The sequence below is a fragment of the Carassius carassius genome, chromosome 46, assembly GCF_963082965.1.
Source record: "Carassius carassius chromosome 46, fCarCar2.1, whole genome shotgun sequence".
Taxonomy (NCBI): domain Eukaryota; kingdom Metazoa; phylum Chordata; class Actinopteri; order Cypriniformes; family Cyprinidae; genus Carassius; species Carassius carassius.
In genome coordinates this window covers 18,492,401-18,611,041 of record NC_081800.1, presented here as the reverse complement: position 1 = coordinate 18,611,041, position 118,641 = coordinate 18,492,401, and the positions used below count along the sequence as shown (strand labels likewise).

Here is a 118,641-nt window from a genome sequence, read left to right as displayed (position 1 = left end):
GGTCCTGGAAGCAGCCTTAATCAGTGCACATCACGAACGCCGCGGGTTTCGCCACCATTGCTGACATGGCGGACTGCTGTTATACAGCGATACCGCTGGTGAACTAACTCTCTAGCCGAACGAATCGTGCCGAACTAGGCCGCAGCCTAAGTCTCGTCGAAGGCGTGTCGAGTCGTGTCTAATCTTGCCAAATTTACTTTACTTTATGGCGGTTCTTAACGAGAAAGCCTCTCGTCCTCAATCCCCACGCTCTAACATTGACTGTCTCGCAGCAAAGGCACCTCGAGCGTCATTGAATTGAGCTATCATTTGAGCGCCCCCTCAGACACTCTGCACAATCCAGCCTTCAGAGTTTGAGGGACGGCACAAGAGGCTGACAAAGACGGCCAGTTTATAACGGCTTACACAGCTGCCGCGTTCTCGCTAGCGGCGTGGCCCGATGTTTATCTTGTTGGATTAAATCCTGCCGTGGATACGCTTCAGGATTATACACAACGAAACGCAGCGACTTTGACGCATGCGCTTCCCTTCCTGTTCGTCAGGGACTGTGCCCTCCACTAGAGAGTGCTGTTGGACTGCTAATGCACATCCAACCCTCTCACTGCAGTCTCCACGTTCTAACATTGACTTTCTCGAAGCAAAGGCACCTCGAGCGTCATTGGATTGAGCTATCATTTGAGAGCCTCCTCAGACACTGCACAATCCAGCCTTCAGAGTTTGAGGGACGGCACAAGAGTCTGACAAAGACGACCAGTTTATGAACGGCTCACACAGCTGCCGCGTTCCTCGCTAGCGGCATGCCCCGATGTTTATCTTGTTGGATTAAATCCTGCCGTGGATACGCTTCAGGATTATACACAACGAAACGCAGCGATTTTGACGCATGCGCTTCCCTTCCTGTTCGTCAGGGACTGTGCCCTCCACTAGAGAGTGCTGTTGGACTCCTAATGCACATCCAACCCTCTCACAGAGTCCCCATGCTCTAACATTGACTGTCTCGCAGCAAAGGCACCTCGAGCATCATTGGATTGAGCTATCACTTAAAAGCCCCCTCAGACACGCTGCACAATCCAGCCTTCAGAGTTTGAGGGACGGCACAAGAGTCTGACAAAGACGACCAGTTTATGAACGGCTCACAAGTGCCGCGTTCTCTCTAGCGGCGTGGCCCGATGTTTATCTTGTTGGATTAAATCCTGCCGTGTATACGCTTCAGGATTATACACAACGAAACGCAGCAACTTTGACGCATGCGCTTCCCTTCCTGTTCGCCAGGGACTGTGCCCTCCATTAGAGAGTGCTGTCGGACCGCTAATGCACATCCAGCCCTCTCACTGCAGTCCCCACGCTCTAACACTGACTGCCTCGCAGCATCAATGGATAGAGCTATTACTTGAGAGTCCCCTCAGACACTCTGCACAATCCAGCCTTCAGAGTTGAGGGATGGCACAGGAGGCTGACTAAGACAGCCTGTTTATGACGGCTCCCACAGCTGCTGTAATCATGCTAGGGGCGTGGCCCGATGTTCATTTTGTTGGATTTAATTCTTCCGCGGATACGCTTCAGGATTAGACACAAAGAAACGTAGCGACTTTTTACACATGCGATTTCCTTGCTTACGGACGCTGTGAGCTTTCCGTGCTCGAACGTTAATGCATGTGGGAACCCTGCAGGCGGAGGCTTGGAAACCACTACGTTTTATGGGCCGCAAGTTAGCGCTTGCCCGGCATTTTCACTATGGGTGTTATGCACAATTCGTCACAGATACACCATTCAGTTCAGAAAGGCCCGCCTTTTTGCCGTGAAAATATCCCATGGTTGTTAACCAATCGTGGTGCTGCGGCAGGAGTATCTCTGCGGGCTATAAAAGTAGACCCCTCTCAGGCTCTCCATAGAGATTCCCCTCAGACAGGACTTACTATCGCGAGCACCAAGGCCAGATCTATGGAAGCTGTGGGCGTGGCCTCTGAGCGGAGTGAGTTACTATGTCCCTGTCTTCTGTTGAAACCAATGAGACTATAATGAATTCTAGGGCAGCTTCTACGAGACGCTTATATGCTTTCAAATGGAAACTGTTTATGACCTGGTGTGGAATTCGTAATTGGATCCGGTTTACTGCCCAGTGGCTTCAGTACTGGAGTTCCTTCAAGACCGTTTCTCTGATGGAGTAACGCCAGCCACTCTGAAAGTTTACGTGGCAGCCATTTCAGCTAACCACGTGTATATATAGATGGTGCTTCAGTGGGCCGTCATCCGCTGGTCTCTCGTTTATACAAGGTGCACGACGGCTGAGGCCTTTCCGCCCTGTGCGAGTTCCTTCATGGGATTTATCCATTGTGTTGCAAGGTTTATCAGGGCATCCGTTTGAGCCCTTTGAAACTATACCGGATAAAATCCTGACTTAGACAGTTCTTCTTGTGGCTTTATCCTCCCTCAAGAGAGTTGGGGATTTACAGGCTTTTTCTGTTTCGCCCTCGTGCATGGATTTTGCACCAGGCTCTGTGAAACTATTGCTGCGACCGAGGCCTAATTATGTCCCTAGGTCGCTTCGAACCCTTTTCACTTTCAACAAGTGGTCTTGGAGGCTTTACCCCCTGCAGAGGCGGGGTCAGGAGATCTGAGTCTTTGCCCTGTCATAGAGCTGAAGACTTATGTTGATCGAACAGCTCCATGGCGTGAGTCCGACCAGCTTTGTCTGTTAGGACACAAAATAGAGGCCATGCTGTCACAAAGCAGCGCATGTCCCATTTGCTGGTGGAGACTATATCTTTAGCCTATGAGGCGCGCGGACTAGCTTCGCCTTTAGGAGTTAGAGCCTATTCCACGAGAGCAGTGGCTTCATCACAAGCTTTCTCAGTGATTCTTCTATATGATGTCTGTGCTGCGGCAGGATGTTCCTCACCGAGCACTTTTGTCAAGTTTTAGTGTCTGGATGTAAGGATGGCTCCTGGCTCCTGGGTTCTGTCCGCTTGAGCAGATGCTTTCCTTGGATTCCAACTATCAGGTTCGTCAGGCATTATGGTATAGCGTTCCCATACCGTGACGTCACCGCAGCATCGAAGTGACCTATGAAAGGGAACATCTCTTTTACGTATGTAACCACGGTTCCCTGAATAGGGAACGAGATGCTGCGGTCCCGACCGTTCCGTACCTTGATAGCATTTCTTCAATTCATGAAATCTGAGCGAACTAGCGCGCGGCACTCAGGTACACGATGCGTACGCATGCGTAGGGCGGTGCCAAGCGCTATTTGGCCAATAGGATGGTATAGGGTGCTTCAGACATTCGTCACACCGAGGGGTGTTCCCATACGGTGACGTCACCGCAGCATCTCGTTTCCTATTCAGGGAACCGTGGTTACATACATAACCGAGATGTTTTTTATCTTTTAGTATTAATAGGCCTATGTTAGCCTTAAGGTTAAGCTAGTGTGTTCCAAAACAATGGCAAAATTCGCATTTAGGACAAATAAGCATTCAAAACTTAAGTCTCTCACTTCCACTAAAATGGATCACGGATTTTCATGACATCACATAGCACTTCATCTTCTCATCAAATCTGCTGTCCAATCAAATGCTCTCTAGAATCCGAAGCGCCCACCCCCTACACTATAAATAGACGCTGAGGCCGCGGCTGTAATCGGTCACTTGTTTATAGAATTACTATTTTCTGTACGGTGAATGGCACATAATGACAAAGGGGACAGGTAACGATTCAGACAGTGTAAATATGATTTTCACTGAGTTAAATGAAGTCTGGTTTCGCACTGTGTCACGCTAACCTTACCCGCACACACTCTGCTCCGGTCCAGAGGCACGATAGCACGGAGCAGAACACATGCGCGCGTCGGCGGAGATCACAAAACGTATCAGACCTATTTGAATTCTACACAGAATGCTATATTTTATGGCAAAATATGGATGTGATTGTGGCTATCATACCCTTTCAAACGAGGCTTTATGGAGCTCAACAGCTCTAATGTCGGGCCAAGTTGTGGTATAAACGACCGCTATTGGCTATTTAAAAGGGGGCGTGGCTGGTCTCGCCCTGTATTCCTGTTTCAGTTAAAATTACGTCAACACGTAGAATAACGCTGCGTGTTTGAATCTATGGTTTGAATGCATTTCAGGGGACCTTTAAACATTTTGGATCATTACAGTATATATTTTCTAACAGCAGAAGGTAGCATTGTTCTTCTCTATACTTCCTGCATTCCCGAAGGTATTGGATGTTTGTTTAGAAAATCAAGTCATTTAGAATAAAAAATCCAGCTAAACTCAGTGCTCACAATCTACATTTAAATCTCTGCCTCACTGTAAACAACAATTAAAGTGAATTTACTGTATGTATTAACCGTATTCTGAAGGATACCACTGGCTCATGGATTTAGTCAATCAAAACAACTTTTTGTACTTAAACTGTATGGTAAATTGTTTTTGTGTTTAAAGTGCCATTCTTTTCTTCTTCTGAAATGCACTGATTGACATTTAAACAGTGAATAACTTGGAGGAGTTGGATACCCTTATGGGGGACATATGATATCAGTTAAGACACATAGTGGATCTAAACATTTGTTAAAGGGCACTTAGTCAAGTAGAGGGATATAATAGAGCTACAATGTCTTACATATGGAAAGAATGAATCTTAATTACACAAAATATTTCAGAATAAACTTTATTATATTTGTAAATTGGTCATCTATACTGATGTGATCATATATTGCCTCTCTAAAGATAGATGTACACTCCAGAGCAGATAAAAACTACTGGATGAATGCTTAACCTATGTAAATGAACATCACTGACCAAGGAAATGTCTGAAAAAATTATGATAATGCAAAAGAGATAAATGGGACTTGCTCATATTGCGAAAGCAAATAAACTGTAACTGTACAATCTACATAATGCTGTAAAACAAACCCCATAAAAAGACAATGGACCAAAGATGTCCTGGTCAATAGGACTCAAAATTCAAACAAAACGTAACGTATAGATACACACACATCAGAATAGCAGAAAAAGTACATTTAATTGCCTTTGAAGTTCACTTGTGTACCATCTTTGACTATTTAGACCTGAAGCCACAGCTATTTGTTTGCTTCCTGAGTTTTATAAGAAATTCCCATTCAGATCCAGACACTTACAGTGGGTTCTACCACACAGAACTTTAGCAATTCAACTTAGAAATTTAGAAATTTAACACAGAAGAGTGCCAAACTGAATTCAGCAATTTGATCTCCCACATTTTACATATGTGTAACTTAAAATTCAATAGATTACCATACGATAAACTGCTATTATGATAAAAGATTTCAATTAAATTGACCTACAGTATTGAATTTGAGTATTATAACATCATGTAAGCTGTAATTATGCTGTATAAAGTCAGTACTTCCATTCTTGTCCTCAATGTAAATGTAAAGTCCTTGAATCTCTTCTGATTCAGCACGCTCTGGACCGGCCAGCAGCTAACTATGAATCACTTCCATGACATTCTCTCCATTTCTTTAGATGAGAGAGAGGAAGACAGAGAAAGAGTGTGTAAACACATCACAATCGTTGTCCGGAACGGATTTCACTAATTGAGTCCACTTTACCTCTGTTTAGATCAATAACTTTTGGAGAGGGAAAGTTGTTTGCCGCTGCCCTTTCTTTAATTATGTTGTTCTTGTATTCTAAATAAAAATCACCATCTATTAATATATGTCAAATGTAACTGAGACACTCAGCTTTTGAAAAAAAAAAATATTTCAAGGGAAAATTCCTTGTTAAAAAACAATAACCAGTCAATTAAAAAAAAAATGTAATGTATTCTAGGAGTCACTGTACTTGAGAATATTTGAAGGAAAAAACATGATTCTTGCAAACCAAATCACACTTCTTTAGACTTTATGGCACAAGTTACAGTGACTGTCTTTTCTCTTTATTTTCATAAAGTCTTGATTGTTAAATGACTTATTTCAGCTTTAAAATAAATCATGGAAAAATGTGGTTGAGCTTACCCATTCGCAAGTCTTCCTGATTGTAGGATTGCAGTTCTGTGGCATCAAGTTCAATGGATGTCCTCCTCCCCCTGCCAAGTAAAGTTATGCCATTGCCTTTTATGTATTAGAGAGTGTAAAATTATTATTGTGGATCTTGCTTGACTCAAAAACACCGAATAAGATACAGTGAAGCAGAAATGACAAAACTGGAAAACATTAACAGTCCATTTTGAACCCCTACCGTTCAGACCTTCGAACCTCAAACTCAGGCCCTGAATCAGATATAATATGAAAAAGTAAAAGGAAAGGAAAGTTCAGTAAGATTCAAGGCAATAATCTCAAAGGTACTATTTTATATGTAAATGTTTCAGGTTACCAACATTCAGTTCGACTAAAAAGCCAAATGCATTTCTTTTAAAATCACTTTATCTAATCCATATGATCCTACCTTTTTTTCTGCAGTGTCTCGTGGTCATAATGATGCCAATGAGCATTAACAGAAGCAGCAGGAAGATTGCCAGGATGTAGCCTACTTGGTGCAAGAGGTGAGTTTGAATCTCAGGCAAAATGACATTGAGGATGCGAGGCGCTTCAACCATGTGTGTATCTGCTCACCAAGTAGAAAAAAGAACACCAGATGAATGAGAACTCTTAAATATCTGATTGAATAAAACATTTAATTACTTTATTACTTTATGAAAGGCAAGAAACAAAGCAGAAAAGCCCAAATTACTAGTTTGTTTTTCCCATTTCATCCAGGCCTGCCAGGCGAGAGGGGAGAGGGACAAGGTTTCATGTCAGAATGGCCAAAACAGGCCTAATGAGTTCCAGACCTGACATCATACCACAGCAACGGAGAAGAGAGAGAAAAAAACACAAACCACCAGAACTGGAAGCGATAGTGCAGGCAGAGAGAAATACCACCACTTCATGGTCAGTCTGTCTGGAGACATTTTCCACTTCTTTAGTGCCCCATAATAACAGGGAGAATTTCAGGGATTGCATTCAAGTAGCACTTATAAGACCAAATAAACCAAACAAACTCACTGAATACTGCTGTTTGTTTGTTTGTTTTCAATCAGTATTGTAAACTTTGTTCTTAGCATAACAACACAAAAATGACTTCTTCATCCTAAAACTAACATGTTGACTAACATTATGATTACTTCATGAGTCAGTGTGTCTCACTGCAATGAACAATGAAGAATCAAATGAGTCACACATGCTAAGACTGCTCATATTTGTGTAATACTGAGGTGTTTAACGTTTAACAGTGGAAAATATATTGGCATACAACACATACAGAAATGTTGGGTATTATTTCTAAGGCCATTTTTGTTCATTATTCATAGGACAGCTGGAGAGAACAAAAGTGGCAAGAAGTGGGATGGGGATACTTAATATTTAATAAAAAAAAATATTTGTAATATATCATTTACAATTCTGAAATAAATATTTACAGGTATATCACAAATAATAAGTGAAATAAAAAAAATATATAAATAAAAATAAATAATTAAAAATAAACATATTTTGAAATATTTTTTTAAATAAAAATTGCTAGTTTTTCCTCCCATTTAAAAATATATATTTTTTTTTAAAGAAGGTCACATTTAGACGATACATTAAATCTATAAGCTGACTGACACTGTAAGTTTTTCTACTTACAGTGGAGTGGGCCAAAATGTTTACAGACATGTGAAGATCTGAATCTAACACGGACCATTCCTGCTTTGCGCTTTCATGTTACAGTGGGCCAGATGTTGTAAAGATGTGGCTTTTCATGTCAAAAAAACAAATTGTCTGAGCAACGATGGTAAAATCTGCGAACCCCAGAAAAAAGCAAGACGTTGTTGTGACCTCATTGATTGCTAAGCAGAGGAAATATGAAGCACTCTTCCAATAAAACCTCCCCCACCTCCTTTATGACCTATTCACTACATTTCTGTTGAAAACATTCACTAGTACAAACTCATCTTTACAAGTGTTTTGAAACACAGAGACAGCAATGACAGAGCCAAAAAGACTGTAGCGAGTCAATCTGAACAAAGAGTAAAAGGCAAAGGCATTTTTGAGAGCTCAAAAATAAAAAATAAAATAAACAAAGAGAGAGATGGAAAGACTACAGTAAAATTCCCACTGGAGAAGATGGAGCAGAAAAGTAAACAGAGAGAAAAAGGCAGGAAGTAAAGATAGTTCTCAGGCAACATTCCTCCCTAAACCCAAATACTGTCTACATGTAAAAGGAGGAGCAAAGCAGCTGATTAGAAAAACACAGAGATACATGATTAAAACAGGCTAGGAAAAAGAAAAGTTTAAAGTCCATGTGGCATTGAAAAAAAAAAAAACACAAGAAAATAAAATCCACATTTTCTGAAGAATTGTTTGACAGATCTTGTCATACAACTTCCGGTCATAATGGCCAAAAAGAACAAAAAAAAAACATCATAAAAGTGATCTATACAACTTGTGCACTATATTCCAAGTCTTCCAAAGCCATATAACAGCTTTGTATTGGAAACAACCCAAAATTGAAATCTTTATTCACTGATAATCACCTCAAAATTCAAAAATTGCACAAACACCAAATGGCATTGGTTTAAAGCTTTTAAGAAAACTTGGAATATAATACATAAATTGTACAGACCATTTTTATGGTGATTTTATTGGATCTTGACATTCCTTTGTCACTTTAATAGCTGTTAATACAATTACAGTTATTCATAAACAAATAAATTCAAATAAATGACACAAAGTACTATAACAAAAAAATCAAAGGCGCAACAAATAAAAGGCTTAAATCAAATTTTAAAACAATTCTCTTACTTGGGTCATCAGCAGGTGGGACAGAATAAGAAGAAGGAGTTTTTGGTGCATCAGTAGAGGAGAGCGCTTGAGGTGAAGGCTGGACAGAAGGGCCGACGATCACCCTGAAGATTCGTCTTTCATGCAAGCCACAGTAGTGATGGTGAAGGTGGCAGGAATACAAGCCTTTATCAGAAGGTTGAATGTTGTAGACACTCAGGGAGAAATCTCCCATGTAGAAGGCATCAGTTGAGATGTTCATCTTATTCCGGAGGAAGAGCGGCCCATACTGCCGGTTCTCTCCAGAGGCATACATATCAATGAGGCGGTCTGCTCGGTCACGGGTGACCCCAGGTGCCTGCCAGTCCCAGTGGACCACTTGCTGTTGGCCCTCGTCCTTCTGACTGTCCGTCCACAATTGTCTGGGGTTCATACAGGGAAGCACCACACTCTTTCCCACCAGAACCACAAGCACGGATTTGTCACCAACCCAGACACGCTTTTCCTTTCGAGCTGCAGATATTAAAATTTTTAGAAAGAAGTTTAACTATATAAATAGTAATGTTTATATTTATATAGTGTTTTTTTCAAAGCGTAAGGTTGGATATCAATGATTAAAATCTATACTGTGTCATTTTTTCAATGTTGAAATATCTATTCCAGTTCATGCATGGACAGCTACAACAAAAACATTATTAGATTAACCTCCCCTGAAACCATAACCACTGTGGCTCCATTGTATTTATATACTCCACTCTGTGGGGCTAGTAGAGCAGTTTGACACACATTACACAGCTTTACATAAACATGCCTGAAACTATGGAGGCCTGGAAGTATGGGAAGCCCATTGTCACCTCAAAATAAAAAAATCTAAAAGGTCAAATAAAGCCAAATTGTGAGATTAAAAAAAAAAATTCACACCATGAAATACACAAAATGTAAAATTGCTCCATGAGATTAAAAGTAAAAATGATATATAATAGTCATAATTGTAAGTCCTTTTGTGAAATATAGACACATTTCAAGATTTAGTCACAGTTTTAAGATCTGTAAAAGTCGCAATCACTTTTTTATTTCTTAATTTTTTACTCTGAGGTGGAAAAAGGCTAGATAAACTATCGATGTCAAGCTTCTTCTCTTACGTGATTTAGTGACGTTGAGCTGGATTTGAATGGACTGGTGGACCTTGCAATAGTGGTGATGTAGGTTGCAGGTATAGATACCCTTATCATTCATGTCCACATCTGTGTAAACAAAACAGCAACACCAGCAGGTATTACATCACAAACGAAAGAATCAAGAGTGACATGGTCTAAAAGGATGAACTTACTATTAATAACTAGTGAGAAATTTCCATCGCTAAAGGCGTCTTTTGAAATAGTAATTCGACCCCTGTTGTAGTCGTTGTACAAGCGCTCTGTTCCCCCTGAGGACATATCTAAAATGCGTTCCACAGTGTAATCGGGTTGGTTCCGGATCAGGTCCCAGTGCACGACACGCTGACGGTCCCGCAGGCGATCTTGCCTCCAAACCATCCGCTGGTTATGAGTATGACATGGCAGAAGAACATCTGACCCGGCTAGAACAGTAATGTTCCTCGCCTCCACAACCACACTTGGCATGTTGTTTTGTGCCCAGGCTAAAAGACATATACATACATTACATTTTCATTTGGGTTCATACTGTGATAAATTGGGAAACGGCAAAAAAAAAAAAAGAATTTTGTTACTCACTCACCACATGGTAAGATTAAGGCAGACCAGACTGAAATGAGAACAAGAACACGAGCGTTAGAATTACTGAAAGTGTAAGTCATATTTAATCACATCATCCGAATATGTAAAACTGCATCTGTCCTGTAGATGTTTCAAACACAGAACTCTGCCCCAAATCACTGTTTGCATCAGTCAGTGTTCAAAATGTTAATGCAGACAAAATAAAACTTAGTTCAGATCTGCAGAAGACTTGTAATTGCTGCAATGCCAACACAAAAAAAAAAGTGCAGCACAGAGGATCCATTCATTCCCTCTCAGCAGTCAGACCTGTTATCCAGAAGATACTGACAGAAAGTCAGGCCTCTCCACAAACATCACTAAAATAAAAAATAAAATAAAAAAGTTATTTAAGAAGAAAAAACTAATTGATCTATCTATGGTCAAGAAATAGAAAAGGTCAAAAGCAGTCAGCTACCACAATCCAACACCAGATGTGTGATCATGTGAGGAATCCAAGGGGTGAATTTGTGAATTGCTAGTTTTTTTTTTTCTCGTCTAAACAAGATTCAAGTAGCATTAAAAAACTAACTTGATATGAATAAAAGAGAGATTGTGTTTAGTAAGGCAGTGTTGTATAAGAGCCTGACTGAGTTGGAGAGCAAAATATGGCCACAAAAAGTTTTTGTCTTTACACGCATGAGTGTCTAAACAAAAAGACTATAAAACACTGACGTGTCTCTCCACACAAAAGACTACAATTAACTCAGTAAAGAGTTCAGAAAAAAATAAAATAAGAATGCAGGGTGAGCAAAAATCCACCTCTGTAATTCAACTTGATATATATTCTCAGACCAAGTTTTACACTCAAAAATAAAAAGATAAATAAAAGCAATAAAAAGAGAATAGCAGAAATAAAAGATAATTCATGAAGAAAACTGCTTTCCCTGAGAAACTTGAGAAGTAGCACATGTTGAAAAAGCACAACATTAATGTTTACTATTGATGATGCTGCAGAATGACGCTGACGCACTGACTCTTTCACAACTGATGAACAGAACAGACTTTAGTTAGAGTTGAGCCCTAATTTAGAGCAGCAAAACAACACACTGTTTAAATCAAACCAAACTGTACAATTTAAAGAAATACGGAGGGGGAGAAGCCGGTTTACAGAAAGAGAAACACAAAGCAGCAGAAAAGTAGTTTAACCTAAATCCTTCTGCCAAATATACAGACATTTTATATAAACAGATTTAACCCAAAAATAAATAAATAATTAAAATAAACAAACAAAAGCTTTGAAAGAGCCAAGCACGAGACTTAGATAAAAGTTAGTGCACGATTCCTTATTCACTGTGAAGGATGCAACACAGAAGAATATTCCAAGTAGGTGAAAATGTCAAAACAGCAAAAATAAGTTAAAGATATATATGAAAATTCGTTAAAACACGATTTGGCTACTTACTGTATGACATAAGAAACATCTCCGGGAAGTGGTGAAGGTATTTGTTAATTCTGGTGATCGATTAAACTGTTTTTCAAAGGACTGCTCCCTCACCTCAAACGTTTCGTCGACCAGCGACAGAACACGAAATCTTTGCCGTCTGCTGGTCTGGACCAGTGACATGCCCCTCCTCCAGAATATCAAACATCATGAAATACTAAACTCTCTCACATTAACTGCAAATATAGCTTCAATTATACCGGGTTAATGTAAACGCAGCTTCTCTACATAATACAAATGTGTGTGTGTGTGTGTCATATATATGAACGGTGGCAGCGGACTAATATAAAACATTAGTAATAAATAGAATTAGCTAAAATAAACTATATCTGACATATAACAAAAGTAATTCAAAAGCATAATAGCCTTAAAATTATTAAAGACCTTTTTATTTCAATTGTTGGTTTGGACTGAGGCCTGTCATGAGCCCCAGGACTCAGTCAGTACTGCAAAAAAAGAAAAATAGAAAAGAAAAGGCCTTAACTACAGTACTCTATGCATTGTGATGATTTGCTTCGCCCTAGTGGTGACTAGAGAATATAGTGTCTTTAAAAAAATTAAGATGGGTTTTATTTGAGTCATTCACAAAGGTGATATGGGCTCTCAAAACAATGCACATCACAAAGAGGTGGGAGATGAGGTCTTTTTATTGCAGTAATAGGCACATATGCAGTAAATGTTATTATTTGATGTCACGGTTTTGCTCCAGAGAGAAAGGAATTATAAAAAAAACACATGAACACATTACATAACACACATTTTAAAGGATTCATTCAATTCCAGAATAAAAATTCTGTCATCATTTACTCACCCTCCACTAGTTCCAAACCTGTATGAGTTACTTTCTTCTGTTGCACACAAAAGATGATATTAAGAAAAATGTCGGTATCTGAACAGTTGGGTGAGTTAATGATGACAGAATTTTCATTCTGGAAGTGAACTATTCATTTAATTAATCTCTTTTATTCTGACTCGTTCTGACATAGACTTGGGGTGCTGTCCATCCATCTGGGGCTCTCTTCAGTCCAGCTCTCCTAACGATTCGGGAAAGATCTCTTTCAAACTTAGCCTGAAAATGTAAGAAATGAACTGAATGGAACACTATACATCAGTATTGTCTTTCTCAGTATTTCTGTCTTATTTTTCAGTGCAAATGTCTTAATCTTAAAATCAAGATACATTCACTTCTGAAGCAAAATGACAAAATAAGTCTTGAATTTTTGAGAAATAGAGTTTATTATTAAAAAGTGACAAAGTGAGGTAATGATTAAAACAAGAGCAAATATCTGCCAATGGGCTCAGAAAATCATATTTCAAAAGGAAAACAAGTTTTCAAACCCCAAACAGATATTTCTTCATGCTTTTAGCATAAGCTCCCTTAAGTTTGCTAGATTTCTCAAAAAAACACACCTCCTTATGTTAAATTTGCATATCAGATAAATGTTTCTCGATTAAACATTTAAGATATTTGTAATGGAAGGCAAAACAAAAATTCAGAGGAAGGCATTTATTTTTAGTAGTGTATGCAACATTTAATGCCATGACTTCTGCTCTGATTTATTGTATTTTAAATCACATAACAAAAAAAAATAAACACATTATTTGCTCTTGCTGTGTAGATGACTAACATAACAGACCTGCTTTTTCTTCCGCCTGACATCTTTCACTCTCCTCCTTAGGAACTTGGTCCGTTTTAGCAGCTTCTTGTATTTGTGCCTGTTCATCTTCCTTCGTCGGATCTGCAGCACATTCTTGCAGTTCAGTGGTGTTGTGCTTTCCCCATCCTCCAGTGATGGCACCGCAAACGGAGGCTGCACCATGAATTTTCCCACAATCTCACCTTCCTCCAGAGGCAGTGAAGCCTCCAGCAATGGGGGGAGAGAGTAGCGCAGAGAAAGCCAGCTTTCCAAGGGTGAAACTGAAAGCTTACGGGGCACAAGAACCTCCTCTAACTCTGGCTCAAGAGGTGTCCATAGTTTGGGTGGAACTTTATTGTCAGCAGCTGAAGTGAAGCATCGGTTTGAATACTGAAGAGCTCTGAAACGGGTAAAATGACAGTGTTGCACAGCACTGCATAACGCCTGACTCTGGTTCAGCGATGAACCTAGAAAAGAAAAGAAGTATGGGACATTGTGCAATGATTATTAAAAAAAATAAAAAAATAAAAAGTGTGTTACTAGCAGCAAATTGAATAAGCTTACCAGACACTTTTGAAAGCAGGTTCAGTCGTGAAACCACCCTTGGAAGAAACATGGTTTATAGTCCTATGGCCGCTGCACCCTCAAGAGCATCATGGACTAAAAAATATACAAAATACATGGGTTGTGTATGGGTGTTTCTTTAACCACATAAATTTTATGTCCCATGAGATGGTTTTTACAGATTTTCTTTATTATATGAAATTCACATTAAAGCTGTATTGGAAACTTTTTGCAAATACATAAATATATATTTACTTATTTATTTGTTGGTTGGTTGCTAGCATAAACCTATAAAATGCCTTTAAATTTATATATTCTACTGTTGTTTCACCCTTGTTCCAGACCCAAATACTCCAAAGGTTTTTCCAAATGCAATGTATATTTTACCAAGGAGAAATTAGACTTAGCAAATTTGTAATCAGGGTAAAACTAATAAAATCGCTAAACACTTTGTCACAGGATGTAATAACATGAATGTCTCGGTGAATGTCAAGGGTTATGCAGTTCACGCTTGAGGAGTCTTTCATTCAATTTTCATTCAAACCAGCAGCAAATTTTAGCAGGCTTCATAAAATGATAGTCGTTAGTATTACCTGATAAGTATTCAGACATGAATACACCTGTAAACAAGTAGACAACTCTTATACTCTTTTAAGAAATACCAATCAGATTACTTACCTTGCCAGTTCAGAAATGTTCAATGTGAATCTGTCTACTTCCGGTCCATTGAATATGGAGGTTCCCCTAACAACGAATTTAACCTTCGAAGGTTCCGAGCTACATATCTGTTCTTCTTCGTCTTCTTCTTCTTTCAATTTTTTTTGGCGGTTGGCAACTAACTTTAATAGTGCATTACCGCCACCTGCTGGACTGGGGTGTGGTATAGGATTCCAACCTTTTCAATAAAAAAAAAAAACTCACCTAAATTCTTTTAATCAGTCCTGTATTCCTTAGGAAACTAAATATATATTTAAAACATATTTCACCTGAGCTTCTTTGTAGGATTTCTTCTAAGTTTAATCTTAACTGTTTTCTTTGTAATTGTGAACTTATGCTGCGTTCCAGGCAGGTTTTTCAGCCCGTAAGTCACGATTTCAAACCACGACTCACGACTTTATAGCGTTCCAGGCAAGTCACGCCAAACTTCCTGAGCGCAAGCAATTGTAGCTAGATTATTAATGTTATTGCAATGTTATATTGTCCTAAAATCGTTTTTTTAACGTGCACCACTTGCGTAAAAACTGCATCCATAGGCAATATTATCCGTAGAGGCTGCCATTGTTGTTTCGCATGCTATGTGACGTCAGAGTTCGTAACTATCTAGTACGAGTTCACGGGTGGGAAGTCACGGGTTTGACTGCTGTTCCAGTGCAGTTTCACGGGTAGAAGGTTGGAAAAACACGGGTTACGGGTTGCCTGGAACGCGGCATCAATCTTTGTCTTTCTTCCTGATATTTAGGACATTGAAGTATTTCTTCTTCTTCTTTTGTTTTTTTATGGCGGTTGGCAAACCAATTTAACGGTGCATTATCGCCATACACTGGGCTGGAGTGTGAATCAGGAGATATTGGATCTTAAAAAAAAAAAATTAAATCCTACTGGCTAAATCTGTGTCTCTAAGAAACATAACTTTATTCTTATTAAAATTATTCTGATTGACACTTCTGAGAGACTGAAAAAGCTGGTTTCTTTCTTGGCTGTACTTTGTGCACTGAAATAAAATATGCTCTACAGTTTTGACTGCAATATTGGCAGTTCCCTGTTGGATGTTTCCCTATTATCTTCAATGAAGAATTGAGCCCAATGTGTCCTATTCTTAACCGTGTAATTATACTTTCTTCTCTTCTACTCCTACACTCTGTCCTTCCTATACCCTCTTTTGGTTGTATATTATATAAATGCCTCCCTTTATCTTGATCCACCCAATACTCCTGCCATTTTGATCTTGCATATGCATTAATGAATGTTTTAGCTTCAGATTTACTATATGGAACTTGTAATATTCTATTGTGTTTCAGTGTTTGTTTTGCAAGTTTATCAACCTCCTCATTCCCTTTCACTCCAACATGTGCAGGTACCCAGAGAAACCTGATTTTTAAATCCTTTGCATTTAACTTATGCAAAACCATACAAATTTTATGAATTATATCATTTCTTATAGATTTCCCAGTTTTTATGCTTTCTAAAGCTGAATAACTATCAGATATAATTACTGAGTTATTTAACTCATTTCCCTCTACCCATTCCATGGCCAACAAAATTGCAACCAGCTCTGTTGTGTATACTGATAAATTATCTGTTATTCTTTCCTGACATATTACCCAATTCTTTGGAATATATACTGCTGACCCAGCGTGTCCCGTCTTTGGATCCTTAGAACCATCTGTAAATATGAATGTATTGTCAGAGAAATGCATATCCAGATAATATTTAACAATATCCCTCACTGCTACTTCCTTTGACTTACTTTTTATTTCCTTATGAATGCCTAAATCTACATCTGGTATAGGGAAAACCATGGTGGAATAGGAGGGACTGAAACCGTTGAACAGTACTGTAATTTATGTAACCCAATATTCTCAGCTTTCGCATCGCCAATCCACCCAAAACTTTTGTAATTGGACTTTCCATGTTCCAAGCAATCTTTTAAGATAGCTTTAGCTGGGTGGCTATCAACTTGTCCCTTCACATTAATCCAGTATGCTAACATCAGTTGTACCCTTCTGATCCTCAAAGGCATCTCACCCATTTCCAATTGCATAGAAGATACCGGGGATGTTTTAAAAGATCCACTACATATCCTTAGAGCCTGAGCTTGCATGACATCCAATGTTTTGATATTAGACTCTGCTGATGACATATATGCTATACACCCATAATTAAAGACAGACCTCATTAGTGCCCAATATATATTTTTTAAAGATGCCCTGCTTGCTCCCCATGCTTGTCCTGATAAACAGCGTAGGATATTAACAATCTTTTTACATTTATTAACCATTTTTTCCAAATGAATCTTCCATGTCAGTTTTTCATCAAACCACATCCCAAGAAACCTAATAATCTTCATTTGCTCAAGAGGCTGACAGTACAATTTTAAGGATACAGGTGTGATCTTATGCTTTTTTGAAAAACATATGACTTGTGTTTTTGACACTGATAATCTAAATGCCCATTTATTTGTCCATTTTTCCACTTCCTTAATTGCCTCTTGCATTTTTGATTTAACATAAGATTCATTACGGCCTCTAAACCATAATGCTCCATCATCAGCATACAGGGATTTTCCAATTTTCTGGTCAATATTTGAGAATATATTGTTAATCATAATATTGAATAATAATGGGCTACATACACTACCTTGTGGAGTTCCGTTCTCTACTGTATATACCTCAGAAAATTCTGCACCTACTCTTACCTGAATATTCCTATTAAACAAAAAATCCAAAATCCAATTGTATACTCTACCACCAATTCCTAATCGTTGTAATTTAATTAATAACCCTTTCCTAAGCATATCAAAACTGATGACATATTTAGGACTAGGTTGCAATTCAGTTTAACACTTAGAAAATTGTGACATCTCATACCAAAATAAATATGAACAGGGGCATTCAAAAAATAAATGCACAACTCTCTCTTTCACAGTTATGAAAATAAAATGTGTAATCTGTTTTCAAATGAAAACACTCTAATGTGTTTTTCACAAGATATATTCTGTAAGCAATTCTAAATGATACTTCTTTGGTTTTATTTGTTACGCAATAATGACTAAGAACTTTACAAAAATGATTACAATTTACTGTGCAGGTTTTTTCTCCTTTCTTTGGTCCTTTTATTATTTTGATCTGTTATTATGTTGCGTATAGATAATTTAGAATATCAAGCCTTGTCTCATTCTAAATGGACAAATGGGAAGAAACATATTTATTTATACAATATTGCAATATATTTAAAATAACAATATTTATTAAAATATTTTCAAGAAAATATTAATCAACATTCAACTTACTTAATTAAATGTGTCTTGAATAAATATTGCCACTTGTGTCATGCAACCATGAAACTCACATCCAGTATTGGTTTAGCTGGCAGCACCATTGCACTTTCCCTGCTTATGCAATAAAAGTGGTCTGTTGCCTGTTGTGTACCTTTGGTTGATCCAGAAGCCAAAACTCTGACCATGAATGTCATGAAGTGTCTGAACTCACTACCAAATCTGCAGGAAACTGGAACAGAATCAAAGACCAGGACATCTCAGTCATTTACATGCTTCCTATATGACCTAATATCACCTGTCAAGTCATGTTATGTAAGTAAACTGTTTTACCAAGACTGTCTGTAATTAAGATGCATGTGACCAGAAACACCTACAGAACTGTCATCACTGTCACTATACTTAAGTCTTATAGTTTTTAGTCTTAGATTTAGGAGAATAAATGTAGGACAAAGAATTTATCAGAATTGAAAAAAGAGCAGTGGTAATAGTTTTGCTATCTGCAAACTGAATAAACATCTGGAATAACTAGTCTTACAGGATGTTTATATAAGTCAGCCATAAATATAGGCCTACTGTTCAGCCTTAAAATCTAATCAAAAGAGAACTTCATGTTTTCCTGTGTGTGTGTGTGGGGGGGGGGGTCGTCAACAAGATGATTATGTGATGATGTTTAGTTTTTTTTCTCTTTATCCAGCATAATAGCAAACAATGCAGTGTCAACAACTCTCAATGACCCACTTACCAGTTCATATTAATAAGTGTGCAGTTAGAATTTTGTACCTCCCTCCCCTCACACACCCCCTCTTCTCATAGGCTGTGTTGCACCTAGCAGCTTGTCTGTCCGATTACTTTTTTTTACATGCCTGAGTGCTGGATATGGTTTTATATTCACTCCTTAATTAACCACAGATACACTGCAGGAGTCTCCACCATTTTAGCTTGTTTATTTTTTCAAAGTTATGCATTAGGGTGCTCTCTCTCTATATATATATATAACCAGCACATGGCACTGTAATGATGGATGAAATAAATTATAAAATAAATGCATTTACTAAATAAAAAGTTCTTGACTGTTTATTTTCTATAGCTATTTAACCTTTTATATACTGTAAAATGTTACATAAGCTATTAAATAGCTAAAGATACTAAAGCTTAATGTACCTCCAAATATCCATTATAATTTCAAATTAAAACAGAAAATTTAAAACTTATAAGGTTAATTGACTCCCCAAGTTTGGTGAGTGTTCATTAATACTGGAAACATAGAATATAGGAAAAGATTAATACATTTGAATTTTAGAGTAATTTTGGATTAAAGAATGTATGAAATAAATCCATAAAATAGAAATAGATTTAATAAATAAAAATGATTTACTGCGAAATTATCCGCATGTAACCTTTCATGCACTGCAGAATGTTGCACATGATATTCTGCAGAGGTTTAATTTTAAAGTTTTGTTTGTGGATGAAGCGATGGCGTGACGTCATGGACAACACCCACGTCCAGCCCCAATGACTTGCGTCATGACGGTAATGTTAGTTCTCAGCCTCGGCGTTATCCGGGTTTAGAGCTAGAGGAGCCGCTTGTCGGGCATCATCAGGCCGCCGTCCTAGAGACTACGGTTTGGTTTTTATTTCAAGTTTAACGTTCTTGTGAGGAACGATGGCTATTTGAAATGGCACAGAAAGACACCCTGTTACATCTCTTCGCAGGGGGGTGAGTGGAAATTACTTCTATTTAACGTATCTTTTAAGAAACTGTGGTTGACGTTTCCTGGCTATAAGGTCGATAGCAGATTTAAACGCACTGCAGTGACTTTTACTGAATGTTACATTCATCTTAGACGAGAAAGCATTTTTAAGACCGATTTTCTGTTAGTAATATCCCATTTGTGATATTTCGACGAGGAGTTTAAATGAAGACAGCTCTTGATAGCATTTAGCTAACATTAGAGGGGTAACTAGCCGGCGCAGCATCAGTCACGCAACCGGAGCGTTTTACGTATCATTTAAATTCGCGAGCGGGTTTAGTGCTCAACACTAATAAAAAGAGGAATTAATAACACTTTTATTAACGGTTGTAAAATCGTGCCAGGACCGTATAAACTCTATTTCGGTCTAGCTAGTCAAAGACAGCAGTGTGTGAGCCACCACGAGACGAGGCTCATCTCTCGGGGGCTCTTCTGTGCTGATATGAAAATGTCAAATATGTGCATTTGCGTGTGATATGTGGATTTAAGATATAACTAAATAACCGTTTACGCAGAGATAGTTTGCTTTAATACCCTTTGAATATTTAAATAGAAGCTTCTTTGCCTTACATAAATACATCCAAGGACGTTCCGCAGTTATTTACGTCTTGCGACCCCTATTTTGATATCAGTGCTTATCTACTACTCCCTTAAGACTGATATTGATTTATTGTCATTTTGCGCTCGTGTATGTCACAATATAGTATGAGAACATTCATGTGTTTTGTGCGCATTTTAATGCGTTGCCTTTGCGCATGCTGTTCAATGCCACCTGCTCTTAATAAAATGTGGCTGGAGAAGTGCTTGCTTCTTTCAAGGACAGAGAGCTTCATACTCATGTCGAGCATGTGTGCTAGAGAGTAATGACTGGAGGTTAACGTGTGACTGCTATTTAAAAGAACAATTAAATACAGTTTGTGAAATGATATTCAAATTGTACGCTTTAAAAAAAAACTACCTTTCTAATCTTTTTGTATTTTATTTTCATTTATTATGCAATTGTGTGTGTGTGTATATATATATATATATATATATATATATATATATATATATATATATATATATATATATATATAAATAAAATAAAATATACACACACACACATACTCACCTAAAGGATTATTAGGAACACCATACTAATACTGTGTTTGACCCCCTTTCGCCTTCAGAACTGCCTTAATTCTACGTGGCATTGATTCAACAAGGTGCTGAAAGCATTCTTTAGAAATGTTGGCCCATATTGATAAGATAGCATCTTGCAGTTGATGGAGATTTGTGGGATGCACAAGATGCTCTATTGGGTTGAGATCTGGTGACTGTGGGGGCCATTTTAGTACAGTGAACTCATTGTCATGTTCAAGAAACCAATTTGAAATGATTCAAGCTTTGTGACATGGTGCATTATCCTGCTGGAAGTAGCCATCAGAGGATGGGTACATGGTGGTCATAAAGGGATGGACATGGTCAGAAACAATGCTCAGGTAGGCCGTGGCATTTAACCTGTTAACTGTACGGGACGCCTAAATTTACTTCAATATATTACAATTATATCCTAATCTAATCATGACAAACTATATATCGTTGGAAAGGTCTAAGACTCCTTAATAGATATTTGACCCCTTTTTGTTGTTAAAAATTATGAAGGAACAGTAAAAGATTAATTTATAAAGAGTGCACCTCAAAACATGTACATCATAACAGGAGTTATGACCTTTGTCACAAAAATCTACTCCGCTTCCTTTTTCCCTATCACATGTTTTAGTAATCATCATAAATTATATATCATTTGAAAGCTTAAATACTCCAAATTCATCCTATGAAAACCATTTTGAAATTGGACACTGTGTTACCATGGGAATCGTACTTTAAAATCTTTTAGCGTGCTCCTCCCCCTTAGTGGGGGGGTCATATTCCAAATATATTACGGTCTTTTAGAATCAAAATTTTTCATAATCTTGACAAAATACATATCGTTGGAAAGGTCTGAGTCTCAAGATTCCATATTTGGTGGTTATTTTTAATACATAATATTGAGAGAGAAATTGATACATTTGTGACAGAAAAATGCATCCAAAAAATTCAATGGAGTTTCAATGGCACCCGGTGGCTTTTTGTGGTATTACGCCTAAACAAAATTGCATATGAACCTACATTTTTTTTTTATATCAACTTCAAATTTGGTACACAACTTATTTAGACATATGGCTTTAATTTTATAGCAATTTTGGATTAAAAATATTTTATAAAATTTATTATATAAAATATAATAAAAATAAAATAATAAATTTATTTACAGTAAATTTAAACTTCTATAACTTGTTTATGCTTTCATTTTTTGAAATGATTTCACATCTGCAATAATCCGCAGATTGTCTTCTTTAAAAAGAGACCAGCCTTTGATCTGTATTCAAAAGTGTTTATGAATTATAACAATTTAAGTGTGAATAGTGTACTATGTTCAAAAATGGGGGTGACGGTTAAGAGGTTAAACAATGTCCAATTGGCACTAAGGGGCCTAAAGTGTGCCAAGAAAACATCCCCCCCACACCTTTTTCCTATTTGTAGTGGAGATGAGTGGTACACAGTGGGGTCTTCTGCTGTTGTAGCCCATCTGCCTCAAGGTTGTGCGTGTTGTGGCTTCACAAATGCTTTGCTGCATACCTCGGTTGTAACGAGTGGTTATTTCAGTCAAAGTTGCTCTTCTATCAGCTTGAATCAGTCGGCCCGTTCTCCTCTGACCTCTAGCATCAGCAAGGCATTTTTGCCCACAGCACTGCTGCATACTGGATGTTTTTCCCTTTTCACACCATTCTTTGTAAACCCTAGAAATGGTTGTGCGTGAAAATCCCAGTAATTGAGCAGATTGGGAAATACTCAGACCGGCCCGTCTGGCACCAACAACCATGCCACGCTCAAAATTGCTTAAATCACCTTTCTTTTCCATTCTGACATTCAGTTTGGAGTTCAGGAGATTGTCTTGACCAGGACCACACCCCTAAATGCATTGAAGCAACTGCCATGTGATTGGTTGATTAGATAATTGCATTAATGAGAAATTGAACAGGTGTTCCTAATAATCCTTTTGGTGAGTGTGTATATGTATGTATGTATGTATGTATGTATGTAAGTGTGTGTGTGTGTATAAGACCTCTAACACTAGCTTGCTATATTCTTTTTTTATTCTATCTGTTTTCTTTTTATTTATTCTATTATTTAAAAGCCCTTGCTACATGTACTGTGTTAAGCTAACTGAGACTTGTTATGGCACTTATATATCATTACTCTTTTTGTTGTTTTTGATTGCTTCCACTGTCCTCATTTGTAAGTCGTTTTGGATAAAAGCGTCTGCTAAATGAATAAATGTATATTATAAAGTCAAAATGTTGCACCAGAATTAAAAGACTGCCTTTTATTTATTGTACTGAAGGCAAAACATGAGTTTTTTTTATTCAAAGTATTTTAGTTTGTAAAACTTGGAGTGTAGTTTTTATTCTTAATATTAGGCTATAAGAAACTTTTTTCAATTAAAATGTATTTTGTATAGCTAATAATAAATATAACTTCTTATGAAAATAAATACAGCATATATATATATATATATATATATATATATATATATATATATATATATAATTAAAAAAATGTTAATTAGTGCTAAAATACAATTTCCTCACCTCTTTTCACATTTTCAATGGATACCCTGAAAATTGAGAAGGAAAAAAATGTTTACTGGGTTAAACTTGCTGAAGTCAGAAAAGAAAAAATCTATGATCATGGATCCTGTAAATGTCATCAGGGGAACGCTATAGGCACAGAAGGATGTTACCACATCAGTTTTTGCATGTTGCCGGTTATTTTTTTGGTTCTATAACTGAAGTTCTAAGTTAATAATTTCAATGCCAGATTGTTAATGTTCTAACAGAGTTTTGAGCTCAATTAAACATTAGTTAGATTTAGGTGAGTTGTTGTGAAGGCTACAGACATCTGCATGCGTTTCATTCAAATGTGGGCATTATATAATCATGCCCCAAGGATTGTTTGTCTGTTACAAACTAGTTTGTTATAAAAACATTACCCTTTGTGCTCTGTGAGCTGATGAGAAGGCAAGCTGTGTGAAGTAAGTCAAGAGGAGACTTGCATCAGTGTTGGGCTTAAGGCTTTTGTTGAGGTACATCTGCCCTCGTAACTGAATGTTTCTTAGACAGATTTGTGATTAATCTGTCCCTTATTTGCTGTCCTGATGTCAGAGACATTGTGCTCTACCCATGTCTTGTACTTCTCTAACACAACCCGTGACCTGTGTCAACATGTTTTGACTTCTGTAAAACATGATCTGTGATTGAGCTCTTGCAACTTATTTGCTTCAAGTCTCACTAGAAGATGGTACATAACAGGTGATTAAGTGTAATTAGTGGGTTATAAAAATAACTTACAGGTTGGGCTGGATTTTTCCAATTCGTTGGTTAACATGTGGTTTTCATTTTTCATTTGTTTACATGGTCAGGCTCTTCATCTCAGTTTGATTAGATTAAACCAGTGCATTTATTTTGTAATGTGAATCACGATCAATGTCTCCTGCGTCACATTGTGTCATTTTGATAAAGTTCAGTTTGTTTTCCTTGACCTCAATCTCATACTCTGGACTCATACAACAGCCACAAAGGTTGTCCACAAGCATTGCTGACGCGCACACTTATATTTGCATCTAAAGTTTAGTTTGAAGTAGATTTTAGTGTTACCTCCAACAGCAAGTGTAACGGCAGCCTTTATCAAATTTTGTAATCACAATTTGGTGTGTGTTTAGTTAATCTGGAGGTCCTCAACCTTTTTTGGTCACACTCCAATTTTAAAGGGTTCAACCAAAAATGAATATTATGTCATTAAAGACTCACCCTCATGTCGTTCCAAACCCGTAAGACCTCCGTTCATCTTCAGAACATAGTTTAAGATTTTTTGGATTTAGTCAGAGAGTTTTCTCTCCCTCAATTGAAAATTTATGTGCGTTATACTGTCCAGAAAGGTAATAAAAACATCATCAAAATAGTCCATGTGACATCAGAGTGTCCGTTAGAATTTCTTGAAGCATCGAATACATTTTGGTCCAAAAATAACAAAAACTACGACTTTATTCAGCATTGTCTTCTCTTCCGGATCTGTTGTGAGCACGTTCACTGCAGTGTAGTGATATCCGGTTTGCGAATGAATCATTGGATTTAACCGGTTCTTCTTAGTGAACCGGTTGACCAGTTCACCAAATCGAACTGAATCGTTTGAAACGGTTCGCGTCTCCAATAAGCATTAATCCAGAAATGACTTAAGCTGTTAACTTTTTTTTACGTGGCTGACACTCCCTCTGAGTTAAAACAAACCAATATCCTGGAGTAATTCATGTACTCAAACAGTACACTGACTGAACTGCTGTGAAGAGAGAACTGAAGATGAACGCCGAGCCAAGCCAGATAACGAACGAAAGATTGAATCGTTCTCAAGTCAAGAACCGGTTGCATCAGTTTTCGGATCACGGATCAGTGATGGGAAGTTTGGTTCTTTTCCACGAACCAAAAAAAATGGTTCACCGGTTCTTTTGCGCTCGACGTAATGACGTCATTGGCCATGATTGCCCTTGATTCAAGCCTTTGGTTTCGCTCATAACATTAGCTCAGAATCAATCACCAAAAGAATCAGGTCGGTTCAGACGCTCTGTGCGTCAGTCTGCTTCACACTGAATCACACATGCGCAGTATCATCAACTCCTCGGTTCTCGAATCAGACGCGTCTGACAGAAACGATTCTCAGTTCAGTGTACTGGTGATCCGAAAACCGATGCAACCGGTTCTTGACTCAAGAACGATTCAATCCTTCATTCGTTATCTTGCTCGGCTCGATGTTCATCTTCAGTTCTCTCTTCACAGCAGTTCAGTCAGTGTACTGTTTGAGTACATGAATTACTCCGGGATATTGTTTTATTTTAACTCCGAGGGAGTGCCACGTTAAAGTTAACAGCTTAAGTCATTTGTGGATTAATGCTTATTGGAGACGCGAATCTTTTCAAATGATTCAGTTGGATTTGGTGAACTGGTTCAACCGTTGTTTTTGGACCAAAGTGTATTTTCGATGCTTCAAGAACTAGTCTAACTGACTGACTCTCTGATGTCACATGGACTACTTTGATAATGTTTTTATTACCTTTCTGGACATGGACAGTGTAACGCACATAGATTTTCAATGGAGGGACAGAAAGCTCTTGGTCTAAATCTAAAATATCTTAAACTGTGTTCTGAAGATGAACGGAGGTCTTATGGGTTTGGAATGACGAGGGTGAGTCATTAATTACATAATATTCATTTTTGGCGGAACTAACCCTTTAAGGTTGCATTATTCTTGTGAATTCACTTTATTTCAACTTGTATCTATTCAGTAAAAAGAATACTATTGTGAATATGAGCTGAATTTTCAGCAGCCATTACTCCAGTCTTCAGTGATCCTTCAGAGATCATTCTAATATGCTGATTTGATGCTCTAAAAACATTTTATCAATGTCGAAAATAGTTGTGCTGCTTCACCTTTCTGGGGATTTTTTCATGATTCTTTGATGAAAAGAAAGTAATTTATTATTTGAAATGATCTCCTATAGCATTATAAATATTCATTGTTCCATATGATCCATTTTTAATTAATAGTTGCTGAATAAAAGTATTTATTCTCTCCACAGGTGTGGTGGAACTGTAGGTGCCATCATGACCTGCCCCCTGGAGGTATTAAAAACCAGACTACAGTCATCTGGCCTCACCCTCAGACCTGTTTTCCAGGTCCAGCTGGGTGCATTCAACGGTGCTGGCGTCATTAGACCAGGACCCGTCACCCCTGGCTTGCTACAAGTGTTACGGTAAGCAAGGAAGTACAAACTGTATTACGTAGTCATCCACCCTGAATGTTAATGTGCCTGAGCGTAGATCCGAAACCCCTGTGGGACGGCACCGTTTGATGTCTGAAGTCTTATGTGTGGATGCATTTAGCAACTGGATTGGATCTTCTAAATGAAGCAGATTAAAGCTGCTCTTATCCTGCAGTTAGCTGTTGCAGTTGATGATGATAAAGAGCAGGGTTTGCCTTATGTTAAGGCAAAAGAGTTTGTAAGTGTTCCTTGTGAATATCTATTTTGGATGATTGGGCACAGCATGGCATTGCTCTCAGGAACCGTCATGTCACATGATGCCTTCTTGTTGTGCTCTGATTACTAGCAGCAAATATAAGGTGTCCCTGACTAAGCATATCTTTGGGAGTGTACGGGTCTACGTGACTTCCAAACCCTTAAGAGAGACATTTCAGTTTAGTCTAATTGTTCAATATCTAACTTGGAAAAAGGGCACAATGTCTGACCTTTTATTCTTCTTGAGGAAGCATTTACCCTGTGACTCATTTTTTGTGTTGTAAAAAAAGTGTTGAAGTAGATGTTTGAATGGATTTTTCTTTCAGGAAGTGATATATTATCAATCTGTAATGACAAACAGAACTTCTGGAAAGTCACTTTATGAGAAGCATGATTCATTACTGTCGACATTCAGTATTTATCTGAAAAAGAGGCTTTTGTTTCATATGAGTGGATTATAAAGGAAATGGATGTGTGTAAAGATGTCACTAGTTTTGCAGCACAATGGCATTGTTCAAAATAAGCTGTGTAAGTGTATTGTTAACTGGTCTTGTGCAATCTGACTGAAATAAAAAGCCACACACAGTAATGTTACATCTGTTTAAATGTCATACCTCTTTCCTCATCAGGTCAATTCTAGAAAAAGAGGGACCAAAATCTCTATTCAGAGGATTGGGTCCAAATCTTGTTGGTGTTGCACCTTCAAGGTAATGGTAATTCAGTTTTGTGCAAGTCAAGGTTCAATTATACATGACCCACTCTACAGGTCATTTTCAACATACGGACATAATATATACATGCATACTTTTTTTATTTTTATCAACATCAGAGGTCTGTCATTTTAAATATTGAGTTCTTCTATTTCCTGTTACAAGAATATTTCCAGTAGTGAAATGGTCATGTAAAATTGTCAGTACTGTGTTTGCATCATTCCTTAGTGACATGAATATTGACAAGGTGTAAAACAGTAATTTATGACCAAGCGCTGATGTTTTGTTGGATACAGTCCAATAATAATTAATTAAAAATATAGACTTCTAACAGTAACAGTGCCTTTCCTTGTAACTTTAAACAAAGAAAAAGTAGCATATACATAATAATAATAATACTGTAATATAATATTATACTAAATTTCTCCCTAACATCGTACCTTTTATTGTAATGTTCATTTGTATTAGGAAAAGTAGTTGATGTTTAGATAAGTTAAAAAAAAAAGTGATAATTCTTAATAGTAGTGAGTATTATATATTTATAAATTACATTAAAATTAATTCTAAGCAGTCTAGAAATTTTTTTTCACTGTAGTTGTTCTCTGAAAATGTTGTCGTTTTTCCCCACAGTCATTATGGCATTAGATCTGGGTGTTTAGTCCACTCTTGTGCAGTCTGTTCCAGACATTAAAAAAAAAGAAAGGACAGCACTGTCAGGAACTCTCACTGCAAGCTGTATGGCTTGATAAAACATTGGCAGCCTTTCGTGCGAACAGCCCTTTTTCATGTTGAAATGAACTCTGCACTGTCATTCGTGGAGAGGAAGCAGGGGGTTTTGAGTTCAACAGAGTTAAGGCACTGATATTCTGTTCTCCTTCTGTTATTCTTCAGGGCGATCTACTTTGCAGCTTATTCAAAGTCAAAAGAGACTTTCAATGGCATCTTTGTCCCAAACAGTGGAATTGTCCACATGTCCTCAGCTGGCTTTGCAGGTGATGCCTTATGGTTGTTAGAAAAAAACACTTAAGCAACATTGCTGATAACATTTCCCAGGACTTGAGGGAAATTTATTTATAAACTGTTTATTAATTTATTAACTGTATTTATTTATTTACTGTTTATGATGCTTTCAAAGAAAAAAGTGGTTGTTTGATTCCCTAATTGCATTGTTTTTCTTACAGCATTTGTCACAAACTCCCTGATGAATCCTGTCTGGATGGTCAAAACAAGAATGCAGCTTGAGAGAAAGTATGTTAATGCTGTAGACTTTCACCCTGCTTTACTCACAACAGGGAACTTGCATGAGGGCATGACACGCATCTGTATCAGACACATCCCCGATAACGTGAGGATAATGAGTTTTTTAGGATGGGAGACATACAGAGCACTGTCTTTCTGTTACGCAAATGTCCTGATGATTAGCATGTGATCCAGTCTGCTACTGTGCAAATAACCACCTTGACACAGCCATCTGGGCTTAGCAGGCATGTTCTATATTTGCTCTACAAAGAGAGCCGACGGTTAACTGTTTGTCAGATGAGAAAAGTATGTCAACTGGTACAGTCTGAAAATAGTCTGGCATTTAATTCTCCCTCCCACTCTGCACGCAAACTAGGTTTGTGCATTGCAAATTAAAGTTGAAAATGTACCTTTCAAAGTCTTTGGCCTTGATTTTAGTATTCAGTGCCTAAACTAGGTTTTGAAACCATAACTGTTACCTCAACGTTAATCGTGCTAAATTCTTGACCTTTGTAATCCATTTGTTCATGATCACCTGACAGACTGTCTCGATGTCCTCCAGGGCACGTGGGGAGAAGAAAATGAACGCGTTACAATGTGCGCGGTACGTGTACAAGACTGAAGGCATGCGAGGTTTTTACCGGGGCCTGACAGCATCGTATGCCGGCATCTCAGAGACCATGATCTGCTTCCTTATTTACGAGACGCTGAAGAAGTACCTAGCACAGAGTCGGTTCACCACACCTGACACGGACACAGAAAAAGGGGCTTCAGATTTCTTGGGCCTCATGGCTGCTGCTGCATTTGCCAAGGGTTGTGCCTCCTGCATAGCCTATCCACATGGTAGGTTGTTATTACCTGTCAGCCAGTGTAAACCAGCATCAGCCAGTCTGTCTAAAAATAAACATAGATTGCTTCCTCTTTAGAAGAAAGACTTGCACTTTTACAACAGGACTTGGAGTGCATGAAAAATACAGTGAAATAACATTTTGATGGTTTAAAAAAAACTAATATGAATTTAGGCAAGTTTTAGTTGCATGTTGCATGTCATTACAACAACATGCAGTTATTCCTATTGGGATGAATTGCTAAAAAAAAAAACATGTGAAGAACACGCCCGGGTTATAATCAGTGTTGGGGGTAATGCATTACAAGTAACGCGAGTTACGTAATCAGATTACTTTTTTCAAGTAACTAGTAAAGTAACGCATTACTTTTTAATTTACAAAAAAATATCTGAGTTACTTTTTCAAAAAAGTAACGCCAGTTACTTTGTATTCCCATTTTTTGACTGACAAGCCTCCTGTTCCCATATTGGGAGAAATCGGAAGTATGGAGGCGTTGTGTGCGCTGTGTGAACATGATGTTACTGTAGTTCTAGACTAAATGTGAATGTGCATTAATTCATCCCACTCACAAAAAAAACAAAAAACAAAACAGATTTAGTATTCATCAAAATTAATCAAAACAGTGAAATGCAAACTCAGAATATGACGCAAACCTGCAATAACTAAATATATTAAATAACACAAATGTATCTATTCCCATTTTATTAACAGTGTCTTTGCTGCTGGCCTTTAATGATCCAGTTCAACCATACTAATAATTAAAAAATGACTTTAGATAAACTAACAATTGTGCTTCATTGTTTTTTTTTTATTGCTGAAGAGTGTTGAACCTTCTTCTCCTGTGTTCTACTGTACAGACGTGAATTTACTTTTCCTTCAGCCTGAGGTTTATTTATTACACTTTTTGGTGTGAAAGGGCTTTTACATTTGCTATAAATAGAACTTCTTATATTAAAAACAATCAAGCCCTGCTCATATTTAAAAAGTAACGTGAAAGTAACGCAAAAGTAATGTAACACATTACTTTCCATAAAAAGTAACTAAGTAACGTATTTAGTTACTTTTTTAGGGAGTAATGCAATATTGTAAGGCATTACTTTTAAAAGTAACTTTCCCCAACACTGGTTATAATTGACCCTAAAATTAAAAGAAAAAGAAAAAAAGTAATTGATTTTAATTAAACATGACAGTAAAGACTTTTTACTTTATTTTTTACTTTATTTTTTCTCAGGGATAATGTGATATGAAGACTGGAGTAATGGCAAATTCAGCTTTGTCATCACAGGAACAAATTGCATTTTAAAATATATTAAAATAGAAAACCGTTATTTCAAATTGTAGTAATATTTCACAATATTAATAATGTTGATGTATAATTTTTTATTAAATAAATGCAGCTTTGGTGAGCATGAGAGGCTTCTTTCAAAAAAATTTACAAAATCTTTACCATCTCCAAACTTTTGAATGGTAGTGTATACATGTAATGAAAAAAAAGTTATTTTATTTATTTTTAAATCTTATTTCTATACTACCAATGGAAAGTTGGGATTCCGTAAGATTAAAAAAAATACCGTAATAATGTTTCATTAAGCAAGGATGCATGAAATTGATCAATAGTGATTGAATTTTTTTTTTTAATTTTTTTTTTTTACAAAAGCTTTTTATTTAAAATACTAATCAAAATTCCTTAATTTTCTTTATAAGAATTTAAGAGTAAGGACTTACAGAAACATCTACGTCTCCTCATTTTTAATAACCAACATTTCTTGGTGTGTTTTGCAGAGGTAATTCGGACAAGACTAAGAGAAGAAGGAAGCAAATACAAGTACTTCTTTCAGACGGCGCGCCTAGTGGCGGTGGAAGAGGGATATGCAGCTTTTTACAGAGGACTCATTCCACAGCTCATCAGACAGATCCCCAACACCGCCATAGTGCTGTCCACCTATGAGCTCATTGTCCATCTGCTGGGTGAACCCTCCAAATGAAGCTGCACACAACATACATTTGACCTGCAGCTAAAGTGGACAGGAAAGAATCCATTGTAGAAAGGGATGTTTATTTGGATTACCCAAAGACTTTAAATAGCTTTTTTTATTTTAAGTTGACTGCATATGTTATAAGAACTGTTTTGCTTGTTTGTGTGTTATGTAAGTGGCGCATATTGCATAGCTACTCCATGATGTTTGTGTATACTGTATCAGTGTACAGCAAAAGTTCAACTGAATATAAAAATAGGGCTTTTAAGTTAACTAAATTATTCTTATTATAAGTAGCGTTTTGTTGCAGGCCATTGAAGTCTTTGGATCTATGATATGGTACATGTCCAAGAGTTTTGTAGAGTTTAAGAGGAGTTAATCATTGGTGGATCCGGGTTTTATTATGTTCTTGGAAGGAATGCTGATGATACTGTAATGGGGCGTAGAAATGCTTGTTAGCAGCCAACAAGTTCACGTTGCAATATTACTTCACGACAACTAGTAGCACTGGAATCTGACCAATCAATTCCATTCACCTCTTTACTAGAAACCTTTAATCTGTTTACTATATGTTATAGTTGTTAATCTTTTACAGAAAAGGAGGGCCTTGATGCATATGCAGCTGTGGGTTTGATAAATTAAATAAGGACAATTATTTTTGTTGTTGTTGTTGGGAATGCACAGATAAAATGAACCACATAAATAAATATACCTTTTTAAGACTATGAATTTTATGTCTGTTAGCAAGGCTTTGTAAAAAAGGTTAGTGTCCGTGATCTCAACTGTTTATATTGTAGGTTCCAAAACATGAACACGATCTTTGAGCCTTCTAGTAGTAAATGTCATATCTCTTGTGCCACATTGCTGTACAAAGTGAGAGGCATGTATGAATCATTTGTTGAAGATAATGATCAAGTAATGTCAACATATGTGCTTTTAAGCATGTTATGTTTATTACGATTCAACTTGATTACTGAAACAATACTCCTTTTATTCACATCATTTTAAGGTGAAAGGTGAGAATTTATCGTTCAGAAAAACAAATGTTTTAAGGCCTCTATAAAACTTGTGAATGGCTGTTACATCTGTTGCCTCAAGAGGGCAAGTTTATACCATATAAACCTGCTTCAGTTCACTTTCTCGAAAAAGCAAAGTGGTCCGTTTTATTTATTGAATGGACGGCGTATAACAGTAATTATAGGCAATGTAATGTAATTTCTGCACAGATAAAGCAAATGGTTTAATGTTAAAAAGGGATTTAAAATGTCAAAACGTATAATTAATGAAACTGTGCAAAACGTAACTTTGCAACATAGGTATGGAGTGTAACAAAAACAATATTGTACAAAATTTATTTTATTTTTTATTTAAGAACTGATCATTTATGTCTGATTAATTGTATATTTTATTATTTTGATATTTATATAAATATCATAATATTTTAAAATTATTATTACTTAATCCCGTTTAGAATTCCAACTTTTATTTTGACATGTCTTGATAGCGCGCTCATGACCTGGATATGACCATGCTGTAGCTTGATGCGCGCTACTGTTGCCGCATGCACTACTCCAGCCTGTGGCTTCTTGTGAATAACACTAAAGTAAATATCCCGTTTTGCAATGGAGTCCTTTAACCAAATATTACTACAGTACCCGCCATTTGTAGTTGGAGGTGTCGGAGCAACGGCGATTGCTGCAGGAGGAGCGCTAATCTATAGAATTGCAACCAGGTATTGTGTCCCTGCCATTAAGATGTCGCTGGGCTTTGTATAACAGACATCTATATTTAGCAAGGGTTACGAACTACACTGCACTTTTCACGGTTTCCTATATAATTAATAGGCACTGGCAGTAGTATTTTCTACACCTCGGCCATGAAAAATACGTGTGCACGCGCGGAGATATTCAATGGCACGCGCTACACAAACAAGCGCGAGAGATTTCGTAAAATGGCAAGTCTGTGGTACTTAAACAGACCAGAATTGCCCGTTATATTAATATTTTCTACCACAAATATTACAGTTATCGTTAATTTGAAAATCAATTATTAATTAAGGCACTGGTTCCTTTTTAAAGGCAATGGTGCTTAAGTTGAAACCAATAAACAAAGTAACTGTTAACTATGCTATTTTGACGGAAAACTGATTACCGTGGTAAGAGCAACTTATTTGTAAAAGACTTATATATATCAAACAGTCAAAAATGATGCGTATAGTGCTAGACTGAAAGCAATAATGTAAGATCCCATCATTAATCCTTCTTTTATTGGACAAATGCTCTGCTGTGACGTTAAATGAATCAGTCATATTAGTATTGATTAAATATTTGTATTGAGTAATAAATCGTAAGTACTATTTATTTTTCTAGTCCACAGTAATTATTAATAAGATGTGATTTATTTCCTGGATTTTAATTCCTTCACATTTCTGCCTAATGGTTTATATGCTATCACTTGTCTCAATGTGGGCGACGTTATCATCTTTTATAATGTCACAGGCTGAATTTGTTAGTGTAATCAAGCCCCTATCAGCCTGTAAATAGAAACTTAATTCATGCTACTGTTAGGTTATCATTCTCAGGTTTGGAGATACTGATTGTGCTGTCTAGAAAAACAAAATCCCAGTTTTACTTTAGATTCAAGACTCAGGCTTTGCATTAGTTTCCACGGAATGTCTTGCATGTCCCATGGAATTTGATACAACCAAAAACACTGGAGCGCTGTAGTCCTAATTATTGTCTGTCTGCAAAACAGGCCTGTGACCTGTTAATTGAGAATCACTACGGTGTTCTGTCAGGTCAATATTAATGGGAGTATTGTATTACAGTTGTTTTCTGTTATTAATGCATGGTAATTTGCAGTAGTTCTCCTAAAAATGACTCCTCTTATTCGACAGGAAAAAACCAACTCATGTCAAAGTGAATTGTTGGTTCTGCAATCAGGACACAGTTGTCCCCTATGGGAACAGAAACTGCTGGGATTGTCCATACTGTGAACAGTATAATGGCTTTCAGGAGGTATTTACTTTATTTAGACAAAACATATTACATTTTACATCTATTTTTTTATACACTACCTTTCAAAGTTTGGGGTTGGTAAGAATTGTTTCAATGTTTTTGAAAGATCTCTATTATGCTGACCAAGAATGCATTTATTTGATCAAAAATACAGTAAAAACTGTAATATTGTAAAATTAATTTTAAAAATAACTTGTATTATAAGTGTCTTTTTGTGTGTGTTTGTGTGTTTTCTATTATAATTTAAAAAGGTTTTGCTGTGTTGCTGATGCAGCTTTTGGATATGCTATAAATGAGTTTTTGTTTTGTGCTTGTTTTTGACCTGTAGAACGGGGACTACAACAAGCCCATTCCTGCTCAATACATAGAGCATCTCAACCATGGCATTTCGGCCGGTGTCCCGGAGACACCGAAGACTCTGCAGTGGGTCAACTGTCAAATGCTTCTGTGCAAGAAGTGCAACAATAACCAGACAGTGAAGATTAAGCAGCTGGCCTTGTTCATCCCCAGGGATGATGTAGGTTTAACATTCACCCATTTAATTTCAAGATGACTAAAGCCTGCTTTTTATCAAAAACGAGTAACATGGAAGCAACTGCACATTTTAAAGTAATATTTTACCAATAATGACAGGAAAACTATGATGAGGAGATCGAGGTATATAAGCACCACCTTGAGCAGACCTTCAAGTTGTGCCGGCCGTGCCAGACAGCAGTGGAGTACTACATCAAACACCAGAACCGACAGCTGCGGGCTCTGCTCTTCAACCACCAGCTCAGACGCAGTCGGGATGCTGATAAAGCCTTTATTAAGGTGGTGATCTCTGTATATTTATATGGTTTCAGATCAAGCCACAAGACTTGACATGAAAAATCCAGAAGATTCCATGTTTATAGCACTCTGAAGTTTGATTAGGTGCTTGACATGGAGAAATTGCACTGAATTTAGATGTTGCCCAGATAAAACTGGAATTTTACTACAACCTAGGTATCGTTTGTGACGTGTATCAAGAGTAATTAATGACCAGTCTTTGACTAGTGTTTTCTTAAACTGCAGATAAATGTGTGGAATTGATTGCCAGAGATAAGGGAATACCTGTTCTGTCTTGCTTCTTTTGTGTTTGGAGTATTTTATTCATTTTTTATCCTTTTCTACAGAACAGCTACTCCCTCACCACTCCTGCCTGGCTGATCTTGCTCCGAGTCCTTGCGTTTCTCGCCTGTGCCTTCCTTGTAGCTGTTGCTCTGTCCGGATCTGGAGATGTGGCCTCTTCCGTCATGCAGACCTTAAGCGGAGGAGTCACCCCACCTAAACTCTCCATCCAAAATGAGAGTGAAAGCAATGCTGAGGCGGGCAGCATGATGTGGGATGATCTGGTGGGTCTTCTGCCAGAAAAGGCTGTGGAGAACGCTCAGCTCGTCTGGCAGTCCGGAAGCGAACATCAGATGGCCGTGGCCTCTGTTGGTCTCCTAACTTGCATCACAGGTGTCTTAATGGCAGGACCTGTCAGGTGAACCAAATAAAATATACATCATTTATTTAATGAAAAATGCGTTTACCAATTTGTGCGTATTTTTTACATTAAAATTTGTATGTGCTTTAAATTATGAACTGCTAATTGTGTTTTTAGAATTTTTGTGTGAATAAATGTGTGTACCTAGAAATATATATAAATTGTACCTTATAGCAAATATAAAAATGTTATATGTGTGTGTGTATATATATATATATATATATATATATATATATATATATATATATATATATATACATACATACAAACAAACACACACACGCATAGAGAGAGAGAGATAGATAGATAGGATTTTTAAATAAAATATATATATATATATATATATATATATATATATATATATATATATATATATATATTATTTATTTATTTAAAAATCCTTTCTATCTCTCTTTCTGTGTGTGTGTGTGTGTGTGTGTGTGTGTGTGTGTGTGTTAGAGGTCTTCACGGGTCCAAAAATTCGTGCCCGAACCTGAAAGAGACCCGTAATGTACTACACCGAACCGACCCGGACCCGTCTAATGGCGCTTTTCCATTACCAGTACCGCCTCGACTCGCCTCAGCTCGGCTCGCTTTTCGCTCCGTTTTCCATTGCAGATAGTACCTCCACAATAGTACCTGGTTGTCATAGCGACGCTGCAGGAAACTGCCGTGATGTAATCTTCTACGCGACACACACCCGCTACCCACACACACAGGACAATGGAGGAAATCGAGTGCATGTTGTTTTTGATCCTCGGGATATTTTGGATATATCACGCAATCTCTGGCCAAACTTTTAAAAAATGGCGGGGTTATTCTGGATTCTATCTGGATACTATTGCTGGCGCGTGTAATGATGACGCAGTGAATAGTGAAGATTCTCTCTGACCAATCAGCAGTCTGCTGTGTTTTCACGTCACATTATAGTATCGCCTCAGCTCGCTTGGAACCTCGCCGGAGGTGGTACGAAAAAAAGTACCTGGAAGGCGGTACAGGTACAACTTTTACACTGTGGAAAACCAAACAGAGCCGAGTTGAGGCGAGCCGAGGCGAGCTGGTACTGTGTAGTGGAAAAGCGCCATAATATTTCAAAAGCTGGACCCGGACCCGTGTAGATCCGAGAAATGCCTACCCGGACCCGACCCAAACCCGTATATTATTTGAAATCTGGACCCGAACCCGCCGGGAAGACACAGACCCGACTTGACCCGACGTTCACATATTCCACCATAAATTGCTATTACAAGTCAATAAACCTGTTGCGAAAAATACAGCTTTTTGTCTTACCTAATTTAAAGAGCAGTAGTCTCTCTTCCTTGTACCTGACTGCCTGTGATGCATTGATTACAATCCCCCGACAAGAAAGTTATTAATGTTATTCCTCTCGTTATTCCAAGTCCAAGCTGAATCCACTCATTATTTCAGCTTCAAAAGTCCACTTGATGTCACGGTGACGGATGACAAATGCTACTGTGCACATGTACATTCTGACTCGAGTTAATTCGCATAATAACTTCGACTGTTTGCCCTTTTGAACTATAATAACGATCGCTCGTGCAATGCCATGGCCGCTGACGTTATTTATTTGCTATCATCTGATCTCTGTGCTCTCTGCTCTGCATCGAGTCTGAATCTGAACCACTAAAACTTTAAGATTAAACGGTTCATTTATAATATTATAAAAATGGGAGAAAATGTAAAACGCGGTTTGGCGGTCGAAGTGTCCCTCACTGGTTGCCATAGAAACATGAAACGCGCTCGAGACTGCACATGCGTGCTAGCTGTATCAACCTAAAATGCTTTAACGCAGTTTGAGCGTCATAGAAAACATTCATGTGACAGTTCACCTCAGATTGTGTTGCTGATTTGAAATATATTAAATATGAGTGTGTCAAGTCTGCAAGCATTAATACCGTGCGTGCACTTGTATTAACTCTGAATCTGCGCGCTCTGCTTGTAAAAGCAGAGAGAGAGAGAGATCACTTTTTTTGGCTCCCTCTTTTCTTTTCCTAATTTTACAAGTTGCAAGTTACAAAAAACACAAGCAGTCTTTGATCATGGCCGGGTGTTCTCCGAGTCCAATGACTCCGATCGCACTGGTATTACACACAATGTTAAACAGACCCGGGACCCGGGACCCGAGGTAATAGATTCGGACCCGACCTGGACCCGGCTGATGATTTAAAATATAGACCCGAACCCGTACGGGTCCCGGGTCGGGTCCGGGGTCGACGGGTCTCGGGTGCACTGTGAAGACCTCTAGTGTGTGTGTGTATATATATATATATATATATATATATATATATATCACATATACACACACACACACACAGAGAGAGAGAGAGATATGATGGTTGCACTTTATTTTACAGTACGTGTACTTATATGTACTTATAGTGTACTTACAGTGTATTTATCTAAGAAAGTTCTGGCAATAAAAGGTAACTACATAGGGTAGGGTTAGATTTAGGAGTAGGTTCAGGGTTAGTACCTAGTTATTACATAGTTATTATTGTAATTATAATAAGTACATTGTATGTACATGACGAACAGGACTGTAAAATAAAGTGCTACCGATATGATTTTTAAATAAATAAATAATATTATATATATATATATATATATATATATATATATATATATATATATATATATATAAATTAGTTTATATATGTATGTAAATTTATTTTTATTTTAAATCTCCGCTAAATATATATTCTTTTCTTTTCAAGGTTGAGGAGGATTGACGCTATGGCCTCTGTGCTTTGGCTTCTGGTGATATGTTTTTATCTGGCAGAGTGTTATCTCAAGACGGACTTCCCTGATTGGTTGGAAATGGTCAAGTTGGGCATCACTTCTGTGTGTTGTCTGGTGGGATTCGCTGCCGCTGTGGCAACACACAAATCCACGACTCAGAGAAGAGCCAGAGCTCGCAGGTCAGAATCTGAGTAGTGACACTATAACAAGATATTTTATGGGATCTGTAATCGATGATACTTTTGGGACATTTAGAAACAAGGGTTTGATTTTTGGGACCATTTTTCTCCCAACTGTCTTCAATTTACACTAACTAATGCACTCATTATAAACCTTCATGGCCAAGATACTTGCTAAATAGGCCTTTTATACACTGTGCTAAAATATAAAAAATATAGTCTGTGTGGATGAGCTTGCTCAAATTACTAGAAAAAGATTGTTTATTGCCTTTTTGTAGAATAGTGCTTGACATTACCACTGTGCCACTAATTTGAGGTTTGGAGCAGGTTGAATTCACAGGTTTGGAGTAGCTTATAAAGATACAGTCTAGTTCATGAGTAAAATGCATTGTTCACCAAGAAATCATAATGGTGCTTAGGCAGCATAGAATTTAAAATTAAAATGTACAAAACATTTAACTTAAACCACCTAAAAAAATATACCTAACTGTAACAAAAAATACTGATATTATCAGTATTTAGCTTTTTGTTATATTTTAGCTCAAGTACTCGGCTTTAAGGTTAACCTACAGCTTAACACATTTGAGAGAGAAATATTTGTGCCTTTCTTTGTTTATTCTGAATCTCAAGTCTGTCTCCATCACCAGGTTGATTTTGGAATCATTACATCAGTAAAGAATGTATGCAATAATTTGTGTTTAAAGATACAGAAAATTAGCTGACTTTGCATAGCACTATGCTTATTATATTATGAACATTATATTTTCTTTACAATGTGTGACATTGTGACGGTATGACTATACATTGTATGTTTTTGTAGGTTTGCATCACTGTATTTCCCAGGTTACTGTACGCATGTGGTTATGAAGTTTTTTTTTTTTTTTTGCTGTGATCAAAGTAAATACTAATGTGACTTAGACACTTATAGTCTGCAACTTTTTTGCTATTTAAATTAATTATTTTCATTTCCATTAGATGTGTATCAACTTGCACAGATCTTATGGTACCTGTCCAACTCTGACGAGCTTTAATATTTATATTTTTGTATTACCCATTTAATTTTGTATTAAGTGAAGTATGCCTAATGTAAAGCTTCATTAGCTTTTTTATGATGACTTATTATGCACATTTCACTTATTTGAGTATTTGACTGTAGACATCAGTATTGTTGAAATATTTAGTTTCATGTATCCTTATTATCATAGTTTTGCTTGCCAAGGCCGATGGTTGGTAAATACTAATAATAGTGTGCATTTAGACTTGACGTCGATACAAGTATCTCAAAATGGTGTGTAACATTTGTTCAGCACAGCATTGTATTTTTTTAAGTATATTTGATCCTTCATTGACTAATTCATTACTAGACAAGTTTATATTGTCCGGAAGTATGATGCCTCCCTAATTTCATATGATTTCAAATGTGAGTAAATGAGTAAAACCGTTTTTAGCACTGATGATTTATTGTGGTAGGACCTGTCAAGGTGAAATCACAGATCTGTTCATGTTGTACCAGAAGGAGCATGGTGATGTCAGAGATTGATTATTGGAAGGAAAGTATTTGGGTTTTGCCTCTTTTATATTAGTTCTGCTTTATCTTGTCAAATCCAGGTTTTTAACTAAGTGAAGACTTTGATTTGCACCAGCTTAGATCTTATAAGCAGTTAAATTACCATAAAACGTTCAACTAGAATCTCAAATGGACCTGAATATGTTGTGGCCTCTAACCACTACAAATCTAAAAATCAGTTTGGAGCTTTTTGATACTTCATTGCCCCCAGGCTGGAAATAGTTGCCTGTGAAAACCTTCAACTGATATTATGATTTTTTGGCATTGCTGTGCTTTTTCTGATATCTCAACATCTGCTCAGTGGTTTCTAGTGTTTTTTGACATGGAATGACCCCAGAGATATAATGTGAAATGGACAACTGCATTGTTGAATGGTGTGAAACCGTTTCCGTCCAGAAACTTAAGCTCATATTTGTTGTTGTAATGTTGAAGCAGCATGTTGGAGCAATCACTGTATTATACTTGGGTTGTATTGCATATTTTTTTAAACCCTATTGTATTATTTAACCCTATTATGAAAGTTAAATAAAACAATGATAAAATGTGAACTGTCTGTTTGCCATTTATTTATTTAGATTTAGATCACATTAAAGACAGTTTGAGATGGTAGCTTGTTGCGCTTTTTTTAATTAAAGTCACTGTCCATTGTCTGAACTGAACAAGTGGATATTGACTGGGATATTACTGATGAATAATTTCATACATTTGCAGATATGCTACCTTCTATTATCTTATTATCTGTGATGAAATCTTTACATACAATCTTTACAGTCCATAACAGTAACTGAAGAGATATTTGCTCCATTAAAATGAGCAGTGGACCAATTCTCATCTGTCTGTTGCAGGTATTTGTCTGGCAGTTCACCTGGGCCGTACTACAGTAATCACTGTCCCCCGCTGTCTGCACCTGTGTCTGGATCCTCCACCTTCATCCCAACACCTCCTCCCAACCTGTCACAGCTGCTCATCCGCCAGCAAAGCCACAGAACGCGCAAAGCCTCTCCCTCATCGCTCCCTGGGCGACTCAACAAGGCCCTCTCTCTGGGAACTATCCCCTCCGTAGCACGAGCAGGTAAAGCCTAAGACAGATGCACATTGTCATCTGAAGTCCTTTTAGTTTTCTAAGAAGTTTAATGAAATTTTACATATATATATTATAAATCCTTATATTATGCAAAATTTCTTTTATAAAAAATACATTAACATTGTGAAATATTTTTACAATTGAAAATACCTTTTCTTTCTGAATATCTTTCAAAATTTATTTTATTCCTGTGATGGTCAAGCTGAATTTTCGGCATCCATTACTCCAGTCTTCAGTATCACATAATCCTTCAAAAATCATTCAGAAATCAGAAACATTTCTTATTATCAGTGTTAAACCAGTTTTTGCTATTTTTGTGGAAACCATGACACACTTCTATTCAAAACTTTGGTAAGGAAAGTAATATTTGAAGAAAAGCTGTCTTGAGCAAGGACAACTAAAATTAATTAAAAATATAATTATAGAGTGTTAAAAAAAAGATTTATTTTACAAGTAAATTCTTTTCTTTTGAAATTTCTATTTATCTGATAATCCTGAGAATTGTATCATGGTATCCACAAAAATGTTGAGCAGTTTCAACATTTTTAATAAGAACTATTGTTAATAATTGAATGCCAATAATAATTGATAATAAAAAAAAAAAATTCAGCTTTGCCATCACAGAAATAATTACACTTTAAAATATATTCAAATAGAAAACATTTAGTTTAAACTGTCATTTTGCAAGGTTTTACGATATTACTATTTTAACTGTCATTGATCAAAAAAATGCCTATAGCCTGCTGATACAAAAATTAAAATCATTTTAAATAAAACTAATTAGAATTAAATAATTAACAATGAAAATGAATGGGTTATGCAATGAAATGGGCTTTTTTGTAAAATAGTTGTAATCGTTGTAGAAAAGCCTTCACTTTGTTTGTGAAGTTAAGAGCTGTGCTGCTATAGTGAGAGGCCCCAGGTGCTGTTTTGTGGAACCAATGCAGAAGTGCATGATGGGAAAGATATGGGTCACTGATTGACTTAATGAATGGTACGAGAAACTCAGCTCACTCTTCACCCCAGACGGTGCCGCACCTAGCAGGGGAATTTTGCCAACTGCCAAAGAAAACTGCGAAAGTGTGATTGAGAAATAGGTTTTTTGATGTCTCCAGTTGCCTGCATGCTAAAGGGATTTTCCCACCACTGATGAGCTTCCAGTTATAGGAAGGGATTAATTTACATTGGTTTATTAAAGTGCCCCCATTAAAGATTTTTTTAAATTACCTTTCATGCAGTGTGTAACACAGCTCAAAGTGAATGAAAACATCCTGCAAAGTTTTAAATCTGAAAGTGCAACATGTTGACATCAACAAGAAACATTAGCATTTTGCCCGCCTACTTGTTGCATTTGCAGATCTGGGGAAAACTTGATTTTCGCGTTTGGTCTAAATGAAAATGAAAATGGTGGCATAGGAGCGGTAAAAATAATTGGAAATGAGCCCAATCACCGCAGATTAGAGTCACTCAAAGCAGGGATTTGGAAAAATTAATCGTTAAGATAATGTTTGGGAGTCGTTAAGCAAGTAATGTAAAAATAAATGCATATTATAAGTGTTTTTGGCATTGCATGCGGGGACTACCAAAACATGAACCTTTCATAACCCATAATAGAGGCACTTTAGCAGCTGATCTTTTTCATTTTATGCCATTTAAATTTAAAAGAATAGTGAACATTTAAATGAAATTTGCCTTAATTTACTCCCCGTCATGCTGTTCAAATCCTGTATGTTGTTATTGTTTCAGTGGAACAATTTTTCTCTATTACAGCTCCAAAAATGGAGTAGTGTGAGGAACCTTATTCACTGTTAATGACCTCCATATCAGCTCTCATATCAGATATGATGCAGATCAATATTATGAACTATCAGTGTATGAAAAGATATTTAAAAATTCATATTTTGTGAAACCGGTTTGGAGCTACATGAATAAATCATATATTTTTTTTATTCCTGCCTTTGTGGAGAAAAAAAAAAGTTGGCTCACAGTTTTGACATGGCATAGCCTCGAACATATTGTTCCTACTATATATCAAAAGGGATTCCAGGGGTAACGACTTGGTCTGCCAGAGTTTTTAACTTTGACCCTTCAGTAAATGGGACTTTGTAATACACACAGGATTTAAAGCCTGGGATCAGGGTGATGTCGGGAGTGGTGTTTAAATGACTGTTGTGAGAGGGTAGAAGAATGATGGTTCGTTTCATGTGTGAATCTTCAGACGAGACCAGATGAGATGGCAAACGTCTGCCTCCTGTTATCAGATGCAGTGGCTCGGCAGGTGGGATAAAAAAAGGGCCAGAGCTTGTTCTTTACGCTTTTGATTTAATCACACACACGTTTGATTCTTTTTCCACCTCATTGCATTATATAGAGATGGGTATGTAATTGTGATCTTTAACAGCTAACAAATATTTAGTTTTAAGAAATATCACTGAGAGTCTAGTGAGATCTCTCACAGCTCATTTTTACAGAAGCATTAGAATATCACTCATCTCCCCGTCACACTTCTACAGGAAGTCTTGAAAAGGCTTGTGTGTAAGCAGGGCCGGTACCTGCTCCATCATGCACCTTCACCCATCTGCTTTATAATGTTCAGTAATGGTGTTGCTCCTCTCCACGGCTGCAGCTGTGTTGGCTCAACATAAGGAGACATTCCTGGAATGACAGTATGAGTGTGTTAAATGACTCCACTTTGCAGTTGGATGCTTGTGTTGTATAAGAAAAAAAAAATGCTAGGAATTTCTATCAGTCTTTTGTGCGATAGCTCCTTTTCACTTTTTGTGGAATTAGCCATGCAAGTGTTTTAAACAAGAAACTATAGTTGTACTGGCATTCAGAAGTTTGATCATATTAGAATGATTTCTGAAGGATCATGTGACACTGAAGACTGGAGTAATGATGCTGAAAATACAGCTTTGCTATCACAGGATCAAATTACATTTATAAAACAGAAAAAAAGGTTATTTAAAATTGTTATGATACTGGCCTTTTATTTCTAGATTCAGGTTTCCTCTTCAGTGGGAGTAGACCATCTTCACAGTGTAAAGACTCTCCACCTTCAGGTAACTCAAAAGAAGTGAAGGAATGGTTGCATACATCTATAAGAACTAAAATCCGATAAATCATACATGATATAGTCAATTACTTAACCAGTCACATCACCATTTAATAAACACTATGCAATTTCTTTCATTTTTTAAAATAGATTACTACTCCCTAAAATCTGGAAGCCGACCCTCTTCTCCTGGACCGTCTCCAACCCCATCTGTGGCAGGATCCGTCACTTCCACCTCTAGCTCTGCCAGGCAGCGCCGGCCACTCATCAGCCCAGCCAGACTCAACATCAGTGGGCAAAAGCTGCAGCTCTTTTCCGCTCCTCCAGAGCCTTTTATTTTGGCTTCACCTCCTCCCTTTCTTTCAGAGCAAAACCATGTGCACAGCGGAGGATTCTTGCCTGATGTTCCACACTTCCATTCACAGAATCATGGTATAGGACACTTTTGGACGTAGTTTTTTTTTTATTTTGTGTTAATCATTTGAGCTGATTGATAGCATAGAGTGGCCCCACAAATTTTAATGTGTGATTGTGACTTTGTTGTTGTCGTTTTATTTGTCAGCTTTTATTTACTTATTTTCAGTGGCCAAATGCTTTTTGGAGGCTGTTGCTATTTTTGAGGAATGATCTTTAGTCTATTTATATATAAGTATTACTTAAAAATTTAATTGTACTACTAATTACCACAATTTAACATCTTATTTATATGTTCTGTTTTCAAATTTTTAATTTGAATGATTTTGTTTGGGATTCAGGTTCACTGATCGATGAGGGCAGTGTGTTTGAGCATGTGGAGAAGCGAATGGACAGCTCCTCTGCATCGTCAGATTGCCATGTAGACACGACCACAGGAAATGGAACTGACAGCAGTCCTGGATGGAAGGGTACAAATAGGAAGTTCATTACAGTAGTAGTGTTTAAACCAACTAGGTTACTCTGTTCCGCATAATAATTAGTTTGTATGTTTTTGTTGTCTTCACAGGTTTTTGGGGGTTGACCCTTTGGCCTGGTGTACTGTTTACCAGCTTGACCATTAACTTATCCTTTATCTGCGTCTATCTCTATTACAATTGGAGATGAGAATATAGATCAGATCTTAGAAGTTCAGCAGTTTGACTGGTCTTTGTCACCTGTGTGCTCGCTCGGTAAATCTGGGATCTTTACAGGAAATATGTGGATAGCATTACCCTTGGGTGACGACTACAACTTTATACTTGCTGCTCAACAACTGTGGAGATAAAAAAGGATAATAATTGAATTCTCACTTAGATGAGACGACCGTGTTCTCTTAACTTGAGCTCTGGTAAATGCATCTGAGATTCTACGTTATGCCGCAAAGTATGATGTGGGCTTTGTAAAACATGTTCTTGTGTATGTTCAATCATTTCTTTGTGTTTTTTAACACTGGACATGTTTCAGATGAATGATTGTGCAGTTAAGTTTAACAAAAAAGATGTCTGTTGGGTATAGAAAAATGTATAACTTTATAAAAACTTTGCGATATAGCTGTACATTAAGTGTTTCTGTTTATCCTACTTCCTCAAAGGATAATTCTGTGTCATGTCATTATCCTGATGATGTGATATTATAAGGTGCAATATGTTTGTTGATCTACTCTTGTCAACAATATGACACTGAAAGATTTGGTTTAGCAAATGTCTGTTACTGTGCCCATTGAGCCTCTGTCTCTGTTTCATGATTCAACTTATAATGTCAAGGGAAACAGGATAACATTAATATTTTGTACATAAAAGTGTTTCAATTAACAGATTGAAATAAATCTCCATTGTAATAGTTATTAGTTTTGGCGTCTTCTGTAAAAAAAAAAATGTACACATTAAAAAATAAATGAACAAATAAAATATCTTCTTTGCATTGCTCCTTTTCTCTAGTTTGCTTCCTAATTTCTGGCATTGTATGTTATAAATATTGGTTTTTTGACAAATTGCTTATGCTCGACATTTTGGATAAAAGCGTCTACTAAATGCATAGATGTAAATGTAAACCTTTCAGCTTTCAGAAACTCTGAGCATGTATTTGTAAAGTCATTTGCTTAGTAAACCGGTCAACAGGGAAGGTCGTTTTAAGGGTTTTCCTTGATCTTCTTGATAAGTTACATTTTGTGTTGCATTTCCCATATCATGAAACATTCACTTGTTCTTGCATGTTGCCCTTTTGAATTGTGTTATAAGAAAACAATGCAATAATTTTTTTAAAAATTTGTAAGGAAAAACATACTATGGGAACTGAAAGTAAATTATAAAAAGTTTTCCAGAGTACCAAAGTTTATCTTTCTCCATCACTGGCTTAGCATAGACAGACTGTCTCATGAAAGAACGATAACAATCTGAATTCTCTCAGTATAGGGCATTATACAGCTCAGTATAATGTAGTAGGTGGTTATTTGAGAGATGATTAGGGTTTCAATGTTTTCCAAAAAGTAATGAACAGAATGCAAAATCAATTTCAAGCAATTAATATGTTTGGTGTTCAGAAGCTAGCAAATTCAGATAGATTTCTATAATTTCTTTCTCATTTGTATGATATAGTTACTCTTGCAGTGTTGTGAATGTGCTGATTTTAATGGAGGTATCTGAAGATCTGAGGCACTTAGCAATGCATCTGACAATACACATAAAGATGAAACTGGCAGGGTGGGAAATTCCCAAAGAAAAAAAGGCATGTTATTACATGCATCTTGGAGTAAGAATGTTTTATGTTATTTTACCTGTGGTCAATTATATATACTGTACATTCCATAAATGATTGTGATATCACATCAAATTTGATAGATTTTCAGGAAAACTTAAAAATGTTACACTAATGTTCAAAAGAATATCTAATTTCTCTCCTTAATTATTCTTGTTCAGATGATTTATAAATCAGAGCCATGGTTGGATGACTCCACTCCTTTGCTTAGATTTGTCAGAAAGCAAAAATATCTTTACGGTTTCATTCGAAATCTTTATAATCTGCCTGGTGGATTCTCAGAAAGCAGCTAAAAAAGCAAGAGCTAAATACTTCTCTGATATTATCAGTAAATATACTCATAACCCTTTTCATTTTCCAGCAGGATTTGGCACCTGCCCACACTGCCAAAAGCACCAAAAGTTGGTTAAATGACCATGGTGTTGGTGTTCCTGACTGGCCAACAAACTCACCAGGCCTAAACCCCATAGATAATCTATGGGGTAGTGTCAAGAAGAAAATGAAAAACAATAGACCAAAAAAATGCAGATGAGCTGAAGGCCACTGTCAAAAAAAATTGGGCTTCCATACCACCTCAGCTGTGCCACAAACTGATCACCTCCATGCCATGCTGAATTGAGGCAGTAATTAAAGTAAAATGAGCAAAGTATTAAGTACATGTACAGTAAATTAGCATACTTTACAGAAAGCAAACAATTTACTAAAAATTTTTTTTTTTGGTCTTACGAAGTATTCTAATTTGTTGAAATTTTGAGTTTTTTTGTTAAATGTGAGCCAAAATCATCACAATTAAAAGAACCAAAGACTTAATCTACTTCAGTCTGTGTGCATTGAATTCATTTAATACACAAATTTCACAATTTGATTTGAATTACTGAAATAAATTTACTTTTCCATGACATTCTAACTTATTAACTTAGTTAATTCTTAATAACTTAATTCTAACTTAGCATGCAGTTGTACCGCTGTTGTTTAAAAAGCCCAATGCTGATGTAAAGAGTCAGATGATTCTGGTGAAAATGCCATTTTGATTTTACTTGATCTGAATGCTGCTTTTGACACGGTAGATCACAATATCCTTTTGTTACATCTTGAACATTGGGTAAGCATTAAGGATATAACACTATACTGTGGTTTGAGTCATATTTTAAATCCAGGACATCAGTGGCAATTTGCCAGTTTTTCTCATTCTTTTCTCATTCTCATTCTCATTTTCTAATTTTTCTCATCTGCTTCTCTCTCCTGTGGGGTTCATCAAGGGGGCATTTTGGGGCAATTAAACTCTGTACATGCTTCCATTTGATAATATAATTAGGAATTATTGCATTTAATTTCTATGCTGATGATCCTCAGCTGCATGCTTGATTTAAATCTAGACATTCTCTGCACCCTCTCATGGACTTTTTTGAGGATATTAAATGGTGGATGGAAAATTATTTCCTCCAGCTTAACAAATAAAAAAACAACAATGAGGTGATTAGCTTTGGTCCTTCTAAAACTAGAATCTATAGTAACATACAAAAAATAATAATAATCAGGTTTTTGAGCATTGTCTTGCCTTTCGAGACTTGGAAAACAACCACAAATGGACTAATGTAATTTTTTTTATATTTTAAACTTCTCCAGTCTTCATTTGCATGTTTTCAGATGGTTCAGAATGCAGTTCTAAGAACTGTTAACAAGTGCAAAAACACGTGATCACTCCGATTTTATCTTCCCCTCACTGGGTTCCTGTCTTTTTTAGAATTAAATTCAAACTTTTGCTGATTGTTTTTAAATCTCTGATTTTTAATTCAGCTCCTAATTCCCTCAGATCTGCCGTTAAAGCTATTTTATATGTTCCATGGTCACAAAATCTAGACTTAATACACATTTTTACTCTGTAGCCTTTCCAGTTATGCATGGTTTAGTAACTGTTATCTTGGAACTTTACTCAATTTTATATTTTAATTTTACTGTATTTTATGACCTTTATTAATGTATGCTGAATTTAAATGTGCTCATTAAATGAAATTTACTTAGGAAAAGACCAAAATTCATGAAGACAAGTTTATAGTAGATCAAACCTGTTGATAATGTTCAGAAAAGATGATAAAATAAAACTAACAATTGAATAGTATAACAAAAATACATTGATTGCTTGGAAAGCAAGGTCTCTGAGCTCAAGATTCATCCAGTGACAATATGCAGAACATTGCAGCTATTATAGAACACTTTACAATATGTTTCCATTTATTAACATCTGTTAACTATGACATGTATATAATAATATTAATAATAATAATGCATGAACTAACAATTATATTAAATATTTCTGAAACATTTATTAACCTTAGTTTGTCAATATGAACATTTTCTAATACATTATTAAAACAAAAGCTTTATCTGTTCATATTATTTAATGGACACAAACTAACATGAAATAACAACATTAATGAATATTGAAACAAATGTATTTCTTATTGTTAGTGAATTTTAGTTATTGCATTAACTAAGGTTAACTAATAAGACGCTACTGTAAAGTGTTACCAAAATGATGTTAATTCCTGCTAATTTTAATATCACTATGCATACAAGTCATGCAAACCGAATTATCATTACTGTAACACACAAGACTTTCATTTTCAGCCTAAATATTGCTATGATTTCATATAATTAATTCCAGTCCAATCACTATCAGAAAAAAATACTATACGTTTAAATGACTTTAAAAACCTCACTTTTAGGTTGCCTATAATTATCTATAATAAAGAAAAAAATGTACAATAAATCAAAACAGATATAAAGTAATAAATATTTTGCATTGCTAGACGTAAATGGTGTTAGGCCTATGTTGAGAATATCGCTTCATCAAATGAGGTCTTAACAAGACGGTACCTTTGATGGCGCGCTACTTTTATTTGATTGGACGGAGCAGTGGTGGGAAAACAGTGCCGAAGATTATGATTAGTTTACAGACCAGATCCTCTTTGTTTCAAGAGACATGCGCAGTCCATAAAATCATAAATGCACTAAAGTTAAATGTGTTTAAACGTTATATGATTTGCTGATATTATTTAGCCTATCCTGATTATTTTAATCAAAGGCCTGCAAGAAACGGAGCGCATAAACATAAAAAAACTATTAAGTTAAAGTATACTTTTTAGAATTATTTTAAATTAAATTGCACAATCATTCACAAAACTAAGAAAGAAAAAGAAATCATATTATTTTTATTTTATAGATGTTGGCTTTGCGCTGTTAGCAACTGTTTTTTAATGCCGGCGACATCAAACAGATGTTTACTGTAACATTTACCAAGCAGTCAAAATACGTCTGCGACCCTCGCGCGCCTCTTTCATGTTGAATTCGCGAACTTTTGACCTCTATTTCAGGATACAACAACACGAGGCAGGGCAGGTAGGTGGAGACTAAAGCAAATCCGAAACACACCTGGAATCTTTTAACTTTACACCTGTGCTGTGCGCTACAGAGAATCTCGCTTTTATTCATCCACCTCAAGCCCACCTCATGGATCGCAGAGAGGAGTCTGGAAACCTGCAATCCCGAGATAAAGCAGAGGACGGTCCGGGTACCGCGGGGGATGGAGGAGCCGCTCCAGCACCTGAAAAGCCTCCTTATTCGTATGTGGCTCTCATTGCAATGGCCATTAGAGAAAGCGAGGAGAAGAAGCTGACCCTGAATGACATTTACAGATTCATTATATCCAAGTTTCCATACTACGAGAAGAACAAAAAGGGGTGGCAGAACAGCATCAGACACAATCTGAGCCTCAACGAGTGTTTCGTGAAGATTCCCCGGGAGAATGGCGGGGAGAGGAAGGGGAACTTCTGGACGCTAGATCCTGCGTTTCAAGACATGTTTGAAAAGGGTAATTACAGGCGCAGGAGGCGCGTCAAGAGACCCTACCGAGCACCACCCTTACCGTCTGGATTTAACTTCACCGACTCGTACTACCTGCAACAGGAGCCCGTTTACTGGCAAACCCCGTTCGTCAGCACCAGTTCCTGGAGTCACCAGTCCAGCTCTCCGACGCACATCTCCAGCTACCTGCAGCCCATGCTTGGTAACGCGCGCCCTCTGTCTCCAAACGATTACGCCAACTCTCCCGTGAGTTATTACCACGGTCAACACCATCACCTTCTCCCGTCCTACAGACCGTACCACCGGCATCCGAGCGCTCTGGTACCTCTGAGCGGCATGACACCACCGGTGAGCCCGGGCGGAAGCTCCATCTCCACCTGCAGCTACCCACCGCAGAACAGCCACCCTGAACTGGTACATCATCCGTTTGACTGATGGACAGACATGTGAAAACTGATTATAAGTAGGCAAACAGTTTCATTTGGATCTAGATTTGCTTTTTTCGTTGTGAAATGTGCCGTTTCAAGTCAAACTGACTGGTTGAAATTACATCGGAATGTTGCATTCGCTGCATTAGTTTGATTACTGTATATGTACAGTAACAGGTTTACAGTTGAACATTGTTACATTATTTAACTATTGTTCTAGTTAGGAGACGAAGAACTGTTCAAACGCACTTGGTTGTAGGCAAGTTTTTAGTTTCCATAAATTTCAGCAAATGTTTAAAGAAAGCATCAAGGTACGTAGCCTACGCATATTTATTTTAGCATATGTTGAGATGTGCTGGATTAAGGAACTTAAAATGGATGTACGGATTGCATAGCTGTTTACCTTTTAAAAACGTGTTTGCTTATTTGGAAACTCTTTGCACAAGTTGTTTACAAGAGTTCTTTACACATGCAAAGGTGTATTTTCTTTAAAAAAAAATGGTTTGTATAGCGTATTGAATGGACATGTTCCGTGTCTATATTTCTGGAGTTTGAAAATATTTTTTATATGTGAATGTTCATAATCTTTTCGAATTTTTCTCTGATAAAATTCTGAAACTGGTCATGCAAGTCTCAGTTATTTTACCATTTATTTTGTATATTACTAATTACATTTAGTCAAACGTAATTATAATACAAATATTTTGGTATATAATTTAAAAAGATACACATTTATTTGTAGCAAAAAAAAAGCATTACTAACTTCTCATTGGAAAACGCTGAAAATCACTGTCTTCAACATCTAATCTATCCAGTGTCTATGTAAATGATATGTGCAGTGCAAATAATTAATTAAAATGAAAAATTATGATAAATGGTCATTAAAATCATCAGGTGATTAGTTCAAAATATGGAGCAAGAGCATGGGAATAAGTAATTCGATATAAACGCCATAATACACTTTCTAGATAAATGGCGCCTCCTTATGGCTTTTTGACACATTATCTGTAAAAATATGTTATGTTTCATTTTTCACATTAACAGTTTATAGACAGAACATGGTGATTGACCACTGCTTATATAATTCATCTAAACATATTTTATTAAATAAAATAATTTACATATGTTGCTACATGGCGGACACCATCTCTTAACATGTTTCTGTGAATCCATTTATTTGGGTTTACAGTAAAAGGCATAACGTATTGTAATAGTTAACATGAGATGTGTCCATTCCAAGTGATTAACATATCTTAGTCCACTAACCTCGATTCAAGGTAGGCATGTGATGTGCAAAACACAGACTACAGCTTAAATCTGTTATTTCCAGACCAAAAATCCATTTGTACAGAGAAATATAATATCATATTTTTTTCTTGACATAAAAACCAGCCCATATTCAAACACAAGCTGCTGGTTAAACAAACAAGAGATCTCAAGAGATCCTTTGTAATGAAAGACGGAGTGTCAGAATTCCAAGGATAGACCAGGCTCTGAAACTGTTGCCATGGTGAGTAAGACTGTTACATTAACAGCTAAATTTTAAAGAAGTGATTGATGCATCATAAGTGCAATATGACTGTTAGACCACGGTCTCAGATGCAGGGCTGTCCGAGGTCTCTTCCTACAGATCGATGTGATTAGCACAGGGGCTATAATGACATTGCATATGTTTGGTTTTCCCCATCACCTCCAGTAACTTCCCTGCGGTGATCGGCTGTCTGGCAGAGTGGTGCACTTTGGCCTGCATTGACTGGTGGGTTGAGGGTGAAGGTGGGTGGATGTGGGCTCAGGGGTCTTTGGCTTTATTTCACTCTGAGTTTCTGTTCTGCACATACACTTCCTGTTTTCACAAGCTGTGAGCTTTCAATGGTGTGGTGCATTTTAGAAGCTTGTTATCATCACAGCACCACTATAGTCTTTTATATGACTGAAAAGAAGACCTATGAATGTCTGTGCAGATGATTAAACAGCATGTGGCTAATTACATGCAGTTTCAGGACTTGGATTCAATAGTGTTTTCATAAATGGGCCAGAGATTGTACTCCAATTGGATTACAAAACGTATTTATATATATATATATATATATATATATATATATATATATATATATATATATATATATATATATATATATAAATGGCTTTCAATTATTTATAAGATGAGGGGTTTAGTTAGGGCAGCGCTTTTAAGATTCATTTTTTGCGAATTTTTTTTTTCTTCTCAGCAATAAAATAATAGCCTTTTACTATACGTTTCCTTGCTGAAAGCAGACAACATTAGCCTGTTTGACAGAATGACTGGTGCTTTTAAGTGACTTCCCCAAGGACCCATAATCGTTATTCGCTGTCAGTGGCATCCAGAAATAGAGCTTCCTTACTCTCTCACAGGAAAACACGTCTGACCGGTTTCATTTAAAATGAGGAAATAATAAGTTCAATAATTCAGCGTGTTATGTACAGCATTTACTGGTATCAAGTGATAACTGGTTTCAGATAATACTAGTAAACATGCTCTGGACCACATTTCGTGTTTAAAAAAAACAAATTAATGAATCCTTTACCGGCCTTGAAAGACTGACTATAACATGAGCCAATAGTATTGGAGTACGAGCTTTGAGTGAGCATTTCATTGGTTGAACTTACTAAACGAATACGCCCCCTTCAGTTAATCAGTCGTCTTTGTCAGTCTAAACAATATTCGGCGCTGAACCATAAAATCCCATAGAACCAAAGCTCATTTGTGAACGAAAATTGTAATTTAAGTCTCATTCACAACAAGGAGATAAAGCGGCCGAAGAAATATGATTGTATACGCAGTTCAAGTTAATTGAAACGTGAACAACTCGGCATCTTTGGCGAATCGGTTGAGTAAATGATTCAGTGACTGACATAACACTTTTCATCACCATACAAGTATAAACTGGATCTTGGTGAACAGTTTCAAAAGATTCGAGTCGCAGGGATGAATCAGGAACCACATATTTGGATCCCATTTTATTTGTTTTATCGCCTTTTGTTCATTTATAGCTCATAATGCATAAATATGATTGACCAGAATGAAGTAATTACAGAGATGGCTTTCAAACGAATGCAACATGTTGCACGCGTGGAAACAGACCTAAAAAGCAGAGGAAGCCAGACGGTGATGTGCGGAGGAAGAGTTAGGGACCGTTACTATTGTTTCAAACGTTATGAAAAGTGCAAACTTTTATTACATGAAAGTTAAAATAAATAGTTTTATGTAATGGAAAAAACGGTGTCAGTTAATTCAAAGTCATTAGTCTTCAAAACATCAAATATATTTGATGTTTTACTGTAACGCTTTCTCCAAACATATTCAGACGATTTCTTTCTGAATGAAGGACATGGTAACCCAGACATTTTTTTATTGTCAGTATTATGTCGTGCATGAATGACAACAAGAGAGAGAGGGAGAGAGAGAGAAAAGAGGAGGAAGTAAGTGAGCGCGAGAAAGAGGAAGAGAGAGAGAGACTAACGTACACAACACATGTCGATGTTCCCTACGAGTTAGGAAGGAACGCGGTGCTCAACGCGCAGTGCAGACAGCCACTTTAACACCTCCAATCACTAAAGGATTATCAACACTTCTACTGTCATTTCAGACATTTCAAATACTGGCATCTTGATCGGTGACCGAGATTCACGCACCTGGAAGATATCAGTCTTCAATGTCAAAGTAAAGGAGCATCGCTGTTTCTAAAGATGGAGAAATGAACCGCCGGTGACGCTTGAAGGTAAGTTGGCGCTGTCACATTGTCATATATTGTTTCATGTTTCCCATTACGAGAATGTGTAACAAGCAGAGGCTTATTCATGGTGGCTTACGCAAAAATGTGTTGACATCTGCCTTTTTAAAAATGCATCATCAAATAATGTGATCTTTTTAATCGCTATGACTTTATATAACCCATATATTTTCGACAGACGCATAGTTTTAAATATATTATAATATCTGTGAAATTGCTGTGCTGATAAAAGATGATGTGCGCCACGTTTCTCGGATATTGGCCCTCCTGCCGGCTTTGTAACCCTATACAGTCCGACAATTCATCACAGAGCTGCAGTGTGCGCTTCAGACACATGCACAGCATATATGATATAAGATATTGATTAATATAATCCAATGTAAAATCTAATCTCAGGAACACCATACTTCTGTTTATGATTAATTGCAATTGAAATCTGCTTTAAATAGAATTTTCAGTTTACATTTTTCATTGATTGTGTAAAGTGTAATTGTATCGTTGTGTGCATATAAACAAGTTTATATTTTGACTGTATTTTGTATACTTCCTAGTATGCACTGCTTTCATTTTCTTTAGCAGGTCACTGGGTTGATACAAACCATTGCACAGTGCTAATATTGCATAGAAATATAGTACAAAGTTATATATTGTGATTAGTATAAACTTACTGCATAAGAAGACACTTTAAATATTTACCACGTGAAAAGAAGTATATTCTATACTTAAAAAATAGTAAGTTAATAATATATTCTATATTAATTTTGAAGATCATGTGCAACATTTGAAGTTTATAATAACTTGCGGTATATTTCTATGGTTTTATTTGAACCATGTATTAATTGAGGTTTAGTATTATGATCATGTTTTCTGATTTTTTTTTTAAGTTGTAGTGATCAGCTATTTCTTTAATTATTCAGTTCAAATATTCTGAACTTATCACACTTTTACTGACACATTCGATTGCTACTAGTCATGATAAAATGATATCAATCATAATATGAATTATATGTTTTTTAAAGACCATGTGCTGCACTTTTACAAGCAAAGTGTCTTAATAATTATTTATTACACAGCATATGTTACATGCTCTCTCTTCTCTCTGAATATTAATTGAGCGTCTTGAGGTCACTCCCTGTCTCTGTAATTGGTTCACTGGGTTGTAACAGCTAGTAAACACTTCATGCATGTTCAGAATTGTATGACATGATCTTTTGTAAAGCGTCTATCTGTGTTCAGCAGTGGGGTCAGCTGTAGATGAGTTTCCTGCACCATGCCGCCGGGGGTCTTTGGCATGCAGGATGTGTGGGAGAGGGAGGGTCGGCAACAGGTCAATATGGAGTTCCTCCTCCCCACGGGGATCTACCTCAACTTTCCCGTAGCTTGCAGTGAAACCATTAGTACCATCAAGAAGGTGAGGAGACCCTCTGATCACATGCAAACACCAAACATACTATTTTGCAGAAATTGGAGAACGTAGATACATGGACAGAACTGTAGTTGACATGGACTTTTTGTAATGAGCATCAACATTTTAGGTTAAAAAGGACAAAAAAAGCACCACAAATAAGGTCCATACAACTTTGAAACTCTTAATGCATCTTAGAAAAAAAAATTGAAATCATTATTTGGTAAAATATCTTAACATCATATCTTTAAGCTCCTTGTTTATGAGAGAAGTGTCAAAGTCCAGTTAGTAAACGGATCTTTCAATGAATCGGTTAATTTGGTTCACAAAATGGTCTGAACGATTTGTTCATGAGGGTGAGTAAATGTTAAGGAACCACTACTATGAGGTCGTAAAACTGCATCTGTAATAATTAAGTTAACAAATAATAATAAAAAAAATTTTTTTAGATAGCAGGACATTTTGAGTACACAAAATTATTTGATTGATGGTTGGTGATAAAAAAATCTATTGTTTATTTTTTATTTAATTATTACATTTGCTGGTTATTATATTCATAAAGTCGGATGGTTTAAAAAAAAAATCCTTTATTTCAATAATTTAAAACTGACGGAAATTATATCTAAAAGTAAAAACCTGAAAGTAACCCAGTTGTTTAAGAAGTAAACAAAATAATTGTATATACTGCTTTCGCCTTTTTACTTTCAATATACCCCAGACAAGTTTTGTTATATGTACTCTTGTTTGTACAATACGCTTGGTTCTCAGTAGTAAATTATTTGATTGAATGGATAAGTTCTCACGCAATAAAACAAACAAAATATACTTTGATGATAATGAACAAATGTAATTTTCTGTGCTATTTCTGTGCTGGTGAACCACTATAGGCGCGATGTTCGCTAGCACAAAATGCATGGTTTTTCTAGTGAAGCTGGTTATTTAAGGAAGTCTTACTGGTTTAACTAGTCAGGAAGCGTAACAGCATCGTATGCTGGGTAACATTTAAAACAGGGGTATTAGATTGTCTGGACAATTAATATAAATCAACTGTACTAGTCAAACCCATTGGCCACATTAAAATCCTGATATTGTGGCTTTTGTCTTAGATGGTGTGGAAGAATGCCAGGAACGAGCCTCTGTTCAGTGCCCTGAGTGACCCGGATGCCTACGTTTTCACCTGCATCAACATGACCGCGGAGCGGGAGGAGCTGGAAGATGAGCAGCGGCGCATGAGTGACGTTCGGCTGTTCTTGCCAATTCTCAGGCTGGTGGCCCGGGAAGGAGACCGAGTCGAAAAGCTCATCAACACCCAGATCAGTCTTCTTATAGGAAAAGGTTTGTGTCACACTGGTCCTCAGCTGACCTCAGAGTGTTTGGACGGCTCATAATTGAAACAGCTTGACGTTTACTCACCACTGCAGCAGAATGATATGGTTTTGGCAGCTGTTCAGCAGTTAAGAAGAATTTGCTTATTTAAACTAAAACAAAAATTATGAACACGACAGGCTGATTCAGAATATCAGGTTCATGTTGATCATTTCCCCTTTTGAGATAGTCTTTTCTTACCTTGGGTAGTTTTGTAAAAACAAATTGAGGATGGTCACACAATATGTTCATGTTACCTTCTGCCTAATTCGACTAGATTCTAGTGAAAACGTATGATTATATGATTAATTGGATTTTATTATTTGCTTTTAGCATTGTGCTAATTTTTGGATAATATTACCAGCACCATTTTTTTTTGTGTCTCAGAGAGTTTAATTGTTGGTAGTTTTAGTATTTGTAGTATTTTCAGAATGAATGTTAACAGGACAGTTTTAGCGTTCTGACTTTGTTCTTATTGGCACGAAACCTTCTCCACAGGTCACCATGAATTTGAATCCCAAAAAAACCATGAGGTGAATGAATTCCGAATGAAAATGCAGACATTTTGTGAAGAGCGTGCTCAGGTGCGTCAGATGTTGCCATGGGATCAATGGATGGAGTTCAACTTCCCATGTGACTTGGAGCCATGCTCTGTAGGGGCACAATCTGGGAAATCATGCAGTGTCAAAAAGATTTTTGTCAATGTGAAGTTCGAGGGCAGTGAGGTGAGTAAAGTTCATATTAATACACAATTCTTTTATGCTACAATTCAACTAATTAATTACTTTACTTTAATACTATGTATCTGCTTTCTGTTTGTGCTGATAATGTAAAATGAGCATGTAATGTAGTCATTGACTATTTAATCCTCTCATGCAAAAGTCTAATTTTAGACTGACACATTTTCTGCCTTTGATATCACAAATCGTAACAGTGAGGAGACGTTTAGACGGTGATGATGTCACTGCAGCATCTGCAGGCACACATGGCTCTCACTGACCCAGTTTTCCAGAGTGAAGCCTTTGATAGTATTTATATGTGTTGTGGTGCCTGTCAATCCCCCACCCACTCAACACAAATGTTATTTACCTATGATCTTAAACCCTGTAATGAGTCTGAAGCGTGCAAAACAAAAAAGAAAAACTCCAGCAGCACTTGTTTTTATAATGCATGACATGGACATCAAAAGCCAGACTGTTTCGACACCACATTTGCAGAGAAAAACAATCAGATTATGAGTAATTAATTATACTATCATAAGTGAACTATGACCCTGTGCATATCAGTGATTATGAGGGAGTTTTCTTCTTTTTTTTTTACTATAACTAGAGCATGTTTTAACTAACTTTTTTGAGCCAAAGACTCCTTTCATAACACAAACTGTTCAAAGGCCCCAGAGAAGTTCCTGTTACCATGGAAATGAGAATCATGGGAACCATGACCACCCACTCCCATAAAGCATAGTCTCCCCACACTCTCAATCAACTTGGCAGTCCTGCATTCTCAGTTCTTGTCTATATTCAGATACAGAATTTCCTTTTTTTTATTATACAGTACCATTCAAATGTTTGAGGTTTTAAGATATTTTTTATGTTTTTAAGATAAGTCTCTTATGCTCAACAAGGCAGCATTTAAATGAATAAAAATAAGTTAAAGCAGTAATACTGTGATATAATGTTACAATTTAAAATAACTGTTTTCTATTTGAATATATATATTTAAAAAAAAATTTTATTAAGTATTTATTATATTATAGTCATGACTTGTATCAATAGTTCCAGCCTATATTGAAAAAAATTATCCCAAACTGCAAGAACAGACGGTCACTTGAATCTCTTTCCATGTTTTTTTTTTCCATGTACCGGTAATTTGTTTAGACCCCCTGGTTATGCATTTCACATTTTGACTTCGTAGGAGACCTTCGTTCTCCAGCAAGATCCGCACGACCTGCCAGTTGTTCTGAAACAGAACGCCTTGAGAAAGAAGTCCACCGTGTTCCGATCAACAAAGCAGGAGAAGCCAGAGGACTACAGCCTTCAGATTAACGGGAGATGGGAGTTTATTTATGGAAAATATCCACTCTGCCAGTTTAAAGTAAGTCTGAAAATCACAACATCTTCTCGACTTCACAGCTACATTTTCTTTTAAATTCATATGAAAGCGTCACACTTTTAAACTCCAAGCTGCATGTCTTTTTATATCTTGTCCTGTTGTTTTGCTAGTTAAAAAAAAAAAAGATATACGTATACTCCATATATTACTGCAATATAAAGTTTGCCAGGCTCTTCAGAGGCCTTGATTTGAATTCGTCATAGGTCTTTAGGGGAAGTCGTGGCCTAATGGTTAGAGAGTCGGACTCCCAATCGAAAGGTTGTGAGTTCGAGTCCAAGGCCGGCAGGAATTGTGGGTGGGGGGAGTGCATGTACAGTTCTCTCTCCACCTTCAATAACATGACTTAGGTGCCCTTGAGCAAGGCATCGAACCCCCAACTGCTCCCCGGGCGCCGCAGCATAAATGGCTGTCCACTGCTCCGGGTGTGTGCACTTTGGATGGGTTAAACGCAGAGCACAAATTCCGAGTATGGGTCACCATACTTGGCTGAATGTAGGGCTGCAACTAACGATTATTTTGATAATCGATTAATCTGCCGATTATTTTTACGATTAATCGATTAATTGGTTTATGTACTTATATTTTAGTTTTTCCATTTTTTTCCCCAAGTAAATTATTAATAAAGGGTCTTTATCATTCACCATAGATTTTTAAGAGATTTTAACCGTTTTGCACTGTCATATACTCATCAAAAATATACCTGGAGTGGTTTTATTGTGTTAGTAATCCTTTGTCGAACTCTTCTGCAATCAGAACACTGACCCATACTCTAGCAAATTTCACAAGGAGATTTCAAATAATGTTTTCACCATGGCAGTCCTTAGAGCTCCTAAAGTAGTTTAACATCCCGAACAAAGCTTAAGGAATCTTTCAAAACATATTTTCACGAAGAATAAGGATAAAACAGAATAAGATTGCAGTGCATTGTATTTTATTATTTACTGGGAAACAGCTTTATAGCTTATGCTGTGAAATTGTAAACAATCCTTCGAATAAAGTGCCAATGGCATGAAACCTGAATGGAACTCACAATTGAAAGTAAAATCCATCAGAAGGTTGTCCAGAAGAAAAAAAAATTGGACACACACAAAAAAACCTGCTGTGTGAAAAAGAGCAGTGAATACTTAGAAAAAAAGTTTATTTCAAATATCTTTAAACATTTACCTCTCTCATTCAGTCATAATTAGGCTGCACGAATGAATTATGAACTGGTAAATGACAAACTGATCACAGAACATGTTTGTAAAGCTTTAAATGTTAACTGTTAAAAAGCAATGTTATCAGCTTTTACGACTAAACATTTGCTGGAGACATACAACATTTGCTCCAGTACAATGTGACATACACACTGTACTGGAGAATCTGCACGAATAAAAGTCTTAGGGGCCGTTCACATATCGCGCCTAAAAACGCATGGAAAACGCTAGGCGCACCGCTTTCTCCTCCTTTCCAAAGCGCTCGCGCAGAAGCGCCCCTGAGGCGTCTGCCTTTGCTAAGCAACCATGACGTGCTCTCTCCACGAAGACAAGGAAATTTCAGCAAAGGATAAATGGATTTGCAGCTCAAAAAATCGCTTGCAGTAGCTCTGCTACTAACTTTATTTCAAAATGCAAATCCATATACAGCTATGATCAGCTGTTCCTTAATCTTGACTGAGCTTTTAACGTTGTTACGGGAAAGTATGAAGCTGATTATTTAGTTCTTTTCACATGACCCGCAGTGCGCTTGCGGCATTCTGAAAAGTTTAAATGTTTTTAACTCGATGCGGTGCGGACGCCCCCAATAGTATCGGAAAAACGGGCGCGTCGCGACCGCGTCGCTTCCATTATGAGCCTACATTGGAAATAACGAACATGAGCGCACAAAAGACGCGATATGTGAACGGCCCCTTAAACAGTTCAGTAGTGCAGAGTTTACAGGTTACTCTTCTTTTTTGAAGGCTCAAAGTAAAGTACTCCCACCATCACGCTGAATGCTGCAGAGACGCTGTTCGGGAAGCACGTGACATAAAACAAGGCCAGCTATTGGCTATTCGCTACTTCTCCTGTTGTACTGGCTGAGTAAAACCTCCGGTGGCTCATTACTGCCACACTTTGGTCACCGCAGATTTGAAATATGCACGAAATGAGCCGCTTACGGCAAATAAAAGTTATTTAGCAACGAATCGATGACTAAATTAGTTGACAACTATTTTAATAATCGATTTTAATCGATTTAGGGCTGCAACTAACGATTATTTTGATAATCGATTAATCTGTCGATTATTTTTACGATTAATCGATTAATCGGTTTATGTACTTATATTTTAGTTTTTTCCATTTTTCCCCCAAGTAAATTATTAATAAATTGCCTTTATCATTCAGCATAGATTTAAGAGATTTTAACCATTTTGCACTGTCATATCCTCATCAAAAATATACCTGGAGTTGTTTTATTGTGTTAGTAATCCTTTGTCGAACTCTTCTGCAATCAGAACACTGACCCATACTCTAGCAAATTTCACAAGATTTCAAATAATGTTTTCACCATGGCAGTCCTTAGACCTCCTAAAGTAGTTTAACATCCTGAACAAAGCTTATTAAGGAATCTTTCCGGACATATTTTCACAAAGAATAAGGATAAAAAAGAATAAAATTGCAGTACATTGTATTTTATTATTTACTGGGAAAAAGCTTTATAGCTTTTGCTGTGAAATTGTAAACAATCCTTCAAAAAAAGTGCCAATGGCATGAAACCTGAATGGAACTCACAATTTAAAGTAAAATCCATCAGAAGGTTGTCCAGAAAAAAAAATAGGACACACACAAAAAACCTGCTGTGTGAAAAAGAGCAGTGAATAATACTTAGAAAAAAAGTGCATTTCAAATATCTACATTTACCTCTCTCATTCAGTCATAATTAGGCTGCACGACTGAATTTTGAACTGTTAAACGACAAACTGATCACAGAACATGTTTGTAAAGCTTTAAATGTTAACTGTTAAAAAGCAATGTTATCAGCTTTTATGACTAAACATTTGCAAACAACATTGTACTGGAGAATCTGCACAAATGAAAGTCTTAGGGGCCGTTCACAAATCGCGCCTAAAAAAAAGCGTGGAAAACGCTAGGCGCACTGCTTTCTCCTTCTTTCCAAAGCGCTCGCGCAGAAGCGCCCCTGAGGCGTCTGCCTTTGCTAAGCAACCATGACGTGCTCTCTCCTTGAAGACGCGGAAATTTCAGCAAAGGATAAATGGATTTGCAGCTCAAAAAATCGCTTGCAGTAGCTCTGCTACTAAATTTATTTCAAAATGGAAATCCATATACAACTATGATCAGCTGTTCCTTTCATCTTGACTGAGCTTTTAACGTTGTTACGGGAAAGGATGAAGCTGATTGGTTAGTTCTTGTCACATGACCCGCGGTGCGGTTGCTGCATTCTGAAAAGTTGAGATGTTTTTAACTCGATGCGGTGCGGTGTTGGAAATAACGAACTTGAGCGCGCAAAAGACGCGATATGTGAACGTCCCCTTAAACAGTGCAGTAGTGCAGGTTACTCTTCTTTTTTTAAAGGCTCAATGTAAAGTACTCCCACATCACGCTGAATGCTGCAGACATAGACATCATATGATGTCTATGGCTGCAGAGACGCTGTTCGGGAAGCACGTGACATAAAACAAGGCCAGCTATTGGCTATTCGCTACTTCTCCTGTTGTACTGGCTGAGTAAAACCTCCGGTGGCTCATTATGCCACACTTTGGTCACCGCAGATTTGAAATATGCACGAAATGAGCCGCTTACGGCAAATAAAAGTTATTTAGCAACGAATCGATGACTAAATTAGTTGACAACTATTTTAATAATCGATTTTAATCGATTAAATCGATTCGTTGTTTCAGCTCTAAATCGATTAAATCGATTCGTTGTTTCAGCTCTAGCTGAATGTCACTTCACTACACTTCACTTCACTATTACTGCTCTGAAGTAGTTGTTGATTTAGAAACCGCTCGTACCTCCAAAGATGAGTCATACATTTCTACCACCCTTCAAAACATCAACTAAGTTAAAGATAATGTGATTTCAGCAGCATTACGCTACCTAAATGAACAGGCCGCAGGATCTGATGATGATTAGTCCAGGAGTACTGGATCTGGTCCGCTCTTTATAGTGTACATTTTGGAAAACAGGAACTGATAAAACCATCTGTACCTCTGCGACCGTTTCCATCCCTCACTGTCTATCTCTTTGTGTCTGTTTACGAAAAAAAAATGCTCTTCCTCATTCATTTCTTATTTAAGAATTTTAGAGGCTTTTTTAATTTTTTTAGTGGACAGAGGACAAGAAATTATACAAAGAAAATGAATTCAGGACATGATGTGTCCCAAATGAGCACCATAACTCAATGTATCTTGAACTTATGAGCTATTTTTGTCTTAATTTGTTAATTTTTAATTTTTGTCTTAATCTCTTTTTTGTTTTGTTTTTTTCACTCTCGCAGTATATTTTTACATGTTTGCATGGAGGTATCACCCCACACCTGACCATGGTGCATCATTCAGTCATCATCAAGTACCAGGAGGAACAGGGTGGCCTCAGTAACCAGGTGTCCAGGAGTCGTGCTCAGTCCAAACCACCCCCGCTACCTCTGAAAAGGGTGAGAAGGCACATTTACACCGGAACACGATCTGTTATTAACAGGGGAACTATTGTCATGTTTCTCTTGTAGCCTTTGTTGTAGACTTCAACCTCTCTGAAATTGATTTGCAATACGACATCGCAATCATTTACCCGTGGTGACTTTTTGATCATGTGTGACCCCTTTATATAAGTGCTTTGAATTAATGAGATGGAATAAAAACTTTTTTTTAAATAAATAAATTAATTGTAGCAACTCTAGCTAGTTTGAATTAGTATAACAATATCTAAGCCTTTAAACGAGCTAAGTTTTCGAACACACCGTCATGGCAGTTTGTAACCATTTTACGCTTTAGCAAATTGGTGGCTAATTTGTAAAATCTTGTGTTTTTGTATAATCTCTTAAGGACTGGACTTTCATGCTTATATGAATTTTTTTCTAAAAACCATATGTTTCTGGTTGCAAAAATAAATTGTTGCCTGTATTGTTTGAGGAATGCATTTATAAAGTTAGTTCCCCCTAAAATAGCTTCAATATAATTTATTTTATTAGCAGCTTGCAGTGTAGCTAACTACAGTTTTAAACATATAGCTGTTTCAAATCAACTTCCCCATCGCTACTGAGCATGTACGTTTCTTCTGTGGTTGTCTGATGTACCTGATATACCATTCGATGAAAGAACGATACTGAACCAAAATGAACTGCTTGGTTTACCTTGACAACATTAGATTCGAGCTAATGTTAGTTCCTCATTCTGTTGTTTGGTTTTGGTTTCTCTGTAACTGTCAAGCATGCTTGCACATTCGATTTTTGGCTTGCAAAAGAAAATACAAGCATTTGATAATGAAGAAAAGGTTTCCGATGTTAAATAATATTTTTTTTCTCAACAGCAAAACACGTCCTCGCTGTGGTCTATCAATGAGCCTTTCTATATATACCTTCTACAGGGCAGCCGAGTAAACGCGGATGAAGGCATGAAGGTAAAATTGCCTTTTTGTTTACATGTTTGTTTGTGTATCTTCATTTGTATATTGTTAGTAGGATGCATGTTGGGTTGTTTAGCAACTCAACTGTGGCAGGTAGTGAGGGGTGAAATCATGAACACTGTGGTCATGTGACCCTGACCACATATTTCCCATAATTCATCAGAAGCGGTTAAGTAAAACATCAAAACAGGAAGTGGGGAGTGACTATCTGGCTTTACGGCTCTCTCTTGGGCCTAGATTCTTAGAAAAGGCCGGCACTGTTGCTTCTGTTCACCACTCGCATCTACTTTTTTGCTTGTCGGAGAAGTCAACAGTCACTGAACGTCTGCTTCTATTTTAAAAAATTCATGAGAAACACATGTAGACCAGTCAGATATTTTTTTTTTTTCAACCTGCTTGAGGAACAATTACAGCAGTGGTGGACAGTGTTAAACATGTTTACATGACAAAGAATTTTATCATGCAAAAACGTTCATGTAATTTTCCCTCACAGCAATTTTTTTTTTAAGAAATCTGGCTTTCAAAATGGAGCTAGCAATGTCAGAATAATATTTTGACATGATTCGTGTGAACAGTTCACATTTTCATTTCATTGTTCATAGTGTTCTGTTTGCTTTATTCTCAATGTTTATTATTCTGCATGTCTTTCTCGTCTCTTGCCAAAGAGCTTTGAATTAGTCAGTCTTGTCCTCTGGCTGATTCTTCTTAATAATATAAAAAATATTATTGTATTTTATGTTCAGAGGATAGAGTTTACGGACATTGTAAATGATAAGAATGTAGTTATTTGAATTTAAGAAGGTTTTGAATTTTTTTTTTTCGCTGAAACCACTGCTAGAGAAAAACATAATTTTCTTGTGGCAACTGTTCTGTGTAACAAGTTACTCCACATGCTTTTTATGCCAGGAACTCGTTTACTTCCTCATACTTCACTCACTTCATTCATTCATGCATTCTTTTATTTTCAGAAAACTGAAAGTATGTTTCTTCTTCTTAAAACTGTAGACTTTTTAAGGCCGATTTGAGACTAATTTCCAGCTCTGCGATCATTCTCTTTCTCTCAGCTGGTGGTTCAGGCTGGCCTCTTCCATGGCAGTGAGCTCCTGTGCAAAGTGGTCATCAGTAATGAGGTCAGTGTTTGCTCTGACCCCGTATGGGACCAGAAACTAGTGTTTGACATCGGCGTGAGTGACCTGCCTCGTATGAGCCGCCTCTGCTTTGCCATCTACGGCGTCATTGAGAAGACCAAGAAGCGCCCAACCAAGAAGAAAAACAAAAGAGCGGTATGTTTCAGTAGTTTTAAAAGCAAACAAGTCCCTTAACAACCAACAGACTGACTGATAAAAGATGAGACACCTAACAGATGCTACACTTGGAGTGTTTGACATGCATGACTGCTGAAGATGTTCACAGTAAATGTTGCGGTAGTATAGTCAGCATGAGGCAATATTATTTAAACCCTCACAACAGGATGTTGTGATCCATTTTCGCTCAATGCGGGTAACCCAAAATTAAACGTTAGGACAGAGCAGCTAGTTGATGTCAAATCAAAACTCACCAGCCCGCCTCTTCATGGCCCTGTCTTTGTCATATAGCGTGTTGTTAACTGAAGGCGCAGTGTTGAAATTCCCAGGTGTCATAGTGTGTGTGTGTGTGTGTGTTTTTGTGTGTATATGGTGGACTGCTGTTGGCAACACCAACGCATCCACTTCTGCTTTCAGTGTTACTTCTCTTCCAGCAAACTAGAGAAGTCCACATGGGCGTGGGACATGAATAGAAAAAAAGTGTCTCCTCCTGTTATACTCATTGCATTGTATACGTACTGTGCACATACTGTGCATTGTTTTAGTTCTGATGGAACCCCATATTTCACCATCTTGAAATTTAAGTGTATTGTTTATCTTTAGATTCTGATGAAATATTCACATGTAGATGCATGGTAATAGAAATCATGTTCTTTTAAAAAAATCTATAATATCTATAAAATTATATTTTTAGTTATCCTGCAGTGTTCTGTAAATGATTCTGTATTCTGAAATTCTTTATGAATTATAAATTATTTTATAAAATGTAATTAAAATGTTTATAATTCATTATAAATTGATTATAAAAAATCATTTCTGAATTACCTTTAAGGTTTTCAAATATGGATTTCCATATATAGTTACAGTGTCGATTTTGTCAATACTGAATTAATATAAATTGGAATAGAATTTTTCTTTGATCAAATGATTTTCACACGTAAAATGTAGGATTTGACATTATTAAAATTATTTTTAAAAAATCTCTTCATTATTTTATAATTTATTATGAATTATATATTATTTTACGACATTTCGTTTACAACAATATAATATTTACATTTATTAAAATAGTGTGTAAATAAGTTCTTCTGAATCTTATTTAAGATTTAAGTGTATAAATGTAACCTGTGTATTTACATATACTATGTAGATTTAGGCTACATTGTCATGGATTGTGGAATTGGATTAGAAATGTAACTTTTTTTCTTTTGTTTTAGTTTAATATTGTTAAAATGGGCAGATATTTGCAGCAAGCTTTCAGTTTTTTATCTATTAATTTCACCTTTTATATTTGACTGAATCTCTTTTCACAAACAGGCGCTTCTAAAAACACTGTTGATTGCGGTAATGTCTGTCTCTACAAATAGCAGCTCTTTATTTTGACAACTGGACTACATTTTCAATCCTACACAGAAAGGATTAGATCTGTTTTATGGGTCTGTTTGTAATCACTGCTGTTGTGACTGGAATATTTGGTTAGTCGGTTAAATCGTCACCTCCCACAACTCTGGCATTAGTGTACAGCGTTGTTTAGTTGACAGTGTCACCTCTCCCACATAAAAAGACTGTTGTGTAAAGTGTAATCCCAATATGGTTAATAAACCTCCAAATCAACCCTCTTTTCTCTTTTCACAGGACTGCCCTTTAGCCTGGGTTAACACGATGGTGTTTGACTACAAGGACCAGCTAAAAACTGGAGAATTTTCCCTGTCCACATGGCCATCAGTCCCAGGTACTTTTACTTGTATATTTATGATAAATCACTTATTGAATTCCTCAACTGTAAGTTGCTTTGGATAAAAGTGTCTGCCAAATGAATAAATGTACATGTAAAATGAACAGTAGCTCATGCTGTTTACAGCTACTTCTTCTGGTTTGACCTTTGGTCGAGTTATTTTCAATCATTTAGTCTTGTAAGTAAGTGACTTTATTTAGAATGGTTATTTCATATCAGGATAAGAGGCATCAGTTCAGGTTTTAAAAGCTCAGTCGCTTTATTTTTAGATGATAAAGGAGATTTGTTGAATCCTATGGGCACTGTGGAGAAAAATCCAAACATTGACAGCACGGCCGGTCTTCTGATTCGCTTTCCCAACATCAGACCACACCCCCTGTATTATCCTCCAATTGAAAAGGTGCCTTTTTGTGGTTCTCCTTAATGTCTGTATGCTTCTCATAATGTCTGTACGTTTTATGGAAATTATCTTCATATTATTTTCAGCTAAATGATCTGGGAATGAATGGTGAAAAAGCTTCAAAAGAAGAGGTAAGTAATAACATGAATTGGTCTGTTAGAGGAGAAACATGCCATGAAATGGAAATGGTTGCTACATTAGGGCCTGTATTTCTACAGCACTGTTAAGAGTTGTGGTTAGCTGAAGCATTGAATGTTTTCCAATGATTGATTCTTATCACTAGAGACGAAAGCGCTAAAACTACTTTAGGAGACTTTAATCTAAACAGATGTGACTGTTTTCTTTTTAGCACCTGAAACTGAAAGAGATTGTGGACAATAAAAATTACACCGAGTTCTTTGAGGATGAGAAGGAGCTTCTGTGGAAATTACGTGAGGAGGTGAGGCAGCAATACCCGGAGAGCCTCCCCAAACTCCTTCTCATCACTAAGTGGAACAAACACGAGGACGTGGCTCAGGTATGTTGAACCACTAGTTCCTCGGGATATGATTATTTTTAGGCATTGAAAAATTTACCCTTTTGCGTTCCTAAAAATCCTTTATCTAAGCTGGTGTTCTGGGGGTCTTTTAAAAATCGCTTGTAATTCTCTCATTATGCTATATTATCACCAAACATTTCATTCAGTCTTTTTGTCAATGGCAGTTTTGACAATGTACATGAACTCAGGTCAGTGAGGCCTACAATCAGAGAAATATAAAACCTGTACTAATTGAAACAAAACAAGTTGATAAAAAGATTGAATCCAATATTTGGTAATAATATAGCATATAGAGATTTTTTTTTGTCAGTGATTTTTGTCTGGGAGCACCACAAGTGTAACGAGGAGGTGAAAACAAACTAAAAAAAGTATAAAAACTAGTTGTTATTCTCTGTGTGAGCAAAGTCAATAGGTTTTAGTCCAATGTGATAAAATGACATTAACTATAATTTTCGAGAAAAAGAAGTTCAGAATATCCGGAACTCAATATAAGGGTTAATTATTCCAGGAAAACCATATAAAATGCACATTTAAAATAAATGTGAATATAATTGCTTCTGTCATTTACATTTTAATATGAATTTATTTTCCTTTTTTGGACTTAAAGGGTTTTGGAGGCAGAGGTTAGTCAAACAAGTGTCAAAAATGCAAAACAAAACCAGAAATTATCCTTTTATTTCAGGTCATTTGTTACAAAGGAGTATTTTGAAAATAAAAAAGTTCTTAAAAATTAAATATTAAAATTGATTTGCTCATTATATCACATCTCTCACACACCTTTACTACCACCCAGGATGCTTTTCTTTTAAACTTTAGGGTTTGAGAGGTTGTTGTACACTCTTATTCAGTGCATTTTGTTTTTCTTTTTTCTTTTTTTTAGATGGTTGGTTTGTTACGAAAATGGCCAGAATTGCCTGCTATACATGCTCTAGAACTTCTGGACTACAGTTTCCCTGACCCTCATGCCCGCTCCTTCACCATCCGCTGCCTCAGGAAGTTGAGGTGGGTGACACTGCCTCTATAATCAACACCTGAGAGCTAAAAAAAACTACACCACAAAAGCACAGTCAGCACAGGCTCTGTCATGCATACATGTCAAAATCATAGGAAAAAATACCTTTATTCATATGGCTTTTAACATTTGTAGAGACATTCAAATAAGCAGGTATTTTATTAATCATTTACATAATTAATTTTATTAAAGTTTTATTTAATTTGCATGTCAAGAGAGCCTTGTCTGAACTGGATATTTATGAGGGATTTATATTCAGATTTATTTCTATTCAACTTGGCTCCTCTAATGCATTTTTTTTCTCAACAGTGATGATGAACTCTTTCAGTACCTCTTGCAACTAGTGCAGGTTCTGAAGTATGAATCCTACCTGGATTGTGACTTGACCTGTTTCTTGCTTGAGAGAGCCCTGGCCAACAAAAAAATAGGTCACTTCTTGTTTTGGCACCTCAGGTATAAATTCATCTTCTCATAGTGATCTGCAGCAATGCACCCCCATTCCTTTCAGTGTCATTTAGGCTTTGTTTCTGCTTCCTCTGTAGGTCAGAAATGCATGTGTCCTCAGTCAGCTTGAGATTTGGACTTATTCTGGAGGCGTACTGTCGTGGGAGCATCTTTCACATCAAGAGCTTGATGAAGCAGGTTTGTTACATTCCTAATGTGTTATATGTTTGCATGCACTGTGAGGGATTTTTATTAACTAGTCTTTTATGACCTGATGCAAACTACTTTTATTCTCTTGTATTGTGCTTTCCGGGGCCCTTTTTGACACTTGGGGCCCCAAACTTAACACTTGACTTGTTTTCTCTGTTACCGGTTCTGGTAATTGTCACTTTGTGCTGTGTCTTTTCTTGCATGAAACAACGCCTGTTCATTCAGGCACATATATGTACATGTATAAATATAGTAAGTAAGCACAAGGGTGCTGGAATATGTTTTTTGTTGCAGCAGCAGTTCCACAGTGACTGTACTCAGAACTCGTCTTCTTTTGAATGTTTAATAATAGCCAAACCACTGGAAGGAAGGGGAACTGCACTCTGCTGCTCAAAGTTTGCAGCACGTTTTTACATGCCTTCTCAGATACTGATTATCACACGCATGTTAAATCCCTACTGCTTTAATCCAGTCCTGTTTTGTGATCGTCACCAAATGTAATGTGTGCGTATATGGATTTGTATATACTTCTGTATTATCTCTGTCCCCGACAGAATGAGGCTCTGAATAAAATGAAAGCTCTCAATGACTTTGTGAAATCCGGCAGTCAGAAAGCAACCAGGATACAGACTACAGAGGACATGAAAGTGTGCATCAAACAGGACACTTACATGGAAGCGCTTTCGGATGTCGTTTCTCCTCTAAACCCAAGCATCGTGCTGTGTGAACTATGGTACCATTCAAATGCATGTTAATTAAGTAGATTTATAGTAAACTCTTAAATCAGATAATATAACATCTATAATAGATTTTATATGTTGTTGTGTCAGCTCGTGTTAAATGATATTTCTTTGGTTAACATCCTACAGATGGTGTGTTATTTAGCAATGTAGATTTTGCGATAACTGGAATGATTGTGTAAAACAATTTTTAAGTAATCTCTCATTATGCACTTTTTAAAGGTTTTATGGGTTGTTTTAAGTTTTCAAGCTTAAACTGAATCAATGGTATAATGTAATATTACAGAAGCAATGTATCTTTTTTCAGGGTAATCCCGCTAAATGATTAGGTGCATAACATACTGTACAAGTTACGCATACAAGCATTTACCAGAAAGCAAATAGCCTGTTTTGCAACCATTTGTGGACGTGTGTTCTTGATTCTAATCTTTTTTGTTTCAGTGCAGACAAGTGTAAGTTCATGGACTCAAAGATGAAACCTCTGTGGCTGATGTACAAGAACAAATATGATAATGTGGGCATTATCTTCAAGAATGGAGACGGTATGGACACAAAGTCATGCTTACACAGTTTTTGCTTGTACTAATGATCTTTTCCCCCCTCAGTTTTTGATTGAAAAAAAACAAAGACTGAGCCTTTTCTCTGTTTTTTTTTTTTAGATTTGAGGCAGGATATGCTAACCCTTCAGATGATTCAGCTAATGGATGTTTTATGGAAAACAGAAGGTCTTGACCTCAGGTTTGTATAGTTTACTTTGTTATTCGTCAAGATTATTAATTTGCAGAAAATGTGTGCAGTGAATAAGCACCTGTATATTAGCGCTTGTGTATATAGATTATATAGATTGTGTATAGATTATAAACAAAAGGGGGGGGGGGGGTATTTTTTATTTACATTGTAATCTATAAATATTTTATAGATGTAATATTTTTATAATATTTATTTTTAATATGTAATGTTATAAATAAAAATCTTATTTACACACGTGTAATATTTCACACACACACACACACACACATTTTTTATCTTAATTTATAATTTTTTTATTTCTCCTGTAAGAAATTTTAGATCCTGTGAAAAAAATATATATATTAAAAATAAGTAATTTCTTAATTATGTTTGTTTGTTGGGTCCCAGAATGCTGCCCTACGGATGCCTGTCAACTGGAAATAAATCGGGTCTTATCGAGGTGGTGAAAAACTCTGACACTATTGCCAACATCCAGAGAAATAACAGCAACAGTGCAGCCACCGCTGCCTTCAACAAGGACGCTCTTCTCAACTGGCTTAAATCCAAAAACCCAGGGTGAGCAGCACACTCTCTAACCTTACACCGCGCCACAGCCCGTGTGGTGTGAATGCTGCAAGCAAGCGTAACGTAGCCAACAAATTTAGCATCACATGAGGATTTTGCATGAGACATGCAATGCATTTTCTACTTTCAAACCTCACTCACAGGGTTAAACTCTCTTGGCTCATTTGACCTTTGGTTTATATGAAACTATAGGGTAACATCAAATGCACTTTGGTTGCAGAAGTTGCAGCAGTGGAGTACATTTACCCCATGTTATGCTGCGTTTACAATTTCATTTGTTCTTGGCAGGTGTTTTCTGCGAAAGTGGCTTCATGTGCTTATTGTTTTTTGTGATAACAGCCAAGTATAAAAGCTGAGCACTAAGATGAAACCACAACGTGTGTTGCATTGTGTAACAGTATGCTTTTGCAAGTTGTCGATCCTGTCAGAATGGGGGGGGGGGGTGACCTTTTCCGAAATGCACTGCTTTAGAGAAGTCTGCTTTAGAGAAGTCTGAGTGTTGGGGTCTTTTTGTGGAAAAACTAATCTTCAGAAGTCCTTTGCGGACATGACTGATCTTAACATCCTATCTGTGTGATGTTTTAGCATTTAGGCAACTTACAAAACTACTTTTGGTTAAGCGTATGTGGCTTACCAAAAAAAAAACACAAAAAAAACAGCTACTCACTATGATGCATGCATGATTTTTCCTCGAGTATCCTGTTTATACTCTTGAAACTAAAGTGCAGTAAACTGAAGACAATGATGTCTTGTCTGAAACCGATATATGCCCCCTGTGGACATATCCAGTTCTGTGCTGCTTGTCCATTTACTGTAAATGTTATGCTAAATCGTAAGGAGTATGGGACACTTGTAATAGGTCCTGTCCATTGCTTGCAGATTGGATGATGTTGTCTAATGTTTTCTTGTTGCATTTTGGTCTTAAGAAATGAGGGAATACATAAGGGAGCGCATTATTTACTGAGCAGTTTACTTTCTAGTTTAACTTCTTATGGAATCTGAGCTAAGGTGGAAAGAGGCATATAACATATTCACAAGGCAATATTAATGTTGAATGTCTCAGGTGAGTCATAGAGTGACTGAAAATGATCAGACAGAAACAAAGCTGTAAATGTTTAACCCTTTAAGAAAGGCTAATCTATTTATCTATTATATGTAATATACATTATACGTATGTTTGTAAAAAAAACAGCAATGGGTTATGAATTAATATATTTTTTTTTTTTTTTCAGGGATAAGCTGGATCAAGCAATTGAGGAATTCACCCTCTCCTGCGCTGGCTACTGTGTAGCCACATATGTTCTGGGAATAGGGGACCGTCACAGTGACAATATAATGATCAGGGAAACGGGTCAGGTGAGAGTGAACTCCGTGCCCCAGCAGTGCTGTGTAATCATAAATTGTATCACAAGATGGCACCAGCCATCCATATGAGAATGGGTTGCACTTATCTTATTTCACATACTCCTGTATTCCTCAATTGTAAGTCGCTTTGGATAAAAGTGTCTGCCAAATGAATAAATGTAAATTTTATAATTGTCTTTTAAGTGTGAATTTTATAATAATTGAAGGTATGCTTAAGATTTTCTCTTTATTGTTTGCAGTTATTCCATATAGATTTCGGGCACTTTTTGGGGAACTTCAAGAGCAAATTCGGGATCAACAGAGAACGTGTGCCTTTCATTCTGACATACGACTTTGTCCATGTGATTCAGGAGGGACGGACCAACAACAGCGAGAAATTTGAACGGTCAGTACATATGTTTTTTCTTAATTCATGGCCTAATTCTCAACTTAATCGCAAACATAAAGCTAGTTGGCATATTCTGACTTTCATTTAGTGGTTTGTTCTATACTATAACCATTCTAAACTGGTCTTGTTCTGTAGTTTACTTCCATTTTCATCAGCAGCAATACAAAAGTTCAACACCTGTGTAAAAGTGTCGGCACAAAAAGAAGCAACTAAGTTTCTATGCTTTCCAACAGAATTCTTTTTTTTTACATTACCTCTGTAAAGTATGGAGACTGCTGACTGCTTATAACCAGACTACATTTATATGTAACCTGCTAATAAATGGAAGGTTTTAGTTGGGAAAGAGAATATGTAAAATTCATTATTAAATAAAGAAAGAGTACATGTGTTCTTATCTTCGCCAGGTTTCGTCAGTGCTGCGAACAAGCCTACAAAATCCTCTGCAGGAATGGGACTCTTTTTGTGAATCTTTTTGCGTTGATGAAAGCTGCAGGACTCCCTGAGCTCAGTTCTTCCAAAGACATACAATATCTCAAGGTAAGAACTGCACAGAGAGGAATTATTCATTACCAATGAGATGGCTGATATTTGCTGTTTCTCTAGTGCTTTGCAAGCATGGAATATCAAATTTAAATGGATGACATCTAAAGACAGTTATGTATCAGATTGGTTTTTAAGACAAGGCTAAAACTAAATGTTACCTATCATTTTCCATTATAGAGTTCAAGATTGTCATCATAATTGTCAAACCTCTATAACTTTAATTTTTTTGTGGAAATATAGTATGGAGAAAAAAAGAGAGAGACATTCTTAAAAATATTTATGTTCTACAGAAGACAGTAATTCATGCAATAACATGAAAGTTAATTTAGTAAATGATTACATAATTTAGTTTAACTGTCCTTTTAAAAGTATGGTTCACCCAAAAATTCATCTTTGCTGAAAGTTCATCTAAACTGTTTTAAAGAAATTTAGCGTTACATCACTTGCTCACCAATAGATCCCCTGCAATGAATAGGTGCCGTCAGAATGAGAGTCCAAACAGCTGATAAAAACATGACAGTAATCCACACAACTTCAGACCATCAATTAATGTCTTGTGAAGTGAAAAGCTGTGTTTATAAGAAACCAATTCATCAAAATGTTTTAACTTCTAGCTAAAATACTCTAAAAATGTCCTCTTTCCATAATAATGTATTGCCTGAATCAGGAGAGAAATACAGCTTGCATAGATCAAACACTATTTACAAGTTCCATGTAAATAGTCCAAAACCGTTCTAAACAAATATGTTGGTGGATTTTGATTTGAGAGGACAACAGTGGATAGGATTATGCATTATTATGGATTATGGACATGTATATTGGCCAACAGCATTGGTTTAAAGTTAAAACCCCTAAATGAAGAATCAGTTTCTTATAAACACAGTTTTTCGCTTTACAAGATTTTAGTGTGGATTACTTGTGGATTATTGTGGTGTTTTTAACAGCTATCTGGACTCTAATTCTGATGGCACCCATCCATCGCAGAGGATCTATTGGTGAGCAAATAACGTAAATCTAAGTTTGTCACGATGAAGAAACAAACTCATCTAGATCTTAGGTGGCTTGATGGTGAAAAAAAGTAAACAAAAGTAAACTATTCCTTTAAGAGTCATTCATTAGAAGAATAATGAATGTCATAACCAGGTGGATATAGAATATGTTCAGTACTGACATTCCCGCTCCATCATGACGGAATGTTCTTTTTCTCTCAGGACTCTTTGGCACTGGGGAAATCTGAAGAGGAAGCACTGAAGAACTTTAAAGTGAAATTTAATGAAGCTCTAAGAGAGAGCTGGAAGACCAAGGTGAACTGGATGATGCACACTTTTGCCAAAGATAACAGATAAATGGCACTTGATCACAGGAGACCTACTGAAACCCTCTTGATGCTGAGTTTTGATTTAAACCAATGCAGCTTCAAACACAATAAATGTTGCACTGCTGTCAGGCATTTATGGCATTATACTTCCATGCAAAAGCAAAAAAAGGTGTTTAAAATCCAGAAATTCAGTCAAAAAAGTTCCTGCGTTTTTCCTTTGCAGGGCACTATATACATCAACAGCTGTTTAGCGAATGTTTACATCTGTGACGTAATATTAAATAAATGTATACATTTGGTTTAGTGAGATCTACTGCTTGAAATGAAAGTCATTTCAGATACATGTTGTATTTGCAACACACTGCACTGGAAATCAAAGCTACTAATTTAACATACTATATTGGCGTGCCACTAATTTAACTAGCATCTCTGGTTTGTATCTGTCTCACTTGTGTACGTGCACAGAGAACAGCACCAAGCAGGCGAGATTAATGTATTTATAATTTCTAATTGTACAGCATAAATAATTGCCTTTGGTTCTGAAGAAGAAAGCACTTTGTGTTTTCATACGGTTTACATTTTTGTTTCGTTACATGAATGTGTTTGGTTGTACATATTCTTTAGTGTATCATACGTATATTTACATTCCTTAAAACAGTATTTTTTTTCAGTTGAATTATTTGTATAAAAGAAAAATTGTTCATCAGGAAAGCCTTTGTATAGTGGTGTACATGAGAAGAAATTTTTTTATGTCAGTGTAGAAATGAGCCTTAAATATTTTGTATTTGTGGGGTATTCTGTGCCTTTGGGATGTGACACAAGCCATCTTGAAGTTGTGTCCAAAGAGTCTGCGTTTTGTTCAGTGAAATGTGTTCAAAGGATTTATGCCTTGTACTACTGTACTATAAATCAGGACAAAAGTGGAATATCATTGCTCTTGCAATTGTAGAACACTGCGCTGTTAATTGTGTACCTATTTTGAATATAGAGTCAGTCAAAGCTTGTTTTCTCTTCCCGTAAACCTTAATCAATTCCAGAATGTGTCGCCACAGTATTCTCTAAATGAATCCAATGCTACATGATTCATGAAGATACTTTTTCTCAACTGAGGCTTAAATGTTGTTTATTTTGAATCTTTAAATGTCCTCTAGAATGTGATTTTAAAAAAAAAAAGAGATTTAAAGTTAAATCCATCTAATCTTTATATATGAAAGTCCTATGAACACCCACCGCATGTAAGGAAGATTAGTGGACAGAGGAATAACTTTCACATAATGAATGGATTTTAGCATTGATTCAGGTATTGATTACTGTTTATTGGACTACTTGCAGAGTACCTCTCATGCTATGGTTTTTTTCAAGCCATCATTATTTTGCTTTTGTTTGTGTATAATGAGCTTTAGTCACTTCACAGTGTGAAACGCCAGGATCTTGAATTTCTCAGTTTACTAATGTATTGTTTCAGTTTTTAAACGACTGCTTTATGAAGTTTTCAGAGATGTTATGGAAGTGTGATGTTCATATTCTTTTTTTTTTTGCCATAAATTATTGATTATGAAATTGATTTGTGGGGTATTTATTTATTTATTTGAATTGAATGGTTTTGATAGTGGTTTCAGAGATACTGGGAAAGGAACTGGACCTTTGGCTGTTAATGTATCTACCTCTGTTTTTCTGATATTAAATGAATAGTTCACCCAAAAATGTATATTTATTCACCCTAAGGCCGTCTTAGATGTAGATGTCGTTTTTCTCTTCATCTGAACAGATTTGGAGACGTTTAGCGTCATATCACTTGCTCACAAAAGGAAATGGGTGCCGGTGTCTTAATGTTAGATTTGTGTCTTACAAACAGTTTTTTCACTTTACAAGATCTTAATTGACAGATTGGAGTTATGTGGATTATTGTTTTTATCAGCTGTTTGAACACTCATTCTGACGGCACCCATTCACTGCAGAGGATCCACTGGTGAGCAAGTGATGTAATGCTAAATTTCTACATCTTGATGACCTGAGGTTGAGTACATTTTCATTTTTGAGCAAACTATTCCTTTTATGATGACTGTCACAATGTGGCTGATTTACCCGAATTCACCCTACTTAATTTCCAGAATTCAAATTAGTGTGGGACAGGAAGTTAAATATGCCTGATCAGCAGTTGAATGTTATTATTGTGTGTTGGAGAAATATACACAGTGAAAATGAAATGTGGAAAATGAATAGGAGAAGTGGAAGCTACATGAGAGCTCAATCTTTATTGTGTAATGAATGATAAACGAGGCTTTCCCAGTGTGAGGAGTCCTGTAAATGAGACTGCTGGGAAACTCTCAGAAACATATGCTCTGAGACTAGGGCTTAGAAATAGTGATGATAACAGTAAGAACAGTGAGTTCTGTTTTAGCTCCGCTGAAGGATTTTCTGTAATAGGGCAATCGATATTTAATCCTGAGAAACATGAATCCAACTCAGGAACTTTAATGGCTTATTGTAAATGCTTATTATACATATTAACAAAGCTTTAATACAATTTCTATACTCTGTGGAATTGAAATGGGTTCATTGAAATCTGTCATGTTCATGCTGTCTAAACAACTGCAAACTACAAATTATTGAACAGCAGTACTTTATTATTATTGCATCAGGGAGGTGATAAACTCTGTAAGGTTTATGTCAATCATAGGAATATATGGGGCAACTGTAAAATCCAATTAAATGTCTCCTTTTCTACAGTATTTAGAGAAAAAAAATGAATTGATTATATGTCAGAAAACTGATCAATTGCAGTCAAAAGAACTTGATTGCACATTAAGATGGCCACAAAAGCACCTTTACCAAGACTGAAAAACAGTATGACCTTACACTGGCCTCATTGTGAGTGGGACCACAGAAAATATCAAGCTATTTAAGACAGGACAAAAACAATGGTGTACTGTATATGAAAAAGTGTATATTGTGTATATTCAGTGCTCCACAAGGTTTTTTTTTTTTTTTTTTTTTTTTTTTTAGATTTATTGATACTAATCTGCTAGTTAATGCTTAGGTACTTCTCAGAATGGTATATGACTTTTCATTTCTCATGTCATATTATATTAAATAGGTAATGTAATTAGTAATTAATATAATATAATATAATATAATATAATATAATATAATATAATATATAAAAATAAAGTATGAAACATTTTATTTTGCTAGATTATTGATTTATTCATTTAATTATTGCTACTGATCTGTCAGTTTAATGCTTAGGTACTTTTTTAAGAATGTTGTGTAGAGTTTTTATTCCTCGTTATAATATATTACAAATATTTAATAATATCATATAATGATAAAATATTAAAAAAAGATCATATCAGCATTAGATCAAGTTTTGCATTCCTCCTTTTATAATATATTTAAATACATAATAAATATAAACCAACCCCGCTCTTTACTCGCTCACTGATCACTTACTAAGTTATTGGCAATAAACCCAGTGTACGACAGCGTCACAGCGCCCTCTGACGTCGAGGGTCGCGCGGCGCAGCGGCAGGAACTGATTCAGCAGCGGCGCGTTCACGCTCTCGAGTCACTCCAGCGCTGCCGACTGTCGGGATGTGACCCCGGAACAGGACGCCTCCTTACACACAACATTAGCTCTCAAATACAACAAAAAACGACAGAATCCTGGACCAGGAGAGGTAAGGCGTCAAAGCGGAGGTGTTTGAGGCAGCATATGAAAATTACGCCCCGAAACGAGGCGCGTGTTGAAGGTGTTTGACTGTTTTTCTGTTGCTAGCGAGCTAATGTGTGTGTATGTATGTGAATGGGAATTGTGGGAACTTCATTCAGGGCTTTGTTACAGCCCCACTGTCCTATTGCCTATTAAAACACCCCCTGTATCCTAAAAATCATTTTCTCCCTTAAACACTATAGTCGTAAATAAAAGACAGTGTGTTTTACTGACATAATTCATTTAAAAGATAAATCAGAGATATACGCGCGCGTTTTGTCACAGAAAGAGAGAAGAGGACTGGAGTGATTCTTGTCCACTAACTGACTGCTGACTAGCTCAGTATTAGATACTTTGGACGCTTAAAATGTAACTGTAATCTAATTTGCATATTAATGACGTCGTTTACGATCTATACACGTTGTACTGTTTACCTTATTGGCTTTTGTAGACCGCTTACAGCACATGAATCTGCTGCTGTGAATGCACAGATATGTTTAAATGGTTGTGTTCATTTGCTTTTAATAAAATAATAATAATAATAAAACTTTTCAACTTGATTCTATAAATACAGCACTTTTATGACGAGTTTTTGTGTTTGCTTGTATCAATTTAATATTTATAGGTTTATTTGTTCTTCTTAGACTCTCAGTTTATAAAGAATCTCAGTCACTTGTGCCACATTATCAAGTCTTAGTGGCAATGATAGGTTATTTTTAGTCTCTCCACACCCTAAACTCATTGTGAATACAGAATACATCTGTTTGGCTCACATTCGGCTGTGAAACTGGCAGTCTGCCTGTAGTGGGCACTTGAACCGCGCTGGGCTTCGAGAGCTGACGGGACAGGGCAGGGCCAGCTACTTGTGAACTTGGAAGTGAAACTGTTTCTTCTTCAGTCTTCGCATTCTCCTGAGGGATTCTGACTCTTTGAATCCAAGAAAGACGGTTATCCTCCTTTATGGCAGGGGGGCAGGTGCGACTCATGGACCACTCAAACTCTGCGTCCCGAAGGTAGATCATCAGCTGCCTTTGAGCTACAAGCTTAGGCATGGACTAAGACCTCCTGCCAAGCCAAGCCTTATCACATTTTTTTTGTTGTTGTTGTGGGGAGCCCAGCCCCCCTGGTGTCGCTTGACATCCCACCACCCCCTCTCTTTTCTGTTCGTCAGACATAACACAGGCTGGGTTTATGCCTTACAGGCCTGCTCATACATGATCAAGGCTGGGATCCAGGCTTAAATCAGCCTCGCTGGCTGCAAATGTGGCTTCTTTCTGTGGCAATTAGCGAAATCCTATTTGGCTTGCTTTAAATTTTCAGTGGTCGGCTTCCTTTGACTTTGAAGAATTTTGCTTGCACACTATTAATGATCCTCAATCCTTTTCTGGCAATATTACATTTTATTAAATTAAAAAAAGTCTATATATGATTAAAAAAAAAAAAAAAAAAAAAAAAAAAAAAAAAAATATATATATATATATATATATATATATATATATATATATATATATATATATATATATATATACATACATACATAAAATGTGTTTGTGTGTGTCGTAAAATATATATAGATATATTTTATTTAAATATTTTATTAGATTTTAATTTTTTTTACCTGGTTTAAATCTCAGACAAATTAGCCACACCTTAGCAGGATAGGCCTGACTTCGTGTCTTGAAATATAGTGTGAGCCTATTTAGTTGAAGTTTTCTTAAATCGTATTATGGAGGGATTTGTCTTGTCATCATTTTATATAGCTGTATATCTCTGACAGCCGGTGCAGCAGTGATCCCAAAGGGAGCTTCCCACTGCAGTGGGGTTTGTATTGTGATTCATGACAAGCACTCTGGTGAATGACAACCATCTTGTGAAACACTAGATGGATTTGAATACAGAGGCAATGCATTGACAAAATAAGCTTCACTTCAAAAAGTTTCACACCCTGTCATAAAAAGTTTGTTGTGATTAAACTTAGGGTGAAATTATATATATTTTTTTATTTAAACTGCTGAAATTCTAAAGAATCATTCCTTAAATGTTCTTATATGCTTTTTAACTTTGAAGACTTTAAAAAAATTTTTTTTATAGTTTGTCAAATTTAATGTATTTTTGTATTGACTATTTTTGGATTCACAGGGATTGCATTGCTGGGTCATGCTTCATGCATTGCTAACGAGTCATGACCTAGTTATCAGCCGTACCAGCTCTGGCTCCCTCATCTCCATTGTTGTTAAATACACTAACTATTGTTTCTACACAGTAAATAGCTAGTTTACCATAAAATCTGTTGGCAATCTCTTGGTATTGATAGTGGCTAAACTTTGTAATTGCACCATATTTTATGCTGAAATCACCTTTGTGTGTCTATTATTTTATTGTTTCATTCAAAGTAGACAGGAAAGTGGAGGCAGAGAGAAGGGGAATAAGGACAGTCAAACTGGCTTGTTGTTTACGGTGGTTTTTGATTGTAATTATAATCTGATTATAACCCACTGGATGTTGATTGGTCCAGTTTTTGATCATGTAAATGGATTTCAGTTTGGTCAAGGGTTTGTGGTTGAGGCAAAACAGGTCTCACTAATACAGCGCCCTCTGCTGGATCAACATTCCCTGAGATGGAACTGAAAAACTCCTTTCATCCCCTTTATTATTAGTTTATTTGTTACTCATTCACTCCAGCTGCTCATGGAGAGGACGTGATGTTGTTGGACAGGATGACATGCTTGCTGACAGAATTACTTTGGCAGTACAGTTAGCCTAGTTTTGGGGTTTAGAAGTTAGTCAGCATCGTCTGTTTCCACTGACAGGCAAAGGTTGTGTAACATCCTATGCTATGATCCAAAGCAAAGTGTCTTGGGAATTTGTTATACCATGGAAAACCATTTGTGCCAATTATGTTTTAGATGGTGATTGGTTAACATTCTGGCTGCAAATACAGTAGGTTGTTTATTTATTATCATATTAAAGCAAGTCTGGAGTTGTCTTTTGAGGGCATTTTTTTGATGAGCTTGATTAGTTCTGGGCATTGGAAGGATTTTGATTGCTTTTCATACACTGCTTAAAAAATATGCAGAGACCCAAACAACAGGTCATCTTTTCTAAACCATAGATCATGGCTGCAGGGATTTGCTCCCATTCCAACACAAGCATTAGTGATGTCTGACATACTGCTTTTTGCATGCTAAATAGAAGGGAAGTGCACATATTCAGATGTTTCTTACTGAACTCATGGAAAAGATGTTTCTTGAGTTGAAGATAAATACTTTCTGATGCATGATTTCTGTCACATTCAAACAATTGAAGAATCTTTCTCAGCAAGCTGTTTGTGAGGATTCAAATGACTTGAGTCTATAAATAGAGCTGCTATCTGGATTGTGGATCTCCTTCCCGAGCTTCTGCACCTTCCCTACATGGATGGTGGCAGAAGTCAATGATAAACTGATCTTTTGAAGTATCGTTGCTTTGGCTCAATGTTATGACCTTGCAGCAGTGAGATAACATCCATTCAGTGACCAAACCAAGACTAAAACAATTTTCGCTTTTATCTGTTTTTAAAAAAGGAGCTGTATGTTGTAATTTGAATTAAGCTCCAATTAAACTGTGGGAAACCAAATTAGACTAACTTGATCCTCAGTGCAGCCTGGGTCATGACTGAACCAGAGGATAGGTGCTCTATTTTTAGCCCATTGCCACATGATTTGACATCTTCCACTGTGAAATCAGGAAAAGTCTAAAATGACATCTGGTGGCATTAACACTGATTAGATTGAGTTTTTTCTTATAATCTCTCTTGGGGGAAAATTTCGTTTTAGGTGACAAGCTGCTGTATGTAGAACCATGCTACATAGAAACATGATTAAAAATCCTATAGGTAAATATATATATATAAATATTGTACAGGAAATTCTTTAGTATATCCCTGAAAGACATAAATATAATTTTATTTAATTAGTTTTTAATTTGATTTTATGTATGTTACAATTAAATTATTATTACTATTATTATTTTACATTTTGTTTTATATGTGGGGTAAACTCCTCTGACTTAAGCATGTAAAAAATCTAGTTTGCATCCTCTGTGAACACACTTAATTTCTTAAAGCAACTGACAAAACATTATAGGTCCATAATATTGGTTATTTGCCATGAAATAATTAACGTCTGTAAGTAGGTATTTAGAAATCCAGATTTCTGATGTTGTGCATCCACAACCTCTTCTTTTCCAAGTTAGATTTTTCTAAATATAAAAATTTATATTTTGAAGTCATCTTTTGTTGTGAGTGTGAGATGGGTTTGTCCAAATGCAATAAAGATATATTGTTTGTATCACTATGTATTGTCATCGTATGATTAACCTCAAAGGTGTATAGTTAATTTTACAATATGCAGTGTGCATTTCATTCACGATACACACAACTTCAAACTATGAGAATATGCAAATGACTTTAATAATGATTTGGTCAGTTTTTACAGTCTATCACTCACATATTTTCTAAAATCTGCAGACTTGCTAAAACAAAACACCTGTTCCTGAGCTGCGGTGTGCTACACATCTAAAGCCCTCAAAGATTATGGGGCATTTTTTAGACCTTCCAACCCATAGTCTTAGTAGGTGTGTTGTTATGCACCGGCTTTTCTTGGGTGTTTGTGGCAGACTTGAGCTGCAGTGAGTCTACCTGCTGTCTGGCCTGTCTCGTCTCCAGCAGGAAGGACAGTCATGATCAAAAGCGAATGAGGGAGAGTGAGTCGTCTCCCCCCTGAAGGTGTGCCTGGTGTCACAGAGCTGCCGAGCTGCCGCTCCGGTCCCTCTTGTGTCTTTCATCTGCGAGCACTCCTCATCCCCCCACGGCTGCCAGCGAGACGCAGCAGAATAAAGTGCATGCTTTATTTAATATGAAGCTCTTTTGATGTCATGGCCCTTTGGTGACTGATGAGTCTGTGACTGTAGAGGAAATCTGAGTTAGTTATTTTGCCATGGTCGCCTGTTTCTATACTGCTTTCTGTCTTCCTGGCTTAAGTGCCTTCAGAAATTTAAGCTGTTAACACTCCAGGTTGGCCATGAGGAGGTACTGTCATTCTTAAAGTTAAGGCCAGAAAAATGTATCTGTCATGAAATAAAGGGTTGAACCAGCTTTTCTATTAAATATAGGCTAACCCCACATCAAACAAGCTGTCAGCATGTATTAGAGGCTCTTTGTGCAGATAAGAGGGCGTGAGACATCACAGGCTGGATGTCGCCAAAGGATTCACTCACTGACACATTCACAAAACCCCCAGAATGTATTTGATGCCATTTCATTTTGCTTGATTGTCAGTGCTTCGTTCTCTGGGTGATGTAGTGATTAGTTTTTTAATTTTCTCCACATTACATTGGTGTGAGATGCATTATTGCATTGATTATGGATTAGATGGTATTACTGCAGTCTGTCTCTTTGTTTTTGTCGTGATGCTATTTTCTGGAAAATAACATTCGAGGCATCAAATCGTTTTGCAAATTGACTGTATTGTGGCTTTCTTCAGTGATTATGTTCTTTTTTGCTCCTCAAGGTCCTTAAAAAACGTTTCACACTTTCACACTGAGTGTAAGTCTGAAAATAGGTCATTAAGAAGTGAGCAAGATGAGGAAAAGCTAGGAGCATGGTTAGATCTGCCATTAAATATGTATGAGGGCCATTTATGATACTGTCAACCTGCTCTATGATCTGAAGTCAGTCATTCTGCTTAATTAGAAGCTTTCTGCATTTGGCAAAGGTTACGATGGGTTTCATTTTTCTTAAACAAAATATTTTCCCTGATTGAATGAAGCTAGTTTGTAATGGGTTTTCTTCTGTATAGCATTATTCAGTTTAAAAAAAATTAAATGGAAATGTTCACTGCAGTCAAATTTAGGTCTAATTCACGTTTCCAGGCCCTCATGCTATATTTGTTTTGTATAAAACCCAAGTAGGACTGTATTCAACTCATGAGTTCTTGAAATAAAATTTGGGATATGAATAATTGAATGCTCTCTTTGCTCTGTGTGCGGTTGCTCAGCAGTGCGTCAGGAGCAGGGGGGATGAACCGAGAGGAAGCCCCTGGCAAGTCTCCTGAGGAGATGTACATCCAGCAGAAGGTGCGGGTGCTGCTCATGCTCAAGAAAATGGGATCAAATGTAAGTGTCAGACTAGTGAGAATAAGACATCTTCTGCTGTGCTTTACCCTTTAAACCCAGTAAACCCCCCACCAATGAAGAAATTCATAATGAAAATAACAACCACTCAGTGGAATAACACAAAATATGTATCATTTTAAAGCTTTGAAACTCTTAATCAGTGCTGCGTAGTCCCTCTAAAATGGAGTGTAACGCAGGAAACCCCCACGCACTAAAAAATTACTAATCCTATTTTTGATGTTTCTCATCAATTTATAAAACTGAAGAGGCAGATGTAGCTTGGCAAAAAAAATCGAAGGTAGCTTTCATGTGGCATTTTCACTCGTAACTTGCCACATCATTATTTTCAGAAAATTTTCCCAATTAAAAACACCCCAAATTTAGCAGATAAAACCAGACAGGCACAGAAAAAAAAAAACACCTGCACCTTCCATGTGACATTTTCATTCATAATTTCATGAAACATGCATAGATTTTGAAAAATGACACGTCATTATTTTCAAAAAATTCTCTTGATTTAAAAAGAGCTCACCAAACTCACCATAATCTGTAATTTAGTTCTAAAGACATTCCTCATCGACCATACCTGCCTTTTGACTCTCCTTGCTATGGTTTTGGAGTTATGAGTCTATATTCTTCTGTATGCCACTCTAAAAAAAGTTTTTAAAAAACCTTCAGGGTGTTGAGGGCTAAACAAAAAGGCTTCTTTTGTTCCAAAATGCTGTAACTTTTGGTTACTTTATGCCATCACCACAAAATTTGAATCCGATACAGCTAACATGTTTGGGGAACATCACCCAAAAAATGTATAACATTTGTCCCCTACCTTATTTCTTACCTGAGATATTGAATGTCACATTTGTTATGTTATGGTCAAATTCATAAGCAGCAAGACATAAATTCTTCTGTCAGGATTATTTCCCCACAGCTACACAACCTTGGTTACAGTTTATTGAAAGACAGACTATAAAAACACTTTGTTTTCTTTAGAATAATCTGCATTTTCTTTAATAATAATGGAAAATAAGATCAGGGATACTTTAGAAAGCAAATTGATTCTTTAAAATATAGAAACCAGTCGTTGTCATGAATTTGGTGACCCTTTCATTGTTCCTTGAAACTGATCTTGTGTTTGACAGTTTAGTAGCATTTTAAGTGGTTCTTAACTGGACACTAGCATAGAATTTAATTGGCAAATGTGAAGTCAATTTTTTTGTCCCCACTATTACAGCTGACACCAAATGAGGAAGCATTTCTGCGGAATTATGCAGGCGTGGTGCACAGCCAGATGAGTCAGTTACCACAGCACCCGATTGACCAGGGTAAGACAACATTTACTGCCTGAACACCACAGGTCAAACCTTTACCATGAACACGCTTATTTACTGAGAGCTGTAGTTCATATCAACTGCACATTGGAATATTAGAAGGATTATTGTCTTTCTTGATTGTTTAGTTTATAATTGGAAATGGTGTCCTTAAAACTGCCATGCTTGATACCATAAGTTGACTCTAGTTCATGTATAAATTGGATTTGAACTTGAAATAGGGATTTTGTAAAAGCTACCATGTGTTAAATAACTGACATGGTTATGCGTATGGTTTTTGCCAAAGCAAATTTGGATTATATTATTATCATATGTAAACAATGTACTGTGTTTAATATTTAAATTATATTTCCCCCTACCTTATTTTAATATTTTAATTATTTTTGTAGAGAGAGAGAGAATGCCAGAGAGAAAATATTTATAATATGTATATACTTTAAACTGAATGCTTTAAACAGTATTTCTTTATATTTTGGACAACATTGTGCTGTAGCTTGTTACACAGGGGGGCGCTAGCACAACATGTTTCAGGTAGGAAATTGAAATGCTAAATGTTGTATATTGTAGGGTACTTTCCTCTGATTTTAACTGAGATTATCAGCTGATCTATAGGTCTAAAGTGAAATAACGACAATTAGTTGCATCATATACCATAGTAAGAATAAAACTGTAATGCTTGGTTTTAATATGATGCATTAACTGAGCAACTTGTCATAGATAACACATGCTCTGTGAGATATATATAATTTTTTTTTTTTTTTTTTTTACGGGAAAAAAGAAGTGTTACTGTTGTGAATAACTCTAGTGTAGAAAAATAGAGCACACTTTTTGTTTTCATTAAATATGCAAATTTGCATGGTTGTTAGGCAAGGATACCAATGTTGTGCTCTTTTTTTTTGGGTAAGATCTTCATAAATAATGCAGTAGCAAAAGAAAAATGGATGTAGATGTCAGTGTGTGTTGTGCTTCTTGGATTTTTCCATCTCAAATTACTTCTTGTGTGTTTGCTCCAACATTGATGAGTGATTTTTAAGATGTTGTGATGCTTCTAGAATAAGAAATGTAAATGGCAGCCCTTAGATGAAAGCGATCAGTAGCCGCTTGTGGTCTCCTGCAGTATAATGAGGTTGAGATGAAAGGGAGAACACACTTAATGAACAACAAACGATGAAGTACAATAACCTTTGTTTAATGCAAAAACGAGGAGGGCCATCAGAAATATGCTAGTGGAGTATCACCAAGATTAGTCTGTTTCTATTAGGAGAAACTGTGACATCTCATTCTCTGGCGTACGATCTGTGTGAACCCTTAAATAAAGCATGTGCTAAAAATGCTAGAGGTCTGCTGAGGTGAACTGGAATGTGTTTAGTAGTACTCACTTATTTTAGTTCAAATTAAAGGGATAATGTAGGATCACGACACAGCTATCTGAGGATTTAGCTAATGTAATATTGGAGCAAATGGATGGCACTTCATATGTACACATGCTAATGCTTTCTCTCTCACATCAGGCAAAATATTGCCACATCTCAGGGGACTATACTGCAGTTGGATGAATAATTTACGTATCAAGTTGTCTCAGAGGACTGCCTGTGTTTGTGTCCAACACCTTGGAAAATGAGTCACCTCATCAGACTAGTAAATCTGCAGATGTGACTATATATTTGTTTCTCATATTTCTTACAGAAAAGATACATGCTATATGGCTTTATATTTAAAGGTATGAGTGATCTGTAGGCCTTTCAGATTTCTAGGCTAAATTAAAGGGCTGCTGTATGTTCAGTTAACAGTTTGGCACATTTGTGAGTATAACATTTTATTCATTCAGTAATTAGGTGACTATGTTTGTGGGGGAAAAAATGTAATCTATATAAATATGATTATAAAGTAATACATTTAAAACCAATAACACAAAATAGACATTTTTAGATACAAAATTAATTATGCATAATATGATTTATGTAATAATATTTACGTTATTTAAAAATATATATTATAAATGTAAATTTAAAAAATATTAATTATCATAATTTAGAAAAAGTGTAAAAAGAGAAATTATATAAATAACAGGGGTTTGTGATATTTAAAAAAATCCAGTGCCTAATAAAATATATTTTTATTTTTTATTTATATTTTAAGTGGTTATTAAAATTTAATTAGAAAATAAATCTGAAATATTCAACATGCAAAGATGTTTTAAAATGCACCGTATCTTTAAACATTTTGTTTTGTACTTGGGATAAATAATTTAGGTCACAGGTTTGGGAAGCCCTATCATCATACTACTACTGTTATTATTATTATTATTTTATTTTTATTTTTTGGATCCAAAAGAAGTGTGACTGGCAGGCCGGTCTCTGGCTGAACTCTGATCCTCATCATTGGATGAAAGCTGACAGTGAGGCTGTGAGAGAGCTTTTATGGAGGCCTTGGGGACTGAGCATCAGAGGAAGTACAGTAGACAGTTTCCATGGTGATGGAATGGGTGGCGAGCGGGGTGTGTGAATGAGGGAGAGGAATAGGCCTCATTAGAGAATTTTCAGTCCAACCGGATTGTTAATTACAGTCAGATGGTGTGAGAGCAATGCACTCGCTCGTTTGGTCCTATCTGTGTGACACCGCATTTGAAAGGATGCTGCTCTTTTACGTCCCCCTTACAAGCTTTTATTGTCTTTGTTGTATAAGTGCCTCCCCTTTTAAAGAAGAGTGCAAAGCTATGCATTAGTTAGTGGTGTATTATCCATCTTTTAGACTGGCGTGGCCGAGTCAACAGTCTTTTGTCTTGTGTCTGCCGGTATAATCCCCAGACTGCACTCCATCAGTGGACCGATGTGACAGAGAGAGCGCACTTAAGACCCTTCATCACTAAACCAATGACTCATTGCCCAACACAGAATCACTCATTTCTCTTAGCGTGTGCAAACTACAAGCTATTTTTTAACTTCTATAAATAGACCTCATGATGGCTTGAAGAAATTACTTTTGCTACGTGGCGTAAAAAACCCATATAACGCTTTACATGATAAATTTTTTTTTTGGCGTTTTATCTTTCACCTGGATGTTATAAGTTGCAAATAGAGCTGAATAAAACAAAAACTGTCCGTTTTCATTTCAGGCTGCATAGCAACAAAATGTGATTATTTTCTATACAAGTACACTGTGTACAATCTATTACTTATTTTTTTATATATAAGGTATTAAAAGTGTACTTTATATTAAATATATTTTATATTTATTTAATTATAAATTTCTGGGATCATGAGTCATATTTTGGCTAGTTGGAGTCTTTGTCGATGTAAAAGTGCCTTGCGTGATGCACACAGAAGGGTGTGGGGGTGTATGTGTGGTTGTGTGTCAATCTCACACACTCACTGCTCATGAGCCATCACTCCTGGCCATGTTTAAACCACACTTCCTGAAATAACCCACTAATACTATATCTGCCATATCAATCCCTCAGCCGTGATCTGCCTGCAATTATCTTTTTAAGTGTGCCCCGTCTGGTCCATTATTACAGTATATTATTGCTATTATCAGATGATTCGTATGTGTGGGTTAAACAGTCTATAACTGTTACGCAGGGAAAATTGTAAAAGAACCTACATTTTGATTTAAAGGTGCACTTTTTTTAAAGTCAGTGTTTAATGCCACTATAGAAATAGTTTTCCGTTTTATTTTTAGTGTCTTTTCATTTGTCCTTTTTGTTACATTTTTCCTGAGTAATTATTATTTATTTAATTCCTTTTTGGTTTAGTTAGTTTGTTTATGTGAAATTTACATTTAATAATATTAACAGATACAACTTTTGATTTTATTAATGTATTAGTACATCATAAAATAAAATAGGCAGTAACGAATAGGAAGTATGTTGGGGGTAATGTTAAAACATTAAGATTAATAAATGTTTCATCATGTTAAATAATGTTAACAAATATAACCTTATAGTTCCAAATTATTTTTAGTTTTCTACTGAGGCAATCCACACCATGTTAAATAGAACTTCTTTTATTTATTATTATTATGTTATTTTATATTACATTGTCTGTGTACTACTTTTTTCGTAAGGTAAAAAATATGGCATGTTCATTATATTAGAGCTTATTTTACATGCAATCATTTTGTTGAATAAAGTAAGTATCAGAGAGCTCACATTCACAATTAAAACCGCTGTTGCTTCAGTATCATAGACCACAAGTGTTTTGTAATATGATTATGTATTGGGATGAGTGTATTGTTGTTAGAGGTTGTGCAGGGCAGTGATACGGGGAGACAGACAGCTGCTGTTTGTTGCCTGCCGGATTGTGATGCAAGCTGATTCTGAGCTGTTGCTAGGCGATGAATCATGAGGGCTCTGACGTCTGCGGCGCATTGGCTTGTGCTTCTGTGACACAGCGTGCATTGCAGGGAGTGGCTCCATCATAACGAAGGCAGCCGGAAGATGGAGAGGGACATCTTCGTCCATGGTCTCTTCATCCTCCCTTTCACACACTTTCAGTTTAACTGTGAGGATTTTGAGAGCAGCCTGTCGATGGTTATAAAGCCTTGTCCTTGTCTTTGACCCCTCCTTACCATGATTGGGCTGTTATGCATGCATTAAGCAACCCTAAGATAATGCAGGATCAAAGACATGCTGTTGATGGTTTAGTAGCCGCAGTCTCATTTTCATCATCAGTTAAATTTTTTTTTGGGGGGGTTAGGGGTGTAATGTCTTCATGACTCTCCCACGATTCGGAACAGACAGCTAAACAAAGTAGCATGTAATTTACTAGAGGTTCTGACTAAATGTTAATTGCTGCAGTCTATTTATACACTTTTTATTTGAATTATTTATTGCTAAATCTGCACCTCTTCTGTGGCTAATATTAATTTCATAATGATCCTAAGTGAAGTCAAGCAGCAGATGTTAAGTGACTGTGTAAATACTACTGGCCCATTTTGGGGTGAACTAGTGCTAAATGTCACTCTTGATAACACATGGCTATCATCCTTGCTGGGTTGCTTTAAAAAATGGGGGGATAAATTAAGAGTACCCACTTCACACAAGTCACCACTAGCATCATGTTTACGGTCTATACAGTAAAGTTTAATTTGGATGTATTTTTTCTTTTTTTATCAGGTTATTATTCAGGGATATTTCCCAAAAAGTATAAAAATGTAATTCAGTGACACTTTTATTAGATTCTGCTATAAGCTAAATCATCAGAAAGACTGAAATTAGACTATTTTCAGTAGAATAAAATGGCATACAGCTTGTGAACAGGCACTCTCGTCTGAAGCTGAACTTCAGTGAACTTCACAGTCTCTGTATGCTAATGTTTCTGTTTACTTTTAATCAGAAAGGCGTCTTCCACAGAAAGGAGTAATAAAGATTATTATAAAGACTGTCCTAAGGAGTATCTTCTTTTGTGTTCATAATATAGGCAAAGAAACGCATAAGAGATGTTGTTGTCTTATAATGCCTAGTTAAAAAGATTATTTATGTATGCATGTTTTTATTTACTTGCAGATAAATATTTTTGTAAACCAAATTTCTAGAATAATTAATATTTAAAAATAAACAAAAAAATCCCATTAAGGTCAAATGGCAGCATAATAAATACTAAGAGGTTTATGTACGAAGATATTTTCAATTCTATTTTTCAGTCGAAATGTTTTGGTTATAATATCATCTTCATTTTCATTAGCGACTCCGATTTACCAACTATATTTTAAAAATTTCCCTAAATGTAGTTAATTTAAATTCTGTTGTGTATAAATGTTCAACAGTCCCATAAATTGGCAGTTTTGGAAGTTTCTTGTTCTTTTTGTTCTCGACCTTTACTGCATTTGTTTATAATTTGAAGGGTTTGTGGTTTTCAATGCAGCACTTTTTAGTAAATATTTCAGAAGAGTTAAGTTTTGGATAAAAAATCCTAATATTGCCAAATTCTACAGGAAAGTAAAGAGAATCATCAAAATACACTGGCCTTCGGTAAAGTAAAAAGGGCACCTTTCATGTTGAGTACATGCTTTTTGCATTTTTGACAGTTAGAGTATCTTAAACTCCTGTAAAATTAAACTGGTCATTTCATTTAGAGGACATGGTGTGTCTGATTTTGTGGGTTAGAGTACATGAAAGGCAGAGGAAATTAACATAAAAAATTAGGTCCATAACTAAGACACTGGATTGGCGAACATATTAGATATTGGGCTACATCACCTAGACACATGAGCACTTCCTGTGCAGCAATTCCTACATGACTTTCAAAATAATCCAGACAGAGCTCAAGGTTTTGCTGTTATAAATCCTTCTTCATCTTGGGACAGCTGGACCTACAAATCCTGTTTACCTGGTTTGCAGGGGTTTGTTTTCATTCCCCTGGTGGCATCGTTAATTCAGGATTGCAATTGATTAGCGCCTTCCCTCGCTGAGAATCTGTCCCGAACCTGACTGAAATCACAAGCGCTCTCGCTCCTTCTTTAAACACCCCATGGACTTCCCGCAATCCGCCGGTGACATTTCCATGTCTTTAGAGGACGTCTCTCGCAGTGTTTGTTTTCCCGGACTCCATATTTCTGTAGATTTGGTTTATAGAGGCTTTTAGATGCATTTCATATCACTGTGGCACAGAAAACCTCACGCAGTGGTTGGTACTGGGGGTGTTGTGTCTCATGCTGATGACCCTGACCTCAAGCTGTTTATGTGAACAAACTGAGGGCTAGGTATGTAGGTATATTCATTATTAATATGATCTAATTTGACTCTTATGAATGGACTCCTTATGATAGACTGTGAACACCCATCCCCACAGTTCTCCAGGTCAGAGATCAGGGCAGCGGGAGTATGAATGTGTGAAATATTGATTTGAGGAGTATGCTGGGTCAGTGCTGTTTAAAGAAGGCTCATCTTTACAACAGACTTTAGATACCGTGGAAATCTTTGAAATAGCATACTTCTAATTTACTGTATGTACTGAATACCCAGATGACCCACTACATTGAGCAACAATTTTCCGTACGTTTAAATTTATGCATTTCAGCAGTTCATGCATTCGGTATGACTTGAACTCATGTGTTTGGGGTTGCTAGTGACTTGCTTAGATGCCCTTAGCTTATTTACTGACATTCTGATTAAATAATAAAGACATTTTTACTTTGAGTAAAAAAAAAATACTAAATAAATCTGATGCAGAGATTTTAGAATTAAGTGATCAACAGATGAGCTACATTGTATTGTTCTAAATGTTTACCATTTTATATTGTGTGCATATTTTACATACTATAAAAAAAAAGAAAATGTAGTATTCACTGTATACGCTACAGTATGCAGTATGCCTCCGTTCAGAACATAGCCCTGTATTATGTTTTTTATTTATCCCAGTGTTACTGTAATTTTTCTGACTGGAGTGTTTGTAAGGCAGACAACTGTAAGGCATTGTCTGAGTTTAATTACACAGCACACAGCCTGCTTGGACGAGCTCACGTAATTTGCTCTGTTGTGAAGATTGCATTTACCTTGCCTAGTAAAGCTGTTAGGATAATAGCCTGGAGAGTGACTGTATTTATTTTATGTGTAGTACTTTGTGCAATACGAATAGTGTTGAAATAAGTAATCTCCTCAGAGCAGCATTATTTCCTTTTTGACTGAAAATTTATTTTTGTAATTATATTATATTTTATTTCCCCATACAGGAGCTGAGGATGTGGTAATGGCCTTCTCAAGATCAGAGGCCGAGGACAGGAGACAGTGACCTCTCGCCATGCCGAGTCATTACAGCTGAACACTACACAACACTGTTGACCGATGGAGAGGGCGGAGCTTGAGATGAGAGAGGGGCGGGGCTCTGCTGCATGCCAGTTGCCCCACTTCCCTTCGCTTCCCCATTCCCCTCTTCTTCCTCACATAAACTGTTACACTATCAGGCCCTGTGGCCACACTACCTGATGACTTACAGCAAACTAGTCAGAAAGAGTTCTGGTGGGTAGATATTAGATTTGGGTATTACGTTTAATTTTGCCATCATCCTTTTGTAAATGGCGTTTTATATTAGTTCCAGTGAGAGACTTAATGGACCAAGAGCTTAATTTGTCTGGTCAAAAAGTATATAAATCCATCTTATGGGTTATTACAGACGATTTTATTTTTCGGTATATGTAGTTTCTTCTTTTTATTGTCCACAGGATCCTGCAGGTAAAAAAAAAAGTACTTTATTTTTTTCAGGTTTTTTCATTTGTTTAGTAATCGTTCGCATCCTAATTTCATAAAAAAAACATTAATGTTGTTGTGGAGGATACTAAATTGTCAAAATGGATGAGGCCCGTACACACTCACAGAACGATGTACGCAAATGACCTGATGTTTCATGATCTCTTTTTTCGATGTTTGGATTAATGTGTAATTTCATAGCCTTTTTTTGTACACAGCGTGAGGAAGGAAAAAAAAAAAAAAAAGTAGAAAAGTGAACGAGTCGTGCCAACTGTGTTTTTATGTAAAATATTTTTAAAGGTATCTAATGAATGTCTTAGGTCCTTATTTATTTTTTCAATGTCTTAGAATGTAGACATACACAGACCCCTTTTAAACTACAATTTTGATTAGTAACCAAGTTTTAATACAAATGACTTTAGAAACTGTAATAACCGATTTACATGTCAAATAGAAAGCCTCAGCCTGAAGCGGTGTAACAGGACATGCCATACTCGGATGTGAGTATGTGTCAGCATATATTTGACTGTCTGACTGAGTGGTGCTAGTGAAAAACGTTTTTAGTTATTCTAATTGAAGTTGAAAATGAATATAATCTTGTGTGAATTCAGAGGACGCTAAATGAAAACCAAACCTTTTTTTCTATTAGGACTTCAATTAAATCGATTTTGTGTTTTGTCCTCTGACCTTTTTGGTAACATTATTTCATGTTCAGTATTTAATGCGTATTCATGTTTTGTTAACTTAACATAATTATTGTATCTTAGTGTTTTGAAATGACGCATGCCTGCATTGTGGTCTCTGGTGTATGTTCAAGTAGCTCTGTAATGGTCACAAGAGCCTTGCTGCATTAAACATCAGTGTACACCTCTTTTCAATCTGTGGATGTAAGTCTTTTTATGAAAATGGCTTTTATATTTCTCGCTAATATCAGCAATACGTATTTGATTGAATGTCTTCAGTCATCAAGATTACTTGTCCATATGACAGCTGCATTATGACAGGAACATGCATCTGATTTCTTTTTAACTGTAAATCTTTATTTTGTCTATGCATTGTTTTTTTTGTTTTTTTGCATCAGAACCACACAATCGTGTCTTACACGCACTCATTTCTGGTTGGGTTTGTGGCCTTTGAGCTTTGCATCCATTGAATGTCACTCTGGATTCTTGTTTAATTCATTGACTTCACTGCATGTTGTCCGTACTCGCTTGAGCTGTTAAACTATTTAATGTGAATTGTTTTTTGTTTTTTTTGTTCAAAATTCAGTTGAATGGTTGTTTTATGCTGTATGGCTGTCGAACTCGTCCCTTGACTTAAAAGCGTCTGAAATCTATACATACTGGACCATTAAAGGAGTTGAAAACTGCCTGTTGTAGTGAACGTTTTTGTTTTCATTGGCATTTATTTTGAAATCATAAAGTATGAAGGACTGCGGTGTGTTTTGAATCTTCTGTGTGTGAGATAAGAACTACTGTAAGCTGGAGGAGGATAATAAGAGTATATTCTTATCTCTTAATGGGAGTGTCTGGAATCCGCCCAAGTTTTGATGAGATCCCAGCATAAGAAAAACAAGCAAGATTATGGAAATGTTTTAAACGTAAATACACATGCAGATCATCATACACTTTGGTAAGTTATGTTGTATGCTTCCTGTTAGGGTTTTAAAACAAGCATATAAAACAAGTGAAACGTTCAATAAAACTCAAAGCTAATTTACTAAATTAACATTATGCTGCATGATATCCACTAGAATGAGCCATTTTTAACTATTAGAAGGCGATGTCACATCCAAACCATATTTACAGACCAGCAATTATTGAAAGGTGGTTTATGCCAAGTCAAATTAAATAATGAAATTTTTTTTTTAATATTTTTCCCTGTCATTTTAATATTGGCAGTATTCAAATATTAATTAATTGCATTTTTAAATTTGACAAGAACAATACGTAGCTGCTAGAATTACATATAATTTTTTTTCCAGTGAACATATTTATGACTCAAAATCCATAATTTGGGGGAAATGAAATCGGGACTCATTTCAAAGTGGAAATAAACATTTGTGATTGGTGCTCTTAATCACAATCATTCACAATAATACCAGCAGTGACTTTGTCCTTGAGTCTACACAACTGTATAGTATTTTGAAGCCGAAAGTGAGGGTACAGTATACAGGCTTGTGCTAACCGCAGACTGTTATCTTTCTCCCAATTCTGATTACATAAATTCCCCATATAATAACCAACATCTGTTCAGTGCTTCTCCCACCATCTTCCACAGATGGTCAACTCCTGTGATTTAGAGGAGGCTGGTTGTGGGAACGAAGCACCAGCTGCTGTGGAATTTAAATGGGTATGCATCACCATTTTCAGAGCATGACACTGACACGCAGCTCCATCACCTGACTAGATGAATGTGTGCCCATCCCAGATCCATTAGACGCAAAGTGTTTTACCCCTCGGTCCCTTTCCTTCTGCCTGAAACCGTATGTTCATCTCAGATCTGTGCAATATGAAGCCAACTGCCCTTAAACGAGCTTGAATATTCATGATGTCTGTTTAGAGAAAGTTGGCCGATGGTTTGAAGGCATACTGTACGCTCGGAATGGAGCCCAGCCTTTTTGCTGACTTAAAAAGCTGTGCTGATACTGTCTGGGGAGAAATGAAGGCCATTATGTTTTACAGCAGCACAATAGAGTCTGTAACCATCTTTGAACATTTTAAGGATCTTTACAAGGTGCATTTCACTGAGAAACTAACAAAATGAGACCCATAAGCAGAGTTGGATGAAATACACAATTCCTAAATTAAAGTACAGATACCCTGACGAAATATTTCTCAGTAAAACTATAAATGCTTATTTTAGATTTATATACTGTTATATAAGTACACAACTATTTACTTTTGAGCGTTTAGATCTCAATAACTAACTTTTATTCTTTTTTAAATGGTTAAAATAGGTTAATCCTCAGTATTATTAGGAATTATTATAATTCATCTTGAGGATGATATTATTTCTGGTTCTTGGCTCATTTTGAGTTGGACAATACGAACTCAGTGAATGGTTAACATTAAGTTATGCATATAACTACTGGACAGATGTCCTCAACACTCCTCTAAACAATGCCCATGATGTCCCATGCCCCTTGTTGAGTGCGCTCCCATCCCTGTAGGCAATTGAAATTGCTTCCACAATCCAGTGTGAAAGAAGCTGCTTAGACAGCGGCTTCCCCGGAACTGGGTTGGCAAAACACACAAACAGCTGATCAGAAGAACGCACAGTCTGCTCTATCTCTGCTCTATGTACCTGTGTAGAACTCATACAGGATACAATGCATGAAGCTTCCTGTCTTCCTAGTCAATAGAGAGGTTTGACAGGGTTGGCAGCTCAAATGGGAGTGCACTATATGCCCCTAATAAGACTTTATGTATATACTCCACGTTTGGGTGCTACACCACCCTCTGCCTATCCATTGCAGACTGGATACACGTGGGATGCACTGACAGCACATGCAGGTCGCCAGCTGCAGGGCTGTTTTATTAGTCAACATCCTTACATACAAAGATTCTAACCGCTCATATGGGGGTTCACACATAGCCTCCAGAACCACAATATGGTCTATTGGTTCTGTAACGGGCCTCAGAAACCATGTCCTTTTAAGAAACTGAAGGGCAAGCAGGTTCATGCTTGGCACAGCACCATATATGCCCTAATTGGGAGAGTGGGTACCTGTGATACCACTATTTTGTGTGGGCGCCAGGTATCCAGCAAGAAAATGTTCTACTCCATAAACTTTTTTGACCTGACACTGGAGGAGGGGGATGACATGGTCTTCAGCCATGAAGATGTGAGCTCTGCCTTTGAATCTGGCTAAACCGGCAAGCGTGTCCTTACCACTATCTGCACCAGTCCTGTACTGTCTCATTTCCACCCACCGACTTCAAGAACAAGTGAGAAGCTGGGATTTGCCCTGGTTGAAAAATGTTGTTGGAGAACTCTTCGCCCGCATCAAGCGAGATAGATTCATCGTCACGGGACCCAAAATCAGGGTTCCTCAGATTTTACCCTGAGGGCCAGTCTGCTGCAGAGTTTAGTTCCAACCCTGATCAACCTCACCTACCTGTGACTTTCTAATGATCCTGGAGACATTGATTAGCATGCTCAGGTGGGTTTTATTAGGGTTAGAGCTAAACTCTGCAGGAAAGTGGATCTTGCGGTCAAGATTTGAGGATCACTGTCCAAAATTCTGATGAAGCTCGGGAACAATCAAAGGAACACCCCTGTCCTCCTTGGCTTCCTCCAAAACACCTAGAGCCGCATCTGGATCAGATCCTGAGGACAAAAGCAGGCCGTGTCTGGCCACTGCCCCACTGAGCAAATGCTCCACAAACGCCACTTGAGCATGGAACGAAAGAACTGGTCGCAATGCACTCATGCTCAGTGGTCGGAGAGAGCCAACTTAGCATGGACAATACCAAAACACACCAGACAGTGCTCGTGAGTTTCCTTTTCAGACAGTAAATGCCACATGCCATAGGACGGGGCGAGAATCTTTCTTGTGCTGAGACATCTTGCTTGAAAATAATTAATTAGTCCTTGTTAGCAGTGCTAAAATTGAGCTAAAACCCTTTTCTTTGTCTTTCGCCTTAGCTTCAACAAGCATGACCACTTAATGAAAAATGTGGCATGATAGTATCCTCGCAGTGTGGTAAAGTCTTTTACTTTATTTGTATGCTGTGGGCAGGTAGCCTCACCCATATCATCATGTGTCATTGGCCTTTTGGGCATGAATAAAGGTATACTCAGCAAATAGCATGAGAGCGCGATATCCCTTAGTCATGCATTGTACTGAGTGAACCGACTGAAAGGGAACTTGAGATTCGCTTTGATGATGGAATCAATTGCACAAGCAAAATTCATAAATGAATCATCTATTTGATTGGTGAATCTGTTCAATTGGTACGTTGAAAGGAATCTGTTCCAAAGAACAATTCGTTCACAAATCGGACATAGCTATCACGTCGGATTCTTCCCTTCTGAATAATGAAGAACTGAACAGTTTTTGAAATGTGGTAAGGTAAAAAGTAGTGTAGTAAAAGAAAAGTTGGAAAAGTTAGAAAATATAAAAAAAATCTCATACACTCCTTCAATGAAAAAAAAGAACTCTACAGTAAATTGTTTCTCCAGTAACCCCATCATAAAGGTAAATGTACTATATTACATATAGTTGGAATTAAACTGCCAAATTATAAACTTACCAGAAGCCTAAACAAAAAGTGTTTATCTTTAAACATTATAATGAAAATGTACACCTTATTTTTGATGTAAGAACAGGCGTGCCCATTTCCAATGTCATTTGCCTAGTTATTTTACCTGTACAAGAAGTTTGTTATGCTGATTGAACTGGTATTTTTTATTATATTATTTTAGTTAATCACCATAATTATAAACAGAGGAAGTGTTTGTAGTGCAAATACTGTTTCCTGCTCATTGTTATTTACTGCTCATTGTTATTTTTCTAGTTATTTAACTATAGCGGCTAATGAATCGGAAGTCACGCACATTCAAAGATAATGGTTTAGACTACTTGCACGTTACAAAATAAATGTAGCTAGGTCACTGCAACCTCTCATTTTATTAGAGCCATGCGGGTTGAGCTCATTTAATAAGCTTCTGGGAAAGCTGGACTCAACATGTTAGCTGAAATATCTCCTTCTGGCAATAATTCCACCACTTAATTCAAAGACACTTTCAAACGAGCTGAAAATGCTGACATGCTCAGACTACTCCACACCTCAGCTCATATGTTTCCACTCATATCCAGCAATGATATTCAAGCAATATCATGCCCATAGTTGTAAATCCGCAAGGTAAATCACATCTGAAGCTTTCTGTGATGAGTTAAACACTGCTGCTTTCACTCCATCCTCTTCCTGCACGCCTCTTCATTGTTTTCAGCCATACTTTATGGATATGGCTGATATTAATGAGTCATATGTGGGAGGAGAGCCACTGTTTTTATACACTCAAGAGTCTCCTGTCCTCAAACTGCTCTCTATTTAAATGAGTAACCAGAATTCAGCCCATACTAATTAATCCTGGGTGCATCTCATCACACTCAACAGAGACGTCTGCATTCATTTGTGCCTGATCAAAAAGAGCACATTAGTCTGACCATCTGCTGCATAAGTTCTTTTCTTCAATAATTAAAAGGATAACTCGATAGGTTTTACATTGATTTTACACAGTCTATGCTTTTACATAATCACTATGCTGCATTTAATTTTGATTCTGTTTACTTTGAGTTACCGTTTCTCTAATTGTCATTCTAGTCTAGTTAGAATCCACTTACAGAATTAGAATTCTATCTATTGACATTTATACATGTTCATCAAATGGACAACAGGCATAAATTGGATCAGTTTTAGCCACGGGTGGAAATCATGACATCACAAAAGACATCAAGCATATCTCATATATGTATATGTGTGTATATATATATATATATATATATATATATGTATATATGTGTGTGTGTGTGTGTATATATATATGCGTATATATCAGTTGCTTTCCTTTTTATAAATGGTAAAACATGTTTTAAGCCAAGACAAGTTTTATTAGTTGTGTCTGTAAATGTCAGTTGCGACACTTATTTTTTAATAGCCATTTTTTCAAAATACTTTTTTTTTATACCTCATGTGGAAAGATTTGAGGTTAATTTTAGCACTACAGACTATATTATAAGCAATTATATGAAGCATTCAATATGGTGTCCATCATTCCTGGTGTTTTCATTAAGAGTCTTGTCCACCTATGGCCTTCTCATACACCCATCTGTCTCCTGCTTTTGCCATCAGGATGTCCTCCCACCTCCACCGGAGAGGTTTGAAATGTGCATGGGAAAATAAGCATATCATTAAAAAATAGAAAAACCATGGACAGGAGATATATATCTGAGGTTTTTGCCCATATAGCCATATAAAACAAAGTTTCCTTAAAAGCTTTTCACCAGTATCAGTTCTATCGCTTATGTGAGCACTAATAGAAAAGAATGTGTTGATAATGTTAGGGCTAGCAACATCTCATTTAGCTTGTCCCGTGGTTTCCATAGATACAGCACATTGCATTCTAATTATGCAGCGGTCAGGCTGGAGCCGAAGGTCTGAGTCTTTTATTAACCTGAAATTTTGTTCCAGGAACTCAAACAGTTGTGTGTCGACGGAGCAGGATAACATGAGATATGCTCATTAATTAGAGCTGATAGCAGTATACGTTAGCTCACACATTTACTGCTATTAAAAGATCCAGTGTGTGCGTTACTAGGCAATCTTTATATAGCCTTGAACATTTGGAGTTTCAGGCACATAAGAAGATCGTGTGTGCTTTCTTAAGGATTATAATATTCAGTCATGATGACTATACCAACATTAAGAAAACCTTTCATAATCCGTGGGAAATTTTTTATTTCTTTTTTTATCTTGATTTGAGATGCGGGATCTTGATCTCTTTAGGATCAGGTCTCTACTTTGTGACTCCTTGAGGGATGAGTCTGGAAACTGTTTTTAAGAGAAACTTAAGCCTTTAAATCTGAAAAATATAGTTTAATTCAATTTATTACTTGCCTTTTAGTTTGTAATTATTTGTCAAAGTTACCAGCAACTTTAATTGATAAAAAAATTATTGTTTCTACACCGAATTTTCATGTTTCTACAGTCAATTGTGCTGAGGCACAGAAAATAAACTGCAAGTGTTCCAGAATCTGCCGATAGTGCTAGTTTTTAATTGATTTAGTGCTTAAAAATGCTGGGCTCATGCATTTGTACAATAAATAAAAATGCAGAAATACAAGAATGTGTCTACCTCTGAAAGATTCATAGTGACTTCAGTCGACTGAACTGAAATCAGCAACTCCATTCTCAATCTATTATACATCACATTTGTCTAAGAGGTAGACCTGGCCCTAAAACAGCTGATGCTTTTGTGTGAGACAGATATTTAGGTCTCGAGAGCGGTTCTGGTGAGGGCAGGGTGAGCATGAATTGACTCAGCATAGCCTGCCAAAGCATCCATCACTCCACAGGCAGCCAGCGCTGAGGAACCTGCTGTTCTTTTGACTCTTGTCTGATGATCTCCTGCTGGGCACAGCCACAGTGCTGCTGAACTCAATCTGACAGCTTCCTTCATAACGCTTTCTTGTTGCATTCCAGTGCTATAGATGTTTTTGGCCTAGGAGGAATGCAGCCTCTTTGAATCCTCGTAGTGTGGCTTTTGAATCAGGAGCTGGAAGAGATGGGTAAATAATTCATCCAGCCACGTGTGCCTTCTCCTGAGTAAATAAAGGTGCAGCTCTGCCTGATGACCTAGCATTATGAGTCAAAGAACAGAGAGTTTGTGCTGAAGGAAGTGAAAGAGATCACCTTCGGGGGGTTTTAATATGTCCCAGCGATTTTGATAAATTTTTAATCTAGGATTGTTTGATGAAGACCAGCATTTATTAAGAAACTTTTTGTAATGTTATACTGTCAATTTTGATCAATGCGTCCTTATACGGAGTAAAATAATTTTTTTTCTTTCAGAATAATCTTACTGACCCACACACTTTAGAATAGTGGTGTATTATTAGACAATAAAGTGGACATAAAATAAAAATGGTGAATAGACTCTATTCACCTACTTGTATGCACATTTCTTTGTGAGCAATTGATTTTTTGCATGTTATTCCAAAGAAAGAAAAATTAATTTTTGTAATCTTTAATCAAAATATGCTGATGTCACTTAGGCTGCACAGGTTTCTGGTCATTTTCCTATTCACTCAGAAATACATCACATCACAATGTAAAATGGGTTAAGAATTGCGCTTCACACTGATTTTAACATTTACATTTATGCAGGTGCTTTTATCCAAAGTTACCTAGTTAAAGACCAGTATGTGTATCTCCTGAGAATCAGACAAATGACCTCCGCATTGTTAGCTCAATGCAAAGTTGAGCTACAAAAACACATTTAACTGTTATACTGAAGAGGTTTCTTTCAATTGTATGGAGAGAGAAAAAATACTGTGGATGGCTATCAGCAACTGTTTAGCCACCCACATAGATCAAAATATTTTCTTTTGTGTTCAGCAGAAGAAAGACATTCATACAGGTTTGGAATAATTTGAGGGGGAGCAAATGATGACAAGATATTCATTTTAGGGTGAACTATCCCTTTAAATGAAATCTCCGTTTCAAATGATGTAATCACTAACACAGTTTACACAGTAAATCAACTGTTTTCCACCTCCTGGCAACTGCTAGCAAATATCTCTGGGGGTAATTCTGAACCTGGTATGTTATGTTATTCTATTCTCTGCTATTTCAATACTGTGTACCACCATTGGATTGTGGATCGTTTTCATTGTACCCAGATCCACATACACTAATCAGCAGCTGTTTCTCATGCTATCTTATCCGACAGATACAGATTCCCAAAATAATTCTGTGCTTGGTTCAAGAGTGTAACTACAGACTTTTTGAGACTGGGCTATTCTGGACAGGGCTATTCTGTCCACTCTTCGTGTGGCAGTGTTACTGTGACTCTAAGGGAATTGGAAATGATGACATTTTTGAGGGAGTGACTATTTATGGTTATTATTGGAATAACCAAATAGGAAGTGCAGTAATGGTTTCCTGTGGGTTTTGGACATCAGAACTCAGTAATGTCAACAGAAGTCTAGGAATCTGCAGATGAGGCCATTTTATGCCTCTGCCTTCTGTGTAATTCTATAACAATTCATTATTTTTGTAATTTTTCTGAAACATCATTCACCTTTCCATCACAATGAGATTTTTATTACATATTCCATGTTCACATTTTAAAGATTTTGGAGTAAAATGGGTGACATTTATCTTGAAAAAGCTAATTACATATTTAATCATCTAAATATACAAATTAATAAAATATTTTCAGACTTTATCATTGTACAAAATCTGGACATTTTTGTCATTCACCCAGTAGTGATATTTATGTTTCCCTTTTCATGTCTCATAATATTAGTTAGCGATAATAACCCTTAAGGATTGTTGTAATGTGTGTACATTTAAATAATTTTCACACAATACACATTTAAATGGTTCATGTTTATGTCACTCTGCTTATAGCATCAGTTTAAAAATGCAGAAATTAATATATTAATAAGGGATTGTCATTTAAAATGGTATGTTTGGGTCTGGGGCTAGATTAAAATATTTAAATCTACACATATACAGTAGAAAGCAATTTTAAAGTCATAAAAAATAATGAAGAAACTATAACGTTTTCAAGTTTTACACACACACACACACACACACACATATATATATATATATATATATATATATATATATATACACAGTACAGACCAAAAGTTTGGAAACATTACTATTAATGTATATGAAAGAAGTTTCTTCTGCTCATCAAGCCTGCATTTATTTGATCAAAAATACTGAAAAAAAATGTAATATTGTGATATATTATTACAATTTAAAATAATTGTTTTTAAATTTATTATACTTTAAATTATCATTTATTTCTGTGATGCAAAGCTGAATTTTTAGGATCATTATCACATGATCCTTTAGAAATCATTCTAATATGATGATTCATGATCAAAGTTGGAAACAGTTCTGCTGCTTAATATTTTTTCAGAACATGTGATACTTTTTAAGGATACTTTGATGAATAAAAAAGTATTGAAAAAAAAAAAAAAAAAAAAAGGAAGCTATTTTTTAAAAATATAAATATTTATAATTATTTATAAAAAATATAAATAACAATATACACTACTGGTCAGTAATTTGGGATCAGTATTTGTTTTTTAAATAAAATCAATACTTTTATTCAGCAAGGATGTGTTAAATTGATAAAAAGTGATAGTAAAGAAAAAATATTATTAGAATATATATTATTAGAATTTTTTTTTTCTTTTGAATAAATGCAGTTCTTTTTAACCTTTTATTCATCAAATATATTAGACAGCTGAACTGTTTCCAATATTCATTATAAATCAGAATATTAGAATGATTTCTAAATGATCATGTGATAGACTGGATGTTACATGTGACACCGAAGGCTGGAGTAATGATGCTGAAAATTCAGCTTTGCATCACAGGAATACATTTTTTTTTCAAGTATATTCAAATAGAAAACTACTATTTTAAGATGTAATATTATTTCACAATATTGTCTGTACTGTATATATATATATATATATATATATATATATATATATATATATATATATATATATATATAAACTGAAATCTGTTAGTTTAAATAAAATATCAACACCTGCAACATAAAAGTTGAAGTGCAGGCAGTAGTTTCAGCTGTCTGGATATGAATGATTAAACAAGAATGATTATGACATATGTGCACATCTCTTCTGCTCTTTAGTGTGCGATAATGTTTCTGTTTTTCAGGTATGGAAATATCCTCTCAGCTTGAGTTGATCTGGAAGCCTCAGATGAATCACCCGAGTTTATTCTGCTGATGCTGGAGGTATACAAGAGCCGGGAATTTAATATGCAGCTGTGGGAGAAGAGAAAAGAGATCAATAATTGAAAGGTCACACAACTGCTATATGTGAGCTATAGGAGGAGCTCATTGTGTGGTTGTGTGTGTGTGTGGTTTCTTGCTTCATGCAGCATGGTGACACAGATCAAATTTGATCATGTAACACTTGAGTAATTCATGTTGAAGACTTGAGCAATGATGCTGACTGTGACAGAAATAAATACTTTAAAAAATGTATTCAAATAGAAATGTTATCCTAAATAGTAGTATTTTACAATATTGTTTTTATTGTATTTTTGATAAAATAAATCCAGTGTTGGTAAGCAAGCATAAGTCACTTCTTTCAAAAATATTAAAACATCTTAACCAACACCAAAGAGTGTTTGGATAGTTTTGTACATTTACATTTTGTTTATTTTCTAACCCTTTCCGTTTGGTTAGCATCTTCTCAGTGCAATCACTTTCTCAAACTAGTCTCTCTATTTTCAGCTCTCCACCCAAGTTAAAGTGTTATTCATTGGATTGTTGTTATTTATTGGACATGTTTTCACCAGAGACTACATGAAAGACTTTGAAGAAGACACCAGTCTTTTGCATCACTAAAGATTTTTAACAGAGCTAAATCTTTCAGTGAGTGTTTAAACCTGCAGCTGATATATCTAGAGGCTGAGCGTCTCACCGGATTATACTGTGACCATCTTTACTGATAGATTTATCCAGAGTTTTTACTTCAGTCATATTATGATTTTCTCGCCATCAGGGGAGAAGTCCCATATTGCTTCCACAGGAAACTGTAACAGATCCATCCACCCCCAAGTAAGGCTACAATATGACAGCAGTATATATCCACAGCTTCCTGTGTCTGTACAGCAGGTTTTCTCATATATTTCTTAAACATTTTTATAACAGAGGAAATCTTGGTCATTTGTTCAGTTTTTATTCAGCTTGTAAAGGACTTTGGTTCAAATCCTAAATATATATATATTTTTTTAATTGCATCTGATCTTTTTCATTTTCATTGAATGGAAAATATAAGATTTGATATTTAAAATTTTTATTTTTGCATGGGTGACAGAATTTTCAGATGACCAAATTTAAAGGGGTCATATAATACGATTTAAATTTTTTAAGTGTTACAAGCTATTAAAATAAAGAAAATCTGTAAAGTTGCAAAGACTAAAGTCTCAAATCCAAAGAGATATTCTATTTAAAAGTTAAGACTTGTCATATAGATCAGTGGTTCACATAGACTCACCGAACAGCGTCAATAAGGATTTATAGACCAAAGATGCATATCCGCGGAGATATATGGATATATTTACTGATGTTTACTACATATTTCTTCAGACAGAATCGTCATTTCTATTCATTTTCCACTGATTTACGCGATCTGATGATAAACAGCCACTCCCAGTGCTGTCTGTGTGTTTGCTTCCGTGTACTCGAGCTGTGACTCAGTCAGACTCCGATTGGTCCTTCGCCTTGTCAATCTTAGAGTGTCATAACCGGGCACCGCCACATCGTGTCACATGCTTCCTGTAAGCTTCCTGGTTCATATCTTACCATAACAACACTGAAACACCTCGGTACACACGAAATATCCACATAATAAACCCGCGATTACGATAGTTAAGCTTGGTATGAAATTTTCTTGAGATATGGGTTTTTTTTTATAAAAAAATCGAAAAATGAAATGCTAACTTGTGCAGCTATGTAAAAGGCTATAAATAGCATATTTTTACAACAGTAAACGACCAAATTCCACCCCTGTTCGCTAAAGGAAGTTATTATAAACACTCGATCGGGGTGAGTTTTGAGTAAAAGTGTACTAATAATTTCATAAATTGTCTGATGTAGCTTGATGCTAACGTTAGCTCTAATGCTACTAATAGCAGGTGCATTTCTTCTTCATAATGCATTTCTGTCACAATAATTCACTTAAGGTCGTGAGAAAATGTTTTGTTGTATTTTTATAGTAAGACTTTTGATAAATAAGGGCTAAATGCATACTGAGATTAAAGCGAGATTGCAGCTTTGTGTCTTTGTAAAGCCTGAAAAACCACAATAAAGGCTAATAAAAGGTGGAATAAAAACAATAGAATAATGATAAAAGAATAATGCGGATAATGTGTCATACCTGGCGGAGGTGTGAAAGACTCGTTTGGTGAGAACAATAGAACAATGAATCGGGGAGTTCCCTTATCGAGTCGGTCCCTCGACATTACGTATGGGGAAATCCATTTCCTCGAATTATGAAGTCTGATTGAATAACTCTTTTGCTTGCAAATAGCCAATTGCGCCCTCGCCCTCATCTGATTGGCTGACAGCCATCAATATAGGTGACGGCGGGTGCCAAAAACATCAGAGAATCTTTTTTCTTCACTTGAGTCTGGTTTCGCAGTGGATTCATGCATACAGAGCGGAAAATTATCCCCTCTCGCGTTCCGGTGATTTTTACTCTTAAAATGTCACTTTGCCGCATGTGTGGTGGGCCCATTGATTTCCCGGACGCACACGAGCAGTGTGTGCTGTGCCTGGGTCGGGCTCACGCAGAGGCGGCATTCCAAGGATCAGGATGTCGTGCCTGTGAGGAGCTTCCCATCAAGATCCTTCATGCAAGGCTGGCCGTTACCCATAATGGTGGCCCTGTATCTCCTGCCTCTCCCCCGTCCGCCGCCGTAGAGCCGCGAACCGGGAGACTCCAGAGAGCTCCGTCGACGGATTCTGTCGAGGTACTGGCTTCGGCCCAACGCCCACGCCACCCTCACATACTCTGAGGCCAGTTACTGCCCTCCACTAGAAGCGCGGGAAATGGTCTCGTTTGGATATGACGAGGACGACGCCATGTCTACTAATGCCTCAGACCCGGGAGCGTGGTCTGAGGCCCCGTTTGAAACCGCCCCCGCTTTTGCCCGGATGCGGAGCTTATGGCGATCCTCACAGAGGTGGTGGCAGATATGGAATTGGAGTGGACAGCCCCCAAGGAGCTGCCGTCTAAGAGATGGATGGACGGTTCCTTCCTCGGCGCGGGCCGCCAGGCTGAAGCCCCGCAGAGACCCGCGCCCTTTTCTCTGAGGTCCACGAGGAACTCACCCGGTCATGGCGCTCCCCTTACTCAGCCCGAGCCCATGCACAGGGGACCCAGCTGCTGACGGCGGTGGAAGGGGCGGAGAAATTAGGATACGCGCGACCGCCTCCCGTCGAGGATGCCCACCTGGCGTCTTCTCCCGGCTGGAAAACCGCCTCTTTGCCTTCTAGGCCATGTCGAGCTACTGCTCACATCGCAGAGAAGGCGTACATATCGGCTGGACATGCAGCATCTGCCCTCCACACGATGGCAATCATACAGGTCTTCCAAACTCGGCTCCTGGGGTCACTGGATGAGGGAAGCCCGGACCCAGAGTCGCTCAGGAAGCTGCGCACGGTGGCGGATCTCGCGGCGTCGAAGAAGGTTGCACAGGGAATTGGCCGCAATATGAGCAGCCTTGTGGTCCTGCATCGCCATCTGTGGCAGATGCTGTCCGGCATGTGCAATGCCGAAAAGAGGTAGTTCCTGGATGCGCCGGTGAGCCCCACCGGTCTTTTTGGTGTCGCGGTGGAATCTTTGTCGGAGAAATACACCGAGACCGTCAAGCAGTCTAAGATGATGCCTCATCTACTGCCGAAACGGTCTCAAGCCCCCCATGCAGCGAGGTCCAGGTCTTCTTCAGCGCAGCGCCCAGCGGGATATACCAGGCGCGCTTTCCCGAGCGTGGTAGAGCGTCGTGAGCCAGAGCCACCGTTCCGCCAGAGGCAGCCCAGGAAGCCCCGTTTTGGTTCTAAACTGGCCTCTAGCAGCCAAGGGTGCTCGGCGGGCAAGAAGGAGCAGCGTTCCTGATGCTCGTGCCAGGGGAAAGAGAGCGCGGGACTTGTTCGTCGGACCCACGGCGAAGAGGGCGTGTTCCCGCCCAGAGTTCGTCAACAATGTAAATGTTGTGAGAAAGACACCGCTGGGTTCTGTTTCAATAAACATGCATTACATGCCTCAGCAAACGAGCTTTCTTCCTCCCGCTACTATTACCCGCTACATAAGCGAAGCCTCTCCCCCGAGAGACGCTTCGCAAAGCGGAAGCTCGGGGAAACCCGAGGAGGTTCCTATGTATGTTCCCATGCAAGAAGCCGCGGACGAGTCACCTGCCATTCAAATAGCCGTCAATGCTTCCCCGGGTGGCTGGCGTGCAGCCCCCGCCGCAGCATGCATTAACCCTTTGACACGTACGATCACACCGGTGTGATCAGTCTTGGCTGGTCCCTGGAGCGTACGATCACACCGGTGTGATTAGAACGTTCAGTAAATCACGTGATCAACTGCTAAATTCAAAATTTCAAACTTTAGCTTTCACTGCTTTCCCGCTTTGACTGGCACTGAGCCAGAGACAGACGTGCTCAGCTACAATTATTATCACAACTGTTCAGTGTATTTTAATGTTTATTTTATGTTTCATTCACTTTAAATTACACTACACAATAACAGAAATACAGGTTGTTATTGCACACTCATATTTATAACAGTAAAAGAACATTTTAAACATGTAATATTAATATTTATTCAAGTCAAACACATACCTTGTAGATAACAGCTGTTTCACACCGCAAGTGTCAGCAACGCGTGAACAGCGGGTATTTTTTCAGACGTGCGTGCATGTTAATCAATGAGTGCATTCACTCCAGGAGCAGCGTGTGAGCGTCAAGCAGGAGCGTCGCGTGAGATGCAGTGAAGCGGGGGTTACAGTCATTTATTCCGGGAAACATGGATGATCTTGCATGTTGTAAATCCAGCAGGCTCTAAGTCCAACTCTCCATCAGCGTTGTAAACAAATAATGGCGGCGCCAATAGCCCGTCACGTGATAACTTACCGATCAACAAACATGATGTTTTTTTTCACCAAGTATTAATACCACATTAGGAGTTAACTTAAATATATTTAACGATGTTAATAACTACAAGTTTGTAAATATTTTGTATAAAAAATAAAAATATTTTAACTGTCATGGATTGCAGTCTTTTTTTCCCGCTGATAACTGAAGTAAAGCTGACGTCACCGTTACCTCACAATCGCCTTTGTTGTAATTTAAAGACACAACTTTAATCCAGCTCACCAACATAAGAGAAAATGACAGATAATACATTTAAAAGAAGAAAACTGACAAATGAGGAAATTGAGGACATTTTTTTTAATTCTGATGAGGAGATTTTTGACAGCGAGGCAGAGAGTGACAGTGATGAGGATCTTCCCCCAAATCTTGAAGCTCTGGACAACTTTGAAGATGAAGAGATGACACCAGTTCCTAATGAGGCAGAAGAGATAACGTTAAACTCGTTGTGGAAGGCAACCAACCTTTTTTATCCTCCTGGCCCAGGCAATTTTAACAACCAGCACTGTGGTGTGCAAAATCCACCAGAATCACCCAGTGAGGTAAATTGTTTTAAATTGTTTCTAACGGAAGATGTCATGGGAGAAATTGTGGAGGAAACAAACCGCTATGCCTCTGACTTGCAAGAGAAGGAAATGAAAGGGAAGCTGGTTAAATGGGTTCCAACAAATATCCCTGAAATGTACACATTTTTAGTGTCAGTTCTCTTAATGGGTGTGATCAAAAAACCATCACTTCGTGATTACTGGAGCACAGACCCCATGCTCTTGACCCCATTTTTTGGGTCTTTGTTCTCACAGGATCGCTTCCTTCTGCTCCTCCGCTGTCTTCACTTTGCAAACAATGCGACAGCAGTTTCCAATGACCCGCTGAAAAAAATTAGACACATATTCACTGCGCTCACCTCCTCTTTTCGTGGCATTTTTGTGCCATACAGGGATCTGTGTGTGGATGAGTCTCTGATGAAGTGGAAAGGCAGGCTGGCATTTCGTCAGTTCATTCCATCCAAACGGCACAGATTTGGGATCAAGTTTTTTGTTTTGTGTGATGTGCTAACTGGTTATGTGGAGGACATGATCATTTACACCGGATCCTCCACTGACATCCAACATTACCCAGGACTTGGGATTTCTGGGTCCGTTGTGATGACACTCTTAGCACCTTACGTAAGCAAATGTCATGTTCTATATGTTGACAACTGGTACAGTAGTCCCACACTTTTCCAGCACCTCTTGTCACTTGGCACTGGAGCTTGTGGGACTGTGCGCGGAAACAGAAAAGGGATGCCAAAGTTCACCTGCAAGATGAAAAAAGGTGAGGTGGAATTCGAAGAGAATGGGTCACAGTTGGCAGTAAAATGGCATGACAAGAGGGATGTTCATGTCCTTACCACAGTCCATCCAACTGGTATGGCAGCCACAGGCAAGCTGGATCACCTCACTGGGCAACCAATGATGAAGCCAGTCTGTGTGCTGGAGTACAACAAAAAGATGGGTGCAGTGGACAAAGCTGATATGATGACTGGTTTTCATGAATGCACCAGAAAGTCTACCAAGTGGTACAAGAAAGTATTTTTTCATGTACTCGACACAGTTTTACTCAACAGCCACATCGTCTACCGGCAAATTACTGGTGAGAAATGGATACAAATAAATATAAACAAGATAAAAAGTGCTAACATTTTTAATTAATGTAATTTAAAGTGTTAACAAATTCACAATAATAAACAGACCACACGGTCACATACTATTATTTTCTCCTCACTTCCTATTGATGTGCTCTACTATGAGTAGGAAAGGAAATCACCTCCTTACAATTCAGGACCAACCTGATGAGAGGGCTGCTGGAGGAGTACAGCACATTGCGAGGTCCAACCAAAGGCGGGCGTCCTGCCTTGGACACTCCTCTGCGCCTTACAGCCAGGCATTTCCCATCTGAAGTCCCTCAGACCACTTCCCAGGGCAGCAAGACCAGGCGGCACTGCAAGGTCTGCCTCTCCAGCACACGCAAGGGCAAGCAGAGGCGCCTCACCAAGCACATGTGTGTGCCATGCAACACTCCCTTGTGTGCTGTCCCGTGTTTTGAGGAGTACCACACACTGAAGCATTATTAAGCCTGTAAAAAGTCCGAGTATATTAATTCATGATGATACATTGTTAATTATTATTTATTGTAATCATATTATTGTGTATAATAGTTTGCTTTAAACAAAACCATTTATTAAAAGTCAGTATATTTATAGTTTTTTGTTTAATATTTATTGTACATATATTTGTTTTTATATTTGTTTACAAAGCTGATATGATGACTGGTTTTCATGAAGCATTATTAAGCCTGTAAAAAGTCAGAGTAGCCTATATTAATGAATTTATGATGATACTTTATAATTTATTGTAATTAATATTATTAAATATAAAAGGTACCAGTATGTATAATATAGTTTGTTTTAAACAAAAACATTTACCAAAAGTCAGAGTATATTTACAGATTTTGTGTTTGTTTATGATACTATTTTAATTGTTAGTCATTGTAAATATATTTGTTTTCTGTTTTGTAATAGTAATAATAAACGTTTTTGTATAATAGTTTGTATTAAACATTTACCTTACATTTTAATAAAACATACATGAAGCCCAAAACATACATTCTTTTTGGGCTATATGCACAGCTGCACTACTTCCTGAACTTCAGCCAGCTCCTTTGTTTCCGGTCTGTCATTATTGGACAAACTGATTAATCCAGGTTTGTCGGATTATTGTTGCTGTGATTCCTTAGGTCAGGCACACCTGGATTAATCAGTTTGTCCAATAATGGCAGACAGAAAACAAAGGAGCTAGCTGAAGTTCAGGAAGTAGTGCAGCTGTGCATATGCTATACATATCTCTCACTACATGGTATGAAATCTACATGGTATGACATCATCAAATTATATTTCCCTATACAAACATTTGAGCAAGCTGATAAGTGAGGTGTCACCTTTATTTATATAGCGCTTTAAACAACAACAAAAAAAAAATGTGTGTGAACATATATTAATATAATAATTGTATAGACTATATGGTCACACTTCACTTATTAGCTTACTCAAATGTTTTGTAGGCTAGGAAAATATCATTTAACAATGTCATGCCATGTAGCTTTACTCTGCTTTAACATGGCATCTTTTGATTTGCTTTGCAATTGAGAGATATAAAACTCGGTGAGCAATATACTAAAACAAACAAGAAAATTGATTTAACGTCAAATATGTGCTTTGTTATATTCACGTTATGTATAACGTATCAATTCAACTGAACCCTGACTTTACCCCCTGAATGCACGGATTATGGAACATTTTTGCAATAACTTATGCAAAATAGACAAACAAATCGTAATGACGTGAACGACCACATTTTTGAGCAGTCCGTTTTACAAGATAATTTTTATGACATAAAATCTTTATTCATATTTATTGCATGCTTGTAAATAATTCTAGATGCTTCAGAATAAAATTAACAACTAAATACTAATACTCACCGATTGTCACGCGGCATTTCTGGGGGAGATGCACCGATTGTCACGCGGCTGTTCTGGGGGAGATGCACCGATTGTCACGCGGCGTTTCTGGGGGAGATGCACCGATTGTCACGCGGCGTTTCTGGGGGAGATGCAACAATTGTCACGCGGCGTTTCTGGGGGAGATGCAAAGTACCATGTGCAAGCGAAGTTCACAGCAGTGGAGGGAGGGGGGGGGCAGCAAACAGAACCATTTCAACCATAGTCGGTACACGCTAACAAATTATTTGAGAGGTTTTGAATAAAAAAATTAAATAAAGCGAAATATCCAAGCTAACGTTACTCACCTGCAGACGGTTATCCATTGTGTGCGCGCCATTTTGACTGAAATGTCACATGACAAGGTTCATGCGTCTCCATGGAAATTAGAACGCGACTGATTGCAAAATAACGGTCGCAGAAAAAAACTCACGCCAGACTGCTGGTCTGACTATTTTAGAACTTACGTGCGAAAAGGTTAATACCCCGTGTATTGAGTCATCTGAGCGCGTGGGCGACGCTCCCCGCGGCATCTTATTGGGTGATCTACACGATAAAACGCGACTATACGCTCCAGTTCGCTCGCAGACCACCCCGCTTCGGCGGTGTGATTATGACAGAAGTATCAGAACAGAGCGCCCCACTGCTACGAGCAGAAATATCCTCTCTCCTGGCCAAACAAGCAGTAGAGATAGTGCCTGAGGAACGGAGAAATTCCAGGTTCTACAGTCGTTATTTTCTAGTTCCGAAAAAGGACGGAGGTATGCGCCCCATCTTAGACCTGAGATTACTGAACAAAGCGCTCGCGAAACACACGTTCAAGATGATAATTGTGAAGCAGATCCTCGCGCACATTCAGCCCGACGATTATTTCATTGCAGTGGATCTAAAGGATGCATACTTCCACATCCAGATAGCCCCATATCGACCACACACGGTCCAGAAGCGCTCCTGAGGAACACAAACACAGACTCCTCTCCCATCTAACAGGTTTGGGGCTGTCTGTGAACATTCAGAAGAGCACACTGCAGCCGCGCCAATATATCACATTCCTGGGTATGATACTGGACTCGCGCACTATGATCGCGAAGCTGTCAGAGCCGAGAATCCAGTCGATTCACAATACACTAGCCCTCTTCGTTCAACCCAGAGCTATCCCCTTAAGAAAGTTTCAGAGGTTGCTCGGTCTGATGGCGGCCGCAGCCTCCATCTGCAGACTGGGCTTGTTGCACATGAGACTGCTTCAACACTGGTTACAGAGCCGAGTGAAGCCGAGGGCATGGAGAGCGGGAACGGAACGCCTTGTCATAACGCGTTCATGTCTCGAGACTCTGGCGCCTTGGTTCGGCACGACCATATTCGAGCAGGGTGCTGCTATGGGCAGAGTGGTCAGACGTGTAGTGGTCACTACGGATGCTTCACTATCAGGCTGGGGAGCCCTATGCGATGGCAGACCAGCATTCGGTACGTGGACAGGGGACCAGACGCGCTGGCATATAAACTGCTTGGAGATGGAAGCGGTTCATCTAGCACTGCAGAGTTTCCTTCCGTTTGTGAAACAGGGAGGAGAGATGTGCGTTGATCCTGGTAGCACCCAAATGGCCCAACCAGCCGTGGTTCCCGGAACTGGTGAACATGTCGCGGCTTCCCCCGTGGCGGATCCCGCCG

General features: G+C 37.0%; 7 protein-coding genes and 1 long non-coding RNA gene across 14 annotated transcripts; 6 read left to right on the top strand and 2 right to left on the bottom strand.

The window, feature by feature from the left end:
• Positions 1-4,063: 4,063 nt before the first annotated feature.
• On the top strand, positions 4,064-7,349 carry LOC132129400 (uncharacterized). Its single transcript, XR_009428508.1, has 3 exons — positions 4,064-4,218; positions 6,443-6,525; positions 6,740-7,349. It is a non-coding gene; the product is annotated as an uncharacterized LOC132129400 (long non-coding RNA).
• Positions 5,023-10,860, bottom strand: LOC132129399 (matrix remodeling-associated protein 8-like). 3 transcript variants are annotated; one of them, XR_009428507.1, is made up of 9 exons: positions 10,523-10,860; positions 10,116-10,424; positions 9,928-10,029; positions 8,807-9,298; positions 6,429-6,587; positions 6,222-6,252; positions 5,999-6,094; positions 5,594-5,671; positions 5,023-5,501 (listed from the first exon to the last, which is right to left on the bottom strand). XR_009428507.1 is itself a non-coding variant. In XM_059540978.1 (9 exons), exons 1-9 carry the CDS (start codon positions 10,599-10,601, stop codon positions 5,476-5,478), a joined length of 1,347 nt encoding a protein of 448 aa, XP_059396961.1. In that variant the 5' UTR covers positions 10,602-10,850; the 3' UTR covers positions 5,023-5,475. The 3 variants fall into 3 exon arrangements, 2 of the variants coding, with proteins under 2 accessions (XP_059396961.1, XP_059396962.1); XM_059540978.1 differs by having other exon boundaries at positions 5,999-6,069; positions 10,523-10,850; XM_059540979.1 differs by lacking the exons at positions 5,023-5,501; positions 5,594-5,671 and having other exon boundaries at positions 5,999-6,069; positions 6,222-6,254; positions 6,430-6,587.
• Positions 10,861-12,745: 1,885 nt separating this feature from the next.
• Positions 12,746-14,997, bottom strand: LOC132129070 (small ribosomal subunit protein mS38-like). 2 transcript variants are annotated; one of them, XM_059540493.1, is made up of 5 exons: positions 14,881-14,997; positions 14,673-14,795; positions 14,203-14,298; positions 13,639-14,105; positions 12,746-13,070 (listed from the first exon to the last, which is right to left on the bottom strand). In XM_059540493.1, the coding sequence occupies exons 3-5, from the start codon at positions 14,252-14,254 to the stop codon at positions 12,954-12,956; spliced, it is 636 nt and encodes a 211-aa protein (XP_059396476.1). In that variant the 5' UTR covers positions 14,255-14,298; positions 14,673-14,795; positions 14,881-14,997; the 3' UTR covers positions 12,746-12,953. The 2 variants fall into 2 exon arrangements, with proteins under 2 accessions (XP_059396476.1, XP_059396477.1); XM_059540494.1 differs by lacking the exon at positions 14,673-14,795 and having other exon boundaries at positions 14,881-14,978.
• Positions 14,998-19,737: 4,740 nt separating this feature from the next.
• LOC132129062 (solute carrier family 25 member 33) lies at positions 19,738-32,595 on the top strand. The gene is made up of 7 exons (XM_059540484.1): positions 19,738-19,916; positions 26,663-26,836; positions 27,730-27,807; positions 28,702-28,802; positions 28,992-29,058; positions 29,612-29,892; positions 31,680-32,595. Exons 1-7 carry the CDS (start codon positions 19,876-19,878, stop codon positions 31,880-31,882), a joined length of 945 nt encoding a protein of 314 aa, XP_059396467.1. The 5' UTR covers positions 19,738-19,875; the 3' UTR covers positions 31,883-32,595.
• A 783-nt stretch (positions 32,596-33,378) lies between these two features.
• Positions 33,379-46,842, top strand: LOC132128831 (transmembrane protein 201). The gene is made up of 11 exons (XM_059540192.1): positions 33,379-33,605; positions 34,770-34,890; positions 35,219-35,407; positions 35,524-35,703; positions 36,048-36,400; positions 39,139-39,342; positions 41,755-41,981; positions 44,993-45,055; positions 45,199-45,480; positions 45,804-45,932; positions 46,031-46,842. The coding sequence occupies exons 1-11, from the start codon at positions 33,496-33,498 to the stop codon at positions 46,126-46,128; spliced, it is 1,956 nt and encodes a 651-aa protein (XP_059396175.1). The 5' UTR covers positions 33,379-33,495; the 3' UTR covers positions 46,129-46,842.
• A 4,355-nt stretch (positions 46,843-51,197) lies between these two features.
• LOC132129394 (forkhead box protein L2-like) lies at positions 51,198-52,608 on the top strand. The gene has a single exon (XM_059540972.1). The coding sequence runs from the start codon at positions 51,268-51,270 to the stop codon at positions 52,054-52,056; it is 789 nt and encodes a 262-aa protein (XP_059396955.1). The 5' UTR covers positions 51,198-51,267; the 3' UTR covers positions 52,057-52,608.
• Positions 52,609-54,835: 2,227 nt separating this feature from the next.
• Positions 54,836-78,821, top strand: LOC132129793 (phosphatidylinositol 4,5-bisphosphate 3-kinase catalytic subunit delta isoform-like). Of its 3 annotated transcripts, XM_059541560.1 has the most exons (24): positions 54,836-54,915; positions 55,676-55,807; positions 57,059-57,230; positions 58,331-58,559; positions 59,088-59,314; positions 60,504-60,683; positions 65,178-65,333; positions 66,206-66,295; positions 67,366-67,584; positions 69,241-69,337; positions 69,610-69,740; positions 69,827-69,871; positions 70,090-70,257; positions 71,159-71,280; positions 71,600-71,743; positions 71,833-71,932; positions 72,499-72,677; positions 73,126-73,226; positions 73,344-73,422; positions 73,822-73,989; positions 75,231-75,354; positions 75,603-75,748; positions 76,156-76,288; positions 77,506-78,821. In XM_059541560.1, exons 3-24 carry the CDS (start codon positions 57,090-57,092, stop codon positions 77,638-77,640), a joined length of 3,114 nt encoding a protein of 1,037 aa, XP_059397543.1. In that variant the 5' UTR covers positions 54,836-54,915; positions 55,676-55,807; positions 57,059-57,089; the 3' UTR covers positions 77,641-78,821. The 3 variants fall into 3 exon arrangements, with proteins under 3 accessions (XP_059397543.1, XP_059397541.1, XP_059397542.1); XM_059541558.1 differs by lacking the exon at positions 54,836-54,915 and having other exon boundaries at positions 55,540-55,807; XM_059541559.1 differs by lacking the exon at positions 54,836-54,915 and having other exon boundaries at positions 55,540-55,807; positions 57,056-57,230.
• Positions 78,822-81,122: 2,301 nt separating this feature from the next.
• On the top strand, positions 81,123-98,359 carry LOC132129157 (beta-catenin-interacting protein 1-like). Of its 2 annotated transcripts, none has more exons than XM_059540639.1 (4): positions 81,123-81,292; positions 87,363-87,477; positions 88,709-88,799; positions 96,477-98,359. In XM_059540639.1, the coding sequence occupies exons 2-4, from the start codon at positions 87,382-87,384 to the stop codon at positions 96,533-96,535; spliced, it is 246 nt and encodes an 81-aa protein (XP_059396622.1). In that variant the 5' UTR covers positions 81,123-81,292; positions 87,363-87,381; the 3' UTR covers positions 96,536-98,359. The 2 variants fall into 2 exon arrangements, with proteins under 2 accessions (XP_059396622.1, XP_059396621.1); XM_059540638.1 differs by having other exon boundaries at positions 81,131-81,292; positions 87,360-87,477.
• Positions 98,360-118,641: the final 20,282 nt, after the last annotated feature.

What these genes read in the sequence shown, in the direction of transcription:
- LOC132128831 (XM_059540192.1), top strand. Translation starts at nt 33,496, where the DNA reads ATGGAGTCCTTTAACCAAATATTACTACAGTACCCGCCATTTGTAGTT. An exon ending in TGTTCATCCCCAGGGATGAT is followed by an intron (nt 35,408 to 35,523) that starts GTAGGTTTAACA and finishes CAATAATGACAG; the next exon opens with GAAAACTATGATGAGGAGAT. An exon ending in CCCCTCCGTAGCACGAGCAG is followed by an intron (nt 41,982 to 44,992) that starts GTAAAGCCTAAG and finishes TTTTATTTCTAG; the next exon opens with ATTCAGGTTTCCTCTTCAGT.
- LOC132129399 (XM_059540978.1), bottom strand. Translation starts at nt 10,601, where the DNA reads ATGACTTACACTTTCAGTAATTCTAACGCTCGTGTTCTTGTTCTCATT. An exon ending in TTTCTCACTAGTTATTAATA is followed by an intron (nt 10,030 to 10,115) that starts GTAAGTTCATCC and finishes TTGTTTACACAG; the next exon opens with ATGTGGACATGAATGATAAG. An exon ending in AGTTATTGATCTAAACAGAG is followed by an intron (nt 5,502 to 5,593) that starts GTAAAGTGGACT and finishes TCTCATCTAAAG; the next exon opens with AAATGGAGAGAATGTCATGG.
- LOC132129394 (XM_059540972.1), top strand. Translation starts at nt 51,268, where the DNA reads ATGGATCGCAGAGAGGAGTCTGGAAACCTGCAATCCCGAGATAAAGCA.
- LOC132129062 (XM_059540484.1), top strand. Translation starts at nt 19,876, where the DNA reads ATGGCACAGAAAGACACCCTGTTACATCTCTTCGCAGGGGG. An exon ending in GGCTTGCTACAAGTGTTACG is followed by an intron (nt 26,837 to 27,729) that starts GTAAGCAAGGAA and finishes TTTCCTCATCAG; the next exon opens with GTCAATTCTAGAAAAAGAGG. An exon ending in GTCCTCAGCTGGCTTTGCAG is followed by an intron (nt 28,803 to 28,991) that starts GTGATGCCTTAT and finishes TTTTTCTTACAG; the next exon opens with CATTTGTCACAAACTCCCTG.
- LOC132129070 (XM_059540493.1), bottom strand. Translation starts at nt 14,254, where the DNA reads ATGTTTCTTCCAAGGGTGGTTTCACGACTGAACCTGCTTTCAAAAGTG. An exon ending in CCTGCTTTCAAAAGTGTCTG is followed by an intron (nt 14,106 to 14,202) that starts GTAAGCTTATTC and finishes TTTCTTTTCTAG; the next exon opens with GTTCATCGCTGAACCAGAGT. An exon ending in TCAGGCGGAAGAAAAAGCAG is followed by an intron (nt 13,071 to 13,638) that starts GTCTGTTATGTT and finishes TTACATTTTCAG; the next exon opens with GCTAAGTTTGAAAGAGATCT.
- LOC132129793 (XM_059541560.1), top strand. Translation starts at nt 57,090, where the DNA reads ATGCCGCCGGGGGTCTTTGGCATGCAGGATGTGTGGGAGAGGGAGGGT. An exon ending in ATTATCCTCCAATTGAAAAG is followed by an intron (nt 69,741 to 69,826) that starts GTGCCTTTTTGT and finishes TATTATTTTCAG; the next exon opens with CTAAATGATCTGGGAATGAA. An exon ending in TGATCAGGGAAACGGGTCAG is followed by an intron (nt 75,355 to 75,602) that starts GTGAGAGTGAAC and finishes TATTGTTTGCAG; the next exon opens with TTATTCCATATAGATTTCGG.
- LOC132129157 (XM_059540639.1), top strand. Translation starts at nt 87,382, where the DNA reads ATGAACCGAGAGGAAGCCCCTGGCAAGTCTCCTGAGGAGATGTACATC. An exon ending in TCAAGAAAATGGGATCAAAT is followed by an intron (nt 87,478 to 88,708) that starts GTAAGTGTCAGA and finishes CCACTATTACAG; the next exon opens with CTGACACCAAATGAGGAAGC. An exon ending in ACAGCACCCGATTGACCAGG is followed by an intron (nt 88,800 to 96,476) that starts GTAAGACAACAT and finishes TTCCCCATACAG; the next exon opens with GAGCTGAGGATGTGGTAATG.